This window comes from Erythrolamprus reginae, chromosome 7, assembly GCF_031021105.1.
Source record: "Erythrolamprus reginae isolate rEryReg1 chromosome 7, rEryReg1.hap1, whole genome shotgun sequence".
Taxonomy (NCBI): domain Eukaryota; kingdom Metazoa; phylum Chordata; class Lepidosauria; order Squamata; family Dipsadidae; genus Erythrolamprus; species Erythrolamprus reginae.
The window spans coordinates 55802308-55938935 of NC_091956.1; the positions used below are offsets into that span (position 1 = coordinate 55802308).

General features: G+C 39.3%; 3 protein-coding genes across 24 annotated transcripts in view; 2 read left to right on the forward strand and 1 right to left on the reverse strand.

Moving 5' to 3' along the window:
• The first annotated feature begins 4085 nt into the window (after positions 1–4085).
• On the forward strand, positions 4086–35004 carry ASAH1 (N-acylsphingosine amidohydrolase 1). Its single transcript, XM_070757592.1, has 14 exons — positions 4086–4274; positions 11229–11275; positions 12498–12588; positions 14359–14445; positions 17246–17324; positions 18014–18088; positions 18547–18592; positions 20868–21012; positions 22617–22671; positions 22874–22955; positions 29463–29594; positions 30229–30352; positions 31223–31279; positions 33812–35004. The coding sequence occupies exons 1-14, from the start codon at positions 4209–4211 to the stop codon at positions 33899–33901; spliced, it is 1176 nt and encodes a 391-aa protein (XP_070613693.1). The 5' UTR covers positions 4086–4208; the 3' UTR covers positions 33902–35004.
• A 10513-nt stretch (positions 35005–45517) lies between these two features.
• On the reverse strand, positions 45518–115151 carry PCM1 (pericentriolar material 1). Of its 20 annotated transcripts, none has more exons than XM_070757604.1 (42): positions 114917–115151; positions 114253–114383; positions 110204–110333; positions 109720–109965; positions 108459–108731; positions 106748–106918; positions 106496–106609; positions 105023–105211; positions 103318–103495; positions 102688–102797; positions 101075–101294; positions 100239–100437; positions 98914–99090; positions 96220–96374; positions 94995–95218; positions 90672–90820; positions 90100–90229; positions 89618–89731; positions 88860–89050; positions 87459–87653; positions 85243–85465; positions 84513–84658; positions 81508–81698; positions 80233–80401; positions 77721–78079; positions 76221–76388; positions 73074–73130; positions 68019–68191; positions 67809–67934; positions 66876–66996; positions 66210–66350; positions 62514–62647; positions 60937–61071; positions 59877–60074; positions 52526–52585; positions 51853–51982; positions 50803–50960; positions 50306–50381; positions 49115–49371; positions 47969–48061; positions 47730–47853; positions 45518–46584 (listed from the first exon to the last, which is right to left on the reverse strand). In XM_070757604.1, the coding sequence occupies exons 3-42, from the start codon at positions 110297–110299 to the stop codon at positions 46559–46561; spliced, it is 6396 nt and encodes a 2131-aa protein (XP_070613705.1). In that variant the 5' UTR covers positions 110300–110333; positions 114253–114383; positions 114917–115151; the 3' UTR covers positions 45518–46558. The 20 variants fall into 20 exon arrangements, with proteins under 20 accessions (XP_070613705.1, XP_070613699.1, XP_070613704.1 ...); XM_070757598.1 differs by having other exon boundaries at positions 87459–87680; XM_070757603.1 differs by lacking the exon at positions 114253–114383 and having other exon boundaries at positions 87459–87680; positions 110204–110314.
• A 12246-nt stretch (positions 115152–127397) lies between these two features.
• FGL1 (fibrinogen like 1) overlaps positions 127398–136628 on the forward strand; it is a 52049-nt gene continuing 42818 nt past the window's right edge. Inside the window, exons 1-2 of one of the 3 annotated variants that reach the window (XM_070757596.1) lie at positions 127398–127473; positions 134076–134151. In XM_070757596.1, coding sequence (XP_070613697.1) covers positions 134086–134151 — 66 coding nt within the window. In that variant the 5' untranslated portion in view covers positions 127398–127473; positions 134076–134085. Of the gene's footprint in view, positions 127553–134075; positions 134152–136628 lie in introns of all 3 variants that reach the window. The other 2 variants (XM_070757594.1, XM_070757593.1) reach the window with 2 other exon arrangements.

Genomic DNA, 136628 nt, shown 5'->3' on the forward strand with positions numbered 1-136628 from the left:
TGAAACAACATTAGCTTTAGCAATTTAAGTGATCATTCTAGTTGGTTTACCAATTGCAAGTGTTTTGATCACTACAAACAAAAAAAATCTAGAGATTTGGGCAGGAAACACAATTGTGCTACAGTACATTGGGGGGGGGGAGATCAGTTAGACAGTCTAGTCATATACAGATCAAATGAAGTGTGTAGTACAGAGGATGACCTTGTTTAGTTATTCTATTAAATTCCCACTTCCATCTCATAATGTGTTGTAAACTGCCCTGAGTCTCAGGAGAAGAGCGGCCTAGAAATCGAACAAATAAATAAATAAATAATATTCTGTAAAGCACTGCATTAAAACTGATTTTAGCAATATAACACGCACATAATCATAATTGTAGCTTCTTAATGACCATACTTTTCTTCCATTATTCATTTCTTTACTGTGCAAAAGATACTAACATAATTTACATAGCCCCAATGTGGTGTCTGGACCATTAGTGCTATTTTATAGATTTATGTGGGGCAGTTTCAGGGCAATGATCAGTGTATTTCTTTATCCTCCCACTCAATATCACTATTAAAGTGTGTATGATGGGTAGGGGAATGGAATTCAGACCACAGGCACTTCTGGTTGCTCCAGGATTCAGTCTGCCCTTTCCTGTTCAACATCTACCTGCATCTTCTGGAGGAGGTCATCTGCCAGTAGAGGATGAAGGGTGATCAATATGCCAGTGATACATCTCCTTGGCTCCTTGGAAGACATGCTGGAAATCATAACTGGTACCGGGTATAGGGTTTGCATGGGGGGAGGGGAGGCCCAGTCAAATAAAATGGAATAACTAAATTCAGAGGTTCACTGATTTCAAAACTGCACTAACAACAACAACAACAACAGAGCTGGAACGAACCTTGGAGGTCTTCTAGTCCAACCCCCTGCTTAGGCAGGAAACCCTTCAGACAGAGCAGTCTGCTCCGTTAATCCTTCACGATGAATGTTCCTCCTCATGGATTAAGGCCATTGAGTTCAATCTTCAAATTAGGCTTCTCTCCAGCTTTAATACTCGAGATGAACTATGATCTAGCAGGACAGACCTTGTGACAAAGGGTGGAGGACATCGAGAGGCAGGAGGACTTGGGTAGACCTCTGCTATTTCTGGCCCCAGATGCCACTAGATATGTTGTGGCTCCTGCAAGATTCCATGGGACAGCTAGAGTCAGCAAGCCATCGAAAGGCATTTGCTCTTGTATGGTGCCGTGCGCTTCCATCCACCATTTTGTACGGCAAGTACAAGGGAACTCCAGCCACTGAAAGATTTTGCCCTTGTGGCTCAGGAGAGGTGGAGACTGAGGGACACATGCTCCTGAGATGCTCCTTTTACACTGACATTAGGAGAAAGCATATTCTACCACTTATTGAGGGATATCCGGGGCGCTCGGACGTTGCCTATCTCCGATGGTTGCTTGGGGATGAGCAGGCCAGGATTACGGCACAGGTGGCCAGATTCTGCGCAGCAGCAGCGGGGATTCGTCGCAAATGTGTGCCTTCATAGAGAGATATGTACATCTCTTGTATAGTTACAATGGGTCAATCTTGGTTGCTCAGTCAAAAGTCCTGTTTCCTGTTCTTTTCCCTTTTAATTATTATTAATATTATATTGATGGTCTTTGACTGTAAATAAAATATTATTATTATTGTTGTTGTTATTATTATTATTATTATGTATGGTATGCTTGTGTTGTATGTTTTTTAAAATAATGGGGTTTTAGATATTTTTTAAATATTAGATTAAAAAACCCTTCAGACAGATGGTTATCCAACATCTGATTAAAACCTTCCTATGTTGGGGCATTCACAGTTTCTGGAGGCAAGCTGTTCCAATGCTTAATTGTTCTAACTATTAGGAAATTTCTCTTTAGTTCTAAGTTACTTCTCTCCTTGTTTAGTTTCTACCCGTTGCTTCTTGTTCTATCCTCAGGTGCTTTGGAGAATAGGTTGACTCCTTCTTCTTTGTGGTAACCCCTGAGATATTGGAACACTGCTGTCATGTCCCCCCTGGTCCTTCTTTTCATTAAACTAGCCATGCCCAGTTCCTGCAACCGTTCTCCATATGTTTTAGCCTCCAGTCCCCTAATCATATTTGTCGCTCTTCTCTGCACTTTTTCTGGAGTCTCAATATCCTTTTTGCATCATGACAACCAAAACTGAATGCAGTATTCCAAGTGTGGCCTTACCAAGGCCTTATAAAGTGGTATTAAAATGGTATGTTTCTTGATGAGATTGGGCTCCTTGGAAACAATAGCACGGAGGTTGATCCCTCGTGAATTGTCATCTTTTGATTAAATTACTGCAATTTGTTTTATATGAGCTACCCTTGAAGATCACCTAGAGTAATTAGTTGATTGAGAATACAGTGACGTGCATACTTAGTGGTGTAGGGAGCCCACCCATTTTCCAAAAGGAAAATCAGCTGGGGAGCAGTCTCCCCAAAATAGAAGATGGCTTTTGTATACTTTTGTATCCATTCACAAAGGCAGAGTGTTCCTTGTGAATTGACAATCAGTATCCAGACAACTCCATTCGTAAGCAAAGTGCTACTGCCTGCTACTTTCATAAGTGGCCGAAACAGAGCAGGTTAAGGATACAAAAACAATCGCATTTAAGTTTACACCCAACCTCAAGGTCAGGGCATGACGTGTCAGCCATGGGAGTCAGCCAGGCAAGAATAATTAGAATACTAAAAGGGCACCTTCAAGCACAGACTAAAGTGCATTTTATAACAAAGCTTGGCATATAAATCACAAAGCCGTAGAACCACATAAAAGTCCATCCACTCACCAGACTGTTTTCTCAGCTGTTCCAGAAGCAATAGCTGAAGTCTCTTCTGATCACCAATAAAAAGAACTTCCTTTTCAAGCAGCTGGCTTCTCTCTTAATTCAGCAGTACTAATTCATTTCTCCCAGATGTGGACTCGAGCCAATTCTTCTTACAGTGGTTACCCGTAGAATTGCCATTTTACTATGCAAGCTGAATATCTTAGTTGGTTTATTCAATGTGGTGGTCATTCCTATAAAGGTCTATATGGTTTTGAATCTGGATACTTATATGGCCCAAACATTTTGACTGCGTGAGTCAAAAAAGAGGGTGGTGAAAATATTTAGTGACCTCTCACATACTGGACATAAATTGTTTCAATTCCTACCCTCAAAACAATGCTATAAAGCACTGCATACCATGACAACTAGACACCAGAACAGTTTTTTTTCCTGAATGCCATCACTCTGCTAAACAATTCCATCACCACTGTCAAACTATCACTAAGGCTGCATTATTATTACTATGTCTTCTCATCATTCCTATCACCCATCATCTCCCACTTGACTGTATGACTGTAACTTGTTGCTTGTATCCTTATGATTTATATTAATATATTAATATATTAATCAGTTTCCTGATTGCTTATTTGTACCCTATGACTATCATTGTGTTGTATCTTATGATTTTTGATTAATGTATCTTGTCTTTTTATGTTTTCTGAGAGCATATGCACCAAAGAAAAATTTGTTGTTTGTCCAATCACACTTGGCCAATAAAGAATTATATTCTATTCTATTATATTCTATTTTTAAGCAATCCATGCACTCTCCTCTAGAATATTAAGAAAGTTATTTTTTGAACATAATTTCTAAGAAATTTCTATATAATATCTTTTGGGCATAGGATAACTTGTTTGTATCCTTACGATTTATATCAATATTGATTGTTTCCTGATTGCTTATTTGTACCCTGTGACAATCATTAAGTGTTGTACCACATGATTCTTGACAAATGTATATTTTATTTTATGTACGTTGAGAGCATATGCACCAAGACAAATTCCTTGTGTGTCCAATCACACTTGGCCAATAAAGAATTCTATTCTATAAAGAATTCTATTCTATTCTATTCTATTCTAGAATACACATAATATAGAGCCGGGAATCCTCACACGAATACCACTTTTTGCACCAAATCACCCTAGCAGGGAGCAACTCCATCCCCACTTCTCGGCTGAATGGTACGTTCCGAGTCAAAGTCGCTTCCCTCTCGACCTGTTTGGTAAATTCCGAGCAGCGAGTCACATGAAAGAGCGGCTGCCCCCGAGTGGAAGTCACGTGCCGGAGCAGCCTGTTTTTAACCTCCTGAGCAGCGGCAGGAGCAATTGGATTTGATCAGCTGGAAGGACGAGATGCGTGCTTGGGTGTCCGTAGCGGTTCTGGCCGCGGCTTTGTTGGCCGTACGAGCCTCGGATCCGGTGAGTCCCGAGGAGAGCCGCCCCTTTTCCCCTCTCTCTGCTTCTCAAGCCCTGGACGGCTCTTCCTATATAGCGAGAAGGGAGCTTAGTCCTGTTGCGGTGCTGGAGAGGGAAGCGGAGGGCAAGGGGGAAACTCTGGAAAGCGTTGCCGGGTGGATTAGGGCAGTGTTTCCCAACCTTGGCAACTTGAAGATATCTGGACTTCAACTCCCAGAATTCCCCAGCCAGCGAATGCTGGCTGGGGAATTCTGGGAGTTGAAGTCCAGATATGTCCCGGCTCCGGGATTGAAAGTAGGCGAAAGTTTCTACGTTGTAAGAACTAGAATTGTTCTAAGAATGAAAATACCAATACATTTTTAAAAAGAAGAAGTCCAGAGATGCTAGATTTGTTCCAGATTTATTCAGACTTAAGAAAGACCCAGTGAAATCGGGAAGTTGCAGTCATTACTTTCAGGGGGCCTGCTCTGACATAGCCAACTTGCAAAAGCCAACTTTGGCCTGATTGAACAAAAAGTATTTTTGGTGAGCTCATTAACGCCACCAGGAGATCCCAAGGCTTGGAGGGGGAAGGGAGGGGTTTTGTGGTGGGGGGAGGACATTGTTATTCAGTTATGCATAACAAGATAATTAGTTATTGTAATAATCAGTTTAACAGATATGTAAGATAAAATTAAGATGTGTAGTCAATGAGCAATGATTAGGATATAGGTTAATGTAATGTTTTAATACTGGATGGAGAAGAGGTATAAGAATATATACTGCTCAAAAAAAATAAAGGGAACACTGAAATAACACATCCTAGATATGAATGAAGGAAATATTCTCATTGAATACTTTGCTCTGTGCAAAGTTGAATGTGCACAACAGCATGTGAAATTGATTGTCTATCAGTGTTGCTTCCTAAGTGGACAGTTTGATTTCACAGAAGTTTGATTTACTTGGAATTGTATTGTTTAAGTGTTCTCTTTATTATTTTGAGCAGTGTATAAGATATTATAAGTTTGTAGAATCCTTTAGAGGAAGAAAGAGTCACAAGAGCCTCCACTGAATAACTACAAGAAAGTTAAAAAAAAAGAAAAAGAAAAAAACCCTAAATGTTTGATAACAATCATTGGTGTAGTGTTTGAAATATATGTTTTTATTCTATGTTGGAGAAAAATTATATATATGTCAGACCAACTTTGGCCTCATTTTTTAAAAAAAAGTATTTATGGTGAGTTCATTAAAACCAGGAGATCCCAAGGCTTTGTATTAGATTCAAAAGTTGGAGGGGAAAGGGAGTTTTGAAACGAGAAAAAAAAACCATTGGGAAATTATTGCAATGTTTTGACCAGGAAAATAACACTGACCTTCCCTAGTCATAAATTGTGAGGAACTGAAAGCTCAAGCGATGCTTTTTCTAGATAGGAAAGCAGGTTATAGTTCATCCAGTAATGGCTTAATTCATGTGGAAAAAATAAGATCCCATTTTATAAGAGAGTTGGAGAAAACAAACTTATGCCATACATTTAAGACAAACAAGAGCAGCTTGATGATCCTTAAATAGGGTGTGGAAAACATTTGCCTCCAGTAAACCTGGTCATTTCTTGTTTTTCCTGGTGAAGGAGTTGTAAGTCAACAAATCTGAAGAATGTCAGAGATGTTAGGAAAGGCTGTAGTAAGAAGTCTTTAAAGTTTTATTCAAAGGTGGACCTTGTTAGTCAGATTGACTTTTCCTAACTTTCAATTGACTGGCAAAAAAGGATTGGGCTGAAGTTTATAGTAATCACAAGGTTAGGTAGACAGTTTGCAGGTTGCTTGTCAGCCTTCAGAAATATTGAAATGTGAATTTATATAAATGCAAAACACCCTAGTGCAAAATAGTCTTCTTAAACACCAAATTAAACACATTTAGTAGTAAAGTTCTACTCATCAACCTGAACAATTTGCCCATTTATTTCAGTGACTATCCTCATATTCTAACAGTCGATTTCACTTTAAACTTCCCATTTTACTCAGTATAGAAGAGAAATTGAAATACTGTATTACTTCTCTGCTTCATTGCCTGATTACAAGAGAGACTTCCCTTTGCATGTATCTTGTTCATAAATACAGTATTTACTGGGATTATATGCCATCAACCAAATTGGAAGAGATTAGCTCTCATATCTTTTAAAAATGTTTATGGCCTTTTCCAATCCATGCTGGCAAAATTCAGTTGGGATTTTCATCATCTTTTAACTTTTTTCCTCTGACTTTGCTATTGCATCTTAAATTTTTCAGATGATTTAGTGCTTGTTCAGATTCTTAGTTGGATTTAAGCATTTATTTTTAGCCTAATTTGGTTTCTAAAGTTCTCATGGACTATTTTACTTGTAGCCCATAGAAAAACAAAAGTATTTTATTTTTTACATGCATACAAATTATTTCTAATTATGTGAAACTTCTAACATGTTGAGAGAGAACAATTATTAAACTTGCAGCTGTTTTATGATTCATAAAATTTCTGTTTCTTTTATCTTTTTGGTAATATTGCCAGAATGGTTTTGATAGTAACATTTTCGGTTGAAATGCCAACATATTAATGGCCCATCTGGGGATATATAATGATACTCCGTGTGCCCATTTTCAGGGATATGCAACTGCAATTTTTCTTATTTTATTTCCTGTCATCTATCCACAGATCAGGTGAATTGGGACAGTAGTGTAGTGAAGTATTAATAAAGATTAGTTTAATGAAGAGTTTTGTGGTTTGTTTGTACTTAAGAACAGAAGAGAAAAGGATCATATCTCAGTTCAGGAAGCAAACATACAGTAGTACAATACAGCATATACCAGATATTTAATATTTCACAAAATCCAGAGTATATAATTGGAAACAGGGAGTATCTGAGTAACTTCAAATTTAATGAGATTGTACTTTTCTGGATGCATCTTTGATGTTGCTGTATTTCTCACTGTATATTTTAGAAATATGAAATTACCTTGATTAATAATTTATTTCCTTGCATGTTATTATTTGAGATGTCTTTCTCTCATTTTGGCAACAAATACTGTACCTTCCAACATACTTAGAATATTACTTTATCTGCCTATTTCTTGCTTACCTGGCCTTTCTTTATGTTTTATATTCATTAATACTTAATTTCTTGAATAATACTAATAATATAATGCAGAGTTTTGCTTACCTGTAAGGAATAATATATAAAAGATACACGAGCCATATATAAAATGATATACAATTAGAGATGTCACTGCTACAAATGGCTTGTCTTCTAGAAAATAGGCGCCAAACTCCATGCCATAGATATAATCTAATTTCTGGCAGCACATTCAAGGGTGAAATGTTCCCACTTCGCTCCTGCCTGTTGGTCATTGGACAGCCAGTTGCAAAGGACGCCGCCATTTGGGTTCTTTTACCCTCTGCGCATGCACAGCACGCTTTGTGCATGGGCAGGGTAAAAGAACCCACATGTCAGTGTCTTGGTGGGTGGGCAGAACCTCGTGCTTCCTTTGTTACCAGCTCTCTGACTACCAACAGGCACAAGCGAACCGGGAGCATTTCATTCCTAAGCCCATTGTAGTTCGGAAACTTCAGCTCATCCAAAATGCAGCCGTGCGATCAGTCTTGAGCCTTCCAAGAAATGCCCACATCTCACCATCACTCCGCGGACTGCATTGGCTACCAATTTGTTTCTGGTCACAATTCAAAGTGGTGGTTATGACCTATAAAGCCCTACATGGAATAGGACAAGACTATCTCTGAGACCGCCTTCTGCCGCACAAATCCTAGCGACCAGTGAGGTCCCACAGAGTTGGTCTCCTTAGGATCCCATTGACCAAACAATGTCGGCTGGCAGGACCTAGGGGAAGAGCCTTCTCTGGAATCAGCTCCCCCCCGGAGATTCGTACTGCCCCTATCCTAATCGTCTTCCAAAAAAAGTTTAAAAATTTATCTTTGCCGCCCGGCCTGGGATTCTTTAGATCTTCCCCCTTGACCAATGAATGCTTTAGTTTGACTGTTGAATGAATGATATGTATAGCTTTTTAATTAGAATTTTAAGATTGTTTTTTAAGGTATAAATTGGATTGTTATTATTGTTTCCTGTTTTTCTGTACATGCTGTGAGCCGCCTCGAGTCCTCAGAGAGGGGCGGCATACAAATCCAATTAAATCTAAATCTAAATCTAGTCTCAAGTAAAGTACCTCGCCTTTCTGTCCAAGGCCCCTTCTCTTTCCTATTATTTGCTGCAAAACCATGTTTGCAAATGTTAAAGCTGGTATGCCTGCAAACATAGCTCTATCTTGGCCAACATCATGTTCCCTGATAGTGGAAGACATATGGTCCCATCAAATGAGAAGAACCGACTGAATCCCTTGTAAGCTATACCTGCTGGAAATGGCAGGGGAGGAAATCACTGGGACATTTCTTGACTCAAAATAAATGCTACTTTACCATAGATGCACAATGGTTTAAGGAAGAATTTACTTTACCACTATCTCCACTTCTGTTTTTTACACCACCACCACCCTTTTATGTTGTTATTCCTGTAATTTTGAAGCAACACCTGCTTTGTACTCGCTTTAATAAATATGCATGTTACCCTTGCCATATGAGATGCCCTGTTCATACAGAGTTTCTCAACATTATAAGATTCCCATCCTAATATATTCTTGGGTGCAGCACCGGAAACTAAATTTTTGCATGTCTGCTAATGAATATCATTGAAGTGTGTTATGGATGGGAAGATTACTACACTACTATTTAACATTGAGTTGCATAGAAAGTTGTACTTCACTGCTTTTTCAGGTTTATTTAGCCTACAGAGACAAGATGCTCAGGGCTGATTTTCTTTTCCCACAGAAGTTAAAAGAATATTATTTCATGAGTATTTCATTTGATTTTTAAATGTTTACTGGGCTGCCTGAAAAAAATCCAAGCCTGAACTGTTGTCATCATTATGTCTATTTTAACTGTATAATATAGTTGAGTGATACCTCTCAAGCCTATGATTTTGGCTTCTCCATAGATTTAGAGGTGCACATGTTATCAGCAACATAATATTTTTGTGAATATGATCTACATTATGTTGTATTTTTTTTAAAAAACTCTTTTATACTAGTTCATTCTAATTTCCACTCTACATTTCTCAATTTTTGTTAATGAAGTTAATGAATACATTTCTTCAATGAATACATTTAAATGTACATTTGAGGAGGACAAATATTTGGACTAAATGCAGTCAAATAGGGATTTATTTAATAGGTGTCTTTGCACAGCTTCCTTCATGGAATGTTATCATCTTGTCCTGCCATGTCATGTGACATCAAGTTGTACTAACACTTGGCAAGCCAAGAAAAAAATTCTAGAAGCTACTGGTAGGAAAGAAATTAGAATCCCAGACTAAAAGGATAAATATATGCACGCCGGGATTATGTTGCAGAATCCAATCTGAATCTCTCACTGGGACCAAAAAATTATTCTTCCAAGCTTTTGTGCTGTACTGAATGTCCTCAAAGTAGAACCTGTTTCTGTTTAATTGGCAAAAATTTAGATACCTTGCCAAATGATGCATAAATTAACCTTATTCTGTTTAACATAACATCCTAATTAACATGATGCCTTAAATACCTTATTGCTAGAGATTTTATATCATGGAAATGAAAGAAATCCTTTATAAAATGAAGCCTGGAAAGGACTAGATTACTGGATAATCTAGATATCTAGACTAGATATGTTTATAGATATTTCTAAATAATTACAAGATCTGATTATCTTTTTGAATAATTGAAATCCACTCAAAAAAAATCCGCTATGATATTAAGGTGAACTCATTTTCTCACCTATAAACTGAACTTGTATTCTCAAGTCAACTCTTGTTAGGTAAGTCTGCTTCTTAATAAATGGAAAGATTAAAGGCAAATTTTATTTATACTTCATATTTTTTTAACTATGCATCTTCCTCAGAGAGGAACTTTTGGCAATTACTCTGACAAATCTGATACTCTCACTTCTTATTGAGGTTGGGTCATAGAAATTCCAGATTTCACATTATTGACAATTCCATGAATTTATATTTTTAACACAAATATTCAAAAACATAAACACTGATGCACCACTGGATGCAAGCTAATTTATAAGGGTAATCTTTAAAGTGAGTAGCACTGCAGCAATAATTATTCTAAAAAATCATAATATTGACATGAAATAATTCTTAAACATTCCAAGTCATCTGTTGATTTTATATTTTGTAACTTATATTAATTTTAGTTATGCCTAATGTTAGGGAACTCTAATTAATTTTTCAATGAATTCTAGGACATTAATGGTCCTAGTTTTAGAAAAGAACACCAAAACTTATTGTTTTACTGGCTCCAGAAGATTTGTCCTTCTATATTTATTTTTCTAGCTAGCAAATGATTGTGGTAGTTATATTGCATAATGTTTGGATAGCTATAATTGTTTATCCCTGTTTAAACCAATTATTAGTCTCCAAACCAGATAAACTGAGAGTTCTTCTTAATTTATAACCAAAATGGTTTGTTTCTAATCCTTTCTTCAATTACTAAAGGTCAGAAAGGAAAATTTTCAGAACTTCAGATGTCTCCAGCGTCTACATTAAGAGCTGTTACAATGGTGTGTCTGAATTGTCCATCATATCATACAGTAAAAACCTCTGAATTGTCTGAATTGTCCATCATATCATACAGTAAAAACCTCCCAACTTTAAAACTTCCAATACAGTATGCATTGCTTGTATTTAAAGGCTTATGCACCAACTGGAGCAGTTTTGCAAATATGCTGATGCCTACATGACTTCACCGTGACATGACATTCTTGCACTGTGCGTAGGATTGAACCTTCACTTCCTTTTTTCCTATTACAACAGGAGAAAGTGCAAGGACTCTGCAAATGTTTTGTATTTCATTTATATAAAAAAGCAGCTTCTTAAAAAGGCTTTTTTTTTTTTCCAGTTTGCTGAAGATTGCAGAATACATGAATATCCTCCAGAGGGACCAACGTATGTAACTTACTAAAATCTCTTCTGCAGAGTTTGCAGATGTAAAGAGAACCTGGTTTAATTAGATAGGAATTTTGAATTGTTTGTACTGTATCAGAGTTATGACCTATAAAGCCCTTCATGGCATCGGACCAGAATATCTCTGGGACCGCCTTCTGCTGCACGAATCCCAGCGACCGATTAGGTCCCACAGAGTTGGCCTTTTCCGGGTCCCGTCGACTAAACAATGTGGTCTGGCGGGTCCCAGGGGAAGAGCCTTCTCTGTGGCGGGCCCGACTCTCTGGAACCAGCTCCCCCCGGAGATTAGAACTGCCCCCACCCTCCTTGCCTTCCATAAACTCCTTAAAACTCACCTCTGCCGTCAGGCATGGGGGAATTGAGGCATTCCCCCCCCCGGGCCGATACAATTTATGTATGGCATGTTTGTGTGTATGTCTGCTTTAATAATGGGTTTTTTTAATGTTTTTTAAATTTATTAGATTTGTTATGAATTGTTTTATTGTATGCTGTGAGCCGCCCCGAGTCTACGGAGAGGGGCGGCATACAAATCTAATAAAATAAATAAATAAATACTACAAAGAAAATATACATTACACTACAAAGAAAATTAGGAACATTTTGCATTGCATAATAAACATACCTGATAAAAGTAATCTTTGATTTATGACCAACAGCCTCTCGCCCCCAGATCATGTGGTCATGTTTTGGATTCTTGGGAATCGGCACATGTTTGTGGCTGCAGAGTCCTATGATAATGTGTCCACAACTTACAATGTTTTTGGCCAGAAACTGATGTTTATTTTCGGGTTCTGGAAAAAAAAAATGTCCATTGTACACAATGGAATCATTTAATGACTGTGGTGATTCTAAAAGATGTTCTAAAAAAGGATGAAAAATCAGACATGGTCACATGGTGACCCACTTAGCAGCATGATTTACAACTGTATATCTGGAAAACATGGTAGGGTTATAGAATAGTTCTTGTTAATTTTCTTTAGAAATATTACAAAGTTTCTCAAGTAAGACAGAAAACAATATTTGCCTGTTTCAATCAATATTAGGGAAATAACTCCAAGTTTCATATGAGATACACCTGTCTTAAATATAAAACCAGATAGCTAAAATAATTAGGACAATAGTGTAAGAAATAATAGATTGTAAATTAGCAGTTTATATGTAATAGTTTCATTCAAAGATTTATGGAAATTCACTGTTTTTTCAGGTTTAAAGGAACAATTCCTGAATATGTCATAAATCTTGACCTACCACCAAGTGAGAGATGGGCCCAGGTGGTACGTGACAAAAAAAATGAAGTAAGGAACGTAGCAGAAATAATTAAGTATCTTTGTCTTCTCTCAGAGAGTTATGATTTAATTAATTTGAATTACCATTGCTAATATCCCTAATGTTAAAAATGCCCCCCAAAATTAGGAGAAAAGCTGTAAAATATTTTTGCACATTGAAGTCAAGCCATTTAATAAATTGGCAATTAGGATCAATCATCTACAATATCCTTCTCCGTTTGGTCCAGTCAAGAACCTATAAGCTATGGTATGATTCTGGGTATTCACTATATCTGCAGGTCATCCAGTGGGAACAATTATAAGGAAGTCTGTCTTCCTCAGTTATCAGTTATATTAAAGCCCTAAATGGCATCGGACCAGGATATCTACGAGACCGCCTTCTGCCACATGAATCCCAGCGACCGGTTAGGTCCCACAGAGTTGGCCTTCTCCGGGTCCCGTCGACTAAACAATGTCGTCTGGCGGGACCCAGGGGAAGAGCCTTCTCTGTGGTGGCTCCAACCCTCTGAAACCAGCTCCCCCCAGAGATTAGGATTGGACCCACCCTCCTTGCCTTTCGTAAACTCCTTAAAACCGTCAAGCATGGGGGAATTGAAACATCTCTCCCTTGCCCATGTAGTTTTTGTGTATCAAAAACTTGTTTTTTATATATTGGGGTTTCTTTTTTTTTGGATTTTTTAACCTAAAACTGTCATTTAGATTGCTAAATATTAGATTTGTTACTATGTACTGTTTTTTACCATTATTGTGAGCCGCCCTGAGTCTGTGGAGAGGGGCGGCATATAAATCTAATCTAATCTAATCTATCCAGAGTCTTTGGAGAGGAGTGGTATACAAATCTAATAAATTATTATTATTATTATTATTATTATTATTATTATTATTATTATTATTATTATACAGTAGAACCTCTGGTCATGAACGCTTCTGACCATGACCAAATCGGGTTCTGACCGGGGGGGGGGGGGGGATTGTTAAACATTTTTTTCCACAGCCCATTTCTTCTTCCACACCATCTTTTTTGTAAGCGCCAAATTTCCAAAATTAGGTTCAGGTCACAAACAAATTGGGTTGCAACCAAAGTTATGGAATGAATTACTGCGTGTAATTCAAATCCAAATGAATTTCCTGAGTAGTTGGTTTTGCAGAATGAGAATCTGCAAGTGGGAATAGGTTTCTAAAATTGGCCTCATCAAGATATGGCAAAAGAGGTATTATGAGTAAGAATGACCAGATAGCAGCAATATGGGGCCTTCCTATATCAGCCTTGCACCCTCACTGTCACTTTCTTGGTTGAAATGAGGCAGAGGAGTGAATAGATTCGCACTTCAAAGCTTTTTAACTTACACAAAATGGGTTTCAAAGTGCCTATACAGTAGTACCTCTAGATACGAGCTGCTCCACATGCGAGTATTTCAAGATACGAGCCATGAGGGGAGAGAAATTTCTGTTCCAGACCCGAGCTCAAATTCGGGATACGAGCCGAGCGTCCACTAGGTGGCGCAAGAATCCTTGCTTTTGGTTATCTCGAAGGGGAAAAACAAAGTCTAAAGCCATTTGTTCCAGATACGAGTTGCTCGACATACAAGCTCCCTTCTGGAACGAATTATGCTCGTATCTAGGGGTACTACTGTATAAGAATAGATCATGAGTTTTGTAAATTGTTATATTGTTATTCCACTTATTTATAAAGTTTCATAAATATTTCCATTTAATTGGATCTTGCATTCCTTTCCACTAACATAGGTTAATCTCTTGTCTTTTCTTACATTCTTGTAGTTAAAGGTTGTAATGAAGATTATTAAAGATATTGCATTGACATTCATCCATAGTGAAAAATTTATAGCATCTATGGAGTCAAAAATAGTGAGTATATTTCCTGTGTTCAATCTGGGAAAGAAATTAAACCAAGTTTAACATTCCAGCTAATATATGAATGAAAGACAGTACCAGTATATGGAGACTTATTAATAATTATATATGTGACCTATTGTTTAAGAATATAGTCTCAACCAGTAAGTATAGTGCCTCTCCCTCCCAAAATAAGACTATTTTTCCAAGTAATGTAATGATTTTTCATTAGCACATTAGATTTTCCATGTTGTATCAGAATACAAGTCTCATTAGCACCCCAGATTTTCTAGCTCTTGCTTGGAACATAAAGGAATAATTCAGTCTGATTATCTATTGAAGCATTAGACCAACTAACAATAGTGGTACCAAGTTTCATTGGCCCAAACCTAGAGTAGTCAGACAGAGTAATCTGGGCATGTTCTATGCAACAAAGTGGATCTTTTTCTAACTGAAGCACAAACTGAAACTTACTTATGGACAATTCCATTGAGAACTGTACATTATGATGCACTCCAAAAAAGAGGGGGTTTTGCCGAGGGAACAGAAAGATAAATGTAGGGAAAAAAACTGAAAATATTTTTTTTTCATATTCCATAAACATATACCTGACAATGTTAATGTCATTCAGTGTTCCACTATTTTAATATGGGTTCTCTTATTGGATTCTCCTGCTTCTATTAGTTTCAGTGCAACTTACTCTGGAATTAGAAGGAATTTCTAATTGTTTCATTTTAAACATGAGATTTATTTGATGATCTCATGCATTATCACTACTATATTCCCAGCATGTGCAGTGTTATGGGAGTTAACATAATAACAGGGGTGATTAAAATAATAATAGCACTTAGATTTATATACTACTTCACAGTGCTTTACGGCACTCTCTTAAGTGGTTTACAGAAAATGAGCATATGGCCCCCAACCATATAGGCAGTGATGGGCTCCTACGGGAATGGTCAGGAACACAGTTCCGGTAGCAAAATTTGGAGCTCCACCCCAGAGCACCCAGTTTGCACTGAAAGATGTTGAAACAAAATGCATAAGAGTTGGCCTTCTCCGGGTCCCGTCGACTAAACAATGTTGTTTGGCGGGACCCAGGGGAAGAGCCTTCTCTGTGGTGGCCCCGACCCTCTGGAACCAACTCCCCCTAGAGATCAGAGTTGCCCCCACCCTCCTCACCTTTCGTAAGCTCCTTAAAACCCACCTCTGTCATTAGGCATGGGGGAATTGAGATATTCCCTTCCCCCTAGGCCTATAAAATTTATGCATGGTATGTCTGTGTGTATGTTTGTTTTCTTAAATAAGGGTCTTTTAAATTAATTTAAATATTAGATTTGTTACATATTGTTTCATTATTGTTGTTAGCCGCCCCGAGTCTACGGAGAGGGGCGGCAAACAAATCTAATAAATAAATAAATAAATAAGCCACGGCCAGAGTGTGGTAGTAAAAATTTTGATAGCCCATCACTGCATATAGGTCCTCATTTTACCAATCTTGGAAGGATGGAAGGCTGAGTCAACCTTGAGCCCATCAAGTTTGAAGGAATCGAAACCCTGGTAATGTGAGTAGTTAGCCTGCAATATTGCATTCTAACCACTGCCACGATAATGAAGGAGAACAGAAAAGGGAAACATAAACTTGACGAGCCCAGTATGAATTTTAAACTGCATGCTTGAAGCCATCATAAATCATTCCCTTCTATTTTCCTCCTGTGACAGAAGTGAAGGCTCTTACTAAAGCAGCGCAACATGTTACTTTATAAAACAGTATTTTAAAGCAATACTTTATTGTTGGTTTGAGATGGCCTTCAACTGAATTGCTGGATTCAAAGAAAAAGACAGAACTATGTAGAATTTAGAACTTTCAGCAGTTTGGGGTTTCCTTCTCATATTTCTTTGGTTGACTTGTCTTTGAAAGTCCATAGCCAAATGACTGTCTTCATTGTCTTTGATAGGAGTTTTATTTTTCCTATTCTTGATCATTCTTATGTGAACATTTTTTCAGAGTTTCAGAGATTACAGAAAGTGAAATACAATAAAAGAAGAATTTGTATTGGAGGTTTTTTTTAATTTTTCAGCAATTTCAGCTATTCTGAAATACTGTACAACGTTGATCTAAACTAGATCTAAACTAGAATTAGTTTTCCTTTCTGTATTAAGCAGACTTCTATACTGAGCTGAGCAATTGTAGCTCCTTTTTGTGTTAAATGTTGTATGTCTTGTCTTATATTTTAAAAATGAATAAAAAATATTTATTAAAAAAATGAAATACAACAGTGTTAGTCTTTTTCTTCCATAGAAGAAAGAGAAAAACAGAGAGAAGGGGAGGGAGGGAGAGAATGAATAATTGCAGTACTTCAACCCAATGAATGAAATTAAATTATATGATGGGTTCCTCAGACTTTCTTATACAGTATTGGAATAGGTTATCTTTCCATGAGTAGCAATTGTGCTTAACTTTCAAAATGATCCAAGGGCTGCAGTAGGCAGGCAGAAGTACATTAGATTGGAGAAGATTACAGATATGGCAAGGGATAGTATTTTTCGTAATGTTTTGTGAGTGGATTGAGAAGGAAATCATTGGTTTCTGTTCAAAGCAATGATTAGAGTACAATGTTTATATTTCTTGCCTGACATGTAATTTTACCAGTAGAATAGCAGCTGCAAAAAAAGATGTTTGGGAGCCCTATAATGTCTCCTGCATGTTACCCTGAGTGAAATAATCAGTGCTTACAAAATAAAGTTTAATTTTTTTTTGCACATGTTGTTATAACTTGCCAAATCTAATGATCTAATTCATGGTTTCCTTTAGGGTTGGCTATGCTCTACCCTTCCCTATCCTTTCAATGAAGAAATAAAAGGCATTGCTACTGCTATTGATGCTCCTTTAGGTAATTTCCATATTCCTGTAATATTTGACTTTCAAATATATAGGTTCCTTTGTTGCCTTATTTTAGCTACTGCAATCTGCATGTACTAGAAAATAGGCATAAAACCAGATAATTAATTGAAATTAAGAAATGCTAAATCCGTTAATTACTTCCATTAAATATCAGACAACATTATATATTATATATTCTCTAAATTTTATGCAAGAAGCATAATGTTTAAAGCAAGATTTTACTTCATGTATTGGTATATCTGATTTCCTTTGCTCTATAAGCTTTTTCCTTGCATTTCAGAAATTGCAAAATTGAGTACTATATAATTCAGAAAGGCATGCTAGCTCTAGAAAGGCATGCTAGACAATTTATGAACAAATAGAAATTAGACTTAACATCAGATACGAAAGCTTATTTTTATAGGCAGCTAAATACAGTGTGAGATAGCACACTTATGTGCTATGATTATGTAGCTTCTCATAATTCTCAAAATAAGAAAAAAGAGTAATACTGTACAGATTTCTCATATGCCTTTTCAACATTTTTGATAGTATATGTTATTTTTTGTTATTATTTTGCTACCTGAGTCACCTGGGATTAGTGTTGCCAGATTATATTTTTTGCTTTGGTTTGTATACATTGTCTATATATTTTATTGACAATTCAATAATCTCTTCTTCTGCTCTCTCACTATATAGGTGATGTTGTTATGTTCAACATCTTCTACGAGATCTTCACAGTATGCACATCCATAATAGCTGAAGACAAAACAGGTAGGCAATGCATAGTTATTGTGATTTATTTGAGAATGCAATCCCAAAACATATGGAGAACCACTTGAAACACCATCAGCATTGACAAAATCACAGCCAATCATGGACCAGTCACTTTTTTTAATGCCATTGTAACTTCAAACATTTACGAAATGGATAGTTGTAATTTGAGGATTACCTGTACTAAATATCAGTACTGAGACTGTGCCCGGGCCTAGGGTGTGAAGGGTCTCACCTACTGGTTGTGTTAACAGACATCAATAGTGGTATCTCCTTCAGCATCTATTTTAATTTTTGTATTCCTGAGGAGAATTTGTTTTTAACTTATTTTATAATATTGATTGCTGCCCCCAGAATTATTTGTTAAAATTGTTGGCCATCAAAACTGAATTAAATAAATAATGATTAAAAATATTTTCTCTTCAAATTTGTTTTGCTTTGTTTTCCTTTTCAATCAGGAAAGCTATACCATGCTAGAAATCTTGATTTTGGACTGTTTCTTGGGTATGTAATAGCTGCAAGTTTATTATACTTCTTTCTGAATGTTAGTATTATTTGTGTCTTCAGCATAGCGATGTTTTCCATTTTTCTTTAAGGCCATGTCTTATTGAAATGACTTGACAATGCTTGTTGAATCTTCCATTTACATATGAAATGAAATTGAGGGTTAGTTTATATTTTAGGCCCTACGTATCACCTAGAAATTGATATATAATATCAAAAATATCAGTGCAAATATTTACAATTTGAAGAGTATAGAAAAGGAAGTGTAATCAATCTATACTGCTACCTAATGCTAGGTCTAAAATTGGAAATCCACCAGTTTTTACAGTATTTCCTGCCCACATATGTACACTTTATTTTTTAATCTGTAATACATTTTTATCCTGTTTTGTTTTGATCTTAATGCAGTGGTACCTTTACTAAAGACCTTAATTCGTTCCATGACCAGGTTCTTAAGTAGAAAAGTTTGTAAGTAGAAGCAATTTTTCCCATAGGAATCTATGTAAAAGCAAATAATGTGTGCAAACCCCTTAGGAAAGAAATAAAAGCTTGGAATTTGGGGGAGGAAGAAGAGAAGGACAGTCGCTCCCAGAGCGAAGGGAGCGTTTCTTTTCTCTGGGTGCTGGCAGAGGTTTATTCCCTCTCCAAGCACCCAGAAAAAGGAAAATGCTTCATTCGCTCTGGACTGCCAAAGCCTCCTTAGGCGCCACCAAAAGGCTCCTCTGGCAGCCCAAAAAAGCCCAAGATGTCCGGGATTAAAGGGGGAATGGCAGAAAACTGGCCGGGCCTTCGTGCCGCTTTCAAATTTCCTGGGAAATTTTTCCGGGCTCGGGTTCTTAAGTAGAAAATGGTTCTTAAGAAGAGACAAAAAATCTTGAACATCTGGTTCTTATCTAGAAAAGTTCTTAAGTAGAGGCGTTCTTAAGTAGAGATACCACTGCAATTGACAAGGTACTAGGGCAGTGATGGTGGACCTATGGCACGGGTGCCACAGGTGGCACGCGGAGCCATATCTGCTGACACGCGAGCCATTGCCCTAGCTCAGCTCCAACATGCATGTAAGTGCTAACCAGCTGATTTTCGGCTCACACAGAGGCTCTGGGAGGGCATTTTTGGCTTCCAGAGAGCCTCCAGGAGGATGGAGGAGGGCATTTTTACCTTCCCTCCGCTCCAGGGAAGCCTTTGGAGCCTGGGGAGGGAGAAACAAGAGCCTACTGGACCCACCAGAAATTAGGAAACAGGCTGCTTCCAGCCTCCAAAAGACCTACGGGGGTGGGGGAACTGTTTTTGCCCTTCCCAGGCATTGAATTATGAGTGTGGGCACTTGCACGTGCATGATAGTGCATACACACACTCTTTTGGCACCCGAGGAAAAAAAGGTTCACCATCACTGTACTAGGGAGTCCTGATGCTAACTCTGTTAATAGTACAGAAAGGTCATAACTCTGTTAAGAGTTAGCCAAAGGTTTATGTTCTACACAGCATAGAGTTTTAAGATTTATTGCTTGGAGTAAAATTCAGTGGGTGTTAATGAGAAATAACACTGAATGAGATGAGGAAGCTGACAATATATGCAAACTTTTCCATTATCTATTAAGACAGATGTTACACCTGACTAGTGGAGAAAAGAAAGTGACACACACGCTGTTCTATATAGTGATTTTTTGACAAACTGGACAAGTTGCTGAATATATTATATTGATATAAACCCATTCAAAATATGCTGGGTTAGATGGTTAGGTCAAAGTTGATGCTTAGAGTGACATATTAAGACTAAGGAGATGTAGGTTCAAATCCTAATTCTGGCATTAAGATAATTGATTATGTAGACCAAACACAATCTCCCAATTAAACTTTGGATAGGAGAAAAATGTAGAGACCTTTGATCTTGTACCAGTAAATGAATCAAGGAACTTTAGAAGAAAGATTATTCTCTGATATTTCCAAATTAAGCTGTATAGATCAGCTTGTTGTGAAGATTCCCAAGGGTTGATATTATATCCCTGGTTCTTATAAAGAAACACAGAGTAAAGCCAGCGAATATTGACTGGTCTATATCTTAAGATTTAGCCTTTGACCAGAGAGAAGAATACTCCAATTTTTATAGCTTTCATCAAAAAGTGAAACTCAAATGTTCTATAGTTCTTTTTAAGTGAATAACACATTGATTACTAAATAATTAGATTTTTCTGTTGAATGAAACTACCATAAAGGACTCCATTTACTTTTGAATATATATTTATTTCTTATATTTAATTTTCTTTCTCCCATGTAGGTGGGATGTACAAAATAGTTCTTGGTATACAACGCAGAAGCTGAAGCCATTAATGGTATCATTGGATTTTCAGAAAAACAATAAAACAGTATTTAAATCTGCAAATTTTGCTGGCTATGTGGGAATGGTATCTGGAGTTAAACAAGTAAGTGCCCATTTATCGATCTATCGATCTATATAGCATAAATGGCATTCTGATCTTAATAGTACAGAAATGTCATAATTTATTTCTCACAACCTGAACATATTTAAACTCGAGTGGGCAGTTGTCCAGTTTTTTTGTGACTAACCGCCAAATCCTGCCATAGAACGTGCAGAACATAATCTGAAAAAAGGGTCTGCTCTTATTTTGCCCATTTAATCATTTTACTTTTCTGAAAATATAACAGAGCAAATCAGACCAAATATTACATGACTGGAGAGATAAGGAGATTAATTTTGGACTAAAACTTTCTTGGGTTGCCTTTTTTGTTACACTCACAAAGTGTTTTTATTTGACAGCTAGATAGACTAGGAAATGAAATTTGTATCCTGCAAGTTTCTACAATCCTGGCTGCACTGGAAATGCTTCGTGCACAAGTCTGAGGAGAAAACAAAATACTTAACGTAATGTTCTACAAATATGTTTGTTTAGGCTTGATGTTCTACAGTTTGGGCAGTGAGATGGAAAAATGGTTCAATTGTTGAATACTCTTTGAAGGCTTCCTTCAAATGCATTTTTATTATTGAATCAGAAACACCCTTCCCTGTTCTGAGGGATTATCTACATGAGTAATTTTGAAAGAAGCATGAAAATTTCAATTTATCTCTTTGCTCTGTTAATCTTTACTTGTTCGGATGGTGAAACAAAACTCAGGATAGTTGACAGTGAGTTAATGGCCCAATCATTTTGCAACCCCTTTCCAGGAACTATGAGGCTCAGGCACATGACTGTCCTCAGTCATGAAAATTTCTAACTGGGTCCAAACAGTTTTTTGCTTCAAGTTTATTTATGGTTTGGGATTGGCACATTCTTTGAACTGTGAACTTGTAAACAATGGCTTTGGGTTTTGTGCAGATGAGCCAGTTTTAGCTTACTGATGATCCAACATTAAACAAGACATGATTGAATTAACACATGTTAATCATGTAAATCCAGTGACGCTCTTGCATACAAACATATAATAAATATATTTAGGCATCATTATATTATTTAAGCATCCCTCATTGGTGAGTTCATGCAGCTGCTATACTAGTTTACATTTCACGAAGGCGGGTATCATTATAAACAAGCATCTACAGTATGATTTAATCCATTGTGAGAAAAGCTATGTAGACAAGAATGGGTAACTGTGATTTGTTTAATTGTGCCTTATTGCATAATTTATAATTGGCTGGGTTTGCATATCATTGCAAGTCAGAACTCTTTTGCTTATGATGGATTCAATGTTTTATACCATATCAAAGAATCACACAATCATTTAAAGCCCAGTCTTGGTAATTTTAAGATTTGTGGACTTTAATTCCTAGAATTGGCTGGCTGGGGAATTCTGGGAGGTGAAGTCCTCAAGTCTTAAAGTTATTGAAGTTGGACATCCCCAATTTAAAGTGATTTATTAAAGGAATCATAGTGAAGCCCAAAGCTCTGTAATGGGAAGTCTGATAGTCATATTGGACTCCTTTATGGGAGAATCTTCATTAGATATGATCATATTAGAAATGCATTTACTTTATTCAAATAACAGTTGCATTAATTGGCTTTTGTTTTAGGGGATCATTACATTAACCATGAATGAGAGATTCAGTCTTGATGGAGGTTACATTGGTGAGTATCCCTAATAAACTAAAGAGATACAAAAAAAATTCTTGTCTAAAGAGAAATATCAAGAGAGAATAGTTTTATTAAGCTAAATCCTAAATCGCTCAGATTATCAATTATATCTGATGTCAGGATTGAAGAGAAATAGTGTTAAGATTCAGAAGATGAGGTGCAATTGAAGAGAATTAACTCTCTGAATCTTTTACAGGAGTTTTTGAGTGGCTTATTGGCAAGAGGGATGGTTGGTGGATGAGTTTTCTCACCAGAGCTGTGTTGGAAAACAGCACAAGGTAACATGTCAGATGCTTAAATAGTTAAAGATAATTAATTGTTTTGTAACTTATGTAAAATAGACAGAAAATGTTGCTTTTCCTGCCTGCACTCTTTCCCACTTCTTTTATCTTTTTAACTTTCATTCTGTATAATTTCATGATTATTTTTTATTTATGAAAAAATCTTGCATAAAAATTATTCAAAAAGCTGCTTAAGCAGTTAAGCAGCAGATGTGACTATACATTAGTGTTGCAACATACTTTTTTTTACATTTCTGTAAGTTCTTGTTAATCATGCGGGTTTTTACAATCAACTTTTATCGAAAAATTAGGACACAAGAGAAGTTGTGAATCATTTCACTTATGTAGATAATGATTATTAACAATTTTTTGTCAACTCCCAGCAACCATATAAATAGATTTTCTATCCCTAATTTAATCTTTCAGGTTGCATTCATCAGCACAGTAATGAAATCCATTAAGCTTGCTGCTAATGTTCCTAGAATTCTCTTTCTTCCCATCTTTTCAAAAACTAGCATTGTCTCCAAAGAGCTGAGCCTTTGCATAATGTGTTGAAAGTAGGATAATTTGAGTCACTTTGATAACTTTATTCTAAGACTGGTTAGTCTTATTCTATTCTAAGAACTGCTCTTTTTCTATGAAGGACTATAATTGGATGACCCTAAGTATTATTTTGTTCGCATGTGAATGTAGCTATCTTATGCATTGATTTATTTTTAGGACAATAGCGAATACAGCAGACACATCATGGTGGGTTTGAGTCATATTTTCTGACATACACAATCACATGTTGATCCTGTAATCAAACGCTGCTTCTCTTTTATTCTGACTGATCTTCATTGCTGCCTCTGAATAGCAATATAATTGTTTATCACAGAGGAAGGGAAGAATAGGAGAAATCATCTTTCCCATTATTTAATTGGCAGCCCAATGAACCACATTAGGGGCACATGAGGTCATAGGAGCTCTAGTAGTAGATGGACTAGAGCAGTGCTGGCGAACCTATGGCACGGGTGCCACAGGTGGCACATGGAACCATATCTGTTGGCACGTAAGCTGTTGCCCTAGCTCAGCTCCAACATGCATGTGTGTGCTGGCCAGCTGATTTTTGGCTCACATGGAGGCTCTGGAAGGGGGTTTTTGCTTCCAGAGACCTCTAGAGCAGTGTTTCCCAACCTTGGCAACTTGAAGGTATTTGGACTTCAACTCCCAGAATTCCCCAGCCAGCAAATGCTGGCTGGGGAATTCTGGGAGTTGAAGTCCAGATACCTTCAAGTTGCCAAGGTTGGGAAACCCTGTTCTAGAGGGATGGGGGAGAGGGCATTTTTACCCTCTCCTGGCTCCAAGGGAGCCTGGGGAGGGAGAAATACAAGCCTACTGGGCCCATCAAAAAACAGGAAAACAGGCCATTTCCAACCTCCAGAGGGCCTCCAGCTAGTGAGAGAAGCTATTTTCTCCCTCCCCAGGCACTGAATTATGGGTACCCAGAGGAAAAAAAGATTCGCCATCAATGGACTAGAGCCATGTTGGTGAACCTATGGCATGCATGCCACAGGTGGCATGCGGAGCCATATCAGAGGGCACGCAAGGCATTGCCTTACGTCAGCTGCAGCGCATGCTGACAAGCTAATTTTTGGCCTTTTTGGCCGCTTTTGTGGTTCCCAGGCATCAGGGAAGCTTCCTTCTGGTTTGCCCATTTGACTTTTTTTTACCATCCCCATGCTTCAGCAGTCTATTATGAGGCCTGTGCACATGCATGGGGGGCAGCGGGAGGAATGCACATGTGCGTTGGCAGTGTGGGGGTTGTGTGCATGCGCAAGGGATGATATGTACCTCATCACCTCGAGGTTCGACTACTGTAACGCTCTCTACATGGGGCTACCTTTGAAGCGTGTTTGGAAACTTCAGATCGTGCAGAATGCAGCTGCGAGAGCAATCATGGGCTTCCCTAGGTATGCCCATGTTACACCAACACTCTGCAGTCTGCATTGGTTGCCAATCAGTTTCCGGTCACAATTCAAAGTATTGGTTATGACCTATAAAGCCCTTCATGGCATCGGACCAGAATATCTCCGGGACCGCCTTCTGCCGCACGAATCCCAGCGATCGGTTAGGTCCCGCAGAGTTGGCCTTCTCCGGGTCCCGTCGACTAAACAATGTCGTCTGGCGGGACCCAGGTGAAGAGCCTTCTCTGTGGTGGCCCCGACCCTCTGGAACCAGCTCCCTCCGGAGATTAGGATTGCTCCCACCCTCCTTGCCTTTCATAAACGTCTTAAAACTCACCTCTGCCGTCAGGCATGGGGGGAACTGAGATATCTTCCCCAGGCCTATATAGTTTATGTATGGTATGTTGTGTGTATGTTTTTTAAATTATGGGTTTTTAGTTTTTTAAATATTAGATTTAATAGAAACATTGTTTTTTATTACTGCTGTGAGCCGCCATGAGTCTACGGAGAGGGGCGGCATACAAATTTAATTAATAATGATGATAATGATGATGATGATGATGATGATGTTGTTGTAGGCAAGCACATGTACACACACCCTTTTGGCACACGAGCCAAAAAGGGTTCGCCATCACTGGACTAGAGGAAGCATTACAAAGAGAATCTACTATTTTTATCCCCTGTGGCTTTCCTAACATCAATTGCCCTGGTTCTTATCCTTCTTAAATTAACCATGCTGTAACTCAGTGTTTCCCAACCTTTTCAACTTGAAGATATTTGGACTTCAATTCCCAGAATTCCCCAGCCAGCATTCGCTGGCTGGGGAATTCTGGGAGTTGAAGTCCAAATATCTTCAAGTTGCCAAGGTTGGGAAACACTGCTGTAACTGTATCCTCCAGATTCATAAAACAAGGGGTGGGCTGCTGCCCGGATGGGGGGAACGCAGTGGGGGTAGCGAAAATGGACTTCTACCCCAGAGTACCCAATTTGCACTGAAAGTTGAAAGAAAATGCAGAGCATCCTGCATAAGACACACCCACAGTGTGATAGTAGCCCCTCACTGCATAAAGCTGCCGTTTTTACAACTGACACTGAGAATGGCTAATATTTCTGGGAAATACCAAGTTTAATAAAGCTATTTGAAAAAAAATTCAGTATCTCTTTGCTTCTTGCCTGTTTACTTAGGAATAATAAAATGCAACTTGTCTTTCCCAGATCTTTGTCTTTTGCAGTAGGACAATATCTCTCCATCCGTTCATTTATTTATTCTTATATACTACTCTGTATGGTACAATCCCTAACTCAGGGGTCCCCAAACTTTTTATACAGGGGGCCAGTTCACTGTCCCTCGGACTGTTGGAAGGCCGGACTATAAAAAAAAACTATGAACAAATCCCTATGCACACTGCACATACCTTGTTTTAACGTAAAAAACAAAATGGGAATGTACTATTTAGAGGGGGGGAAGAAGTCTGAAATTTATATATGTTTATGCTTTGTTTTTAATTTTCTTTTGTTAACATCTGATTGGCTATACAAGGTTCTCTTGGTTTATAGAAAAATGTATAAAAAGGTTTATAGAAAAATATATAAAAAAAGAAGGAAGCACTTTGGCATAATGGTTAATAAGTTAGAAATATAATTGGTGTTGTACTTTTTGAATGTATGTTGAGAGAAAAATTTTAAACCCCCCCCCCCAAAAAAAGTCCTTCCTTCCTCCGCCCCTCCATTAATTTCATTCTTCCTTCCTTCCTTGTTCCCTCCACTTCTTCTTCTTCCTTCCTTCTTCCTTTCCTTCCTTTTTCCTCAATTTTTCCTTCTTTCCCTCCCTCCCTCCTTTCCACTTCTCTCTTCCCTCTCCCTTTTTTGCTTCTTTCTCATTTGTTTTGTTTCCCTCTCCCTCGTTCTTTCCCTCCATCATTTTCTCATTTTTCTCTTTTTCTCTCTCACATTCCCTCCCCCTCTCACTTCTGTTTTCTCTCCCTCTCTCTCTTGCTTTCTCTCTCTCTCCTTTTCTTCTCTCTTCTTTCCTCTCTTCTTTTCTTTCTGCCCTGCAACACGCAGCGGGGCAGTCGGCTGCAAGCAAGAGGTCCAAGATGGTGGCACCGACATCGGGTCGCAGTACATTGCTGGCACTGTGCTGGGCATGGGGCTGGCACTGGCCCACTGGCTGGGCCGGGACGGAGGTGCCAGCCCCATGCCCAGCGCATGTCCTGCAACACAGCCAGCCGCCGCCGCCGGTGCCTTGCAGCCAACCGCCCCACTGCCTCCCCACGGCTACTGCTCAGAGCCGACCCACGTTTGGCTGCGCCACCTTCGCGGCTTGCCCTTGCTGCCCCGCGCCCGCCAGAGCTGCCCGGTGCGGCTGAAGCGCGGGGCGGAGTAGGCGGCGGCTGCTTCAGGCCCGCCCCCGAGCTGAGCTTTCTTTGGCTTCCTTTGAGGCAAAACTGCAAAGCTCACCTGCCGCCTTGAAGGAAGCCAAAGGAAGCTCAGCTCAACGGGAACCGGTTGTTGGTCCCTTGAAGCTGCCGCTGCCCACTGCAGAGATCCCTTCGCCAGAACGGAGGCGGCAGCGGCGGGTTCAAGGGACCAACAGCCGGTCCTTTTCGGGGCTGCGTTGCTGCATCGTCCTAGGGCAACAGCGAAGGGATCTCTGCAGTGGGCAGCGGCAGCTTCAAGGGACCAACAGCCGGTCCTCGTTGATCTGAGCCTCCTTTGGATTCCTTCGAGGCGGCAGGTGAGCTTTGCAGTTTTGCCTCAAAGGAAGCCAAAGAAAGCTCAGCTCGGGGGCGGGGCTGAAGCCGCCGCCACCGCCGCCTACTCTGCCTCACGCTTTGGCCGCGCCGGAGCCAAGTAAGCTGAGGCTAGGCCCGTCGCCCCGGCTCCAAGCGCGGGGCCTGGGCGGCAGGCAAGCATTGGGAGGGCCTCGCCGTCGCCTGGCTAGAGAAGAGCTCCCCTCCCCGCGATCCGGGACGGCATGGCCGTCATCAAGTTAGTGCACGGGGAGGGGGCTTGCCTATGGCCCCCTCCAGCCGCTTTTGCAGGGCTTGCCTATGGCCCCCTCCAGCCGCTTTTGCAGGGCTTCCAGGCTCCCAGCGGGGCGGCGAAGAAGCAAAAAAGCGGCACTGGAGGGACCAAGACGGTCTGCAGCTGAGCGTCTGGAGGAGGAGGAGGAGGAAAGCCAGGGGGCGGGGAGGAAAGCGGGCCTGCAATTGGCCAATTTCTTTCTCGCCTTCAGGGAGAGGAACTGTTGCTGCTCTGCCATAGGGTGCTTTCCTCCCTGCCCCCTGGCTTTCTTCCTCTTCCTTGCCGCCGCCAGATGCTCAGCAGCAGAGTGGAGGGGAGTATCGGAGCTTATGGTAAAATCTCGTACGCTACCGCGGGCCGGGTAAATGGCCTCAGCGGGCCGCATCCGGCCCGCGGGCCATAGTTTGGGGACTGCTGCCCTAACTGGTCAGAGGTTATTAGATCCTTGGGTACAGGCATCTCTTTTCTCTCTACCGCCCCAAATCATACCACTGAAACTTACAAATACTAATGACTTGATAATCACTGTGATAACTTCTTCACGTTAATTTTTGCTGAGAAAACCAAGAGACAGCCCATTAAATACCCCCATTCACAGTCTTCTGATTGCTGAAAATAATAGGGTGGTAGGATGAGTAGCACACAGAGCCTCCACAAACATATTTAATAATAATAATAATAATAATAATAATAATAATAATAATAATAATTTATTAGATTTGTATGCCGCCCCTCTCCAAAGATTCGGGGTGGCTCACAACAATAATAAAAACAATATTATAGTAGAACAAATCTAATATTAAAAACATATAAAACCCTATCATTATTTAAAAAACCAAACAACACATTCATACCAAACATAAAACAAAATATAAAAGAGCCTGGGGAAAAGGTGTCTCAACTCCTCCATGCCTGGCGGTATAAGTGAGTCTTGAGTAGTTTACAAAAGACAGGGAGGGTGGGGGCAGTTCTAATCTCTGGGGGGAGTTGATTCCAGAGGGCCAGGGCCGCCACAGAGAAGGCTCTTCCCCTGGAGCCCGCCAAACGACATTGTTTAGTCGACGGGACCCGGAGAAGGCCAACTCTGTGGGACCTTATCGGTCGCTGGGATTCGTGCGGTAGCAGGCGGTTCCGGAGGTACTCTGGTCCAATGCCATGTAGGGCTTTAAAGGTCATAACCAACACTTTGAATTATGACCGGAAACTGATCGGAGTGTTGTAGAAGCAAGCCACGAAGTGTTGTAGAAATGTGGGCAAATCTTGGAAGCCCCACGATGGCTCTCGCAGCTGCGTTCTGCACGAGCTGAAGTTTCCCCATGTAGAGAGCGTTGCAGTAATCGAACCTCGAGGTGATGAGGGCATGAGCAACTGTGAGCAATGACTCCCTGTCCAAATAGGGCCGCACCTGGTGCACCAGGTGAATATTTCCTATTGTTGTGTACAAAGCATTTCGAAAGGCCACTTTTTGTTTATAATGTGCATGTCATGCCTGCTCCCTACAATCGTTGCATTTTTTTCTTGTTGCATATAGTTATGAAGATGCAAAGGATAAATTGTCCAATACAAGGCTGCTGGCTCCAGCTTACTTCATACTAGGAGGAAGCAAATCGGATGAGGGTTGCATTATTACACGTTCTCGAACTGCTCTGTTAAACATTAAGAAGTAAGTATGGTCTCTAAGGAAAATATCACTGTTGCCTATAATAGCATGTGTGAAAACGGCCATGTTGATACTTACAATGCAATACAGATGGCTTTGGCCAGTTTTTGCATTTGTTTTCAATGCTGTGCTTTAATAGTTTCAAGTTTTCTTTAAAAAAAAACATTTCTAATTTTATGAGAGATCTGTTTGGGATGCACTTTTAAGAAATAGTTTGAATTTAGCTGCTAATGTTTTAGAAATATTGGGCCATAATTTTGGTATAAAATGGTAATATTTATCTTTTATTTCAAAATAGGGACATAGATATCTAGTGAAATATTTAAAATTTCCAAGTAACTCTTATTGCTGAAAAGGACCATTAGAAATGACAAAACTATATGAAATGAGAAAAGTAAATCACTGTCTAATTAATTCTATATTTCTAACTGGTCAGAAGTAAGCAACTATCCTAACAATGGTATTATGAACAGTATGAATGTCAATTTTATCCCTGATACCCCCAAACCTGTTCACCTCACTTCATTCATGGTTGGGATGCACTTTTAAGAAATAGCTTGAATTTAGTTGCTAATGTTTTAGAAATCCTGGGCCATAATTTTGGTATAAAATGGTCATATTTCTCTTTTATTTCAAGTTTGGATACAAAGAAAGGTGACTGGTTTGTTGTAGAAACCAATTATGACCCCTGGAAGCCTCCACTTATTATAGATGACCGGAGACACCCTGCAATGAATTGCTTGAATAAAACGGGTCAAGAGGTAATGCCATGTAATATGAAAGATAACTCTGCAGAGAACCAAAGCCATTAATTTTATTCTATATGTAAGCGGTGTAAAGATGAAACTTAGAAGTACCATTAAAAGAACAGTTGAAATTTGTAATAGTTATTTCATATAGTCAACAAATGGAGCCTTATATAACCATGATTGAGATTTCATATTTGTACTAAATGAAAATATGGCTTTTATTTTACTTCTAGATCATAGTTTATAGTCCACAGATCAACCCCAAGATACAGATATTTTCTTTTAGTTTGTTTTAAGGAAGTAAACTAGTTTTAAATTATAGTTTGTTATCTTATTGACTAGAATTATAATTAAATGGCAAGGCATGATTTATGAGTTTCTGACATGTTCTTGTGGAATGATTGAACTTCTGAAATACGCAAGGGACAAAAGGATGGGTGTTAGAAAGGAAAGGAAGTTTTAATAAATCAAAAATTTAACTAGCCATGTCTATTGCAAGACTGAATCCTGTGCTAGGCATGGCTAGTTCCTGTTATTTGTTTAATAAATAATTAGCCGCCTCTATGAATGGAAACAATATGGTTAATGGAAATAATTTTCATTCTAAAATTCAGCTAAAATGCATTGAGTTTCACTGACACAATAAACTAAAATAGTCACAAGGCCAGAGCTATTTGTTTATTTTACAGCTGGCAGGGTAGCAACATCTCAGAGCAAATTCTTGACTCTGCCTATGATGCAAGTCGTTTCGGATGGGACACGTTGCTGAGATCAGAGATTGGTTAATGGCATTCTGTACTACAGCTGGTCTAAAAATTAAAGCAAAAATGAAAATTAAAAAAACTTTTTTTGTTTCAATCTTTACTTTCTCTTCCCTACCAGAATGTCGCATTGTCAGGTTTATACAATGTACTCTCCACAAAGCCTATCCTCAACAAGGTAACTTTTGTTTATTTAACTTTTATTAATACTTCACCTTTATTTTTTTATAAACAAATCCAGGTGAGCAACATATCTAATAGTCATCATTTTCACATTTCCCCCACAACAACAACTCTATGAGGTAGGTTGGCCTGAGGGAGAGTGATTGGCCCAAAGTGACCCATACCCTGGCTAATGGCTAAGGGGGGACTAGAACTCACAGTCTCCCAGGTGCTAGCCTGGTGCCTTAACAAAACGGGCTCTCTAAATTTACAACACCTTGTTTGATGCATCCTAAAATAATTCCATTCATTCTTGTCCATCTGCCTTTGAATTGTTCCATTTGCTTTTAAACTAAATATTGTTTGACCATTTTGGTTCTGCTTAACCTATTATGTAGTGGTAGAATGAGAGACAGCAGAGCTTGTCTTTTACACTGGGACAATAAATTGTTTGCAACTGGAGACACTTTTTTTCCCCATTTTCTTGTTGTTGTCGTTTGGTAATCAACAGAGTTCAGGGATTTGCTATTGGATAGGTAGTTTCGTGCACTTCTTTTGCTCACTTCTTGAGAGAGACAGAAAAAGAGAGTGAAGAATCACATTGATTTAGGTCAGTGATTGTCACTGAATGTCACAAGGATAAGTCAGTAAAAGGGACCTGTAATTTTTAAAACTTTCTCCAGCTGCAGCCTATATGTTCTCTACCTTGACAGCTGTGAAACTCATGTTCACGCATGCTTGCAGCAAAGATCACTATATGCCACTATTTTCTTGTTGTACTTTTTTTCTTGGGATGCACTGAAAAAGCCCCCTGTGAACAGCTTTCCTTCTTCAGGAGGAAAAACCAGGCCTCAGAAGTCGTCTTTGGATGACTTAGTTCCTCAACCAGCAAAGCTGGGAGTTGAAGTCCACAAGTTTTAATGTTGCCAGGGTTGGAGACTCCTGACTTAGATGACATTTATTCTGAATCCTGCTCAATCTATAGACAATCTCTTTGAAATGATGCAAGATCACATAGTTTTTTCACCATTGCAATAAATTCTACTTTTTGCAAAGATGCAATGCCTAGTTGGGTCTATTGGGTCTATTGTTGGGTCTAGTTGGGTCTATTGTTTAGTTGATTTAAACAATCTAGTTGGGTCTATTGTTTAGTTGATTTAATTGATTTTGATTTTTTTTTTTAGTGGCATAATGGATGTTATTTGCTTAGAATGATCCATCTAACACAGGGGTGTCGAAACTCATGTCATCACGTGATATATTGTAGCTTTTCCCTCCTTCGCTAAAATGGGTGTGGGCATGGCCAGCGTATGATGCAAATTTGATACCCTTGGTCTAGCACATTACATGTTTTTGAATTTGCATAAGCTTATGTAACGGCAAGAAAATCTTCATAGTTTTTTGAAGATTTTAACTCGAAATGGTTCTAGACTAGGAATATAATTTTTTTTATATAAAGTAAAAACTAGACAATAAACTTGACTGTGAACTGTAAACAACTGTCGCATGAAACCATAGTTAAATCAGGGTTTTGTTGTATTGTGACAAATTAGGTATACAGTGAACCCTCGAGTTTCGCGTCCTCAAGGATCGCGAAAGGGCTATTTCGCTAGTTTTCAACCCGGAAGTAAACTCCACCATCTGCGCATGCGTGCCTTTCCACGCATGCGTAGATGGTGGAGTTTCCCCGCCGGGCAGAGGCTTCCCTGGGTCTTTCCCCTCTTGCCCCGGTAAGACCCCAGCGGCGGTGGGCTGGAGCGCGAGCTTGGGGCAGCCTAGCTCCGCTTCCCAGCTGGGAAGCGGAGCCGGCAACAGCGTGGGCGGGCGGGCGGCGCGCGCAAGCTTGGGGCAGCCTAGCTCCGCTTCCCAGCTGGGAAGCGGAGCCGGCAACAGCGTGGGCGGGCGGGCGGCGCGCGCGAGCTTGGGGCAGCCTAGCTCCGCTTCCCAGCTGGGAAGCGGAGCCGGCAACAGCGTGGGCGGGCGGGCGGCGCGCGCGAGCTTGGGGCAGCCTAGCTCCGCTTCCCAGCTGGGAAGCGGAGCCGGCAACAGCGTGGGCAGGCGGGCGGCGCGCGCGAGCTTGGGGCAGCCTAGCTCCGCTTCCCAGCTGGGAAGCGGAGCCGGCAACAGCGTGGGCGGGCGGGTGGCGCGCGCGAGCTTGGGGCAGCCTAGCTCCGCTTCCCAGCTGGGAAGCGGAGCTAGGGTTTCCCCAAGCGCGCGCGCACCCCAGGCGTGAGCAACGGGGTGGGCGGGCGAAGGGCGGGCGGCAGTGGAAGTAAAAACACCATCTGCGCACGCGCAGATGGTGTTTTTACTTCCGCACCGCTACTTCGCGAAAAATCGATCATCGCTTGGGGTCCTGGAACGGAACCCTCGCGATGATCGAGGGTTCACTGTATATCCATTTAATGTTTTGCTTATCTTACTAACAGATATATGATAAAGCACAACAGCTGTAATGTAGTCAAAGCATTGAAAGGAAAGAGTTATTATTTTGTTTTTATCATATTGGCAAACAAAATTTTCATATGAAACTTTTCCCCTTATTTAGTTGACAGTCTCAACCACACTGCTAGAAGTTTCTGAAGGCCAAATAGAGACTTATCTGAGGGATTGTCCAGACCCCTGCAGTCCCTGGTGAGGGCCACGCAGCCTGCGGAATACAACTCATGGAAGAGAATCCCTTGCTGGGTGAACAACAGCTGACGTTTTTCATTGCCAAGAACCTCTTCGTCTTCACTGTGTCTCCAGAGAAACCTGGATTTATGTGCTTGCAATTCAACCAGCAAAATTAACTCAAGTCTGCTTTCCAAATATATACTTTTCATTGTATGAACTTTAAACGGGGTTTGGGGCTTCTGCTTTTTCCTCCTTAACATCAGTTGATCCTTGATTACGCACAGTGTTATTAGAGAATTTCTTAAGGCAAGTATCTTATTGCAGTTTGTCCTATGTATCTTCATTCAGGAGTAAGTCCCATTGTATTGCAAGGTGTGTTTTAGGCAGGTGTGCGTGGGATAGAGTTTTAGGAAATGATGACAGTTTGAATTGGTATTGTCCATTCCTTTGAAAGAACGCAGTTTGCCTACTTTGGCTGCCACCTACTTTGGTACATCAATGTGTATTCCCAGTGTGAAATAATGTTCCGGAGTTCTTACCTCCTTGTGCACCTGCAGACTTCCACCTACTTCCAGGAGAGAGCCATGAGAAAACCCAGCCCTGTATCAGAGGATCAGCTGACTCCTCTGCAGTTAGCAAACATGCCTGGAGCTTTCCAAGGTGTTGCCTCTGAAATTCTTCAGAGGTTCCCAGTTAGTCCTGCACTTAAGAGTTTTTTTATCTTCAGCCACAAGTTTTAAACTAGATGCATATCTTTAAGTAGTAATTATCAGTGAAGCCATGTTGCTGTTTTGTATAAAATGTAACTGGCTAAGATAGCAGATGAATAGGAGTTTTTGGGCAATCTGGTGAAGACAACCATGCCCTCTGCTCGCTCTTACTGCAATGTGACCTCCAGTTGGATAAATAGAGTAGAAAGAGTGTCATATTGAGGTACATCAGTAAGTACAGTGTGGTGGAATCCAGTGCTCTGTCTCAGACTTGGTATATTTTTAATGGTACTACTTCCTAAAATACAGAGTCACTATCACAGGATTGCAACAAACTGAATGTTTCAGTTCTGTTCATTGGAATTAAAAAAGTAACTATGTACTTGATAATTTTGCAATTAAAAAGTAAATTACATTGTGTTGTCTCTTGTCTTACTAAAAGGAAGTGATATTTCAATGATAAAACTTGTGCTGCTGCAACTTCTAAATAACTTTTCTTTCAGTGTTAACTTGTGTTTACATTTCTCATAAATTAAGCTTAGGATCCAGCTAATACATGAATCAGTTTTATTACTTGACTGCTTAATAAATCAGATTTGATATCTTTTGATAATTTAAAAGTGGCCTTTTTAAAGCCACCCATACCCATATTTCATTCATTTGTTTGGTATTAGCAAATAATTATATTATACTTTGTTTGAAGTTGAAGGGATGGGTACAGCAGAGTAGCCTTCAAGGCATCTGTAAGTGTTGAAAGTTTGGAGACTACTTATTCTCCTGAAATTTTTTCTTATGTATTTGATACATAGGTGCTTTACTCCCAGGCATGGGAGATTACCTGAGGTAAGTAAATGTTGGTACAAAAGAGAGCTTAATGTTTGAGGACTTAATGCCACAAAATTCAGATGATATGAACTAACCTGATGATATCTCACTTGCAATTTTTATTTTACTGCCTTAATGAGTACAAATTTGCTTTTGCCAAGAAAGCTTCCCTAAAGGTGTGAAATGTATATCAAAAGCATGTTTTAACTTGCTCCACTTGTTAGGTTAAAACATCCCACTCTTGCATTTTATATCCTACACATACCATGAGTGTAGGATTAAAATGAATACTTGATCTTTTTAAAGATTGTTAAAACTCATTCAAGTTGTTAGATCAAGTCTTTCCAGTTGTAGTAAATTGTTATCTATTAATCAGGTAAATCTTTTTAAACCTTATTTTATCAGGCAAATAATGTTGCATTCCTAGCTGAGTAAGATATTCCACTTGTTGTAGCTGGCTCTGGCCCAGCTCCTGCCTCAAGGAATGTGGAGGTGGAGGTGGGGGAAACATCCACATGCCACAGGCCTGTTTTGCTCCCGATAGAATCTCCCAACAGAGTCTCCTCTGACGAAGGAAGCTTGAGTGGCAGGGAAAAGGGGAGTTTGGCAGACAGCCCAGGAGGAGATCAATCATCCTTATCATCCCTGGATTCTGAACAAGAACTTATGACAGACCCACGGTAGCGGAACAAGTCATCAGCGACGGTCCATGGAGAATCAGGTTATAGGTCTTGCTTTCTTTGGTTGACAAAGGAGTCCTGGCGTTGCGCTTTCCGAATTCGTTCTCGAAGATCTACCACATCGCGGGCGGCTGTGATCGATGTGAGAGATAGAATGGTATGAAGTGGCGCAGGTTCTTGTGTTTGGGTGTATTCAGGTTTGCGAGACAATGCATCGGCTTTGTTGTCCCACTTGGAAATGTATGTAATGCGGAAGTCGAATCTGGTGAAAAAATAGAACCATCGGATTTGTCTCTGGTTCAACCTCCTGGCAGTTTGGAAAAATGCCAAGTTTTTGTGGTCAATTCTGACCTGTACTTGGTGACAGGCTGTCGCCAGGTCTCAAAAGCAGTCTTGATGGCTAAAAGTTCTTTTTCCCAAATGGTATAGTAGTTACGTTCAGCAGGTTTTAATTTCCTAGAATAATAAGCACAGAGAAATAAAGGTCGGCCGTCCTGAGGTTGTTGTTGAAGTACAGCCCCCCACTCCAATGTCGGAGGCATCAGCTTCTACGATAAACAGACGAGTGGGATCAGGGTATTGGAGAATAGGTTCTTGCATGAAAGATTTTTTGAGGTTGAGAAAAGCTTGTTGCTCTGTGGTGCCCCATTGAAATGGAACTCCTTTCTGGAGAAGGTGGGTGAGGGGCGCTGTCAAGGTGGCGAAGTTGGGAATGAAGGTTCGGTAGTAGTTGACAAATCCCAAAAATCGTTGGACACCTTTGGCTCGAGCTGGAGGTTGCCAAGTTTGCAACACATCGAGTTTTCCAGTGTCCATGGCGATGCCTTGAGAGAAAGTGACATGTCCTAAGAAGTCAATGGAAGTTTGGAAAAATTGGCATTTTTCTAACTTGGCGTAAAGGTGATGTTGTCGGAGGCCCTGGAGTACTTGTCGTAAGTGGTGTAAAAATCTTTAAAACATTCCACAAGTCATTGTAAGATTTATGGCTAGTCAGAGTTAGCCCAGAGTCATAAAAACTGCAGTTAAAAGCACACAAGGCATAGTTTGCATTCGAAGCTGCTTGAAAAAACCTCCTTATTAATTTGTCACTAATTCATAACCATTTTCTGAATCAGAATCTGAAAAATCCCCAAACTGAACAGGAGTATACACAACACCATCTAGTCTGCCCTTATACTATTTCCTGTATTTTATCATAGGACGGAAATAGTATAAGGACAGACTAGATGGACCATGAGGTCTTTTTCTTCTGTCAGTCTTCTATGTTTCTATGTTCCCCACATGAGTTGGAACCATGAAGATAATCTTGAAAAAACTATCCAGAAGATGTTAAGACAACAACAGGTATAGAAGCAAGTGTTAAGCTCCGAACACCCACCGCCTGAAACACGATTGTCTTTTTTTGCCTCCTCAAGCCATTTTTGGAATGCAGAGAAAAGTGTTTTGGGCTGCAGCATCAGCCAGAGCCACCCACTGCCCACCCTTCCCCATTCCAAAAATGGGGCATGAGGAGGCAAGAAAAGAGCATTGCCTTTCAGGCGGTGGGTGATTTTGGTCAGCGCTGCAGCCCAATAACACTTTCCTCCCCGATACCAAAAACGGGGCATGCAGCCGGCGCTGCATACCACCTGAAACGCAGTGCTCTTTAAAAAAAAAATCTCTGCACGCTTCACTTTTAGAATAGGGAGGAAAATGTTTTCAGTGCCATGATCCCCTCCCCAATTCCAAAAATGGAATGGGCAAAGACCAAAACAGCATTGCATTTTGGACGACAGGTAGCTCTGGTTGCATGCCCCATTTTAGGAATCGAGTAGTAGTTCTTGGGCAGCAGCGAGTCAACTTGCCTTATGCGTCCTGCACAGCACCCCCTTCACCAATTGAGTCCCTATCTTCCCGTGGCCGTGAGTGGAAGTGATCCCTGCTGCCTGGAACTACCCAAAAACGTGATGTGCGGAGGTCTAAAACCTCTGAAGGGTCAGGGCTGGTGCATGGGTGAGGCTACATTCATAATATAAGACGCACCCAATTTTTGACCTCCTTTTTGGGAGTAAAAAGGTGTGGTTTGTACTCCAAAAAGTACAACTTTACTTGCCTAATTATTATTACACAATGCATAATTATTATTAGCTTATCCATAATTTGCTGTCTTGGCTTGCACATTCCACTATCCATAATCCATTGTTTATAATTAAGCATGGTTCCAAACACCCACTCCTTTGTGGCTTAATGTGATCAGTGATCTACACTTTCCTTCTGTCTAGGGCCCATATGCCTAGATCAGGGGTCTGCAATCCATGGTTCTGGAGCCGCATGTGGCTCTTTCTTCCCTCTGCTGCTGCACCGTCGTTCAAAACATGCATCACAACCGCCAATGTGCAACACCTGCTAGTACGCGATTGAGCATTTCGACCTTTTTTTCTGAGTTCAAAACGTTTTTGTTGCATGCAGAATTTTTGTTTTAATTCTACATAGCAGTTCATTGATTATGTAAATGCAACATACCAGTTTTTTATACATAGCATAAAGATTAAAAAATGATTTATGCAGTGTTTTAGATATCAAAAGTTTTTTGTGACCTCCGGTGTTTTCTGTGGGAAACAGGTCCAAATGGCTCTTTTGAGTGTTTAGGTTTGCCAGCTACTGGCCCAGATAATTTACTTCGAAGGATATTGTTACAACATGGCAGGAGAACTTATATACTGGTTGGCCTATTTCTTGCCTCTCTATCCAGGTTCTGCTCTATTTTAAAGAATGGAAATCAGAACTATTCCACAAAATTAAAGGCTAACTGTTCTAGGTTAGATGCACAAGTGAAAATTACCTTATTAATGGGCAGATGCCATTAGAAGGTAGAAAGATATCATCCCCACCAGCACTCTTTATCTTCCACACTAGCTGTAGCTAAATCAGTTTTCCACTTGACTGCAGAAAACAATGATGTGACCCTTTCCAAATAATGGTCTGCTTAATAGATTAGTGTTGGTCTTTCAAGTACACAAGCTATAGCCTATTTGGCGGAAGATGGCTAGTGCAGTTCCAGGCTCTAGGAAGCATTCATTGCTAATGAAGCACCACAGCAGAGTATTTATTTATTTATTTATTTATTTATTAGTTGGACTTGTATGCCGCCCCTCTCCGAAGACTCGGGGCGGCTCACAACAAGTATAGGTCAGTGATGGCGAACCTTTTTTTCCTCCGGTGCCAAAAGAACATGTGTGTGTGCTATCGCACACGCACGAGTGCCCACACCCATAATTTAATGCCTGGGGAGTGCAAAAACAGCTTCCTCCAGTCCCCAGAGGCCCTCTGGAAGCTAGAAACAGTCGGTTTCCCAACTTCTGGTGGGCCCAGTAGGCTCGTGTTTTGCCCTCACCAGGCTCCAAAGGCTTCCCTGGAGCCGGAGGAGGGTAAAAACCTCCTCCATCCCCCTGGAGGCTCTCTGGAAGTCAAAAATGGCCTGCCAGAGCCTCAGCTGGCCAGCACACACATTCACCTTGGAGCTGAGCTAGGGCAAAAGCTCACATGCCAGCAGATATGGCTCCATGTGCCACCTGCACCATAAGTTCACCAACATTGGTATAGGTCAACCATAAACTTTGGCCCTCAAGTTACACACTGAAAAGGATCTCCAGTTACACAAAGCATTAGTCTGAAATAGTGAAGAAAGTAGCCAGTCAATTTTTAGGTACAACCATACTGAAACATGGGTGCTTCATCATATCGTAGTACTGTATATTAAGAAGCCAAAATTGCAAATATCACTGGCTATAGTTAACAAAAGATGATTCCTGGGATAACGCAGGAGGCTTAATTTATCAGCAGACATTTATGGCTTTAGAAGTACTGTGATGCTATGGAAGAATTAAAAAACAGTAAACAGAAAAAAATGTATGTTGAAAAGCTAGGAAAAAGAAATGTATTCCATATTGTCATGTCAGGGCCCTTTTGCATTTTGTAGGTAAATAGGTACAGTACTATATAAATACACTTTCAATGTGGTAATGAGGGATCGTGCTTCAAATGTAGGGATTTTTTCTGCTAGAGCACGTGTGTCAAACTCAGTCGCATCATGTGACACATTGTGACGTATCACGCTTGCCTTTGCGGAGCCGAGATAAGCATGACATGCATATGATGCAGCTGTCTCACGGGCCACCAGTTTGATAGGTTTGTGCTAGAGTGCCTATTTTTTCTGAAGTGAGGGGAATCCATTAAGTAGCAACGCCCACTTCTTGTCTCCTAAGCATTAAAAAAAGAGGAAATATAAAGAGCCTTTCTGACCCACAAGCCCAAGGAATGAGAAAGGATGGAAATCTCATTATTGAGCTCTCTTGAGGAAGTACAGTGGTACCTCTATCTACAAACGCCTCTGCTTTTCTAGATAAGAACTGGGTGTTCGATTTTTTTGCCTCTTCTCAAGAACCATTTCCCACTTACAAACCTGAGCCTCTGAAACTGTAACCAGAAAAGGCAGGGAAAAGCCTCCGTGGGGCCTCTCTAGGAATCACCTGGGAGGAAATAGGGCCGGAAAGGTGGGGAGAAGCCTCTGTGGGGTCTAAGAATCTTCTGGGAAGAAACAGGGCCTCCACCCTCCCAATCGCACACGTTATTTGCTTTTACATTGATTCCTATGGGAAAAATTGCTTCTTCTTACACACTTTTATACTTAAGAACCAGGTCACAGAAGTAGAGGTACCACTGTAGTCATTACAATATTGATCAAAGACACCTGAGCAATTCAAGCTCAAGGAAGTAACCTCCAGCAATACTTATTTAAATTTGAGACTGAATTGAGCATTTATTTTCTACTGAAGGTGGTTTTCAAAGTTTAATCACTTCTGCTGAATGTTCCCTTGAGTCTTTCCAAATGGGGTATGCTAAGGTGAGTGTGTGTGGATGTGCTCATGCACATATACTCCTGCTTGCTATATGTTCACAATACTGCAGACCATAAATTCTTAAGAGCTCTTTTAGGAGTAGCCACATATCTGTCTGTCTGTCTGTCTGTCTATCTATCTATCTATCTATCTATCTATCTATCTATCTATCTATCTATCTATCTATCTATCTTTATTTATTTATTTATTTATTTATTTGTATGCCTTTATATCTTCTGAGCAGACACTGACATTCAACCTATTAAGTCAAGCATTATAATTAGACCCTTTAAGAACTTGAACAAGGTAAAATTCCTTTAAGATTAGTCATTTAAACTTTTACCCATTACAGCAGATTCCCAACCTGGAACCCACCAAATGTTTATTGCTACCATACTACTTTTCCTATTGAAACAAAGTTCATATTGGTAAGTTAGTGCACTGCAGTGTAAGGAATGTGTCTGTTAATTTGTAGCAAAATGATAGGAGGTACTCCGCTGAGGAATGCTGACCTAGTGGCTAGCCATGCATTTATGTTAAGCTGTAAAAAGGATCAAAGCAGCTTTTCAAGAAAATATGTGTTGATACTGTTTCTGTCTCTACTGAATGCAATGCTAATGGCTGGATCTCATTGTTAATTCCCTGGGAATTCCTCACACATTTTCCTTTCTTTTTCCTTGATATGTCATAATATACCCCCTCAAATATTTAAGTATATACACTTCTCAAAAAAATAATAAAGGGAACACTTAACACAATATAACTGCAAGTAATTAAACTTCTGTGAAATCAAACTATCCACTTAGGAAGTAACACTGATTAATAATCAATTTCACATGCTGTTGTGCACATTCAACTTTGTACAGAACAAAGTATTGAATGAAAATATTTCATTCATTCAGATCTAGGATGTGTTATTTGAGTGTTCCCCTTTATTTTTTTGAGCAATATATTTTCATGTGACAACACTGAAAAGATGATACTTGGCCACAATGTAAAGTAGTGAGTAGATAGAGTGTAGAACAGTGTAAACATGCTGTCCCCTCAAAGTAACGCAACACACAGCAATTAATGTCTAAACTCCTGGCAACAAAAGTGAGTATACACCCAAGTGTATAGGTCAGCATTCCTCAGCAGAGTACCTCCTATCATTTTGCTACAAATTAACATGACACATTCCTTACACTGCAGTGCACTAACTTACCAGTATGAACTTTGTTGCAATAGGAAAAGTAGTATGGTAGTAATAAACATTTGGTGGGTTCCTGGCTGGGAATCTGCTGTAATGGGTAAAAGTTTAAATGACTAATCTTAAAGGAATTTTACCTTGTTCAAGTTCTTAAAGGATCTAATTATAATGCTTGACTTAATAGGTTGAATGCCAGTGTCTGCTCAGAAGATATGTGGCTACTCCTAAGAGAGGTCTTAAGAATTTATAGCCTTCAATATTGTGAATGTATAGCAAGCAGGAGTATATGTGCATGAGCACATCCATACACACTCACCTTAGTATACCCCATTTGGAAAGACTCAAGAGAACATTCAGCAGAAGTGATTAAACTTTGAAAACCACCTTCAGTAGAAAATAAATGCTCAATTCAGTCTCCAATTTAAATAAGTATTGCTGGAGGTTGCTTCCTTGAGCTTGAATTGCTCAGGTGTCTTTGATCAATACTGTAATGACTACAGTGGTACCTCTACTTCCATGACCAGGTTCTTAAGTAGAAAAGTGTGTAAGAAGAAGCAATTTTTCCCATAGGAATCAATGTAAAAGCAAATAACGTGTTAAATTTGATGTTATTGCTTGCTCTCTCTCATACTGCTCACTGGAGGTTCAACATGGCATATCATGGCAATGAATTGAGGATCTGAAAAAATGAATTGTTGCTCTACATAAAAACGGCCTAGGATATAAGAAAATTGCCAAGACCCTGAAACTGAGTTTGTAACGTGGTGGCCAAGACCATACAGCAACAGGACAGATTACACTCAGAACAGGCCTCACCATGGTCAAAGAAGTTGTCCAACTAGAGTCTGAAAGGAGTTGAACAGCTTATAAATATAATAAATTGAAGTTGAGTGCCCATGCTCAGCGTCACACCAAGGTTGGTTTTGGAAAATAGATGGGTTGAATTGGGGGGTGGGGAATTTCAGCCTGTCAGCGCTCAAACCATACACCGCACACTGTATCAAATTGGTCTGCATGGCTGTCGTCCCAGAAGGGAATCTCTTCTAAAGATGATGCACAAGAAAGTCTGCAAATGGTTTGCTGCAGACAGGCAGACTAGGGACATGGATTTCTGGAACCAAGCCCTGTGGTCCAATGAGACCAATATACACTTATCTGGTTCAGATGGTGTCCAGCGCGTGTGGTGACATCCAGGTGAGGAGTACAAAGACAAGTGTCTTACCTACAGTGAAAGGAATGGTGATAGGAATGGCATGGTCTGGAGTTGTATGAATGCTGTCAGCACTGGGGAGCTGGTTCTTTGAGGGAACCATGAATGTTAACATGTACTGTGTACTGTTAACATGTACTGTGACATACTACAGAACGTAATTCCTTCCCTTCGGAGATTGGGCCACAAGGCAGTATTCCAACATAACAACCCCAAACCCACGTCCAAAACCACCATAGTCTTGGCTAAAGAAGCTGAGGGTAAAGGAGGAGTGGCCAAGCATGTCTCAGACTAATTTCTATTCAGCATGTGTGGAGCATCCTGACACAGAAGGGGGAGGTGTGCAAGATCTCTATCACACCAGCTCTGGGACATCATCATGGAAGAGAACTCTAGTGGCAATCTGTCCTGGTGAACTCTATGCCCAAGAGGGTTAAGGCAGTGCTGGAAAATAATGGTGGCCACACAAAATAGTGAAACTTTGGGCCCAATTTGGCCAATATTTCTTAGGGTTATACTTTTATTACTAGCTTAGACATTAATGGCTGTGTGTTGTTATTGAGGGGACAGCATATTTACTGCTTTACAAGCTGTATTCTGACTACTTTACATTGTAGCCAAGTGTCATTTCTTCAGTGTTGTCACATGAAGATATACTTAAATATTTATAAAATGAGATGGGGTGTACTCGCTTCTGGGTCATACTGTATTAATTTCTTAAGTGAGACTTCACAATGTAAGTATTCATTTCTTAGGGAAACCTCTAGATGACTGCATTTTGCAAGGTTCTGCATCTTTGGTTCTGCGTTTATTTTCCAACAATTCATATAAAGCCTGTAGGTATTTGTTGTGGTTGGCTCTGGCCCAGCTCCTGCCCCAAGGAATGTGAAGGTGGATGTGGGGGAAACATCCACATGCCACAGGCCTGTTTTTCTCCCCATAGAATCTCCCGACGAAGTCTCCTCTGACAAAGGAAGCGTGAGTGGCAGGGAAGAGGGGAATTTGGCAGGCAGCCCAGGAGATCAATCATCCTTATCATCCCTGGATTCTGAACAAGAACTTATGACAGACCCACGCATGCGTAGAGTGATGCATAGGAGAGAACAACTGAAGGATTATTACAGGAGACAAGTGAGGCCACCTGTGGTTGGGTGGGGCTGCTGTACAGCGTGCTACAGATAAAAAGTGCAACGTGCTGGTTTAGCCTTGTGGAAGCTTATCTGATTCATAGTTTAGTCAAGATCATGGTTTTGCTGTTTCCCTGTTCAAGACTGTGTGTGGACTTTCTGGACTTTGGAATTGGACTCAATTTACCAGTTACTGGGTGAGAAATTGGATTGCATTTAACCTGTGCCTTGTGTGTACCAGAAAATCCCTTTGACATTTAAAAAGGGAGTTTTTTCTGCTTTTCTGTTGATAAAGACTTTTAGTTTTCCTTCTATCGTGTGGTGGGTGTCTTTTTGGACTAATTACCCTGTAATTACGAGTGGTTGGGACACGCCGGCAGAACAGGTATTAATGGAAGACCATGGCATTTTTAACAAGTACCTGATTTTGGTTTCTATTAAGTGGGATGTTCTTGTTGTTACTCAGGTTTAAGCATAAACAAATATACATAGTCTTCTCAAAGCAGAAGAATTTGTACAGTTGCACTTGTGAGATGAGATAATACTAAACAAAGTATAACTAAATACCGGTACTTAATATGTTAATCTTTAAAAATATTCTCTTCCCAACCCATGTTTGTAGGCACTGCCTCTTTGACTTACAATACTTTGATCCACTCTGTGCATCATTCATTTGAATAGCAATAGACTTTTAAGTTAACATCTGATTTTACAGAGTGGGATCAAACTGTAGCCGCCCCGAGTTTTCGGAGAGGGGCGGCATACAAATCCAAATAATAAATAAATAAAATAAAATAAATAAGGAGAAATTTACTTATGAGACACATCAAAAGGAATACATTATTTCAAATACATTTTATCCAGGTTGGGAAGGCATTGCTGGTATTTCATAGAACAGAATTAGGCATTAGTGCTGTCCTGCACATTCATGGCCAAAAGAAATTTCATACTGTTGCAAAAAAATAACAACAACATTCTCATCATTCCAATTTTGGAAACAGAGCACTCTGGATTTAGATGTGTTTTTACACAATATTTTATCACAAGATGAACAATTGTATCGAGAAGAAACAGTTTCTAAAGGGTACAATAAACAATCAGTGAAGTGACTGAAATAACAATATATTTAATATATTTAACTTTCCACATTTTCTGGGCTAGTCCATTTAACCAAAAAGAAAAAGGTACTGTATATACAACTGTTTGGTGGAGATGGTGTCGGGGAGTAACTAAGTTGGCCAGTTCTTACACATAAATACAAAGCTGATTGGTTTGGGATACTGCACCAAAACTACCTTCACAGCCATGTAGCCACTTTTGAGCTAAAGATTTATGATGACCAATGAAATGGTTGAGACAGCAGTCATTAGAGAGCTAACATTATCAGTGGTAAATACAAAGCTTTATTGTTGTATTATATGTGCTAAGATATTATTATTATGACTATTTAGAAAATAATTTTCATTTCAATCTGATCTTTTTACTATAGGTTTTATTATTCCCCACTCTCTCTTTGCCCTGTAAATCTCTTTCTGATAAAATAATTATAGCTCAGGAAAGCTTACACTGTAGTAAATTTGTCAGTTTTTAAGGTACCCCCCCAATATGCTGCTGGTATTGCAAGAAAAGTAAAACACTGAAGAGCACCTTTGGATCAAGCCTATTATTGTATGATGAGAACTCAGTTACACTTTTATAAAGTTAGCAATAAACTTTTAAAAAACCAACACTTTTCCCTTGACTCTTATTATTCTCCATGGCTCATCTTAGCTTCATATAGCATTGTTCAAAACACACCTACATACAAGTCAAACTTTATTTAAAACTACATGGTAAAATTGCTAAAGTCACAATAATAAAAACATAAGTAAGAACTGCAGCCAGGTTGAAAGTTTAGCTGTTTCAACTTTTATGAGAAAAAATTAGCAAGCCTATTCTAAAAGGCAGTGTGTGAAAAACTACTTTACATTTTATACAGATTAGAACACATGAAACGTAGTAGTGATTTTCTATTTGCATTTATCAATGAATTAGGCCACAGAAACGTTCCAGAAGTCATTTTCATGCACTTTGAGCTCCAACAATCTCTGAAAAAATAAAATAAAGAAGCAATTATTCATCAACAATACAAATACACTTTTGTACTGAAACCACCTTTAACAAAGGTATTTTGTAAACTACAGTCAACAAATATATGAGTTTGTTATTCTCATGGTGAAGAAGTTTATTGTTCCTACAATTAATACGTATCAAAGTGCATTTCCATCAATGTAAATAGGTAATAATTTTGATTGCATCAGAAACAGTTTAATAATTCAATAATAGTAGAAAACCAAATAGATTACAACTGCAAAATTTGCCTATCTAGAATAGAATCTTCTGGAAATTCTGGAAAATTCCGGTCTCCCTTGAACATCCCTAACCTTCCTCCTAAGCAGGTTTTTTAGGGATAGTTTAAAATTTTCCAGAAGTAACTTCTTTAAACAGATAGCATTTTGCAGTTTTTAATTGTTTCTAGTTTGGAAATTATTAAATATCTCTGGGAATAGTTTTAGTGATTAAGATACCAATCTAGAAAGCAGGAGATCATGAGTTCTATTCCCACGTTAGCCATAAAAGCCAGCTCTCTCAACCTAGCTCACCTCACAAAGTTGCTGTTATGGGGAAAATAGGAGGAAGAAGGTGCATTGAATATGTTCATCACTTTGAACGCAGGATACAAATAATTTTAAAAAGCAGAAAAATATGAAGGCCCAGAATGGAAATGGAACATTCCAGAGTTCTTTAGGCCAGTGAATTTTGTACATTTCTAAGAAAGGATAGAACTTGTTCAACTAAATTTCACTTTGTTAACTGGTTCACAAGAAGCAAGAAAAATTATAAAATGTAAGTGTTCTCTGACTTGAGCTTGATTCCTGGTCAATTCACTATATAGTTCTGTTGTGCAATGATTCAGGAATGGTTTTTTATTAACTTATTCTGGGAAGTTTCTTTCACTTCCCAGTCTTGCCTTCAGCTCTGTGGTTTCTTGATGATTTGCCGCTCAAGTATAACAATCCCCTCTTACTTTTTTAGAATAGTCCCCAAACTATTATCGAGATATGTATATTATTTCAGTTAATAAGCAAAAATGCTTAAATGTTTATCCAATTTTTCCTAGTTCTGCATTAAGTAAACTAATGGTATTAGCAGCAGTACGATAAGCATAACTACAGTAATCAAAGATTCTCACCAGGTTCCTTCAACATTTGAGGATCTCCTATTAATTCCTCACCCTGCCTTTCTGCTTCAGCTAGAATTTCTTCAGTGATACTATTTGTCTGAGACTCTGCCATCATTTTTTTCATTAGTTCTTCCTGAAAATGGATCAAAAGAGTAATTCTCATAATTTACTAGTCTTGTCCACTTGTTCTACACCATACTCTTAAAAATAACCTTTTTACTTTGTACATTTCTTAGCATAACATTTACCTCTGAGTAGACTGCAAGTTTAAGTGGTATGTCTTCAAGTTTTACAAAGTCATCTTCATCAGATTTCTGACTCACATTTCCAGAACCAGTTTCCTATAGAGAGAATATTTTAATTTAATTATTCATCTGTAAAATGACTTTCTTCCAAGAGCTCAAGGAGGTCGCCCAAACATTCTTCAGTTTTATAATTATTTGATTAACATAATTACTTATTGATCACTTCTTGTTATCAACAGATATAATCTTTCAGTAGAACGAATGTAACTGAACTAAACTAAAGCTAAACAATAAAACCGAAGTCCAAAACTAGAATTCTAAATAGACAATTCTCCAACCATACATTCTTGAGGCTCATATTATATACAGTAATACTTCGTGATACGAATCCCTTGTCTTACGAACTTTCCGAGATACGAACCCGGAGTTTGGGATTTTGGTGCTTCTTGTTACAAACTTTTCTCGCCTTACAAACCCGCCACTCCAAACACCGAACCCGGAGGTTCGGCAAAAGTTCAGGTTCGGGAGGCTGCTGAGAAGCGCCGATGCCCGGCTGTCACCTTTTGAAACAGCCGGGGGCTTCTCGGGGGCCTCCCAAACACCAAACCCGAACTTTTGCCGAACTTCCAGGTTCAGCGTTCGGGGGAACACCGAGAAGCCCCCTGGCTGTTTCAAAAGGTGACAGCCGGCTGGCAGCGCTCCTCGGAGGCCTCCCGAACCCGAACGCTGAACCCGAACTTTGGCCGGCCAGGAAGGACATCTCTGTGATGCCAAAGCTCCGCCCATGGAATTCCCTATTGGGATTCCCCACCTCTGTTTGAGCCTCCTGACTGGCCGACAGCTCCGCGGCTCTTCTGTAAAGATGAACCCGAACGCCGAACCCGAACTTTTGCTGAACCACCGGGTTCGGCGTTCAGGGGAACAGCGAGAAGTGCCCGGCTGTTTCAAAAGGTGACAGCCGGGCAGCGGCCCCCAGCGGAGCACCATTTTTGCGATTTTTTTCTTTGCTTGCACGCATTAATCACTTTTACATTGTTTTCTATGAGAAACATTGTTTCGTCTTATGAACTTTTTACCTCCTTCCGGAAGTTCGTAAGATGAGGTATCACTGTATTTATATTATATCTAAAAGACAAAAACACTACATACATATTCATTAACCAATACAGGAGATTCTGTATCAGGACTGCCAACTACAGAGCTTTCAGGTGTTCCCAATGATGATTTTGAGTCTCCACATACTGCGTCTACAGCTTGGTTTTCATTTTCTGCTAATGGAGAGTTTGCTTTTTCTGTAGCTAATATAATGCTGGCATTACAATCTTCAGCAACTCTAACAACTAAGGACTGCTTTTCTTCTGTCAGATTAAGATATTGAGGTACAAGAGCAGTTATATTTTGATCATCTGAAAAACAAACAATATTTGATTATGTTGCTTGCAAGGACTAGGATTTTATAATAGTTTACACAAAAAACAATTTGTAAATATGGAAAACATTTCAAAAGGTTCCATTAAAAGATACGTATATTTTATAGAAACAATCATGCTGAATAAATTAAAATGGTTTCCTATAAGTAACTCAAAACTTCAATATGCTGATTTCACTTAGACATATTAATTGTTAAGACAGTCCAAGATTGCAGTCTTAGAGACTGAAAGAATAACATATTGTGTCATTTTGTCAGTTAGTTTATACTGTGAATCCAGACTGGACCAAGAGGTCACACAACAAATGTATAATAGACTTTGAATAATAAGCAAAAAATAATTTTTGAAAAAATTACATAGAAACAGTAGATATCTACTTGGAGCCCAGAAATTGTTAATATGAAGTGCTTTAAGCAAAAACACAATATCAAATCAACTTGTTTTGTCCATCTTTCTCTTGTTCTCTTTCCGCTATTTATTTTATTTTATCTATTTTACTAGTTTTAATAAAGCCAAAATAAATGTAGATTTTGTTAATCTTACTTATATTTTCAAGTCTAAAAGCATGAAATCTTAAAACTCTAAAAAAGCAGGAAAAACTTAATAAGAGCTCTGCCATGCCATAGAATCCTTTGTTTGATAAATGTAAAGTATTTATAAAATAAACGGTGATGAGCAATACCTAGCTTTTATTTAATTTCTGTATAATTAACCTTTAAAAGCAATTATTTTTATAAGTGCATTTCTGTATTTCAATAAAATATATATTTCTAATCATCAAAACACTGTTGAATTAATTCTATCCCAGCCCAAACCAAGCATCACCCAATTGCACAAAAGTTTCAGACGTTTTCTCTTTTTTCTCCCAAGAACAAAAAATGCCTTGTAAGTTTTTCTATATTCATTTTACCTTTATTATTTACAGTCTCTTGTTCGGAAGATAAAGTTTGATGCACATTTGGATTTTCTGCTACGGACTGTGAAATCTGTGACAAAATAAATTTATTTACTATTTTGACTCATGTAAACATTAATTACTTAGTATTAATTAAAGCGCCAGTGTTATCATGAAACATAGAATCTTAAATTCAGTGTTATTTCATTTACTTATTTACTCATTCATTCAATTTCTATGCCACTCTTCCCAAGACACAGGGCAGCTTACAACATGTTAGAAATCTAAATAAAATTACATTCTTAAAAACCCATAGTTAAAAATTAGACAAACAAGTTCATACTTGATACATCCTAAATTCATTCATTGGACTGGGCAAGATATCAAAGTATTTAAATTTTACAGCTTTACCACCAGTGCATAGTACTAGATTTTCTAAATAATTATGTTAATACATCTTTCAAAAGAATAAAAACCTGTCTAGCATCAACACACACTCATTCGCTCAATACCTGTTCTTCTTCATTTTCAGCTGCAGTTTCATTATTTGCCTGGAGGGAGGTTTGAACATCTACAGGTCCTTCTTCAAATTCATCTATTTCTTCATCTTCATTTTCATCTTCTCCACTTCCATAATTAGTGAGAGCCTGAGTTTCTGCTTTAGATAAGCCTAGAATGTGTGAAATATACTCCAAACATAAAACAGGCTACAATGGCTAAATACATACAGAGAAACACAAATGTTGGGTTTTTCTTTACCCTAGTATGAGTTTAGCATAAAGCATGGGTGTCAAACTCTCTGTGTCACATTGTCATGTGATGTTTTGCATTGTTTTCCCTATTTGTTTCAAAATAAACTATCAAGCCATTAAACAGTGGAGAAGGGAATTACTTGGGCTCAGGAAATACAAATCAAGACTACTTTGAAGCATACAACTAGCTACTTGAGTCTAGCCTTGATTCTACAAATGTAATTATGCAAAATATTTTACACACTGAATAGTGATTAAGGCTAAAGCTATGCATCAGAGATAAATATCTAACAGCATAATTTATGTTTATTTTAATTATCCAGCATGTACAATCTGGCATACTCCCAAGTAAGTACAGACTGGATGGAAGTCTAGAAGCTACAAATGTTCAGCAATAGTGTCATGTGCTTTATAATATTAAAGAATGAATATATTTCATTTCCTACTGGAGACAGGAGTGAAAGAATGCTGTGGGGACAGTTCTTTTCATGCACGTAATCCATTTTAAAATGTAATTGTAACTCTGTTACACCAGGCTCAAGGATCAATGATTTTAGTTTAGAGTAGCATCTATTGCATTTCATCTTAAACATAATTTAGGCTCAATATGTATGATAATCTACCTGATACATTTAACAACTGGGTTAACAAACATGTGAATACATTTATCTATATTTATTTATTTATTTAACATTCAGCAATTTATCTATAATAAGCTAGTAACAGAAGACAGAATTAGTGATATTTCATTCCATTAATGTAGATGCTTGATTACATGAAATTATAATCAAAGTCATTAAAATTGCTTACTTATGGAGACTGGACAATTTTCACTCTCTTCTTCCTGATCAGAAGGATCTGATCTTGTACTAATTGGAATTTCTCTGCTAAATATTGCAGGTTCATGAACTTGCTTAATAGTTTCAGTTTCATCTTTATCCTAGAAATAAACAAAATTATTATTATACAGAATAAAAGAGTTTTAACTAAAGATGTATTTTTAGTGAAAAAAAATATATAAAGATGAATCATATTTTTTTTTACAATTCTGCTTAAAATTTTATCTTGTCTTCAGATACTACTTAAAAACAGTTCCAGGGGTGTGTGCGCATATGGAGAATCTTGGAATAAGGAATATATTCATTTGAATTTCCAAGAAATATCTAGTTAGACTGCTGTTCAAGAAGAATTTAGTTTCATTTTGCTGGCCCCTCTCACTATTAAAAGTTAATCAATAAAAGCCCCAGCATCACCCCAAGTTAGAATAACATCCTAAGCATATTTCTACATGAGTATATGAGTAATGGTGTTTGTGTATGTAGGATTAATAACTTCTCTGATCACTTAAGATAAATATTAAACAGATAATTTATATTTAAAAATTAATATAGTATTCATCAGAAATGATAAAACACCTCCATTTACAAAATCTGCAAAAATAAAGGAACAGAAGACATATTTCACATTGCCTAAAAATCCTTACTTTGTCTTCATCAATATCTTCAGTAGAAGAACAAACTCCTTCTTCAAGTGATTTTTTTACCTAGTAAAGAGAAATTTGAAAGAATATTGGCTTCTGTTCAAAGTAAATATTAAAAACCAGATAATATGGAAATATATAAATGAATTGTGAGCCATATATTCATTTTGCTGCGATTTTCTTTTCAGTTGGTAACAAATAAATTGTTACAATACTGTTTAACTAGGTATTTTAGTTTTTTTGCAGCTTGCCTTATTAGAACTGGATATTGGCTGAACACTCTGAAGATTCTGTAATGGTATGACAGAGATATAGTTGAGTAGTTAAGTTTCCTTAAAACTTAAAAATATAAATGTCAGATAATTATATATCCTATTGTATTTTCAAACTCCTTATCTTATTTTTTCTTATGTCCAAAACAAAGACAGAGTAAAACTTTAATTAACCATAATTTAAAAACTAAGGAATAAAGACTAAAGAACATAAAGAACGCAAAGTACAAAAACTCAGTAAATAGGCGTTGATTGCTTACCTGAACGCCTCTTCTCGTACGGTGAGTGGGTACAGCAGTCACGTGGGTTGCTCCTGTCCAATCCGATGGGACTGAGCCTAGTACAGTGGAACCTCGACATACGAGCAGCTCTACTTACAAGCTACTCGAGATAAGAGCTGGGAGGGGAGCGACATTTTTGTTCGCCTCCCGAGCTCACATTCGGGATACGAGCGCCAAGGAGCTGTCTCCTGAAGCCGAACACTAACTTCCGCTTTCGGCTTCAGGAGACAGCTCCTTGGCGCTCGTATCCCGCGTGTTTTAAAAGGTTGCAGCCGGCCTGGGGGGCTCGGGGGGGTGCTGGCAAGCCCCCCAGGCCGGCTGCCACGTTTTAAAACATGCGCGCTGCTTCGCAGCTGTCTGCTGAATCCGAATGCGGAAGTTAGCGTTCCGGATTCAGCAGAGAGCTGCGAAGCGGCGCGCGTGTTTTAAAACGTTGCAGCCGGCCTGGGGGGCTTCCCCCCGAGCCCCCCAGGCCGGCTGCCACGTTTTAAAACACGCGCGCTGCTTCGCAGCTGTCTGCTGAATCCGAACGCGGAAGTTAGCGTTCCGGATTCAGCAGACAGCTGCGAAGCGGCGCGGGTGTTTTAAAACGTGGCGTTCCGACTTACGAGCCTCCTTCCGGAACCAATTAGTCTCGTAAGTCGGGGTTCTACTGTATTAAAAAAGCCTGCTGGATCCGCCCCTTCCCCAGAATTCGCGAATCCGTAGACTAGGCTCAGATGTGAAGGCTCAATAATGTTCAACTCTCATGTGTTAGAAGAAAGGTAGGAATAGAAGACATAGAAGACCACATAAAAGGGAGGGAAGTGACTGCTGTACCCACTCACCGTACGAGAAGAGGCGTTCAGGTAAGCAATCAACGCCTATTCTCCGTACTGAAGGAGTGGGTCCAGCAGTCACGTGGGACATACCCAACAGATAGGTCCCTAGGGTGGGATTAGATTGCTATCGTGAGAGATAATGGATTGGAGTACCCTTCTGCCGAAGGCAGCGTCTGCTGAGGCGTAAGAATCGATTTTGTAGTGCCTTATGAAGGAATTTGGCGAGGCCCAAGTGGCTGCTTTGCAGACTTCTTCCAACGGGGCTTGAGTCGCCCAAGCGGCAGATGTGGCAGCACTTCTGGTGGAGTGTGCTGTAATATTCTTTGGAATGGAGAGGGAGGCTGTCTCATAGGCCTTAGAGATGGTCCCTCTGATCCAACGGCCTATTACTGATGAGGACACTTTGGATCCCATGGATCTGGGATGATAGGCCACGAAGAGTGCCTCAGACCTCCGAATGGGTCCTGTGCGTTGAATATAAATTTTTAGCGCTCTAGTGAGATCCAGAGTGTGCCATCTAATTGCCAGGGGATGCTCCCGCTGGAGACAGAAGGAAGGTAAGACAATATCCTGGGATCTGTGGAACATGGAACTGACCTTGGGTAGAAAGGTGGGGTCCAGTCGCAGAACCACCTTGTCCTGATGGAACTGACAGAGGTCCTGTCTGATAGAGAGAGCTGCCAACTCAGATATGCGTCGGGCGGATGTAATCGCCACCAGGAATGCTACCTTAAAGGATAGGTACCTGAGGGACGCAGATTTCAGGGGTTCATAGGGTGCCTGAGTAAGGGAATGGAGAACCCGTGGCAAGTCCCAGGAAGGATATCTGTGGACCTTAGAAGGCCTGAGGTTGGCCACTCCTCTGAGAAATTCTTGGATTTCCGGAAGGGAGCGGAGAGGCTGCCTGCGAGGCCCCGCCAAGACAGAAGAGATAGCTGCCAGGTGGCAACGGATGGTGCTGGTAGAGAGGCCTTGGTGGAAACCTTTCATGAGGAAGGAGATTATCCTGTGAATGGGAAGACACAGGGGAGATAAGCCCTCCTGCGAGCACCACTGATGGAATTTGGACCAGGTATGGTCGTATATCCGGTTGGTAGACCCTCTTCTAGACTTCAGGATGATTTCCACTGTGTCCGGGTCGTACCCTCGCAGGTCTAGGTCTCTCCGGATAATAGCCAGGCGGTGAGGTGGAACCACTCCAGGTCTGGATGAAAGGAGGCCCCCTGCCGCAACATATCCTCCGAAACGGGGAGTCGCCAGGGGTCCTGGACGGACAGCTGTTGGAGGTCCGCGAACCAGGGCCGGCGAGGCCAGTGGGGGTCGATCAGGGAGGGGATTGGAGGGAAGGCATACAGAAGACCTGGAGGCCAAGGGATCCTGAGAGCATTGATTGCCTCTGCTCCCGGGGATGGAAACCTGGAGATGAAGCGAGGGAGCTGGGCATTGGCTTCGGTCGCAAACAGATCCAGCACTGGATGGCCGAACCTGAGGCAGATCTGGTGGAACAGTGCCTGATGGAGATTCCACTCTCCTGGATCTATGGTTGCTTGCGAGAGCCAGTCCGCTTGGACGTTGAGGCTCCCCGAGATGTGATCGGCTAGAAGCGACTGGAGATGTTTCTCCGCCCAAAGGCCTAACTTTAGGGCCTCCCTCATGAGGGCCTTGAATCTTGTGCCTCCCTGTCTGCAAATGTGGCTTTTTGTGGCTATGTTGTCGGTAAGAAACAGAACATGCTGATTGGAGATGTGAGGTTTGAACTGTTTTAGAGCTAGGGACACAGCTCTTAATTCTAGCCAATTGATGGGCCTGGAGGCTTCCTCCGGTGACCACGTGCCCTGGGCTATTAGACCCTGGGCATGGGCTCCCCAGCCCGATAGGCTGGCATCTGTGGTGACAACAAACTGGTCTGGGCACCTGAAGGGAGATCCCTTGTCTAGGGCTGGAGAAGTCCACCACTTGAGGGATCTGCGAACTGCCGGTGGAATGGCGATGCGACGAGTCGAGTTGCTGTGCCCCGATCTCTGGAATGGTAACAGAAGCCACTGTAGTTCCCTGGCGTGAAGACGAGCCCAGGGACAATGCCAATACACGACACCATCTTTCCCAGTAGGGAAGATAGGGTGACAATGGAGGCAGATTGTTGGGATAGAATACGAGAAATAAGATCCAACATGCTGTGTTTTCTCTCAGAAGAGAGGAAAACCTGGGATATCTCAGAATTAATGATAGTTCCCAGATGTAGAATGGAAGTAGATGGCTTAAGGTGGCTCTTTTTGAAATTTATGGAGAAACCATGGTTCTGTAGGACCGACATGGTGGAAGAGAGATCTGCAGCCACTCCATTTTTAGAATTTCCATGAATTAAAATGTCATCTAAATAACATAAAATATGAATGGGCGTGGCCCGGATATGTGCCGCCAGGGATCCCAAGAGCTTGGTAAAGACTCTGGGAGCCGAGGAGAGCCCAAATGGCATAGCCCTATACTGAAAATGCCTGCCCTGGAAGGCAAAACATAGAAATTTTCTATGGCCTTTGGCAATGGGGATATGGAGGTAAGCTTCCGTAAGGTCCAGGGAGACCATAAAATCCCCAGGATGCAGGACGGCTAAGATGGAAGATAAGGAATGCATTTTAAATTTCCTATATTTAATGAATTGGTTCAAATTCTTTAGGTCTAAGATGGCTCTCCAGCCTCCAGAGGTCTTAGGGACCATGAAGAGGATGGAGTAGAAGCCCAAGCCTCTCTGGAGAGAGGGGACCGGTTGGATAGCTTTAATAGCCAACAAGTGGGAAATAGCTTCCTCCATTCGGATACGAGATGGAGAGGAGCTGAGAGAGGGACAAGAAATAAAACGCTTAGGGGGAGGAGAAATAAACTCTAAACGGAGACCCTTTTCCACAGTATCAATGACCCAGGGGTCCTTACAAGAACGGTGCCAGGAGGTGGAAAACCAGGCCAGGCGACCGCCTATGGGAAAAGAGGAAGACTCACCATCTGGGTTTTTTGGAAGCCCTGGTAGCGGGAACCTCTGCCCCTGGTGTTTCTAGATTGGGATCGAAACCGAGGGGAATACTTACCTGGATTCCTTTGAAAGGCGAAACCCTGATCCTGTTGATGACCTGTGCGCCGAAAGGACTGCGGTTTAGGGGCCTTCTTGGTGGTAGGTCCTAAGACCTTTTTCTTGTCCGTGGTCTCTGTGAGGAGAGGGTCCAGAAGGTCTCCGAAGAGGAGATTGCGTTTCAGAGGACCCATGGCTAACTGCCACTTCTGCCTTACTCCCGCCTGCCAAGGGCGGAGCCATAGAAGTCTTCTGGCCATTGTGGAGGCCGCTACTGACCTGGCTGCAAATCTGGAAGATTGGAGAGTAGCATCCGCTACGTATTGGGCAGCTGCGAAGATTTTGTTGAAATCTTGTTGTTGGCCTCGTAGATCATCTGGAGGTAGATGTTGTTGGAGCTGACGAAGCCACAAGAGCATAGCTCTGGAGAAGAAAGATGCTGCTGCAGCACTTTTAATGGCCCATGAGTCTGCGAAGAAACCTCTCTTGAGCATTTGCTCAAGACGCTTGTCTTCTGGACGGAGGACCTCCTCTGCTTCGCCAGGCATGGCAGCAGCCAAGTGGAGAGTCTTCACCGGTTCATCTGGCCTGGGACAGGCTAGGAGCTCCTCATAAGAGGGAGAGAGCTTGTAGAGCTTCCTGTCCTTGGAAGTGGGAGTCAAGCCAGAGGTTGGATGGTCCCACTGTTTGAGCAAGGCTTCCTTAAACAATTTGGGCATAGGAATTACCTCATTGTCTTCCTGTTCTCCCATGAAATAAGGAAGATTTTCCTCCGGAGGATCTGTGGAAGGAGTAGCCTGCTTTTCTTGCCCGGCTAGCCCCGTGGATACTCTTGCTTTGAGAAGGAGAGATTTGAAGAGTTGAGATGGAAAGATGGCAGCTGGGGCTGGAATATTAATTTGAGATTCCTCATCTTCCGACAGACGCTGAAAGGGGTCATCCTCCTCCTCTGCTTCCACATCCTCATTCTCTTCCTGAGAAGAATCTGAGTCCTCCATGACTGGGGCTCTGTAGGAAGGAGAAGAACTCACGGGACGGGAGGAGCGTGGAGGGGGATGAGACAGAGAAGGAACATTGATGGCCGAGAGTTTAGCATCAATGGTTTTAGTCAAAACAGACAAGATAGACTGAAACTCCGGAGGCAAGGAAGAAATATCAGCCGGAAAGTTAGAAGGATCCCTGAAGGCCTGAGAAGGTTCTGGCTGGGAGGAATCTTCAGTAATATCTGGCTCCTCTGGACCTAAGCCCCATAGATTAGGTTGGGGTGGATTTAGGTTTGGCTCATCCAGGGATAGCACAGGAACCCCAGAGAGAGGCAGGTTAGAGGCCTCCGGGGGGGTTGGATTCATATGCACTTGGGCCTGCACCTTTAAACGTTTGGCTGATTTATCATGTATTTTTTGCAGGGCTAGGTCCCTTCTCTTCTCAGCCCTGGTGGACTTGGCCAAGGAATGGGCTCCTGAAGAAGAGGAGGAAGAGGCCTGGGGGATATTAGTAGATTCATCACCAGTAGGCCTAACCTCTCTGGGACCTTTGGTAGTGCCTCTCTTGGGAAAAGAAGCCATAGTCTGAACAAATTACAGAAGACAAGGCTTGAGCCAAAGAAAATAGGGGGGAGAAGAATTTAATAGCTTTCCCAAGAGGAGAGGTGACCCTGCTCCTAGGCCCAGGAGCGGCTGCGACTTAGGGGCAATCCGGACGGAACCAAGAGTTCGTGTCCCTAAATGCAGCGTGGCAGGCCTCACTAAACTTAACTTAATTAAACCAAGGCACACTGGTTGGAGGCCACTTCCGTGGAGAATGGACCTGAGGAAACTCACAGCTACTCCAGGGTCAAGCGTCGGACTGGAAGCACTGATGGATGACTAAGCAGGGCAAACCGAAAGTGCGAAGTTACTGGGCGCGAGGGCCTTCGCGCCAAAAAAACCGCTCCGGGTTGGGTTTTTTTGCAATCGGAGGGAACTAAGTCCGGGAGACAAACGAGTCCCACACCGCAGGAGGTAAATAGCCCTTTAATCCTTATATAAACAATGGCTTGCCCGGCAGGACCTCCAGGCCGAGAGGAATAAGATAAAATTCCAGGCCGGCCGCAGCGACAGCACGGAGGGGAAAAAAGCCGCGAATGGCTGCGCCGCCCACTTCTCCCCCAAACTCGAAGCCCGATACGACTGAGTAGATTTCACTGCCGGCAAGCTTTAGTAATAAAATAATCTTACTGTTTTAGATGAGAAAGGATCGAAGGGAAGGTGTTTTGAGAGGAACGAGCGTTCACGCGACCCGCTGGATGCGGGGACTGAGCGAATTCTGGGGAAGGGGCGGATCCAGCAGGCTTTTTTATACTAGGCTCAGTCCCATCGGATTGGACAGGAGCAACCCACGTGACTGCTGGACCCACTCCTTCAGTACGGAGAATAACAGGATGTGATCGTATTATAGCAAGCTAAGGTAAACCTTCATGGTAAGACTCTGATGCTTTGTTTGATATTAGAACAGAAAAATTTCTGCATCCTTTGACATCTGCGGTCTTACCAGTGACAAAATAAAGCAAAATATACAACCTAAATAAAGAATGAAAAAATATACAACCTAGATAAAGAATTTAAAAATGTCAAGAAGAATGTAAAACAGGGTTTAATTTTGAAACTGCTTTACTTTCTAAGCTGAACAGAAATTCTCAATAGAGGCCCTTAATAAATTCTTATTTATTATCAGATCCGCCCCCCTCAGCCCTAGTCACTATGTCTAGTGTTTGCAAACAATGGGAGCTACAAATGAAAATATCCGAGACCAACAATTGGGGAAAATTGAATCGTTCACAACTGAATATCATCAGGAAGAATATTGACAGTAAGAGAATGCATAGTAAAATATCAACATTGAATTTGAAATACATTACATGAAACAAAATTTTATATTGACCTCTTTAATACAAGATGGTGTCATTCCTTCTACTTCTATTTTTGGTTTACATTTTTGCTTTGCTGTCAGACTGTTATTATCCAAGTCTTGCATGAGTTTAAAAAAGGCTAATTCATTGAATAAGACTTCAGAAATCTCCACAAGAAGGTCCTCCCCACAATCCTTTAACTTTTTACCAGCAAATTTTGCCAGTGAATCCTGTGCAAAAAGTAAAAAGAAAAGAAAAAAAAGGTTTAATATATCTATTATGTTTAACTTACATTCTTTCCCAACTCCTGATTGTATTCAAGGTGGCTGACACACCATTATTCAACTTTACCTATATATTAACATATTAGCTCGAAGGCTTAGCTTTCATTGAATGAGTTTATGAGTAAGCAAGATTCTAAGGAATACAGCATTTTGTTCTAAAGCAAAACAGACAAGAATTTGGATTAAGTTCTCCCCATGTTTCTACTGTGAGAGATACTTTTCCCAGATATTTCCTGATTGTATATTCTTTGATTAATTAATTAATCAATGCACCAATTTCTAAAGCAAAAATAGAAGGTATGAATTACAACTGTTCCAAAGATGCTGTCAAAAGAAATGAGTCATGTCACAATCCTTCTCACAGACATTCCTCCTTAAGCTAACATAAAAAATATAAAAAGGACTTTGTTCATTCTAATTTTTAACCACTGAAGTAACATTTCAAATGATTTATTGAAAGTTTCATTAAAATATTCATTTTCTCATGCTGTAAAAATGAGTAGATTTTAAGTGTCAGCATTTACAAATCAGACAAATGCTATGGATTGCACTTTCCACACTTATACTTGAATTGCCATATTATTTAAGATCTCTTTCATATTAATTTTTCAGGAAATTATAAAGTGCTTAGCTTTGATTCAGTATCTTAGATGCTATATAAACAGATTTATTGAAATGGTAAAAACAACTGCCATCATTGGCAGAAACATTCACTTCAGAATCAAGGTAAAAAAATATTTCCAAAGCTTTGCCAGCACCAGAGTCATTCTGAAAATAATTTTTCACAGCTCATAAATGGTATACTTGCCTGCAAAATGCTACCAAGTTGCTTATGAAATATCTTGACAAATTCTTTGCTTTCATCATTTTGTTGAGTAAGGGTTAAGACCATACGTTTTACAGCAGTCAAAAGCTGGGAAGAACATATTTCATCCATGTGTTCCTAGAAAGAGTTGAGATTAATTTTTTTTAAATTAACAAACATAGCACATAGGACATGACAAAACACTAAATGAGCATTTTCAAAGTGTGAACTGTGGGTAGTACACATCACAAAGGTAAAAACTTAATGCTGTGATTATAAAAAGTGGTTTTCATGAATATATCAAGTTAGTATATTGTAATTTATCACTAAATAGGGATAACATATATAAGTTAAGATTAACACAATTTACATTTTCATTCTTAATTTGCTTATATTTGAAACTTATATAGTCAAATTTAAACTCCATAGAATTGTAATGATACCATCCGAAGATCTTTACTATTGATTTGTCAACTATATTGTTGACCGCTAAATTGTGACTTTAAACATTTAGTTCAGATTATTTCTAGCTGTTGTAGTTTATAAAGTTCCTAATGGTTTTTGGCTAGCCATCTATCGATAGTTTCTCTTGTATATAATATTTCAGATTTGTCTCTTTTGGAATATTTCTAAGAAAGGTGAAAGAGCTTTTCAGTTTTAATTAATTTTGAAGTATTTGTAACGGTTCAACCAATTATACCAACGATCCCAGGCTGGGTAGAAGTCTGATGTGTCTCTGTCTTGCAGTTCATAGGTCATTTTAGTTAGTTCTGCACATTCATGTATTTTATTTATGAGGCGTAAGGTAGATGGGGTATTATTTTCCTTCCAGTATTGGGCGTATAGTATTCTGGCTGCAGTCAGAATATGCCAAATTAAGTATCTGTCTTTGTTTTTGTTTACATATTCCTAGTAGGAACATTTCAGGTTTTAAGTGGATGGTTTGTTTTGTGATTTGTTCTAAATATAGTTTAATTTTCCTCCAGTATTTTTTTGCTCTTGGACATATCCACCAGCAATGATAGTACAGTCCATTTGTTTTTTTAATTTCCAACAAAGAGGTGAGGCACTGGGAAACATCTTTGCTCTACGTGCTGGGGGAAGGTGCCAACGGTAAACCATCTTATAAAGATTTTCTTTGTACGGAGTTGCCAATGTAAGTTTATAGTTTAAGTTCCAGAGTTTTTCCCATTCGTTTAAGTATATGGGGTAACCAAAATTTTGGGCCCATGCTATCATTGATGGTTTGAGATTAAATTTTATTTAAACTAAGGATGTATGTATGAAAAAAGTCATTTAGTTTACATAACTTGATTATAATTTGCATATAAACAGAGATAAGCAAAAGATCAGAGCTTAGTCAATCAGGTGCTTCTTTAGAAAACACAGAATAGGAGAAAATATCCTAATTTTGGTGAGAAACCAAAATTTTATCCTGTTTTACTTTGAATATGGGAAAAGTGAAGCACCACCTTCTCTACAGAGGAAATCAACTGCTTAAGAAAAATATAGCTACAAGTTTCGGTAAGACCAAATTCTTATTTTCTAACTGGTGTTTACTGAAATCAACAATATAATACCTTCAAAAAGGGGATAACTTCTTTCATAATTGCTTTAATTTGTCGATCCAGCTGCTGAGTATCTATTCGGGGGCAAGGAATAGAAGATACTTCAGCAGTCTGCGCTGTGGAATGGCTTTCAACTGCATCTGAACCTTTTAAAAAAGTATGTTAATATTAATCTTTTTTTCTTTTACAAAAAATAATTTCAGTATAAATATAATTTTCTGGATCTTTGATTACATTAATTATTAGTAAGCATATTGAAAATAAAAAGTTCTATATGACAAATGTAAAGTCATTGCCTTTTTTACACAATTATGTACAGTAAATACCAAAACATTTACATTCAAAAATCAATGCCAATATAGCAAACAATTATTATTACTATTACTATTATTATTAATTAGATTTGTATGCCGACCCTCTCCGAGGACTCGGAGCGGCTCACAACAAGCAAAACAGTACAAATCCAATGATTAAAACAATTTAAAACCCTTAACATAAAAACAATCATACATCTCATACAGACCATACATAAAGTGGAAACGGCCCAGGGGAATCAATTTCCCCATGCCTGATAGCAGAGGTGTGTTTTGAGGAGTTTGCGAAAGGCAAGGAGGGTGGGGGCAGTCCTAATCTCCGGGGGGAGTTGATTCCAGAGGATCGGGGCTGCCACAGAGAAGGCTCTTCCCCTGGGTCCCACCAGACGACATTGTTTCGTCGACAGGACCCGGAGAAGGCCAACTTTGTGGGACCTAACCAGTCGCTGGGATTCCTGCGGCAGAAGGCGGTCCTGGAGATATTCTAGTCCGATGCCATGAAGGGCTTTATAGGTCATAACCAACACTTTGAATTGTGACCAGAAACTGATCGGCAACCATTGCAGACTGCGGAGTGTTGGTGTAACATGGGCATATCTACGGAAGCCCATGATTGCTCTCGCAGCTGCATTCTGCACTTTCTGAAGTTTCTGAACACTCTTCAGAGGTAGCCCCATATAGAGAGCATTACAGTAGTTGAACCTCAAGGTGATGAGGGCATGAGTGACTGTGAGCAGTGACTCCCGGTCCAGATAGGGCCGCAACTGGTGCACCAGGCGAACCTGGGCAAACGCCCCCCTCGCCACAGCTGAAAGATGGTTCTCTAATGTAAGCTGTGGATCGAGGAGGATGCCCACGTTGCGGACCCTTTCTGAGGGGGGTCAATAATTCCCCCCCCCAGGGTAATGGACAGACAGATGGAATTGTCCTTGGGAGGCAAAACCAACAGCCACTCCACCTTATCAGGGTTGAATTTGAGTCTGTTGACACCCATCCAGACCCTAACAGCCTCCAGGCACTGGCACATCACTTCCACTGCTTCGTTGACTGGACATGGGGTGGACATGTACAGCTGGGTATCATCAGCATACTGATGATACCTCACCCCATGCCCCTGGATGATCTCATCCAGCAGTTTCATGTAGATATTAAATAGCAGAGGGGAGAGGACTGACCCCTGAGGCACCTCACAAGGGAGAAACCTAGAGGTCGACCTCTGACCCCCCACTAACGCCAACTGCGACCAACCGGAGAGGTAGGGGAGAACCACTGAAGGACAGTGCCTCCCACTCCCAACCCCTCCAGCCGGCGCAGAAGGATACCATGGTCGATGGTATCGAAAGCCGCTGAGAGATCAAAAAGCACCAGGACAAAGGATAAACCCCTGTCCCAGGCCCACCAGAGATCATCCATCAACGCGACCAAAGCAGTTTCGGTGCTGTAGCCAGGCCTGAAACCCGACTATTGAGCGTCTAGATAATCGGCTTCTTCCAAGGACCGCTAGAGCTGGAGCACCACCACCTTCTCAACAATCTTCCCCATAAAGGGAAGGTTGGAGACTGGACGATAGTTGTTAAGAATGGCTGGGTCCAGGGAAGGCTTCTTGAGGAGGGAGCGCACAAGTGCCTCCTTGTAGGGAGCCGGGAAGGACCCCTTCCCCAAAGAAGCGTTGACAATCTCCTCGGCCAGGAGGGACATGGATCCAGTAAACAAGTAGCGGAACTCACAGCTCCAATGGCCTTGTCCACTTTATCAGCGAAAAATGTGTTAAAATCCTCGGCACTGCTCTGTAAGGGCTCCCCAACTCCCCCCTGGTTAAGAAGGAAGAGGGTCACCCTAAACAGAGCGGCCAGGCAAGATTCCGCTGATGAAATCAAGGCGGCATGATTCGCGCATCTTGCCGCCTTGAGCGCTACTTTGCAAGTCTTAATATGAGCTCTTACAAGTGTTCAACCGGATTCGGACTTACTCTTCCTCCATCGCATCTCTAGACATGTCTTCTGGCGTTTCAACTCCCAGAGCTCCTCAGTAAACCAAGGAGCTCTCCAGAGTCTAGTGCCACAGAGAGATCGCAACGGCACAATCCGGTCAAGAGCCTCCGTTGCAGCCTTATTCCAGGCTACAGCAAGAGACTCTGCCGAACTGTGGACGACTGCATCTGGAATAACCCCAAGCGCCCTTTGAAAGCCCTCTGGGTCCATCAGGCATCTGGGGCAGAACCACCTAGTCGGTTCCGTCTCCCTGCGGGGAAGGATTGGAGCCAGGAAGTCAAGCCGCAGTAAAAATGGTCTGATCATGACAAAGGCAATGCTTCTAAGCCCCTTAGTCTCAGACCATTACTCAATTGCTCAGAGAGGAATACCATGTCGGGTGCGTGCCCCCCTCGTGAGTCGGACCCTGTACTACTTGAGTCACGTCCATGGCTGTCATGGTGGCCATGAACTCCTGCGTTTGCCCAGAGATTTAACCGAGTGACGGTAGGTTAAAGTCCTCCCAAGACAATAAGTCTGGAGAACCCTACCGCCAGCCCGGCTACCTCCTCGAGCAGCACAGGCAGGGCTGTTGACACGCAGCTGGGGGGCAGGTACGTGAGCAACAAGCCCAACTGAACCCCTAAGTCCAACTTCACCAGGAGGGACTCACAACCGGCAAAGGCTCTCCCTGGCTATAGTAGCCACTCCTCCCCCCCTTCCCTGGGGTCGAGGCTGATGCCATACCTGAAATCTAGCTGGGCAGATTTCAGAGAGGAACTCCTCCCTCCGGGCCCAGCCAGGTTTCAGTCACACATGCCAGGTCGGCCTCCTCCTCCAGGATCAAATCCCGGATGAGGTGAGCTTTATTTACCACTGACCTGGCATTGAATAGCAGCAGCCTGAGCCCAGACCCATGATTATACTCGTCACCAGTATCCTGGGTTGAGTTCACGGAGCCGGAACATGGGATCGCTATTAAGCAGCGATCCCCCCTTCCCCTGGAATGGCTAGCTCCATGGCTTCCGCCGTATCTGCCTCTCCCCAGGACCACCGGGATATTCTGACATCTGCCACCCCAGAGAGAGGTGCCCCCTCCCCTCCTGCCTCTCCAACGTCAGGTGGGCCAAATATGTCATTCATACCATTCCCATTCACCTCATCCATATCATAATCCCACTCACCCCACCCATCCCAATCATTCATTCCAAACATATTACTACACCCGCCCCAATTATCCATCAATTAAAAAAACACAATAATTTAATTAAAATATAGGTAAAGTTAATAATAATTAACACACTAATAAAAAAAGTAAAATATATATAAATATAAAACTAAATACTATAAAAACTATATTAATTATTATGAATAGAGGGAATAATCAATAATTCAATACCCTAAAATATGCAACAAATTAATACCTTCCAATTTAGAAGAAGGAGCAGTCTGGATATTACTACAGCAACCATCCTCAGATCCAAGGTTACCTTCTACAGCTATTTTCATCCGTTCATATTCTCTCATTCTAGCCAACGCTTGGTCTAAATGAATCACAGTGTTGCCTATATGTTGGCAAGAAAATCATGTAAATCAAATGTTTTAGCACTGAAAATCAAATATGTTGATCGTTCTGGTCATGAAACTAACAAGAACAGGTAGTCCTCCTTTAACAGCCACTTATTCTGCAGTTGTTCAAACTTACAACATCACTCAAGTTCTGACTGGTTCTGTGCTCTTGTGGTCAAGTGATCACAATGGGGTACTTAACAACTGGCCCAGTTTTCCAATTATTGCAGCATTATACTGCCACATCAGCACAATTTGTGACTTTCCCTGCCAGCTTCCTAAAAGTAAAGTCAATGGAAAAATGGCAGGAAGTCCAAAGTGGAAATCACGGCTTAATGATCTGCAGAGTCCTTACCCATCAACATTACCAACAACAGAAATTGCTGAAACCGCCATCTTGTGACATTGCACTTTATGCCACATCACCTAGAGATAGAAATTCTGATCCCAATTACAATTAATTGAGATCTGTACTCCAATGTCAATGAATTGTCAATTGCAATTCTCAGGTTGGTGCTTACCAAGATCATCGGTAGCAAATGGTTCAAAATTTGAAGATGTAGATCTAGTACTGCCATTTTCTCTATCATGTTGTTCAGATTCTCTGTAAGCACCTTGGTCAAAGTTCTTTGCAAATGTCTCCTTAAAAAAGACACAATACAAAAATTTAGCAATGTTTTCCCATAATCAATCATCTTTTTGCAATTGTATACATATCATTCCAGAATTTTAAGTAATATTATTTTAAAACCGACTACTCAAATTTTGATTCCTTGCAGGTATACTGACTTGTTAGATACTATGTTTTCCCCCAAATAAGACCCTGTGTTATATTTTTGTACCCTGAAATAACCTATATTTTGTATGTATCACATGTTTTTCATCCTATTCCTAAGATACCTGAGAAACATCTTGCTATTTCTGTAGTAAACATAATTTTCTTTATATGAAGTAACAATTCTCACTTTAAAAAGAATTGGTAAGTATTGGTAAGTAAATTGAAGTAAGAAAGAATGTCAAAGCAAAATAATAAATTCATTTAGAAAGCTATCAGTATGTAATAAGAAGCAAGCTATGGCAGTCTACATCATCTTGCAATTTTTTAAAAGACAGATGTCTTAGAAGAATGAAGATCAAATGTTACAGTAGGGACAAAAGATGTTATGAGAGTTAAGGAAACATTAGATGGCATAGCAATTCAAGCTTAACATAGTCATTCAAGCTGGTCTTCACAGAATTTTCAAGTTTTACGGGGAAATGTACCTATATTTTACACAAAAATTTAAAAGCATAGCTCACCCTTTGCACTTCTACAATATGTAACTCAGTAAAGTGGACAATCTAAATGTAATTGTTCAGTGAGTTTTATGTTACAAACCAAAACAAAATATACACCTTTAGTAAGTAAAAGATCAAACTTGATTTTAAAATATCCCAAGATTTAGATAACTTACATCATCGGTGGTTGCAAGGCTTTCACTGGGAGTAAGCTCTGAATTTGATCCTATCCAGGCATTTGAGTTCAGTTGCTTTGGACATTCTCTCATATTATCTTCAGATGCATGTCTGGTCACTATATCCTGTATAAAGCAATAGTTTTTGGTATAAATTTATTTTTCAAAAATTAAAAAAAAGGCAACATCAAATCATAATTTTCCAAGTACCTGTAAAGCATACAGTGCTCTTTGCCTCAAATAATCTGTATTTAGCATCTGGAGTTCATGGAAAAGTTCAATTAGAAAATGAGGGCGAGATTCATTTTGAGATATCAAAGTAGCTACTTCAGAATAAATGGTGTCTCGTAAAGCTTCAAACATAGAAAGATCACTGCCTGTTTCTGCAGAAAGATAAAGATATAAATACCCTCATTAAGTTATCTTAATATTATTTTTTTATTAGAACAAAAGTTTTGAAGAGAATACATAGCACTGTTGTGGTATGGTCACACTTTCTAAGAAGAAGGCAAATTCTTCAGCTCATGTTTGAAAAGAAATGAGACATTACTGGTCAGTATTAATTCTCTGCAGGATACTACCCTGAAGTTCCCTGATCTTGGTGAGGCAGTTGCTGCAAATTTGAAAGGTCCTTTAGTGTTAATATAGAGTATGCCAAATATAATCCGTTATTTAGTACTTAATTTATATTTCTAAAACAAATAAATTTCCTCACATTTCTCTTTGCAGAATTAAAATTTCCAGAAAAGTCACACCAAACCCATAGAGTACTAATTAACCACAATTAACCACAATACATTCTCCCATTCACTGGGATTTCAGTATTAAATTGGGGAAATATTATTGAACTTAATTCTGTGTTTAAAATAAGATGCACATCTTATTTTAAACACAGAATTAAGTTCAATAAGATTTTTGCCAATTTAATACTGAAATCCCAACTTCATGCAAATATTTAGGTTTAACGTACCATATTATCAGAATGGATTTGTGATAAGGAATGATATTCGAATTCAGGGTCAGTGTTCTGAACTCCAAATATTAAAACTTTAAATTTACTTCCAAATGTCTCAAACATTTTCCCCCATATCCTTTATCAAGTCACTTTTATTATGTATAAATGTGTGAATTTCTAAAATGATAGCATAGCCAAAAATTATAATATACCTCACCTATCACCTGTAAACTACATCAGAGAGCCTAATCACTCCTGAAATTTATGGACCTATTGCATTTTTCTGAGTATAAGATATTTTAGTTTTGGGGGAGGAAAACAAAGAAAAAAGGGCTAAGTTACAGCTGCCGGCCATGGGCGAGCGGCGGGGAGTCGCCCATGGCCGGCAGAAGATCGCTCTTGCCCGGCTTCACCGCGAGGCATCAGGTCAGCAAGAGCGATCTTCTGCCGGCCATGGGCGACTCCCCGCTGCTCGCCCATGGCCGGCAGAAGATCGCTCTTGCCCGGCTTCCCCGCGAGGCTTCCCCCCCCACCGCCGCCGCCCGCTGGCTGCGAGCGCTCTGCCAGGCGGCCAAGAAGCATTCAGGGCGAAGTGACGTGGAGGAATGGGGAGCTGAAACCGGGCGGTTTCAGCTTTCCATCCCTTCACGTCACTTCGCCGCTAAATCGTGTGGCAGCAAACATGCTTTGGGGTTTTGGCTGGGGGGGGAGGGAGTTAGGAAGGTCCTACTTCTCCCCCTAGCCAAAACCCCAAAGCCTGTTTACTGCCACACGATTTAGCCAGGACAGGAGCGAAGTTTGGGTTTGGCGTTTGGCTTCGGGAGATGGCTGGGAAGACACGCGGCTCTTTTAAAAGATCACAGCTGGGCTGGGGGGCTTCCCAGCAACCCCCCCAGCCCGGCTGTGACCTTTTAAAATGGCCGCGCGGCTTCCCAGCCATCTCCCGAAGCCAAACGCCAAACCCAAACTTCCGCGTTTGGCGGCTGCTGGAAACCCCCCCAGCTCGGCTGTCACCTTTTAAAACAGCCGCGCGGCTTTCCAGCAGCCTTCAAACGCATTGTTCTCCGTACCCCGCCCGCTCAGCCCGGCTGCTGGATTCAAAGTGCTGGGGTGAGGGGGCTGTCGGGACAAGGAGCGAGGGGGCTGCGAAGGGGCGCGCGCGCGGCAGAGCTCCGGCGGAGGAGCCGCGCACAAAGGCCGAGGCGAGGCTGAGCAGGAGGCGAAGCCAACCAGCGAGGCGGTGGGCTGGGAGCCACAGGCGAAAGGAGCTCGGGCATTGTTCTCCGGACCCCGCACGCAGCCTGGAGAGGGAAAGGGCCGCCGCGGGGCTGAGCGGGCGGGGTCCGGAGAACAATTCCTGGCGCCGCGCTCCGATGCCTGAGCTCCTTTCACCTGCGGCTCCCAGCCCACCGCCTCGCTGGTTGGCTTCTCCTCCTGCTCAGCCTCGCCTCGGCCTTTGTGCGCGGCTTGTCCCAACAGCCCCCCCACCCTAGCACTTTGAATCCAGCAACTTCTGCTGGATACGGGCGGTGGATGGGACGAGCGGCGCGGAAGCCAGGGGCTTGGCAGCTCGCCCCGCCCATCGCCCGTATCCAGCAGAAGCGGCGGGATTCAAAGTGCTGGGGTGGGGGGTGTCCCGACAGCCCCCCCACCCCAGCACTTTGAATCCAGCAGCTTCTGCTGGATATGGGCGGTGGGTGGGACGAGCGGCGCGGAAGCCAGGGGCTTGGCAGCTCGCCCCGCCCACCGCCCGTATCCAGCAGAAGCGGCGGGATTCAAAGTGCTGGGGTGGGGGGTGTCCCAGACCTGCTGCCTTTTCCCGCGCCTGCCGCCAGCCCGATCCTGCGCCTCCTGCTTCCCCCCCCCAGCCAAAAATATAAAGGGGTCTCCGGCGGCAGACCGTCTTTGTGTTTTTCACTGGGAGGGGGGAGCAGGAGGACCTTCCTGACTCCCTCCCCCAGCGCCGGACCTCCTGCCCTCCCTCCCAGCCAAAAACCCAAAGCGGCCTCCCGAACGTTTTCCATCTTACGAAGAACCTGCCGCCGCCGCCGAGAAGCCCCGCCGCCCGGCTGTCACCTTTAAAACAGCCGGGGGGCTTCCCAGCAGCTTCCCGAAGCCGAACGCCAAACCCGAACTTCCGGCTTCGGCTTCCGGGAAGCCCCCCGGCTGTTTTAAAAGGTGACAGCTGGGCTGCGGGGCTTCCCAGCAGCCTCCCGAACGCCGAACCCGGAAGTTCGGGTTTGGCGTTCGTAAGACGAAAAAAGTTCGTAACAAGAGGCAAAAATTTTCTGAACCCCGGGTTCGTATCTCGGGTTGTTCGTAAGACGAGGGGTTCGTATCTTGAGGTACCACTGTATTGACTTACCTCCTTGCAACAAAATCAAACAGGCAGTTTCAGCACAGTCTGATCCCTCCAGCAATTTGCCTCTGTACATCTTTTTCACTTTCATTTTAGCACAAATCAATCAGCCGAGTGTTGGGAGACAGATAATCAATGGCTTGTGCTAAGAAGGCTCTGCTGCTGTTTGCTACAAGGAGGAAAATTGCTAGCAGGCAGAGACCAAAGGGTGGGGGTGGGGCTACATTTGGTTTATAAGACACACCCAGGTTTTTACCCTCTTTTGGGGAGGGGAAGGTGCGTCTTATATTCCAAAAATATGGCAATCAGTTTCTTTGCTTCATGTCTGTGTCATGACTCTGAAGAAGCAGGCAGCTATCTATATTTTATGCTATAATTTTTTTATCTCAAATTGTCATGATCTTAAATTGTTGTTTTTATCTGCCCTTGAATGCTGATAAATTCAATTTTACAGACATCCAGTAATGAATTTTGGCAACTACATTTTTAAAAAATATTAGTTAATTCAGGTCCTTCATTTTTTAAATGATAAGCCTTTACTATAGTGGTACCTCTATCTAAAAACGCCTCTAGTTACAAACTTTTCTAGATAAGAACCAGGTGTTCAAGATTTTTTTACCTCTTCTCAAGAACCATTTTCTACTTACAAACCCGAGCCTCCAAAACTATAACCGGAAAAGGCGGGGAGAAGCCTCTGTGGGGCCTCTCTAGGAATCTCCTGGGAGGAAACAGGGCCTCCACCCTCCCTGTGGTTTCCTCAATTGCACGCATTATTTGCTTTTACATTGATTCCTATGGGAAAAATTGCTTCTTCTTACAAACTTTTCTACTTAAGAACCTGGTCACGGAACATTCGTAAGTAGAGGTACCAAGTTCGTAAGTAGAGGTACCACTGTACTTGACACACAAGCAGTATTTTTTTTCAGCCAAGACTTACCATGTTTTCCTGAAAATAAGACCCAGACTTATTTTCAGAGAGGTTGTATTTTTTTGATGAGGCTGCAAGCATGTGGGCCAAGTGGGAGGACAGCTACCCCTGGCCCTGCCCTCTGTGTCCCACTGTTTGCTTCCCAGCAGCTAAGCTTTCAGCATGCCCCAGTCTCCACCCATCCTGCCTGCTGGTGGAAGGCAAGACAGCTGCAGAGTTATTGCAGTTGACCAGGGGCAGCCATATGCCTAGCTCGCACAGCAGGCACTAGAGCTGCAGCGCCCACCAGGGCCAGGGCACAGCATCTGCAGCATCAAGTAAGAGTACAGCCTGGCACTCAGCAGCCCAAACACTTAACACTACAGGCCGGTGTCTATGGAGTACCCAAATACTTTTCACCCAAAAGGAGATGAAGCTCTGAGCGAAAAGTACATAGAAGAGCCAGGTGGAGGCAGAGGCGATGCCAATGTGCCACTTATCTTCCAGATTACTAGTAGAAACAACACACAGCCTCTCCCAGTAAAGAGAATTGCAGGCATTTGCGAGCAGTCACATCCTTGAAACAACATATTAAGTTCTATAGCTATGTGGCATAATGTTTGGATTTTTAAAAGATCACATAATTACATGGTATTAAGGTAAGGATAAAGTATAATAAACTATCATTATTTATTATAGCTTATATTTTTGAGAAAGTTAATAGGTACTCATGGTTGATTATTCAATCACAATTCAAGAAAAATACTGGCTATCTCAAGAAAAAGCTACACATGCCAGATTGACTGATATTTTTAATATAAATGATACTACTCCCATAAAAACCTTTCATATCTGCATTATCTGCCTCATGATCTTTTACTAATAATATCTATTCAAGTGAGTAAGTAGATAAAAACTTCCAGTGGTATGTAGAAGCCATCTGAAATAATGAAAGGCATATTTAACTGTTAAGTAAGCAAATAAAAAGTAGAAAAGTTTTAAAAATGAAGGCAAGTAAGTTTAGAAGCTAAGCTGGTGCATTACCTGGTGCTTGTATGCATGCATTTCTGTTAGACTGCTGCAGTATTCTCCTAGCATGTGCTGCAGGAAAGGTGCGGGTGGGAAGGACAGACAGTGATAAACACAAAATGTGTATCAGAAATAAAGGCAAGGATTAGTGAAATAATGGGAGAATGTCTACTTAGTAATAAAAATGATTTTTTAAAAACTTCCCTTGGTAACTTTTTCATTCCAGGAAAGGGAAAAAAATATTAAAACGCGTTTTTAAAAAAAAAAAAAAATTACATGACTTTGCAATGGTGCCCAAACCAATTAGTTGAAACCAATTTGTTGTCAAATAAAGTAAAAATAAATACATAATTATCTCCCATAATTTCAAAGAGCCCAAAAGAAGAAAGAGATAAACATTTCTTCCTTATTGGTAAAAAGAAAAACTGGTCCTAAACCACAGTTTGTATTATTGGTATGAGCCAGTCTCTAGCCTCCTGGGTCACACATTTGTTTTCTCTTCCATGGTAGCTATAAAATTACATATAGTTGCTTTTGCTTTGGATTTACAAGTTTTTAATGAACTATGCACGCTATAAACTACAGTACAGATAAAAATAATTGGTGGGGGGGAGAGCCTTCATAAATGACACTTTACTGTCACTAGAATTAAGGTTTGTCTGTTTCAGACAAATCCTGAATAACATAAAAAATTAATCTAATCTAAATATGTGGCGGAATAAAAAAGAAAGCATTTGATTAAACAACCAACTATAAAGCTACAAAATGATCCAAGGGTTTCCAGAACTGCAAAATATTCTACGGTTTCTATTATTTCATAGATTAGGTGAGAAAAGGCAATAAGGAAAGCAGTAGTCTAGTGACTAGTCTACTTTGCAATTCATGGGAAAATACATTCAAAAACTTATACAGTGGTATCCTGCTTCTCAACTACTTTGAATTTGGTATTCAATACATTTTGACACTCATTGTTTGTTTGGGATTCAACACACAAGCCAGAACTTATTGGTGCTGACTGCCTGTGACTCACTATATTATTCCTTATGGGAAAATTTTTGGTACTCATCGCACCTCTTGGAACCAATTAACAATGAGTACTTGGGTATCATTCCATTGCTTGAAGAAGACAACTGATAGCCACTTAAAGAGCTGTCTCAGGAAAGATGATACAGCAAGGTAAGATAAGAACAAACAGGTGAAAACTTTATAAAGAAAACATCCAAGCTTAAAGTAAAGAATAATTTCCTGATGGTGGGAATGGCGGGCAGTGGAACACTGCCCTCTGGAGTTCTGAGTGTGTTTCACTGGTGTTTCCAAGCAAATGTTATAGATCAGGGATTGTGAATTATTTTTTGGTTTGTGTGCCAAAAGCGTTTGTGGGGGTGAGTGCTAGTATATGTGCATGTGCCCATACCCCTTCCCTCCCCCCCCCAAGCCTGTTAGGCAGTGGTGGGTTCCTACTGGTAGGAACCATTGATGCAATTTTCAGCTATTTTTTTCCAGCATCTCCATGTCGGAAGAAGCCTTCTGGCCCACCCGAGTCTTAATGTCTTTGTCCGAAGTACAACTGAGAAGCTCCTTCTCAGGAGACGCTGCAAAAAAAAAATAGCTGCAAAAAATTGCATCAATGGGGTTCCTACAGGTGTGGCACTCCAGACCACACTGGTATGAACCCATCACTGCTGGTGTGTGAAACTTTTTCCAAACTTCTGGTTTGTCTGTTGGACAATTTTTTTGCTTCCATCCGGAGGCAAGGCTGAAAATCAGCTGTCCAGCGTGCACACACGTGCTGGAACTGAAACATGGAAAAGTCTTGTGTGCCCTCCCACATGGCTCCACCCCTGGCACACATGCCATAGGTTCACCATCACGGTTATAGACAACCATTTTTCAAGGTAGGTTTGAGTTATTTTATTTGGAACTGAGAAAGAGATAATGCAGTGGAAATCTTGATTCTATCATAATTCTGTAATGTATCTGTAAATTTCATTCCATTCTATTACAGATTTCAGAATGTTTTTCCCTAACTGAAGAATACATTTTCCTAAAGCATCAAATGAAGCATTAAGCCAATTTCTGTGACCTGTTCAAGTTCCAAGGCAAAATCATTGTTAAGTCTGAATATATCCCTTCATATATTATGCATGTATACTAAATATCTTTAGAATTACAACTAAGAAATGGGAGTTTTATTCTTCAAAATGAAGCTATAGAGAGAGAAAACGTGGCCTTTTATTGGGTCTGAGTCCCAGTTAAGAACAAAACACTAAAGAACCTTATGTGCCCATCTAATCCTTAAAAATACTTCATAAGGGATTAGAAGATGCTGCAAAATGTTCACTGAGAGGAGTGAACGCTGCAAAATGAGCAAAAGCATTATCCAAGTCCTACTGTCTGATTTTGAGATACCACCTTCAGGACAGGCTAGTCTATTCATCAAAATCCCTCAACTCTTAGTGAAGAATTTTTATAAGAAATTAGGTCTGTCAGTCCCATTACACATTCTTAACTGCAGATGTAACACAGAAACACGCACACACACGCATGCATATTGCACAATGCACTTTTTCAAATATGTGTCTGTCTATTTACATGCATACATATTTGAACAGTGCACTTTTTCACTGTGTGGGGTTTTTTTGTGTGTGTATATATGTGTGTATGTGCATATACACACACATATAGAATGAAAAAGTGCACTGTGGTACTATTATTAATCAGAAACAATTTAATTTTGGAAACTTGTTGCTAATCATTTACTTGTTTTAAACATTTATTAAAACAAATTGGTAAATATAGCAATTAAACATAATTGTTAACATAATAACAATACTGTATAACCCATTTGCAAATTATTTAAGCTGAAAGTTTTAATTTTAAATATGCTTACTTGAATACATTTGTTATTATATTTAAAGGGATCTTCAGTGGAATGGAAATGAATTTAGGACTGAAATAAAGATTTCCATTCATATTTTCATAACAACACTTTTTATCTTGTATATATGGTACCCTGTACTATGTTCTGTGAATATTCTGCTAACATAACATTTGTGTTACGTAACAAAACGTTTAAAAACCAATTTCTTTTATGCAGGCATGAATAACATATGGATCTATTTATTTCAGAAATATATCATTTAAATATTTTGAAATAGGTACCTGAAGACATTTCTGATGACCTACTATATTTAATTATTTTCTCCAATTGTTCCCGATTCTTTTTACTGAACACTTTTGCTTGAACAAGTTCTTCTTTCCGAGTTGAAGGTCGACCACTGTTGCTCTTGTAAGGCTCACATGTACTAGAAACACTGGCACTTTCAAAACCTTTAAAGAAATAGTTTTAGAACTTATTCTAATTCTCCAAAGCTGTAACATTTTAAAATATCAATTACTATTGCAATCTATTAAGCAATCTTTTAAGCAATCGAACAATCTGTTAAGCAATCTATTAATAGAGTCTACTACATAAATTGAATCAACCAATTTTTTTAAAGAATGGTTTGGTTTGGTTTAAATTAATAAATGTTGATTTGAGGCAAATACCAGAAACCATATAAAATAACTAAATCAATATGTTACAAGACAATATTATTTCTAAAAGTTAGGCACTAAAAAGAAATCTATAAGGATTAGCTACACTTTTTTTACAATGGAAATGTACCGTGGGTGAGAAAGCATTCATTCATAAGGGCTTGTCCCATAATCTTCATACTATGTTTTAATGTCACTAAGCATATTAATAAATATCATTTTATATGAATATTATTTTGAATAATATAGCAAAAATATTATTTATTAGCATTAGGCAGAAAAAAGAGATTAGTCTTCAATGTTGAAAAGTATAATCTTAGTTTTTATCATCATAGACCACTCTGGATTTAACTGTTCACTAATTCCATAAATCCCATGAACCTTTGGCAGTCACGCCTCAAAATAGCTGGCCATAAAAATCTCAATATTATTGTAGGAAAATGATGTTAAACTATTGGCCTAATAGTAGTTCTTTGTGATTACTTCCAATAACAATCAATATCTACCTCTTAAACTAGAACAATGTCATAAAGCAAAAAGTAATAACTTATGGGTATTCACCAAAATCTCTATAAACCTTTTATGAAAAATTAAAATTACAAAATCTCTATAAACCTTGGGGAATGACCATGTGAAACATACGGTATTTAAACTTAATGACATCAAGTTTCACAAAGAAGCAAATACCTTGTCACAGAGATATAGTTTTGGCAAATAGCCAATTATCTCTCTTCGCTTACATTTCCAAAACAAAAGAAAACTTTATTTTGGGCAAGCATAATATTTTGCAAATGGATGTAATATATAAATATATATTATATTATTTAATACAGTTAAGATGGCAAGGCAATTTGCTCCATGTGCCATTGGGGCAAGCAAATGAGATTACAAGAAGAGCTCCAATCTAAGAATAATATGAAAGTACTGGTTCAGTTACACTGGGAATTGCCACATTGCCTGCATACAGGGGAAATAATTAATAAGTTTTATACTGAGGCAGCCTATTTTAATAGTTTTGTGGAGTCAATTTTTTTGAGGTTTTCCCATCTCAAGGAAAATAAATGCAAATATAGAGAGCAAGCCAAGCACAAAACAAGCCCAAGTTTATATATACAGTTGTCATACCGTTAGCTCTAGGTCGTTTTTTAAACTGGGAACTACTCCTCCTCTTATTCTTGGACTTTGGTGTTTTGTCTTTTGAAGCCAGACTGGCCTGTGCAGATGCTTTCCTAGGTTTAAATGTTTTTGTCACAGTAGTTGGATCCACCGGATCAGGCATGCTACTAAAGCTTTCCAGAGATTCTTCATCAAATTCCCTTCGTCTGCTCATGTCAGGTTGATTTTTGTGATTGCTACATGCTGCATTTTGCACTGGGACTGCAAATCCAGTCCTGAGAAATGGCTGTTTCTCTTTTCCTGCTTCCTGATACTCATTTAACCAAGATGATCTATTTTCCATCTCTTCTTCAGGCTGTCTCTGACTTCTTAACAAAGACAAACATTCAGAATATATTTCAGTCACAGTAGTAGAGCCAAACATTTTGCAAGAAAAATTAATAGAAAAGCAAAAATATAATTTAGCACAGCTCCATTGCTACTTTGCACAAATTTCTAGCACATCAGTTTAGCAGCCTTCTTTACAATGGTTCATATTCAATATAATCTGTATTAAAAGCCTTCAGCATATACAAATACAGTGGTACCTCTACTTAAGAACGCCTCTACTTAAGAACTTTTCTAGATAAGAACTGAGTGTTCAAGATTTTTTTGCCTCTACTTAGGAACCATTTTCTACTTAAGAATCCAAGCCGGGAAAAATTCCCCAGGAAATTTGAGAGTGGCACAAAAGCCCGGCCAGTTTCCTGCCATTCTCCTTTTAATCCCAGCCATCTTGGGCTGCCAGAGGAGCCTTTTGGTGGCGCTTAAGGAGGCTTTGGAAGCCCAGAGCAAACAGAGTGTTTTCCTTTCTCTGGGCGCCGCTTCAGTGTCCCTCTTTAAAAAAAAAAAATCTTAAAGTTTTGGATTTTTTTGATTCCCCTCCCTTCACCTTCAGCAGCGACTATCCTTCTCCTCCTCTTCTTCCTCCTCCCATCCAAATTCCAAGCTTTTATTTCTTTCCTAATGGGTTTGCACGCATTATTTGCTTTTACATTGATTCCTATGGGAAAAATTGCTTCTACTTAACAACTTTTCTACTTAAGAACCTGGTCACAGAACGAATTAAGTTTTTAAGTAGAGGTGCCACTGTACTAGGTTCCAAGAAAGACATTGAACGTGTCTTCAAATAATGCTAAAGTATGGTAAAAGATTACAGGTTCCTGCCCCCCACATCGTTCTATTTGAATCACTGATGTTTTCAAAAAGTTCTGACAATTAAATTGATATTTAGAGTAATATGGTACTTCTAGCAAGAGAAACCAAAACTAAAATTATTCTATAATTTATCTTTTCAAAAAGAGTTTTAATTCCAACAATGCTCTAACTTTTGTCTTTATGCATTAACAAGCTGGGTGGCTTTCAGCCACAGTAACTCTCTCTCAGCACAACTTACCTCACAGGGCTTTTGTTTTGGGGAAAATTGGAGGAAGGGGTGTTGGATATGTTCAACCCCTTAAGTTGTTTGTAAAAGTAATAAAAGTGGGTAAAAAATAATAATTCCAACTTTATTATCAACTTCTATCATAATGGAAACTAAGCTATTCAATGCTCAGTACTTTTTATCAAGGATGTTTTTTTGGATACGGAGCATTATTCTGTCCTTCCTTCTTTTTTAAAAAACATATATGGTTCATCCTATTAGTAGATCAACTGATGCTGAACCCAAATGGAGTCAGACAGATACTCAGTACCTTTGAGTAAAGGAAATTCCTCATTTCAATCTATACTGCAACTTAAATGTATCATTTATAAGTACAGTGATCCCCCGGGTATTGCGATCCCGATCATTGCGAAACGGCTATATGGCGATTTTTCAACCCAGAAGTAAAAACACCATCTGCGCATGCGCGCCCTTTTTTCTATGGGCACGCATGCGTAGATGGCGCCGGGCAGATCAGCTGCTGGGCGGCTTCCTTGGGTCTTCCCCCTCTTGCTGGCGGGAGGGCGAGCGGCGGGCATCAGAAAGGAGTTTCCCCACCGCCCACGCAAACTCCTCGCTGCCGCTCGCCCGCCCTTCGCCCGCCCACGCCGTTCATTCTCGCCGCTTCCCAGCTGAGTCCTGAAGCGAATTGGCTTCAGAACTCAGCTGGGAAGTGGCGCGAGCGAGCGGCGTGGGCGGGCGAGCAGCAGCGAGGAGTTTGCGTGGGCGGTGGGGAAACCCCAGCGCCGCTTCCCAGCTGAGTCCCCTTCCCAGGAACCCCAATCTTCAGCTCCTCGCTACGCATGCGCAGATGGTGTTTTTACTTCCGCAGCGCTACTTCGCGAAAAACCGATCATTGCGGGGGGTCCTGGAACGGAACCCTCGCAATGATCGGGGGATCACTGTACCTCTTTCATTATGAATCTTACTGTGTTTAAGAGAAAAGAATACCAAAATACAAACAAAACTTTCTTTTCATGAGCAGAATATCAAGTCTGAATAATGCAATGCCACTCGCCAAGCACTAGAAGCAGATACCTCATATTACGTTTCAGATACCTTTGGTTCTCTGCTGCAGAGGTAGAATTACTTTCAAATGGCTTTGGAAATGCCATATAGTCAGCTTTTCCAGTACTGTTATGGTTTAAGGTTGGCTGATATTCACTGTTTTGAGCATGACAATTATGTGAAAAGTCCCCAGGTGGGAACATCTGGCCAAGATTGAAGCCTATAAAAATAAATGAGATCAGAAATAGATTATATATATAATTTTATCACCAGAATACAAGAAAAATAAATAAATGCTAACATATTTATTGTGTTTTCAAATTATATTACTATTTTTCTTCAGGATACTCAAAATATACTGCTCAAAAAAATAAAGGGAACACTCAAATAACACATCCTAGATCTGAATGAATGAAATATTCTCATTGAATACTTTGTTCTGTACAAAGTTGAATGTGCACAACAGCATGTGAAATTTATTGTCAATCAGTGTTGCTTCCTAAGTGGACAGTTTGATTTCACAGAAGTATGATTTACTTGGAGTTTATATTGTGTTGTTTAAGTGTTCCCTTTATTATTATTTTTTGAGCAGTGTAGTTCAGATGAAATTATTCCATTTATAACCAAGCTATGTCAATCTCCTGATTTGAATCCCAGTATACGAGATTTGTACTATAATTTATATATTTACAAGGAAAAAAATAAACTTGAAATAAATTGAGAATAAATATACTGACAGGCAAGCAGCCCAAATTCAAAACCCAGAAGGGTATGGCTAGCTGATGACAGCTAAATAGGTTGAAATAGATTTTATAGCAAAAGCAATCTGCACATTCACTGCTATTTCTTGTGGCTGTAAATAAGCTTCATGCTCAATTGAGGATGTCCTCTTACAGCTTCAATTTTGTTTAGAAAATTAAATGGTTCAAATAAACATTATAAAACAAATGTCATTTAAATTCCTTTAAGTTTTTAACGATTTTTCTTCATTCTCGATTACTGTAAGGCATGCAAACATGTACCAGTACTCTCTTGTTCTTAATCTTTGTAAATATAAATGCTTTTGAATAACAGTACATTATTTTTTAATCTTAATAGTATTGAAGGAAAATATTTAGATGGAAGCAATAAATTAAAATCACAATGTCATATTCAAGCATGTTCTACATAACATTAACACATTTAACTAGTTAGAAGATACTTAAGAAAACATGAACAATCTGCTTTGAAGAACGACCAATATGATACTAGGCAGTGCTTTCTGGCAGATGGTTTGCAACAAGAAAATCAGTATCATTGCTTCTCCTAAATTCTGAAAATGCCTACCTGGTGGGAAAGAAGAGAAATTTGCGAATCCAGGCATATTGAATAAGTTCATTGCTTGGGAAGGGAAACTAAAGGGACAGAACATAGTTGGTGATGGATATGGTGGTGCCCTGTTGTCTTTCTCCTCTTTAGGTGTTCTGGCCTGTTGCTTCTCTTGCTGACGCATGAGATTGTTTAACATTTGCTTCAACCTGTAATTAATTATAAGTAATTATTTATGAACAGAGAGTAATATAAGGTTAGAGCAAAATATTAGTTTTAAGGGAAGTAATTAAATTACATTTAATAATTGAACACTAACTGAATACCTGTGCTCTGCTACAAAACTATGTGATCAGGCTTGATAAATCAACACAGCTTGAAAATTAATGAGTAGTTGCGATCGGCCTTTCCTCTCCTCAGCCTTGCCTCACACAAGTCTCTCCTCTCCTCTCTCCCTCAGGCTTGTCCCACAGAAGCCTCTACTCTCCTATCCCTCTTCCCTCCCAGAGGCTGGCCTCATTGTTCCTCTCCTATTCCCCTCTCCTATCTTATCTCCTTCTTTCCCTCAGGCTCCTCTCCAAACTCCCAGCCAACAGACTGAATAAGCCATGCACTACCATGCCCAAATGGCAGTTGGAACAGTTATTTGCAGATTGGCTGGGAGAGTAGAATATCTAGCATCAGGGCATGTTAATAATAATGTAAGAAATACTAATGATCTGATGGCCATTTCGAAAAATCCTTTCTTAGCGAGCACCTACATGTCAAGAGGACCATATGTGCCAAATTTCAAGGCTTTATGGTTCTGCAGATTTTGTGATTCTGCATAAGTGCTTTTCGCTTTTTTATATATATACATGGCCAGAATTGTGCATATCTGCTGGCAAAGACTAATATGCAAAAGAAAAACATGTAACAAATACCAATTTGCCATAAACAGCTATAAGAAAGAATAAAACCAAGATGTTCTACATATTTAACATGTGATTTAACCTCTATATGTGTATCTTTTAAAAATTAAATAAGGGTATTTTAATTACTTCATTTTTGCTATAGACCCAGAAATGCTTAATCTTTTAGAATGTACTTCAGTACTGTAATAGTAGTTTATTGATCACCACCTTATCAACCTTATCAAAAATCAAAAACAAGATCTAATTGTAGATAAAAAATTCAGTAATAAAATGCATATGTAGTAAATATAAGAAATCAGCATTTAGATAAATATATCTTCTTTACAGGATACCCCATCTGTTTAATATAAAGGCTTCTTATCTCAACCTCCTTAACTATAAGCCTAACAGTTCTGATAATATATACATTAAAGCTCAAAAGGAAATAAGACAATTACAACTCAGATTCCATAGGCTGTCTTTCAAGTAGGAATGTTAAATATCTAAGCCTACATTGTTGACTTCTTCAAGTGAGGTAGCTTTTGTAAGGTATCACATTCAGGATACTGTTTGCCCTGAATACGGATCAACCTACCAGGGCAATTAGAATTATAATTAAATCATTTATAATCTTTTCATACCCTTACCAAGCTCCTTTTTAAATGATTTACCCAGAAACCTATGATAGCTATTACCTATTTACTATTCCCAAACAGTAAAATTTCACTTGTTCACAAGCATCTCCATTTATTTGCCAGTTGTATTGTATTTCACATTTTTTGTTAAGTTCCATTACAGTGGTACCTTTACTTAAGAACTTAATTCATTCCACGACCAGGTTCTTAACTAGAAACGTTCTTAAGTAGAAACAATTTTTCCCATAGGAATCAATGTAAAAGCAAATAATGCGTGCAAACCCATTAGGGAAGAAATAACAGCTCTGAATTTGGGTGGGAGGAGGAAAAGGAAGAAGAGGAGGAAGACAGTCGCTGCTGAAGGAAGGTGGGCACTCTGATCTGAATCCAGCTTGTTCCTCCATTAAGAAATATATTTCCATTACCCAATCTTCCATTTTGCTCAAAAGATATTTTGCATGCATTTTAGCCACAATTTCAATAAGGCTTATCAGTCTATAATTTTGGGGTCACATTTGTGTCTCTTTTTATATATGGGAATGGAACTATAATTCCCACTGACCAGGATAACTTTATATGGAAGAACAGCCCTTCTAAAAACGGGCCCACCAATTAATATGTGTCTTGAAGATTTCTGGAATAGAAAATCTTCTCCAGGTACCTTATTAGTTTTCAGAGATTGAATAATGAATTTGATTTCTGATACGGACACTGGAAGTCAGCGAGGAAGGTTATAGTACAGTAATTTGCTTAGCTGGAAGGCCCTGGTTAGAATTAGTAAACATAAAATCTCTCCTAAACGGAAGGTGTAACAGGAAGATAGAATTGAACTTTACAGTCCCTCAATAAACTGATACAATATTCCAGAAGAAAACTGAATTTCTCCCTTTTGCTAAAAACTCCAGATCTGACTATATTTTAGTAGTTCAAGAAACTTTTTTAGAGATTATCAGTCTTTTTTAATCATACATAATTTTAAACATTTTAACATGGTCTTTTATGGCAGGGCATCCCTACGTCTGGTGTTTTGTTGTCTTCAGTAACTTACTGGTAACATAAATAGAATCAAACCAATTTGAATTTATTTCCTTTTAGTTTCTAGTAGGAACTTAACCTGTTAAAAATTTCCAAGATACAGATTGGCATATTGGATCTGGACATTTATCTGGACCTTGGATACAGGAAGAAACTGAGTTTCTCAAAATCTAGGTTGTTCTGAATTCAGAAAGGTGGATACTTCCTAAGTATCCAACTTGGCCCAATTGAGTTTTCTATTCTAACACATTTCAAAATGTTATTACTATTGCTAGAATGCACCTCAGTAAAGTATATTTTTGCACTATTCCCAAAATAGTGTACTTTCTTTTTCTGTAGCTTTCACATACAGAAATTTAATATGACAACAATTCTCTTAGGTTCCTCCAAAATAATTAAATGCACATAATTGTTGTGCTACCTGCTATTTATGAAAAGGGTGTAAAGTTAAAATGGATACCTTTGAACATTATTTTGTTGCCAAGTCAGCTGTGCATAGCACTGATTTAACTGATGCATTATAAGGTGTACTTGTGGCGAAGCAACATTACCAGGCATCACACTATATGGGCCAGTAAGCAAGGTCTGCAGTAAGCAAGACAGCATCTGCAAAGAAAAATAATATTAAGAATTTTTAAAGACTTAAAAAGAATGCAGTAGGTCAGATATGTATAGGCCACTATCATAATTATTTTTCCAGGACCAGCATTTTAATCCAAAAGTTCTCCAAGACTACATGAAATCTGACAGAAAATCCCTCAGCTTATCCTACTGCTTGAAGCTTCCCAATGTTTGAATTTATTTTCAGTTTATTAAATCTTAATCGATTCTAGTTCCTGGTTAAAACTGACTTTAAAAAATCCAAACAGTTCATAAAATATTGAAATCTTAACCATCCCCAAAATCTTTTCAGAAGGGTTTTTAAATAGATAAAATACCACATTACAGCTCTCCAAAGGGAGATAAGTGCTATTTGCTACAATACTCATTTACATATTTCTAGTTTAAGATCTTGTGGAGGAAAGCAAGAAGAAATACAACTGGATTAAAAAAAACTCCATATAGATTAGCAGGAATAGATTAGATCTGCACTGAAACGTTTTCGGATTCTCAACCAAAATAGGCAAATTCACAATCTGAAAAAAATTCACCCATACTGAAGCTCTTTTAAAAGTATTTTTACAATGTACCTGTTGGTCCTGCATTAAAGTCTGACAAACACTGACACTGAATTCAAGATGCTTCTTCAATTGGTTAATTTGGTCTTGCCATTGTTCTTTCTCCTCCACATAAGAAAGTTCAGACATCCAGCGGTGATTTTCTTGCCGTCGCATGCTAATGTTCTGTTGCTGCCTTGCTTTATCTAGGGGACGGTAGTTTCCATCTGCTGAAAGAGGACGAGGATTCTTCCAGCTAAGAGTAATGTTATAAAAAGGCATTATTATTCTAGAAAATCATATCCTAGTACAATCACTTCATCAAATATAAATGCAAGTGATTTAAAAATCCATTTGGAGAAAAACCTATTTCCTCTTTCATACTATTTTACAAATATGGTATCTTTACCACACGTGTATAACCAGTCCTCCCTTTCTTTCTTAGGGAAAAAATTGCTTATATCTGGATATATTTTGGTAAATATCTTGTTTTTCATGCAAACTGAACTGAAATATCCCAAACTACATTTAATTTATTCTTAGAAGTTACTGAGTTTTAGTAGCTCAAAAACTGAATAGCTGAATGATAAATTGATAAAGGAAATACTGAGAGCTCCTTGATGCGCTTAGTTGTTTTCCTGCAGATGTTTCATTGCCAAATTAGGTGACCACCAGTGCTAGTAGGATTTGCTTTCAGTTTATATTCTAGTACAGGGGTGTCAAACTTGGTTTCATTGAGGGCCGCATCATGGTTGTGTTTGACCTCAGGAGACTGGGGTGTGTTGCCAGAGTGCTCTGCCAGGGAAAATGGGCTCCCGAGCTCCATTTTTAGCTGAGATGGCTTCCTGCAACCCTCTGCCAATGAAAACAGAGCTCAGGAGGGCTTCCCATGGCTCTCACAAGCTCTGTTTTCTCTGGCAGAGGCACCATGGGCCAGTGCTTCGGTGCTTTCAGGGAAGACCCACAGGCCAGATCTATGCACCCTACTGACTGCATCTGGCTTCCGGGCTTTGAGTTTGAAACACCTGTTCTGGTAACTTGTCCTATCAATGTTCATGGGAGTGACTTTGGTGAGTCTTTAGTTGGACTATTTACTGTTAACTTATTTGGTAGTTCCTTGATGGGATATTGTTTGCTTCTTGATTATTGGTCTAATGTTAATCTTGGTGGTAATCTTTGGTCATCTAGATGTTGATTGCTTCTTTCTCAGAGATTGCCTATTTCATTGTGAATTCTGTTGATTCTACTGAAATTGGAGATGCTATTGATAGTGTGCAATTCAATCTTCATATCTGCTGATCTTCTTGGATATGTATTATTTGCTGTTTGATTTTTTCTAATGGTTCTCTGATCTCTCGTGTCTAGAAATATTTATTGAGCAGGTATTATTATGTCTTCTAATTCTTCTGCTTTTCTTTGAACTACTCTGACTTGATTGCTTCTAACCACAGAATGCTAATCTTATTTCTCAACCTGATCTTTCATTTTGATGAACTGAGGTTTTTTTCTTGGTTCTGTTAATTATACATGCAAAATCTTTGTTACCATTATATTTTACTCTACTCTAAACTGTATGCTACACACTGTATAATACATTACATTATTCCTTATGTTCAATCACATTCCTATTCCAGAACATTCCTATTACATTACATTAATCTGGTATAGGTTTCTCTAAATTATCTGTAACTATTTTATTGGAAGAACACTCTTCATTTGGCTCCTTTAATGAGACCTATTAAGTATGGTTGAACTCTGGCATAGCTCTCATCTTGAATAATACATGCAAGTTCCATAACCACATCAAGGTAGTGTCTCACTTACTACTACTTATTATTACTACATCCTACCCTTTAATTTTAGTCAGTTCCAGGCAGCCGAATTGGGACAACTTGCTGCAGCCAACCTGCCATGGCCAATTTGCTACAGGACAACTCACCATGGCCAACTTACCATGGGAGAACTCACTGTAGAACAATTCAATTATTTAAAGTAAGTTTTAAAATATTTTGATTTTTTTTCATTTACATTTCATTTTGTCCCTCCATTGGCATCCTTTCTTTAATGATTGTATCCTATTACTTCTTCAATATAGTGTAAATCTTGTAATGCAGTGAGTTGACCCACAGCAAATTGGCCATGGCAAGTTGTCCAAGACCCCCAGGCAGCATACATACTTAATGCTCATGCCTTTTTTGGCATAACTACCTGTGAAGTGGATTGGGCTGAAGAACAAATATTCAACTGACCTCTCTTTATCTTCTTTTGCACAATACGAGATCTGATCTACATTATTGGGACACATGTGCATTTCATTGGAACTACATTCTTGTTCTTCCTCTTCCTCTTCTGCTTGAGCCAATCCATCAGAAAGGTATACTTCTTCATCACCTTCATCTTCATCAAGTGCACACTGTGTTGATCCTCCCCATGTTGCCATTGTCCTAGTATTAGCAATTTTAAAAGTTATGCTAAAGTATAATAAAAGTAAAAGTAAGTCATACAGAGCTGAAACATGACATCATATCAAAATCAATATAAAACATTTACCAAATGAACATCATATTCAGGGCATACACTGTTTTAACTTCATTTTTTATTTTTTAAGCATTCTGTGAATCCCAAATGATATCTAAAGTATAAATATGCATTTTATTAATATAATCCCTTTTGGTGGCTTAATTTTGTTAGTACAAAGAACTACAAAATTGATTTTGGAAAAATTGTGCATCAGCATTTAGAAAAGCATGATCTAAATCTATGACAGGAGAATCCCATTAGAAATAAACTCAATTAAGCTCTGCCTTAACTGAGCTGAGTATGAAAGGAGGGAAAATGTATTGTTGTGGAATGTATTTCATGACCTAGCTTACTTTAAAGCAGGGGTAGGGAACGTTGGCTCTTCTATGACTTGTGGACTTCAACTCCCAGAATTCCTGAGCCAATCATGCTAGCTCAGGAATTCTGGGAGTTGAAGTCCACAAATCACAGAAGAGCCAACGTTCCCTACCCCTGCTTTAAAGGCTAATAGTATCTATAAAAGAATAAGTTATTTTTAAAAAAAGTGAATTATAACATAATAGTTACTGCTCATGTTTATACTGAGCTATAAACCTGACTACCTGACCAGCATTCTGGCCAATCATAATAACAATTAAAACATGATTGAGAGAATGGGGACATTTGAGTTCTAGAAACTTTCATGAAAAGAAAAAGATACAATTGTCTTATAGGGAATATGGGCAGCATAAAAATGTAATAATTAAATATAAATAAACATTTTTATATAACTGCTATTGTAGCTACCTACTTGGTAAACATTTTAACTACAGAAGTCATGAAACAAAGCACAAAGAGGAAGCAACAATATCTTGTCAATGTTTAGGATAAATTGCAGAGAAAAGGATCCCCTTCTCATGCTCTAACTATAGCTACTCTGTTTCCCCCAAAATAAGACATCCTAATAATTAGACAAATTGGTCTTTTGAGTGCAGGGCAATATGGCCAAGCACTAATTTCAGGGTTCAAAAAATATAAGACAGGGTCTTATTTTGGGAGAAACATGGTATTTAAATGGATCATAACCCTTTTGGGTAAAAATACTCTTAACAGCAGTTTTTTCACACTAGATGAGTAGAATTTAATCTCACTTTTCTGTTCTGCTTTGCTGAGGAGTACACTGAGTCTCTGATCCATTACTTTTAACAGATCCAGGCGCAGCAGGTGAAACATCTGCTAAATTTTGTCTTCTCTGATGCTCAGCCATTAAGGCTTCTAGTTGTTTTCTTCTTTGCCGCAATTCTTCTCTTAAAATCTCATGTTTACGCACTTGAGACCAGGTCTGTTTAAAAATTAATATTTATAGAACACTCATCAAGTTTAAGTCAAATAAGTTAATACAAAAATATATACAAGGATTTTTTTTGTTAGATACACTAAACTCATATGTGTTTTGGAATGCTTTTGGTTAAAGTATTATAGAGAATGGTTCTATATCAGACAACTAAAACAATAATGACATTAAGGAAGAAATAGAACACAAGAGCGAAAAAGAAATCATTTTTCAATCAATTGAAAAAGAACACAAGAACGAAACATTGTTTTTTCCAAGCCATAATGTAAGCTTGCATTGATAAAAAGATGGAGTAAATATTCAGTCAATCAATGATGTGATCAAAGAGGAAACAAGTTAAAAAAAATATTTGTCATTTCTCCTTTAGTTACTTACAGCTTTCATGTTTATTATCAAATATTATCAGAGTCTTTAAGACAGTTTGTATATTCCATTTTGCAGTTTTGTTTTTTAAAAGTCCTCTAAGAGGGGGAAACAAGTTCCCTTTTCAGTTACAAAGCTGCTATATTAGTTTATACAAGAGAAAAATATACTAGCATTATTAAACACAATTACCTCACTATCTACCACCAATTCTTCTGGTTGAACCGGAGACTTGCTCATTCTGCTGCTTTCATTAGCAGCTGTGGTGGAAGTATTCCCTGCACAATTATCCAAGCTAGATGTCAACTAAAAAGAAATAAATATTAAAATTGCAATCTAAATACACTAAAAAACTTAAAACCAAAAGAATGATATACTGTATTTTTTTAATTTATCTTTTTATTAGCTAGATTCCAGTGAAGAGTACTTGATTACTGTCTGGATATTACACCTAACTCTTTAAGGATATTTCTTTTAAGCATCTAATATATTTTATTTCAATTTATTCAAAGCTGTATGTCTAAACAGTTTTTTGCAATCAGGATCAAAATACCTTCCTCCCCTTTTAAAAAAATACCCAAATTAATTTTCTTGCTAGCTATTCACAAATAATATTGCCTAAGAGATTCTGTTCTTCCCTTCTTTATGTTAGAATCTAGAGGAATTGTACATACTTGAAGATCTGGGCAAGCCTTCTGCAGGACCTGAATTTTTTCTTGAATATTTATAAGTTTCTTTCTTTCTTCTTGAAGATGTTTAAGTTCTCTCTTTTGTTGTTGAAGTTTAGCTTCATAAAATTTCTCTCTAAAAATAACAAATTTTGTATTATTATTTTCTGGGTGAAAAAATTACAAAAACATATAATAAACTAGTAGCTTTCTAACTTAAAACCATTTCTAGCCTTTCTCTTATTTCAAATTAATTCATAGGAACAGATCTATATAGTTGGATGTCCAATGTGAAAGCCTAATATATTCATTTTAACATTGAGAATTGGTGAACCTCTAAGTTGGATTGCACCTTCCTAGAAGACCATGAAGAGATTGGCCAAGTCCTCCTAAACCTTGTACACTTTCCAATATGAAATTAAAGATGAAGATTTTTATACTTTTCCGAATGAAGATCAAAGACTCATACTTTTCCAGTATTAGTCTTTGATCTTTATGTGAATTTCAATACTAGTCCTTCAAATGTATATTGCACTGCAACTTAATTTTATAACATTCCTTAATAAAAAAGACCATACCTTGCTTTTTCATTCAGTCCAACACTTTTCTGTGATTTGTTTGCACTGTTTTGAATGTTATTTGGTTGTTGCTGTCCTTTATCTTCCTCAGCCAGAAAAAAATGTTCCACATTACTCTGTCCTGCTGCCTCTGGCTCCATCTCATCATCCTAAAAGCAATAGCAATATCTTCAGCAATCTTAAAGTTCCACCTGTTCCTGTTCCAAAGTTCCTGTTTTCAACATTTCATGCCATTTGAATTAGTTCTCAGTTTTCAACAATATCTGAATTCAAAGTGTATGTCTTGTCTCTTCCTTTGTTTACTAGTGTACAATGCACTAACGTAGAAAGGACATGTAAGAAATATTTAGGGGAGAAACTCTAATTATTTAATGAAAACCATGAATTTCAATTACTTAGGTTCCATAGAAAATGATGAATTCCAACCTCTAATGTAATTTAGCACTAATTTTAATTGCAACTATTGCTATTCTCCAGAAATGCATATACAGTGGTACCTCAAGATACGAACTTAATTGGTGCCGGGGGGAGGTTCGTAAGATGAAAGGTTCGTAAGACGAAACATTGTTTCCCATAGGAAACAATGTAAAGTCAATTAATCCGTGCAACAACAAAAAAAACCCCGCAAAAAAACCGCTGCCGCCCGGCTGTCACCTTTTAAAACAGCCGGGGGGGGGGGGGGGGGCTTCCCAGCAGCCTCCCAACCCGGAAGTTTGGCAAAATTTTGGGGTTCGGGAGGCTGCTGGGAAGCCCCGCAGCCCGGCTGTCACCTTTTAAAACAGCCGGGCATGGCGGTGACGGCGGCGGTGCTGCTGCTCTGGTCGCCCGATTGTCTCCTGCCTCCCACGCCCTTCGCTTTGGAAATGGACCCCAGCGGGACTCGGGAGGAAAAGTGGGAAGGGGCGCCAGGGAGGAGACCCTTCTCCGTGGGGATGCTGGTCCAGTCATCCCCCCCGCCCACGAGAAGCGGGTTGCGGTTTTCCCCACACACCGATGAAGGTTGGGGAGAGCGGGAACCCCGGATCCGCCCCCTCCCCAAGTCCAGGGGGCAAGGAGCGAGGGGGCTGCGAAGGGGCGCGCGCGGCAGAGCTCCGGCGGAGGAGCCGCGCACAAAGGCCGAGGCAAGGCTGATAAGGAGGAGAAGCCAACCAGCGAGGCGGTGGGCTGGGAGCCGCAGGCGAAAGGAGCTCGGGCATCGGAGCGCGGTGCTAGGCATTGTTCTCCGGACCCCGCCCGCTCAGCCCCGCGGCGGCCCTTTCCCTCTCCAGGCTGCGGGCGAAGAAGAAGGGGAACCCCGGATCCGCCCCCTCCCCAACCCATTTCACTTTTTAAACAATGCCAGGGAAGGTTTCAGGTTTGCCTGAAAAGAAAACTGAAACAGTTGCCAGTCCGGGATACGTAACGAAAATTGGGGGGGGGGAACGGGACTTTCACTTAGGCAGCTTCGTCTATCATTGCATTGGAGAGGCAAAGATCAAGCTGTTTCTATTCCGTTCTAAGGCAAGCCTCTGTATCAATGAGGCTTCCTCCCATATGTGCCTCACGCAGCTTCGCAGCCTCGTGTTTCCCCGGGTGGGGGTTTCCTTTTTTTCTTTCTTTCTTTCTTTCTTTCTTTCTTTCTTTTTCTTTCTTTCTTTCTTTCTCTCTCTCTCTCTCTATCTATCTATCCATCCATTATCTCTCTATCTCTCTCTCAGTCTCTCAATCTCTCTATCTATCCATCCATCTATCCACGATCTCTCTATCTCTCTATCTCTCTATCTCCCTATCTATCCATCCATCCATCCATCAACCCCCCCACCCACCCATTCATTTATCCATCCATTTATCCATCCAGCCAGGTTTGCGTGAAAAGAAAACTGAAAGTTGCCAGTCCGGGATACGTAACGAAAATTGGGGGGGGAGGAACGGGACTTTCACTTAGGCAGCTTCGTCTATCATTGCATTGGAGAGCAAAGATCAAGCTGTTTCTATTCCGTTCTAAGGCAAGCCTCTGTATCAATGAGGCTTCCTCCCATATGTGCCTCACGCAGCTTCGCAGCCTCGTGTTTCCCCGGGTGGGGGTTTCCTTTTTTTCTTTCTTTCTTTCTTTCTCTCTCTCTCTCTCTCTCTATCTATCCATCCATTATCTCTCTATCTCTCTCTGTCTCTCAATCTCTCTATCTATCAATCCATCTATCCACGATCTCTCTATCTCTCTATCTCTCTATCTCTCTATCTCCCTATCTATCCATCCATCCATCCATCAACCCCCCCACCCACCCATTCATTTATCCATCCATTTATCCATCCAGCCAGGTTTGCCTGAAAAGAAAACTGAAAGTTGCCAGTCCGGGATACGTAACGAAAATTGGGGGGGGGGGGGGAGGAACGGGACTTTCACTTAGGCAGCTTCGTCTATCATTGCATTGGAGAGGCAAAGATCAAGCTGTTTCTATTCCGTTCTAAGGCAAGCCTCTGTATCAATGAGGCTTCCTCCCATATGTGCCTCACGCAGCTTCGCAGCCTCGTGTTTCCCCGGGTGGGGGCTTTCTTTCTTTCTTTCTTTCTTTCTTTCTTTCTTTCTCTCTCTCTCTCTATCTATCTATCCATCCATTATCTCTCTATCTCTCTCTCAGTCTCTCAATCTCTCTATCTATCCATCCATCTACCCATCCATCTATCCACGATCTCTCTATCTCTCTATCTCTCTATCTCCCTATCTATCCATCCATCCATCCATCAACCCCCCCACCCACCCATTCATTTATCCATCCATTTATCCATCCAGCCAGGTTTGCCTGAAAAGAAAACTGAAAGTTGCCAGTCCGGGATACGTAACGAAAATTGGGGGGGGAGGAACGGGACTTTCACTTAGGCAGCTTCGTCTATCATTGCATTGGAGAGGCAAAGATCAAGCTGTTTCTATTCCGTTCTAAGGCAAGCCTCTGTATCAATGAGGCTTCCTCCCATATGTGCCTCACGCAGCTTCGCAGCCTCGTGTTTCCCCGGGTGGGGGTTTCCTTTCTTTCTTTCTTTCTTTCTTTCTTTCTTTCTCTCTCTCTCTCTATCTATCTATCTATCCATCCATTATCTCTCTATCTCTCTCTCAGTCTCTCAATCTCTCAATCTATCCATCTACCCATCCATCTATCCACGATCTCTCTATCTCTCTATCTCTCTATCTATCCATCCATCCATTCATCAACCCACCCACCCACCCATCCATTTATCCATCCATTTATCCATCCAGCCAGGTTTGCCTGAGAAGAAAACTGAAACAGTTGCCAGTCCGGGATACGTAACGAAAATTGGGGGGGGGACGGACGGGACTTTCACTTAGGCAGCTTCGTCTATCATTGCAAACGAGAGGCAGCCCGGCTGCCAAAGACAAAGCTGTTTCTATTCCGTTCTAAGGCAAGCCTCTGGATCAATGAATGGATGGGTGGGTGGGTGAATAGATACGGCCAGCTTGCCTCTCCAGCGCTAAAAAGAAAAGTTGCCAGCCAGCGCTGCGAACGACCGAGTCCTGAGCCTCCCGTTCTCTCCTGTTCTCTCCCCCACTGCCCCTTCGCCATCCCTGTGTTCCTAGGAGAAGCTCTGGGGATTGAGACAAGTCAGCCCTTCTGCTCCTCCCCAGCGCTTCTCCCGGAACCGCTGGGAAGCCTCCCGGCTGTTTTAAAAGGTGACAGCCGGGCTGGGGGGCTTCCCAGCAACCTCCTGAACCCTGAACTTTTGCCGAACTTCCGGGTTCGGGGTTGGGGGGGTGCTGGGAAGCCCCCCAGCCCGGCTGTCACCTTTAAAAACAGCCGGGCGGCTTCCCAGGAGCCTCCGAATGCCGAACCCGGAAGTTCGGGTTTGGCGTTCGTAACATGAAAAAAGTTCGTAAGAAGATGCAATTTTTTTCTCAACCCCGGGTTCGTATCACGAGTTGTTCGTAAGACGAGGGGTTCGTATCTTGAGGTACCACTGTACTCAATAATACATTTGGATATTGAGTTGTCAATTTAAATGCCAGTAGACCCAATGACCATACAACAAATACAAACAAATTGAATTCAATTTAGTAGATCAATTAATGTCATGTTATTTCTGTCACTAATGAATTAATATATTACATTAGAATGCTATATGATAGTGAAAATGTAACAACAATTTAATTTTTAACAGGCTTTCAACATAAAGATCCCTTTTCAGTATTTCACCATTTAAACAATTCTAAAACTGAAGGCATTACTGAACAAACCAGACCACATAACACTTAAAAAATATGCGATTACTACTGGCATGAAAAAAATATTAAAAACAACAACAACAACAACAACAAGAAGAAGGAAAATGTACCTGGACCATAGCCACAAGATTTTGAAGTTGTTTCAGTTTTTGCTTTGCTGCTATAAGTCTGTTAATCTTTTGCTCAAACTCAGCATCTATGGCACCATCATCAACTATACTACTTCGTCGACTAGATAATGAAGTTTTGCTGATTCTATCGGCTTCAGCATCAATATCTTCATCATCATCTTGTGGGACAATCACACCATCTTCTTTCCTATTATAGTGACAATCTGAAAGGGACAATAAACTAAATAAAGGAATGAAGACTTAAGACTAGTAAATATGCTATTTAAAATTAAACATTTATTTAAAATCCAACATTAGGGCATTCTTAAAATTCCATTTATAATACAAACATTTACAAAATGACAGCCATCTTAGAGTAGGCATATACTCATAGAAAGCTGTTTAGGCCCTTGGTCATCTTAGAGCCTGTCCTCTGAAATTTCCCTAGCTTTGTGGTAACTTCTGCAAGGTGCAGTAACCAGAACTATGCACAATATTCCCGGTATGTTCCAACCATTGATTATCCCCAATATGCAATTGGCCTTTAAAGAAGATGTATACTTAATTAACACCTGCATTGAGCTGCCCACCTTTACTCCAAGATTATTCACTGCTAGCACTGATCTCATTTGTTTCAACAAGTAGTTACAAGATTTAATGCATCATCTTACCATTCAACACTTGAATGACTGCTAAAAATGAGTAAAATGTTACTGGTTAATTAATGTTGAAGAGTTTGTGCCAATATATTACCAAATATATTGGAATATATTACAGAATATACTGGAATAAGTTCCCACAGAGTTGGCCTTCTCCAGGGCCCGTCAACTAAACAATGTCGTCTGGCGGACCCCAGGGGAAGAGCTTTCTCTGTGGCGGCCCCGGCCCTCTGGAACCAACTCCCCCCAGAGATCAGAACTGCCCCTACCCTCGCCTTTCGTAAATTGCTCAAGACCCACCTATATTGCCAGGCATGGGGGAATTGAGACATCTCCCCCGGGCTTATATAGTTTATGTATGGTGTGCTTGTGTTGTATGATTTTTAAATGATGGGTTTTAGATAATTTTTAATATTAGATTTGTTGCATTGTATACTGTTATTATTGTTGTTGTGAGCCTCCCCGAGGTCTTCGGAGAGAGGCGGCATACAAATCTGATATATTATTATTATTATTATTTATTATTATTACTATTACTATCTATACAATAAGATATTGAAACATACCTAAAGTAGAAGGCATATTTGGCATCCTTACATTAGCAGATTGATTATTTATTTCACAGGATGTATTAAGATGTCTTCCATTTTGATTATTAGTTCCACACTGCAAATTGCTATTATAGTTAATTTCACCCCAGTTACTGATTCCTTGGGGATTCCTGTTTTGAAAACAATTAAGTAATCTGTATATTTAATTTTTCACAAGTTATACACCACCACAAAATAATAATTTCATATAAATATATACTAAAATATTTACTTACTCAAAAAAAAACCCCTTTTCTATTTCAAACTACCCCAATGGACCTTATCATAACAACAGCCAATCTTACACAAAGCATTCTATGCGGTGTGTCAATATCAAGTTAAAGAATACTTATTTTCATATTGAAAATAAGTTAGTTTATTGAAAGTTAGTTTATACAAACTAACTTTTAAATTTTCATGTTTGTTTCATGTTTTTAACTTAAGTAAGGAAAAGTCTTGAAATGCAATAATACATCCCTTAGGAGACATTAGGTTGAATTCAGACAGAGATGACCTTAGGTAGTAATTCAAATCAAAAGATTTAAAATGTAATAAATAATTTAAATAGGAATTAACTTCATCACCTTTAAGTATACCTAAATCTGAAGAGCTAGCCTCAATGATTAAACCAGAAAATGCAAGAAACAGAAATATTTCCTCAAATAACTAAACCCAAGCCCAGTTTTGTCTTGTTTCTTTGCTGCTCACATGAACAGTACAGATTTCCCTTTAGTGAGAAATTCACATAAATCCTTGAAGGAAATCTTTATTATAACATCAAATAATAATACAAGAGATACAATTATAAAAAGGAACAGAGGCATCTTGATTCATAAAATTCATAACACCCCCCCATACTTTCCGGGGAAAGGGGGGGGAATGCCAGGAGCCACTCTTTCTGCGGCGGGCACTTTTTTGGCACAGAGAGGGGGGGGGTACACGCACACCCCACAGAATTGGTTCGGCTCCTCTGAGCATTGCCTATGGCAATTTCAAATGTGCTGCTGCCTGAGAGGAGGCGTGAGACAGAGATCAAGTCTTGCCTTCTCTATCTCGAAGGCAGGAGTGCATTTCCTGAGACCAGTCAGGTACAGCGAGCCCACAAGCACAGGGTTGAGCAAAAATGGGCCTGTCGCTGTGCATGCAGCATCCAAGGCTTTCCAGGCACCTGCTGCAGTGAGCCGGGGGAGCCGTGTACTGGCCTAGAGTGCTGCCGCTGTTTCTCACAGCGAAGGTGCTAGTGCACTGCAACTCTCGGGCATTTGCTGCTTGTGCCTCTGCAGCTACTGATGTTGCAGAGCCCGGCAGTCAGCTAGAGATTGCCAGGCCGCAGGTTGGCCTTGCCGCCCCTTCGGTTCTGCCTCCTGCACCCGCCTCTCTCCCTCACTCACCGGCTTGGGCTGCTCATCCTCCATCTGCCCTTCCCACATTCTTCAGATAGGGGATGCAGGCGAGGGCAGTGCGTGGGAATCCCCTGGAGAAACAGCCACCGGTTCCTCGGTGTTATGTCCACTGATCCTCCCCCGTCTCTAGCTCTCGAGTGAAGCGAGGGAGAAGAAACTCTCACAGGCTGCCTGAGGCAAAGAACCTGCCTTTCCTCCTTCCTTCCCGTCCACTCTCTCTCTCAGGAGGAATCTTTTGCCTGCATGCTGCATGCAAGAAATCTTTCTCTCTTCCAAGCTGTGCCAGAAATGCATCTTCGTAAGACTCATCACACCTGCGCAACCTCTTGGAGCAATAAGGGAGAAAGATTTGTGTGCCGCCAAAAGGGTCCTTGTCCTGGTGCTATGACTTATGTGCACTCTTTACCACCACTACCACCACCTCAAGAGACAAGGGCGCATCTGGAAGAGACAAGAAGCGTGTGCCCAACTGCTTCTGCTGCTGAGCCCAGCTAGAGGTTTGGCTATTAGCTCGGCTTCCTCAGGCAGCCTGCAAGAGTTTCTTTCCCCTCCCGCTTTGCTTGAGAGCAGGAGGTGGGGGAGAGTGAGTGGACCCAACACCGAGGAATGTGATGGAAGTCCCATGTAGGACATGCATCTTGCAGCCCACCCTGCCATTCCCAAATTGAACCCCACCGCGAAACACACTTTCCACCTGAAATTATAACTCTGTCATGTTCCTTGGTGTTGTTTCCAGAGAAGCCCATAAAAGAAAACTTCTGCAAGTTCGAGAAGTTTGATTGAACTCACGAGAAGTTTTCTTTTACAATGGACTTCTCTGGACACAATGCCGAGAAACATGACAAGAGCTGCAAGTGTCAGGTAGGACGCACCCAACATGTCCAACCTGCCAGAAATGGGTCTCTCTGTGAGACGTGTCACACCGCCACCACTGCCTCGTGGAGCAGGACTCTGTAAGGCTTGTGCCTTTGCATGCACAAATGGCAGCAGGACACAGCTGTGCTGTATAATGAAGCTCGTGGCAGTCCTGCAGCTCCTGTATGCAACAGCACAGAGCCTCTTCGTCAGCACCAAGAACGGTGGCAGTGGGGCGGTGGCGATGGAACATCCAGTCCCATGCTCACTGACTACTTCATCCCCGAAATAACACCCCCCCCCCCCCCGCCCAATAAGGCCAACGCCATATTTCGGAGTTCAAAAATATATAAGGCCCTATCTTATTGTCGGGGAAACAGAGAATTTATTAACTTATGTCCTGGTTACCAACCTAATATTTGTAACAGGTTGTGGATTTTCATGTTCAGATTCACAGTCTGACACTCCAGTTTCTTCTTCTTCCTTAGTATTTTCATTTACAGCATCTGTCATCATATCAGAAGTTTGCTCATAATAGTGGACCAGTTCACGCAATTCATTCAATCTCTTGCGAACTTCATTCAGCTTCCTAGAATTTAAAAAAAAAATCAAATTTACTTGTAGATATGAAATGGTGGGCGCAAGCTCTTTAATAACTTTGATGGCTTTCTTTATATAAATGATTTTTAGCTAATGTACGCACTATTATCAGGTGAATAATTTTGTAAATTATCTTAGAAAGCAGATTATTAGACAAAGACCAGAACATCTTGATACCTTGTTCTATGTTAGTCCATTTTATGATAGAAAAGCTTTTGTGCCAAACATTTGTGTAATTTTTTGAATTCTTTTAATACTTAAGATTCAATTACTATTCAATTTATTTCATGCTGAATTGTGAAATAACAGAAAAGGTAAGTTAATTCTATAGTCACAATGATATTAGGTCATGTTATCCAACAGATTCCTTTATTTCTATTTTTTGTGTGCCCTGTAAATGCAGTCAGACTGGGTCCATGTCCCTCAATTAAATGCTGCCATATCATGCAACTCAGAAAGTTTGCTTTCTGTTGCAATTCACAGCTTCTGGAACATCATCCCCTTCAGACAGTGTCCATTCTCCTGATGTTCCAGAAAGCCTTTAGAACCCGAGTATGAGATTAATGCAGTTGTTCTGTATTGATGCAGTCCTCAATGAAATACAGTTTGACTCCCCTGATCTATAAAGATTGTCTTGGAACTAAGAACTAATGGTCATAACTCAATGCTTTTAATCCTAATACCTGTAACAACATTTTTATAACTTTGCGTTCTATTAATTTTATTGATTTCACTAATAGTCCAAATCATGATAGAATTAAGATTCTGAAATGGGTATAATATTGCACTACTAGATAACATCATGAATTTTATTTATGTATGCTATTAATTACTTCCAGTAAAAATATATAAAAATATAAGTACTGTATATACCTATTTCAAAAATCCAAACCAAGTTATATGCATATTTAATGTTCATAATTAAGATATATGTTAATATTAAGCATGAAAATCTACTCTTTGCCCACAATCACTGTTTATATACTGTAAACTGAAATTCCTTGTAGCATGGTATTATTACAACCACAAAAAATAGCTGTGACTGAGATTTATGACGCAAGCCTGCTTTTTCAAACTGCTTTTTCAAAAAACCAATAAACTACAGTGCCTAATAACCCAACATAATGTAATAATTACTGAAGCTTTTCTGTTGGATTTAAGTTGTCTTCTTCACTGTCATTCTGTGAGGTCACAGAATCCGGATGATATGCAGCTGAGGATGCTAAGCTGTTTGGTTCTTCATTGACAGCTATTGTAGGCCTTGCAGGTGCAGAAGCAATTGAAGCGGTGCTCCTTTGATCAATACTCCTTTGAGGAGATCCTGCAGCTGGCAGAACTGCAAAGTTAAAGACAATTCTGTTTAATCCTGTTTTACGTAAAAAAAAAAGATACATCTGTTGAATACCTGAAGCAATGAATTCCTTATCAAAGATTAAGGCATATGCTAAAGATAATTTAACAAAGGTGTTTTAAATCCTGTTACAGTCTTTCTAAAACCATAACCTGCAATCATTGATTGAAAGCACTCCCTCCCGAGAATCTGGACTATGTTGCATCACAAATCACTTATCTTAAAATCAGCAGTTACTTATCCCTTTCTCACAAATAAACTCACAGCCATCTTTAAAGAGTCATTCTCTTTACTGTGGAGAGGCTGGAACTTGGAAGTATGAAAAATAAATAAGCCTATATACTTATTTTCATAAGGCTTGAGCATAGGAATCTTATCCAACGTTTATATTGTAATTTATCCCTTCACTATTTGCTTATGATATGAGAGGAAAAATAACTAAGAATTTCTGAGAGAGCTGTATTTAGACATTGGTATCTAAACTTAAAAGCTAAATATTAGCAATTGTATCTCAAAGTGCAACAGAATTAACATGGTTCTCATTTTCAATAATTTAGTCATGATATTGCAAAAAGCTAATCTCTAAAATGCTAATTTACACTTCAGGGTGCCATCTACTTACATGATGATGAGTTGTTAAGATGCTGGTCATGAAGTGTATGTAGTGCTCCTAGCAGTTTATCCATCTTTTGCTTTTTATCCTGTAATGCTACCATCTTACTAAATAGTTGTGCTTTTTTATCAGAAAGTTGTTCAGTCATAGAAGAATTTCTGCTCTGGGAAACTTCTCTGGCAAGAGAGAGACTCTTTGCTTGCCTTCTGTTATCCGGCACAGGTTGAATCTAAAATCAAGCACATATACTTTAGATACTGGAATGTTTAATAGTACAGTGGTACCTTTACTTGAGAACTTAATTCATTCTGTGACCAGGTTCTTAAGTAGAAACGTTTGTAAGTAGAAGCAATTTTTCCCATAGGAATCAATGTAAAAGCAAATAATGCGTGCAAACCCATTAGGAAAGAAATAAAACTTGGAATTTGGGTGGGAGGAGGTGGAGGAAGAAGAAGAGGACAGTCGCTGCGGAAGGAAGAAGGTGAGGTGAGGGAAATCAAAATAATCCAAAACTTTAAGGCTTTAAAAAAAAAGGATTCTGAGGTGGTGAGGAGAAGCATGCACTTCCCATACACCCAGCACAAGGCTGCTTCCCATACACTGTGCCAGAGAGAAACCCAGGCGGGCGAGAGGGGGAACCTCCCACTCCTTTGACCGAAATGTGGCTGCTGCTGCTACCTGCTTCCTCATCCTTCCCATGCTGAAGGGCTCCCCTCTTGCTCGCTCACTTTGTAGCCAGTGCCTTTCCTTCACTGTGGTGACTCCTCGGTTTGGCTGAAGCCGAGTTGATCCGGCCGGGTGTATGAGAGGCAGCGCAAGTGGTTTATTCCCTCTCCAAGACCCCAGAGAAAAGAAAACGCTCCGTTCGCTCTGGGCTGCCAAATCCTCCTTAAGCGCCACCAAAAGGCTCCTCTGGCAGCCCAGAAAAGCCTGAGATGGCCAGGATTAAAGGAGGAATGGCAGGAAACTGGGCGGGCCTTTGTGCCCCTCTCAAATACCCTAGGAAATTTTTCCAGGCTCATGTTCTTAAGTAGAAAATGGTTAAGAAGAGGCAAAAAAATATTGAACATCCAGTTCTTATCTAGAAATGTTCTTAAGTAGAGGCGTTCTTATGTAGAGGTACCACTGTACTTCCGAGAATAAGCCTGTTTGATCTAATTTACTTTTGAACAAATATATACAAGATTGTATAGCAATATCTTAGTATTTTCAAAAACTGTTCACATTAATTCTCTTTAAGTGTGGAACTGTCAGAAATTCCAAAAAACCTGAAATACTGACAAATCATTTTTATATCACAGAAGCAAAAGGCTGGGTATTATTTTTTCCCATCACAATTGCGATTATTTCCTTCTCATTGCAAATACTTATTTAAAATCAATTGCAGTCAGCTGGATTTTTAAAATCCCGCTAAAATTAGGCAAAAATCTCCTGTGTTGGGGTACAGTTAGGGAAAATATAACAATGAAACCAGATCATTATCAATGGACACAGAATGCTGACTGAATGAGGGAGGAAAGCTGAAAACGTGAAACCTTTAACAAATTTCCCCAATACATTTTATTGTGATGCTAAACATGTCAAGCTATATACTGCTGATTTACATTTACTCAAAAGCTTACCTGAGAATCATGAAGCTGGTTATGAAACCGCTGAATTAAATCATTTAATTCTTCATTCAGCTCAGATGTTAGACTCACTCCAGAAACGCTACCTGTTGTTTCTGTTACAACTAAAAGGAGGAAAAAGAACAGTCATAGTCAGATAGTACAAAATACAGTAGATAGTACAAAAGTACAATCTAAATAAAATTTATAAATAGAAATTCAATCACATCAAGAATATTTATAAATATTATTGATTGGAAATATAAAAAACATTGAGCTGCTAATTACATACATATTTATGGTATTAATAGCTGAATTTATAATACATAACGTAGTTTAATATATTCATTATCTTTTATTTTTTAAATACTTCTTGCTTTTCATCTAATGCATACTTAACTGGACATTTGTTTTTTTAATACACATATACTTCCTGCAATGAACTGAAAGCCAAGCTGAACGTAGGATCAGTGTCTTTCATCTTTTTAAAAAGTTTGAGATATATTTCTCATCAATGCAGCTAAAAATTCATCTAAATTCTAATTTAAATTCTCAACAAACATATTTTTCAAGTAACTAAGTAAAGTGGCCCATAAAAGTTTTGTCTGTTTAGGGTTTTAAAAAATATAATAAAGTTCAACATACCAGAATCATCCATGACAGCAATAGCTTGTTCTGCTGTATGATGAAGAGCAAGCAAGGCAGCTTGCCTCCCCTTCAGAGCCTTTAATTGTTCCTGCTGTTGTAGCATCCTTTTGAGTAAGTCATGTTGCTTCTTTAAGTTTGCAAGTTCTTCTGTAGCTTCTTGCTGAGGATCTCTAGCCTAGAAAAATAATCATCTTTTATATTGGACCAGAAATAATTTCATTATTTTTTGCAATTACAATTTGCAAAATATTTCTGCGAGAAAGGAAGTAAATCTTAACCTAAAAAATAGATTAAGCAGAATATTGTACTAAAAAATGAATCAATTTTTTAAATAAGAATGAAAAATGTTAGCACTGTCTGCTATTTCAAGTTAATAGCAAAAATTTATACTTAACAAAGTAAACTCTCCCCAAACGTGTATAGCTATCATACTGATCTTTTTTTCCTAAAGGTTTGGATTCAGAATGAGTTGAGAATAATTTAAGGGACAATGTTTAAGAGTCAGTCAATAACGGAGGGGAAATCAATAGAACATGTGAAACCTTATTATTTCAATGGAAGGGTAAAAGCTAGGGAGGGGGAGAAACCCCTAACAGAAGTAAAAAACAAAACACAGTTTCTATTCAATTCAAATACCTTATTGGAAATTATCAAATCTAGCAAAGTACAGCTCTTTATTTTTAGTATATAATGTCTAATTTAAAGTTTGAGGGGAGTTTTTAAGAGGAAAGAGGGAAAAGATAATAATTTTTGTTTTTTTAAAAAAAGTATAGGATTAATCTGACCAAAATAGAAGCTGTACTTAATAGCTGTACAGGTAGTTCTCAATTTATGACAGTTCATTTAGAAATCATTAGAAATTATGACCGTTTTTCACACTTATGACATTAATAGTATCGCCATGATCATCTGATCAAAATTCAGATACTTAGCAATTGATACATGTTTATAACTGTTGCAGTGACCTGAGGTCATCTAATCATCTTTTGTGATGTTTTGACAAGCGAAGTCAACCAGGGAGCCAGTCATTTAGTGACCATGTTACTAACATTTAACAGTGTTCTTTCTGGGACAAGAAAGATTGCAAAACAGGGCAAAATTCACTTAACAACTGTCTTACTTAGGAACAGGTTTTGCGCTGAATTGTTATCGTAAATCGAGGACTAACTGTACAGACATATAAAAGACACCCTACTGATAAAAGCAGTGCCATTTCTACTTACAGAAGTACTCAATTCACAAAGTGGGAATTTCTGCTAGAGTTTATTCATATTTGAAAAAGCTGGTTAGAATCTAAATCCAAATCCAATTAAAAAATTTCATTTTAGGAAACAATAGATAACTTTTAAAGTAATTAACTGATAAATAAGAAATGTCCAAGAGATACTGTAATCAATTATGCCAATGCAAATAAGTGAACTTGAAGATTAGCTGCATCATAGAAAAGATTCCATATGGAAGCTCTCAACCTTTTTGACTTTTAACAATAGTTAAAACAGTCAAAACAGTATTTTCCTGTAATAAATAATTAGGAACCAATATAAAATGTATTAATTCAAATATTAATTCTAACAGACATTACCAAAAAGAATTAAGAAATCATTGAAACAAAATAAATATGATTGGATTTTCAAGAAAAGGGGAAGGATTAAAAGATTAAGACCTTTTACTAAAAGATTCCCAAGGCAATATTTAGTAGTACCTTTGAGAGCAATCCAGGTTCTTGGCTATTTATCCTACTAGACCAGATTTCCCTGCCATTCAGGGCAGTTGTGTCTCTTTTCCCTTTTGGAGCTGCTGTAACATCCATGTCTGAAACCTGTCCTTGAGTAGCTGAATTCCCTAGTTTGTCCTCAATGCAGGGCCGAGTTTTCAGACTAAAAGATAGCTCCTTTATCAAATAATTTAGTAAGTCAGACTGTGAGCATATATTTTGGTGAAGCATAATTTTTCAAGTTATGGCCTATTGATTTGTCAATACAACATGTTTGTATTTAATTCATTGCAATTTTATTTGTCTCAACATATCAATCATTATGATCCAGAGGATATACAGGAATTTCACTCTCTTTTAGGTAGGTTTTTTTCCATTAAATATTTCAATTACCCTTTAAATTTCAAAAGGTAACAAAGAAAACAGTTATGGAGGCAATTATTCTAATCAGGAAAACACTGTTGCCTCATGGATTGCATACACATTTCTATGGATTATGGCTAGTATAAATTCAGTAATTATTTCAATAGGATATAGGTCAAGCCTTGAAATCCACAATGTAATATTAAGCCTACAACATATATTATTAATGGTCAAAGGTTCTCAAATTCGGAATTCAATTTGAGACGACCCATATCAAGCACACAACAGATATTATGCATTATAAGGTATCGCTCCAAATTTATCAGGCATGGCTTAATATTACCAAGTGTTTTTTGAGGTTGAAAATACTTCAAACATTTTGGTAAGTTCAGAATGGCCCTAAAATATTTCCAGTGAGGCTTTGTTTTGCTTTGAGCGTGAAATGTGTTACACAGCACTATAATCTCACATGCATAAATAAAATTCTCATATGTGCTGCAGAGGATTATCCTTCATGGAAGAGAATGATAGATTACTGTTCTGTTAAATTCATTAAGCTCAAGAGTCTACATTTAAAAAAAAAAACATTAATACTGGTCCCTTTTTAAACTTTCAAGAATATTACATACTTAGTTTTGTTTTTATAGTACTAAACTCATTTTTTTTTTAAATGAAATCTTTTGATAAGTTTTTCAAAAGAATGTGCTAACGTGAGCCAGTTATCATTCTCATCATTTATAAGAACTGTTGCTTCTGAGCAAAGGCAAACTTCTTAATTCATTCATGTCCTAAATGAAAATTTTGGTTAGCCCAGCTCAACTCAGAATTTTTCTGAGAGGGCTGGCTGCAATCAACTGTCAAATACGAAATAATTTATCAGGATCTCACAAAATCAATTATAAACCTATAGCATATTAAAAGTGGGGTAATTGCTTCTAAAGTAATAAAATTCAGCAATGTTTTATTATAGGTTTATTATAGATTTTAAATTCTTAGCATTGTACATAATGAATAGGTGTTTTAAATAAATTCTGAAGTTAAATTATCTCAAAAATTGTCTTCACTTGTAGCACCTTTAATTACTAAAAAGTAGCTTACCGTTGTATCTGAAACTTCAGACTGCACATCTAAGTTTAGTGATGTGCTCTCAGCTACAGAACCAGATCCCACAGCTGAATCTATAGTCCGACCATCCTCCTCATTTTCTCTAGCCTGAAATATTTTTGTGGTATAAATAAAAAACTAATAAATAAAATAATAAAATGAATGTTATGGAGATAGTGCTATATAACAAACGCATTCCCCATTTGATTTTATGAAATTTCTGTGAAAATTGTCTTTCAAACTTACTAGCATTTTCTGCAAAAATTTCAGGTAAGATTTCTCTTGTTCTTTCAGATGATCTATGAGATGCGATAAGCGTTCAACATTAGCAGATCTCTCATTTTTCTCAACAAGGTCTTCTCTCATGGAACTAGCTTTTGCAATGTAGTCGCGAATTTGAACTAATCTGCTCACAATCTGAAAAATTCACAAAAGTAATAATCATTTGGGTTGATCTGATATACTGGATCTAAAGCACTATGATAAAACAAATACATTTCAAGACCTGTTGCCAAATATTATGGGACAAACTATCATAATATACAAAGCTAATTAACAAGGCAGTGGATCCATTGGATAGATTTATGATTACTTATACATTACACATATGGATTGCACATAAGTAATTTTTTACAGAAGTTCTTAAACAGGAGGTTAGAACCTTCAAAGGAATTATGAACCACTTACAAGATCTCATTTTAAAATGTTCTGCAGGAATGGTTGTTCAGATTATATTTTTAACCAATACTATTTACCAACCGATTCTATACCCCTTTTCTATGTCTTTTCTATGTTCTTATAAAATATTTTGAATTTAAAGTTTTTCTTCATGCATCTAGTTTTACAAAATCTGAAATATTTTAAAATTAATCAATTGAACAAAAGTGTCTGTAAAGTTTTCTTATTTGCTTTAAAATGTAAGCTATTTCATGCACTGGGGTTTTAGGCATAGTAGTGGGCAAGTTTCATTTCTGGAATATCTGCTAAAGTTATTACATTGCTGAAACTCAGAATTTTTGTTAGTTTAAATCTCTGAGCATTCAAAATTGGAAAGATTTTATCTAAGAAAAAGTCTACGAATTTGCAAATACTAGAAATTATTATTTTTTTAATATATATATATTAATGGGCTTTTAATTATTTCTAACATCAGACTACTATTGTACACTGCTTTATTGTTGCTGTTAGGCGCCACGAGTCTCCGGAGAGGGGCGGCATACAAATCCAATAAATAAATAAATAAATAAATAACAATAAAACTAAGGCTAAATTATGAAAGTGCAATAAAATATAAAAATGTTTTCATTTCACAAGTTTTGCTATTTCAATAATACAGTATTGATATGTAATCTGTGCAAAACTACTATCCATTGAAAGCATGTCAAAAAAACTAAAATGATACCTAGAAACAAATCATGTCAAAAGTTCGTTTTGATACAAAAATTAACATTCGTGCCCAGCCCTCCTTTTATAGGGCAGTGATAAATTTTAAGAATTCCAGGAATAATGAATTAACTACCCATCAGGACATTTTACAAAATGAGATTATATAAGGTTTTAATGCATTTTTAAAGCACTGTTAGAAAATCACACCTAGTAGTGCATAACAAAAATATATTTTAGCTCTTAGTATTACTTTAAAGTGGAATCATTTTCAAAATTCAAATTTGTAGAAAACGTCAGCAAAAAATCTCTTTAAGATGAAGCCCCAGGTGGGGAGGACAGTTGTCACAATGGCTAGAATGTAATATTACAGGCTAACTCTGCCTACAGCCTGGAATTCTATCCTGAGAGGATCAAAATTGACTCAGCCTTCCATTCTTCTGAGGTAGGTAAATTGAGGACCCAGATTGTTGGAGGCAATGTGCAGATATTGCAAACCACCCAGAGTGCACTATAAAGGACAATGGGATAGTATATAAGTCTAAGTGTTATTGCTATGGAGTACAAACAGCACCTGGCTACTGTCCACCGCAGGTTCACCTCTACCATCTTCTTCAATTGAGACTGGACAATTCTGCAACAAATCTTTATTCAAAGCAGCAGCAAATAAGTCTTTATATTTTGAAGATGCACCAGTTTCTTGTATTTGAGAACTCATTGCAACATCTTTGCCCTTGTTGGTATTAATCTGTAGTGATAGGTAGTTGAATGGTTTTCTGTTTTCATTAAGCTGGCGTTTGTTGTTAGCAGCTGTTGCTCTGCCCTGAGAATCACTTCCAATGCTTCTCTATGTAAGAATGAAACATCAACAAATTATTCATGTTTCCAATAATCATGTACTACTTATTAGTAATCTTATGGGGTATTATCCATGCTCTGAATAAGAAAGTATTATTTTCTATATCATGTGTTTGGAATCAATACTATACAATACTGATACTATATAATACAGTAATTCAGTTTAAACTGTAGCATGCATCCATCCACCCTTTTTTCCCACTATCTCTTTGTTTCTATAACCACTTTAATTTTTATTTCTCTCCCATTAACTTAACTATCAAAAGAAAGGGCGAGAGAAGGGAAACTGAGAGGCTCATTAACTGTTGGTTTTGTAGTGGAGCACTGTAGAAACAAAACTCCTAGCAAGAATTTAGTCTGTGAAGGAATACAAAACAAGTCAGTTTAGAATACATACTGGTATTACTCAGCACTTGAATAGTTAAGTACCAAACGGAAACACCAACAGGGATTTTTTTATTTGTAAAAGTAAAAAAAATAGTATTATATAATAGTATTGTCCTATAGTGACAATAACTTTAATCTGAAAAATGTATATTACTGTTGCTCAGAGCTACCAAAACTAGGTAACCGATTTTTAACTATTCTTCCCCCAAAAAATGCATAGCAAATATCGCTAACATTCTCAAATGGAAACAAAGCACCAAAAAGCAAAGCACATTCTCTTACATTTCCACACTGAAATAATGTCACAGAGAAATCCAGCCAATTTGTCCTTTCTTACAAATAGCACAATCAATATAACTTGCAATGTAAAAGTAGGTGGCATACACATGTCTTGAAGTGAATCATCTCATGGGTATTGCTTGGGTATACTATACTTTCCTCAGTACAGAATTGTTCACAACTTTCCTCAATTTACCTCAACATTAAACTATACTGTATGTGCAATGAATAAGATTATTTAACTCCATTTTTTTTCTTAAATATTCAACATACATACATATAGCTTTATTTAGTAAATATACAACACAAACCTGGTCTAAATCACTGAAATTTATTCTCTGTTTAAGCTTTTCCAGTTCTGTCTGTTCTGGGACAGACATTTGGGTTATATATCTAGTACGAGGGAAAGTATGCGGAGTCTTTGACTTCCTTCGTCCAACTTCTGGGGTAGATTCTGGAGAAATATCATTGGTAAATCTTGTTTCGCTTTCAGCAGAAACTTTTTTTTGGTTTTTTTCTGAAGATCTATTTGGCCTCTTTGGCTGACTTCCCCAACTCTAAAATAAAATATACACAGCACAAATTCACATGGGAAAGGTTTAAAATTAAAGATACTGATGTTTAAAACGGCAAAAAGAAAAAAATTCTACCAGAAGCATTTTAACTAAAATTTACTTCCTGTTGAAGGTAATATTTTACAATCTATGTTTTCTCAATTCCGTAAAATTGATTTCAAGAAGTTTATGAGAACCTTAATGCATAACCCCTATATACATAAGAAACTGTAGCCAATACCGTATTGTTCAATCGATCATCAAGGCTTTCATGGCTCCAGCTGGGCAAGTCATGATCATCTATTCCTTCTTCAAAAGGACTTCCTCCTGTAGCCATTATGATGATGATCAACTATTGAAAAAATAAATAGCTGCAAGATAAAAATATATTTTAGCATGCTATCTTTTAATTTACACATTTAGATATTGCACCAATTCAAATGTAATAAAAATATACTGAACAAGATCAGTCACAATTATAATGGGAAATATAATATTGGAATTGGTCACTTCTTATAACATTGAAGATCTAACCACTAGTGCATCAATTAATGAATCTATTTAACAATGGTATATTTAAAAGTCCTTTATAGTTTTGTTTTATTTTTAAAGCCTATATTGTTTCTAAATCAAATCTTTGATAGAATTTTTCTATACCAATTTAACTCAAAGGAATTTCTAGAACTAAGCTCAATTTGCTGTACTGTATTTACAAAAATGCTGTAATACAGTGGAGATTATACAATAAAATAAACCTATACAGCACTACCCTATTTTTGTATTCCAATATTTGTTAAATTTTATTCAAAGATAAACACGTTTAAGATGAAGCTTACGGTAATCGTTTAAGAGATGTCTACAGCAGTAAGTCCTATAAATGCAGTAAAGGCTACTGAGTTAAATAAATTTATTCTAGGTAAATGTATATGTTGTAAGCCGCCCCAAGTCCTTGGAGAGGGGTGGCATATAAGTCCAATAAATAAATAAATAAATGAATGAATGAATAATGTAGGAATGCAATCTATACAGATTAATACTAAAATGGTTTATTCAGAAACAACGCAAACATTCCTTGTACCAATGATACTGTAAAAATATATACAGTAGTCCCTCGCTATACCGCGCTTCACCTACTGCGGCTTCACTTCATCGCGGGTTTCTGAGGAAGTCAATCTGCAGATTTAAACAGTCCGCCGAACTCGATCGGCAGGTTTTTTAAATAAATAAATAAATCTAAAATTGTAAATACTGTATTTAAATACTGTATCTAAAATAAATACTGTGTGGGAAGGGTTTATAAACACTTAAAACAATGAAAACTTACCAAACAATTACAATATAAATACTTAAATAAGTACTATCAGTCGATAAATTCCCCATCGCGGATTTCACCTATCGCGGCCAGGTCTGGAACGTAACACCAGCGATAGGTGAGGGACTACTGTACAACCAATTTTACTAAATGTTGCTGTATACATTCTATGAGTTGTTAACAACATTCCATGTGTTCATTTATTCACTTGAGCTTTATTTACTTTTAGAGCTAATCCCTTTTTACCCATTTTCCTAGCAATAATTTTCCAAAAACTTGTCATGAAATATTTGCTTCTTTTCAATACTACTATCATGACTAGTAAAAAGCTAGAACAAATTTAATACAGTAGTCCTGAACTTACTATCACAATTGAGATTTAAGTAAATTTTGCCCCATTTTATAACATTTCTTGCAACAGTTAAGGAGAATCACTGCAGCTGATAAGTTAGTAACTCAGTTGTTAAGTGAATCTGACTTCCCCATAGCTTTCACTTGTCAAAAGCTTGCAAAAAGTGATCACAATTACCTTGAGGCACAGCAATGGTCATAAATATGAGGCAGTTGCCAAGCATCTAAATTTTGATCACATGATCATAGGGATGTTACAAAGGTCATAAATGTCAATAATTGCCATGTCACTTTTCTCAGTGCCATTGTAACTTTGAATGATCACTAAATAAATTGTTGTAAGTCAAGGACTACATCTACAAATGTGTGCAGAGACCCATCATTTTTATTAAACAGAATAAGAAATCTCCTGTTCCCAATGGAAATGAATAGAGAATACTCAACTGTTACAAATTTAAAGACAATACAACAAATATCTTCCCAATTTCTGTTTGTTTCTTTGCTACATGACAGTGCCATAACTTTAAAGCAATATGTACAGTACAATGCAATCTATTCATACGTGTAGCAATCCAATTTACAGTTCTTGCCCCTAAAAGAAGAGCCTTTTTTTTTTTTACATTTTATGGTTTTTTATTTATTGTTAAATCAGAACACCTTAGTTTTCATTAACCTTCTTTTGTAACGTATTTACAGTGTTGCTGTAGATCCAAGCAACAAGATCAACATGGAGTTACTAACACAAAGAGCTGCCAAATGTATACTGAAAATAGTTCAGTACAAAAGACAACAGCAAATATAAAGAGCTTCAGATTTGACTTAGAAGCACTTGGCCTGTGCTTCTGATTAAAAATACATAAAACTCCTGCACACACAAGATACTGTTCCATGATTCCTTTTCTTATTTTTAGGAATCAAATAGTCACAATAATTGGGAATTTCTGAGATTGAACTACCAGTTTCTGGTAACTAGAGCCACTGTATTAGCTTTCTGTTAGAATTTAAAAAAAGAAATACCTCATGTATACAATATCTTATGGCACAGAACATTTTTAGGCTGAATTTTGCAAAATATATCAAGGCACAAAATAGGTAACCATAATTTCTATAAATCCCTGAAATGTGTTTAGTTCATGGTTCACTGTTTTCTGCATACACGGAAAATTGAGTTAATTCAGGGAATCATGGTTCAATTACCAGGGACTAGGAAACTATGTAAACTTAAAATGTAAAAGATAACTCTGCCTTTTTATATATGAGTGACAACAAAAATTTGATGGATAAGAAGTCAGCTGGCCCTGAAAACTCAAATGAATTCACTTGAATTTATAGTTTCAGTGGATAATGAAAATGCCCATTGAAACTAACAAAAAGTTATAAAGCAATAAATTTCAGACACTAAACATCCAAGAGACACCATTGTTTTCCAAAAATAAGATCCTGTCTTATTTTTTTGAGCCCTGAAATAAGCGCTTGGCTTTATTGCCATGCACTCAAAAGCCCAATTGGACCAATTATTATTAAGGGATGTCTTATTTGGGGGAAACAGGGTAGAAACTAAGATCTTATATTGTTTTTGTAGGAATTATAAAAAAAAATAGGCCTTCACAATGGCCCAGTTTAATACCTGTCAAACAAACTATCTCCCTCCCACAAAATTGGGTTTGTGATCAAGTTGAAGTTGGCTTTGCCTATATGCCCTTCTATTAGTCTTCTGTATCTTAATTACTTACATTATAAGAGTGCAATCCAGTAGAGGGAGACTGAATTATCATGAACTATCTTTCAACAGCCTTCCAGTCTTTGCTGATACTCATCTCCTGTTAGGACTTTAACCATTCTAAGTATCTTTTGAGCAACTGCCTTGTCCTATGAAACATTTCATATATATTTTTGTGTGTGTGTATGTATGTATATATATGTATAAATATGTATACATACATACTTTTGTATAAGACATCTGTAAGGGGCATGCATAAGTCCTATTGTCCTTTTTTATCATTACTTTTTACTTAGGTTATGTTTATACATACTATCCTATATATGTTTAACAAATGAATAAATAAAAATAAATATGTATATGTTTACACACACACACACACATATATATTTATTATTTATATATATGTGTCAATAACAGTATACAACTTATCGCAATCGACTTGAAGGGAGGAGCAGGTAACCATGACAAATTTAGCAATAGCATTAGGACTTAAGATTTATATACAGCTTTACAATGCTTTACAACCCTCTCTAAGCGGTTTTACAGAATCAGCGTATTGCCCCCAACAATCTGGGTCCTCATTTTACCCACCTTGGAAGGATGGAAGGCTGAGTCAACCTTGAACCTGGTGAGATTCGATCTACCAAACTGCTGGCAGACAGTGATCAAGAAGAAGTTTTACTGATTGTATGGTGCCCAGAGAAGATGGGCAGCTCCCAAATCTAATAAATTATTGCAGATTATTGCAGAAATTTATTACGGAAAAATCAGAAAATCAAACTTTCCAGGTTCGTTACAAATATAAAATAGTAATGAATCCTCCAGGGTTTAACACATCCTATACCACTATCCACACAAACGATTCTCGAGGCGGGGTGGTGGAGGGCAGGTAATCTAAGCCTACCTATTTGGGACGAAGCTGTCCCGATCCTGGAGACCCAGACGTACCCGAAGCGCTTCAACGGTACCGTTTTATAAGTTCCCCAGCCGCAGTTTCCTCTTTCCTGGCAGCCGAGGTTGCTACGCTACTCCCGGCTGAAGGGGACGAAGAGGAGCAGAAGGCAAAAAGACGGTTACGGGGCGGAGTCCCAGGGCCCGCTTTTTTCTCTCAAATAGGCGGCAATTGTCGAAGTCACGAGGGAAAGGGAGAGGGAGTGAGGCAGATGGCTCGGCGCCAGATGGCTGACTAGGGGGAAGCCAGCGCGCCGTCGCCCTGGCAACAAGGAACCACTACCTTTCTTCCACCCACTCAAGGTAGAGGGGAGGAGCCTGATTAGAGCGCGCGCCGCAAAGGAGGAGGCGGAGGGAAGGGCACGCCCCCTCCCCGTTCTCCCACGGAAGAAGTCGAGGGGCGCAAGTACTCCAGGCCCGCAGACTTATCCATACACACACACACGCAACTACTTCCCACTCCGAGGTTCACCTACGCCGGAATTCTTGGGACTATAACACATATACATACACACACACATATGTTTCTTGGGAGATATAGCGCGTGCCCCCCTTTTGCCCCGCCCACTCATTGTATCCAAATAAGTGAGCTCGCGCTTCTTCATACCGCGACCTACCGAAAAGAACCCGCTTGAGGAATCCTCTCATACACCAGCTCCAACGGCTGCCCCGGACGCCATCTTGGTCTTTTTTAGAGACAAGAAAGTCGGCGGACGGATACACACCGTTACTTAGTAACGTCTTCCCGGGAAACGATGATGCTCTTCCGCGCCGCGCGTCCCACTTTCTCCGCTTCAGCTCGCTGGATCCTGCGTCACGTGACCAGAGCGCCAATGTCCCCCCCCTCCCACTTCCGAGCTACAAGTATTCCGTTCCTGGTTGGCCCAGAGGCTTCGAATGAACTCGCGCGGGACTTGCCGTAATAAGCGGACCGAAAACTATGTTTCCCAGAATGCAGGCAGAGCACTTTCCCCATAAATGAATGGGATTCATTTTTTAAAAAATTTATTTATTTATTTATTTATTTATTTTGTCCAATACACAATGGGGGTTTTAGTGGGTATATATCTATATACACATAGTAAAATACATGATGAAGGTTATAGAGGAGATACTCATAGTAAAATATATCTAAGAAATAATAGAAAAGAAGATACATAGTAATAGAACATATCAATGAAAGATATCATTTAAAGGATTCTGGGAGTTGTAGTTTAATCCCTCCCGTTCTTACTATTCTTAGGTAAGGTTTTTCTTGGGAAGGGATTGTTTAGACCAGTGTTTCCCAACCTTGGCAACTTGAAGATATCTGGACTTCAACTCCCAGAATTCCCCAGCCAGCATTCATTTTCATCATTGTGACCGGTAACACCTAGCAGTGGTCCATGGAAAGCAGTAGAATTAAAATGGAGCAAACACAATGATACTCCCAGTCACCCAAGTAAAAAAAACTGCAAGAAATTAAAGCTGCATGAAACACTATGTTGACAGAGGCAATAGAAAACCTATAATATACTATTTCCCAACCTTGGCAACTTGAAAATATTTGGACTTCAACTTCCAGAATTCTGGGAGTTGAAGTCCATATGTCTTCAAGTTGCCAAGGTTGGGAAACACTGCTATAATAGAGCCAAGGGTGATAGAACCAGCAACATAAAACTTGCATAACCTGACTCTTTTCATTTTAAACTGATTTCTACAGGACTTGGGCTATCTTCTCTCAATCTCAATCTCAATTATCAATATGATAATTATCCAGATTTATGCCCCCAACTAGTAATGTAAAAGAACAAAAGATTGATGCATTTTATTTCATGTCCAATCGATGTATGATCTTGAGCATACACCCACATTTTCAAGAGAATATAAGGAATTGCCTTGAATTTCATTGATTTAAAAAATAGGGAAATGGAATCCAGTAAATTCTTAAGATGAATGTAAAAATAGATTGATAAACACTGAGAAATAGAAAACAAACTTTCCTGCCTAAGACCAACCCTCACAAATACATACAAGAGGTAGTTGGGCATGTTAATGTTGGTACAGTACAGTATTGTTAAACAAGTTCCCAAGTAGTAAGGAGGGCTTTTTTGGGGGGGGGGGGAATGAAAGGATGTGCCAGTGACATCACTGTTGCCAGGGAATGCCCAGTTGGGGGCTCCTTTGATGTCCCTGTGATGTCCCTGTGAAGTTGCCCATCAAAGTGGTTTGTTCCAAATGCACCAGAGTTGTATTGAGGGCTCTTGACTCTTCCACTTAAATAGCTTTGCCTTATTTCTGGAGTGGCCTGGCCTGATTCTATTCAGGTGGCTCTATATTTTTCAGTGAAACTGCATTCCTGGAAAACGTTTTGTTGGATCTATTATGTTCTGAAGAAGCTGGGAAGTTTTCACTCCAGTCCGACAAGGAAGGAAGGTAGGAAAATTCTGATTGGTTCCCTGCTGGATTGTCTCCCTATTTAAACCCCCTGCCTTTTGTATACTGCTGCTGGAAGTTACTCTCTGTAATGTAATAAAGAGCTGAAGTCACTCCATCATTCTCCTGTCTCTTCAGTATTGAAACTCAACAGTTGGTGGTTTTGGTTGTGGTTAATAAAGGTCACCCATCTTAATCACCATTCTTCATGTTGATAGTAAAACTGTGATATGTTATTCCAAATTAGTTTCCTAGATTTAAGCCTACTGATAGGTAGAGTCTAATATTTTATGCATTGGAAGATCTATAGGAGTCAATGGCATGTTTATATTATTCCACTCTAAAACTATTTCTTGTTATCTCCCGAGATCAGGAGGGATAATGTTAGAAAGAACATGGAGCCCTGAGTCCTATATCAGTTGAACAGTTCCAGACAGGTGGGGGTTGCACTTACCAGCCACTACCAGTGCGCTCTCCGTGACCATCGCAAGCATGCGCACCTCTGTCAGGCGCACACACATGCACATTGGTGCGAGATTTGGCTTCTGTGCTTCCGCAGCAAGCAAAATCTCATGTGAGGATGCTCACACCGGTGAGATTTTACTGATTTTCAATTATTTATTTGCTCCCGCGCATGTGCAGAAGCAAAAAAATGCCAAAAATTGGCGAAATCTCACATGCAAGAGCATCCTCGTGTGAGATTTCCTTTGCTGCGCATGTGCACAAGTGATCCCACACCTGCACACATCAGCACAGAGATCCATGTGCATCTCAATTTCCGCTATAGGAATCCAATCCCAGCCATACCAGGTGCAACCTGCAACTGATTTCAGATAATCAGAACTGTAGAAAAAAATAATTACTGCCAACCTGCCTCCCACTGAGGATCTGTGCACTGCACAATTCAAAAAGAGGGTTGTGAAAATATTTATATTGACCTCTTGCATCCTGGACATAAATTGTTTCAACCCCTACCCTCAAAACACTGCACACCAAGACAACTAGACGTAAGAAAAGGTTTTCCAGAATGCCACCACTCTACTAAACAAATAATCCCCTCAACACCATCAGACTATTTACCAAGGCTGAGTTACTATTACTATTAGTCTTCTCATCATTCCTATCAATCATCTCCTCTCACTTATAACTGCAGGACTATAACCTGTTGCTTGTATCCTTACAATTTATATTAATATTGTTTCCTGGTTGCTTATTTGTACCCCATGACAATCATTACCGTAAGTGTTGTAACTTACCATTCTTGACAAATGTGTCTTGTCTTTTTATGTACACTCAGAGCATATGCACCAAGACAAATTCCTTGTATGTCCAATCACACTTGGCCAATAAAATTCTATTCTATTCCATTCCATTCCATTCCATTCCATTCCATTCTATTCATGTCATTAAGTTGAATATCAATATTTTTGTTATGACAACTTCTTCCCTGTGCAATATTCAGTGACAGAGTATAACAGGGAGGATATGACAATAATGCACACACAAATAGGAAACAAGTCCCTACATCTAGCAAGCATGCCTAACTAGACTTCCAAATCTAAAGCAACTAGTGCAAGAGTAGTCTGGAAAAGAAGTTTCACCAGCTAATCTTGGGGTCAAAACTAAAGTCATGGGCTTTGAAGTCAATATTCAAAACACACAGAATCAGAGTTTGCAAATGGTCATTACAAACCAAGATACTTGTAGTACAGTGATCCCCCAGTTATTGCGTCCCCAACCATTGCGAACAGGGTAATTTGCAATTTTTGAACCCGGAAGTCAAAACACCATCTACGCATGCGTGCCCTTTTTCTATGGGCACGCATGCGTAGATGGGGCCCGGCAGATCAGCTGCTGGGCAGCTTCCCTGGGTCTTCCCCCTCTTGCTGGCGGGAGGGCGAGCAGCGGGCATCAGCAAGGAGTTTCCCCACCGCCCACGCAAACTCCTCGCTGCCGCCCGCCCTTCGCCCGCCCACGCCGTTCATTCTCGCCGCTTTCGAGCTGAGTCCTGAAGCGAATTCGCTCCAGGACTCAGCTCGAAAGCGCCGAGAGCCAGCGTGGACAAGCCGTTCGCTGGCGCTGGCTATCGGCGCTTTTGAGCTGAGTCCGGAAGCGAATTCGCTCCCGGACTCAGCTCGAAAGCGCCGAGAGCCAGCGTGGACAAGCCGTTCGCTGGCGCTGGCTATCGGCGCTTTTGAGCTGAGTCCGGAAGCGAATTCGCTCCCGGACTCAGCTCGAAAGCGCCGAGAGCCAGCGTGGACAAGCCGTTCGCTGGCGCTGGCTATCGGCGCTTTTGAGCTGAGTCCGGAAGCGAATTCGCTCCCGGACTCAGCTCGAAAGCGCCGAGAGCCAGCGTGGACAAGCCGTTCGCTGGCGCTGGCTATCGGCGCTTTTGAGCTGAGTCCGGAAGCGAATTCGCTCCCGGACTCAGCTCGAAAGCGCCGAGAGCCAGCGTGGACAAGCCGTTCGCTGGCGCTGGCTATCGGCGCTTTTGAGCTGAGTCCGGAAGCGAATTCGCTCCCGGACTCAGCTCGAAAGCGCCGAGAGCCAGCGTGGACAAGCCGTTCGCTGGCGCTGGCTATCGGCGCTTTTGAGCTGAGTCCGGAAGCGAATTCGCTCCCGGACTCAGCTCGAAAGCGCCGAGAGCCAGCGTGGACAAGCCGTTCGCTGGCGCTGGCTATCGGCGCTTTTGAGCTGAGTCCGGAAGCGAATTCGCTCCCGGACTCAGCTCGAAAGCGCCGAGAGCCAGCGCCCCCCGGACCTCCAACCCGGGTTTGGGGGGCTGCTAGGAAGCCCCCCATGCCGGCGGCAAACAGCCACGCCGCCCCCAATCTTCGGCTCCTCGCTAGCGCTGTGGGAGTAAAAACACCATCTGCACATGCGCAGATGGTGTTTTTACTTCCGCAGCACTACTTCGCGAAAACCCGCTCGTTGCGGGGGGTCCTGGAACGGAACCCTCGCAACGAGCGGGGGATCACTGTATTATAAAGTAATGACCTGTCTTTTCAATCAATTTAAACCAGTTTGTAAAATTGATCTGTCCAGCAGATGGCAGACATATTTCAGATTGTATAGTGTTTTGTACAAGTACCAAATTTTACTGAAATTTACTATTTACTAAAAGCTGGAAAGGTTTGATGATGCAGTAAAATACATTGCAAGTGGACTTAGAAATTATACTTCTCTAAAGTTACTAATGAGCTTAATTTGGGCTAGATGTGTATAATTACATACACATATACAGTATAATATGTGATGTAGCTGTTATTATCATTATGAAAAGAAAAGAGATTATCCAATTCATATCAGAAGAAAGGTTCAATAAGGGGCTTTCAACTTTTACAGCCAATGAGTTCATACTGAGTTTTAAGATTATGGAAGTGTTACAACTGCTTCTGCAGGATGAATGGGAATGAGCTTGTCTAAAATAATTTCTCACTGGGGAAACCAATGAGAGAGTTCTCCATTATCAACATTAGCATCCCAAGATGTTTAATAGCTTGTAGGCTTGTTTATCAGAGTAAGTACATACTGGGGTGCAATCCTCTAATTTTTTTTTTTAGAATGCCCCTTGGGTATAGTCAGGAACAGCATCATCACATCATCATCATCATCATCATCATTATTATGTCAATACAACACAGCAAATGAGATCACTATGCTGGATTTTGTATTTCATCACCAGTCGGGCGCCTCCCAAGCACCTAGGACTGCATGACGTAGCGGCGAATTATGTTTGCCGATCCCAGTAAAGCGGCCTTTTGCAATTGAAAGGTGGAGATTTTGTCAATTCCGATGTTTTTCAAATGTCCTCTGAGATCCTTTGGCACTGCACCCAGCGTGCCAAGTACCACTGGGACCACTTTCACTGGCTTATGCCAGAGTCGTTGCAGCTCGATTTTTAGATCTTCGTATTTCACTAATTTCTCTAGCTGCTTCTCCTCAATTCTGCTATCCCCTGGGATTGCGATGTCGATGATCCATACTTTCTTTTTCTCCACAATCAGGAGGTCTGGTGTGTTATGCTTCAGAATTCGTTAAGTCTGAAGTTGGAAGTCCCACAGTAGTTTTGCTTGCTCATTTTCAACCACTTTTTCGGGCTTATGATCCCACCAGTTCTTTGCCACTGGTAAATGGTAGTTCCAGCACAAGTTACAGTGGATCATTTGTGCCACAGCATCATGTCTATGCTTGTAGTCAGTCTGTGCGATCTTTTTGCAGCAGCTGAATATGTGATCGATTGTTTCATCTGTTTCTTTACAGAATCTGCACTTTGGATCGTCTGTTGATTTTTCAATTCTGGCTTTGACAGCATTTGTTCTAATGGCCTGTTCTTGTGCCGCTAGTATTAGTCCTTCTGTCTCCGTTTTGAGTGTTCCCCTTATAAGCCATGACCAGGTCTTTTCTTTATCCACTTTGCCTTCAATTTTCTCCAAGAACTGGCAATGCAATGCTTTGTTCCGCCAACTCTTCATATGACATTGTTGTTGTTGTTGTTGTTGTTGTTGTTGTTGTTGTTGTTGTCGTTGTCATTGTCATTGTTTTTATTAATTAGATTTGTATGCTGCCCCTCTTCGGAGACTCGGAGAGGCTTACAACAACAATACATAGTACAAATCTAATGGCTAAAAAGGACAGTTTAAAACCCCATTATAAAAAAACAGTCATGCATCCCAGACAAACCATATATAAAATGAAACGGCCCAGGGGAATCAATTTCCCCATATCTGATGGCAGAGGTGGGTTTTTAGGAGTTTGCGAAAGGCAAGGAGGGTGGGGGCAGTTCTGGTCTCCGGAGGGAGTTGGTTCCAGAGGGTCGGGGCCACCACAGAGAAGGCTCTTCCCCTGGGCCCCGCCAGATGACATTGTTTTGTCGACGGGACCCGGAGAAGGCCAACTCTGTGAGACCTAATCAGTCACTGGGATTCGTGCGGCAGAAGGCGGTCCCGGAGATATTCTAGTCCGATGCCATGAAGAGCTTTATAGGTCATAACCAACACTTTGAATTGTGACCAGAAACTGATCGGCAACCAATGCAGACTGCGGAGTGTTGGTGTGACATGGGCATATCTGTGCACATTATTGAAAATAGTGTTGGGTTCGTATTTTACACACACCTCCCAATTTAATTTTTTTCTTTAAAAATAAAATCTGATGATTTTCAAAGAAATCAGATCACATTGTCTTTAAAGAATAAAAAAATAATAATTGCCTCTTTGCTTTATAGCTAAATGTACAATGCCGTAATGGCCAACCTATGGCATGCATGCTCGAAATGCACACGTAGTCATGTCACCTGGCACACACGGCATCGCCCATTCCTATTCCGGGTTTCTGGCATGCATGCACATGTGATGATCAGCTGGTCTTTGCATGTATGAGAGTGCTGGAAACTTGGAGAGATGGTCTTCTGCTTTCTGCCATGAGCATGCCTGCATGCAAGCAGTATCTGGAAGAATTGTTGGCCAGCGCACACACGCACACCAGAAAGTAGAAGTTCATTTTCCAGCCTGTGCATGCCCCCTGCGCAGTTCCTGTTTCCGATTGTGGCCCAGATGAGCACGCATGTGAGTGCAAAACGCGCCCATGTGAACTGCTCCTTTTTCAGCACTCGGTGCCGAAAAGGTTCGCCATCATTGGTATAAGGCAGTGATGGCGAACCTATGGCACGGGTGCCACAGGTAGCACGCGGAGCCATATCTGCTGGCACCCAAACTGTTGCCCTAGCTCAGCTCCAATGTGCATGTGTGTGCCAGCCAGCTGGTTTTTGGCTCATAAAGGCTCTGGGTGGGCGCTTTTGGCTTCCAGAGAGCCTCCAGGGGGATGGAGGAGAGCCTTTTTTACCCTCTCCCGACTCCAGGGAAGCCTTTGGAGACTGGGGAAAGCAGAAGCCAACTGGGCCCACCAGAAGTTGGGAAGCAGGCCGTTTCTGGCCTCCAAAAGGCTGTTTTCACCTTCCCCAGGCATTAAATTATGGGGGTGGGCACTCGCCCATGCTCTTTTGGCACCCAAGGAAAAAAAGGTTCGCCATCATTGGTATAAGGCATGAATTTATATTAATTTTAAATGAGTGTATGCTAGAAAAGGTTTCCAAAGTTAGCAATTTAACATTGATTGAATAATATATAGGGTTTTTAGCTATAGTTATTTTTAATGTATTAGATTTGTACTGTATGCTGTGTTTTTATATTTACTCTGTGAACCGCCCTGAGTTTTCAGAGAAGGGCGGCATACAAATTTAATAAATAACAACAACAACAACATGTAATATTCTGTGCTATATATTAAATAGTTTATTGGGACCCGTAAACACACCAGGATTACCTTTTTGATTGAGACCACATTTATTTATTTATCTATCTATCTATCTATCTATCTATCTATCATCTATCTATCTATCTATCTATCTATCTATCTATCTAGTCATTTTATACTAGATAGCCATCTCAGCAAATGATTCTGGGTGGTAAAAAATATCTAAAAATTAAATGGAGGCAACAAAAACCATTGCAACCATAACAACCTGTAAAAAGTTAAAATATATAGCAGCAGAGAAAATATATGGCATAAATATATAGCAGCAGAGAAAAAACTAGGAGGTGGGCACAAAACCAGGTCTTTAGGACCTTATGAAAGGCCAGCAGGATCAGATCCAACCTAATCTCTGGATGGAGAATGTTTCATAGGGCAGGTCCTACAGCAAAAAATATTTACTTTCTGAGCCCTGTTATTCAACATTCCTCAGCCAACGAGACACAGACCTTGACTTTCCTGCTGGAGTAGATAGGACAGGTATAACAAGATGAGCCAGTCTCTGAAAGTTAAATTACCGTATGTGAAATCAGACCACAATCAGATAGCTGTTCTGCACAAAGCTTGACTAGAAGCTAATATAGATTAGTTTAATGTAACTATTGTCTGGTGTTAAAACCTGGACTACTGATTATCTTAAGGCGAAGTAGTCCTCCAAAAATGATGCTGTGTATGTGTTACATATTGAGGATGCCTGGTTGCAATCAGGTCCTTCATTTGAGCGAACCGCTGATTGGTCGAGCCATGTGACAGCTCCTTATAAAAGGGCTAGCTGTCAGACTGACTTTTGCTGGAGTCTGTACATAGTGGAATAAAGAGCTTCCAGTCTCTTCAATCACCAAACGTAACAGCATGGGAAGGTTTCTATTGCTATTCTCTTTTCATATCTTACAGGTACATGCAGTGGTGGCCTGCTGCCGGAAGCCTAATTGCACGCAACTCCGCGGCTCTGGAACACGAGTGCCGGATCGGGTGCAATTATGCTTCCTGCATCTGTGCAGGTAGCAAAATCACGCACCGGGATGCGTGTGCATGCACCCAAGCGGAGTCAATATAGCCAAAGTTCCACCACCACAGACCATGGATTGGATTGCTGTCTTTCATGGTCTTCTTGGAATAATTTTAGGCTCTGCTCAGTTTTTTAAAAAAAAAATGCCTTTCACATCCCACAGTTAGGGGCCAGGGGGGAAATGTAAACCAATTAATTTGCAACAGATCATGCAAAAATTGATTTGGACAAGGACTGAGCAACTTTTTGTATAAATGTTGATCTCTGCTTACAACAGTTTCAGATTTTGTAGACCAGGAGAACTAAACCTATGAAAAAAAATGAACAAGTAAAATTTCAAAGTGTTATTTAATATAAGCAAAACAACGTTCTAGTCTGTGGAACTCTGAACAGCAGATATACTGTATAACATTAGCTTGCAAACATTTACCAAATCTTGAAATGCCGCCAAATGCAATACTAAAGCCTGACCAGCGCAGTCTTAAAAACAAATTACGTAAGAAAAAATTCTGCTGAAGAAATTCTTGTACTGGAAATAGCCAAATAAATTAGGGAAGATTTGTTTATCTTTAGTAACTCTTCAATGCAGTATTATGTGCAATAAGAAACATAGACTTTATATGAAGGGAGCAACCACTTTTTATTTCTTTACTGAAAACATTTCTAAAGGATAAATAATACAATTCTGTAAATACATTCTGTTTCAGTCCATAGAGAATGTAGGATGGCACGATGGAATAAGGTGAAAAATTATATCTTAAGTAGAATTTATGACAACAATGTGAAAAATAAATTCCAATCACTTTTTGTATGTAAAGAAATGTAAACCGGAGCTAAGGAAGAAATTGAAACTTATTGCAAATAATTTAACCCCCTAAATGGTGGTGGGGTTTATTGGTGTTGGGCACTTTTTCTTTAAGTATTTTTTTTGTTTGTTGTAATAAAATTTAATAAAAATATGTAATTTAAAAAAAAAGAATGTAGGAAAAAGGTCAGAGGCAGTTTTCCCCCAATGTTGTTGTTGTGAGTTGCGAAGTCGTGTCTGACCCATCATGAACCCATGGACAATGGTCCTCCAGCCCTCCCTGTCCTCTACCATCAAACTCACACCAATTGCTTCAGTGACTCCATCCAGCCACCTCATTGTCTGTCTACTTCTTTTGCTCTCAGTCTTTTCCAGCATTAAGCTTTTCTCCAGTGAGTCCTTCCTTCTCATTAGGTAGCCAAAATATTTGTGTTTCATCTTCAGGATCTGGCCTTCTAAAGAGCAATGATCTCCTCTAGGACTGACAGGTTTGATTGCCTTGCAGTCCAAGGGACTCACACTTATGAATAGATTGTTGCTTTGCATTTTTCATAGGTATATACATTCGATATCATAAATGCACACCTAAAAATTGTCCTATAATTACTTAGCACCAAAGAAAGAAAGTTTACAAGATCTGGTTCACAAATGGAGTATGCCAGGCCCCATTAACAGTAACATATAGAAACTATAATGAACTGGACAGGCTGTTGAAATTTAGGCTACTGATAAGACACGTGTCACAACCATTTTGAGAACAACTGGGGTTCACATCACACACCATACTAGAGTATAACCAACACACATTTTGGTGTAGTTTGCTAGAACAGTCACCATTTATTTTCTGGCTTTATCAAATATTTTTTTCAATGACCAAGAACGAGAGTTTCCCATTCTCCATTTTTCCGAAACAACAGCTTGCAATGAGATTGATACACCTAGTCAAATTCTGTTCAAAATTCTCATATATACATGTATGTATGTATGTGTGTATGTATGTATGTATATATAGAGGATAATTCTCTGCCTTACAAGGCAAAGGTTGCAGGTTCAAGTCCCAGTGGGTATGGCTAGCTGATGAGGCCAAAATAAGGCCGAAATAGATCTATCCTAGTCTCCCTTAATTTTCAAATTCAGCAAGAAAACATGTGATACATACAGATAGAATTGTCGGCTATCAATAAAATTAACTGCCTTGGAAATGGCCCTGGGTTGGGCCGAGAGGCAAATAAGGAGCTGTGATGTTCTTTCAATACACCAGGGTGATTCGACACAAAAATATGTAACCCTTCCCTGGTGCAGAGCTGAAGGGATTGGATACTGTAGCCTAGAGGATAATTCTCTGCCTTACAAGGCAAAGGTTGCAGGTTCAAGTCCCAGTGGGTATGGCTAGCTGATGAGGCCAAAATAAGGCCGAAATAAGGCCGAAATAGATCTATCCTAGTCTCCCTTAATTTTCAAATTCAGCAAAAAAACATGTTATATATATATATATATATATATATATATATATATATATATATATATATGTAGATTGTTCTGAGTTCGGGTTTTGCCCTGTGTAATATTTTGCATGTTTATGCGACGTTTCGGTGAAATCACATCCACCATCATCAGGCTGAAGTTTCCAAGCTTCGTGCTGTTGTAAAATGGAATGTCTGCAACTGTCATTTCTTCCTAGTGTATAGTGTGGGGGTGGAGATTTGGTTTGAATGTAGCAAATAGATTGGGTGATTATGTTTCAGTGATCTGATTGGTTGGTGTAATCATAATTATTAGAAGGATTGACATGGTGATTTTATGAAGTGTTTTTTGTTTAAGGCTGGTTTCCAAATTTCAAAAGTCCAAAATCATAATTATTAGAAGGATTGAATGGTGATTTTTATGAAGTGTTTTTTTTGTTTAAGGCTGGTTTCCAAATTTCTGGTAGGCGGGACGTGTCATCTCTTTTATTCATGCAAAGGGGGCTCCTTTCAATTTCTATGGCTTCTAGGGCAATTCTTTTATATAAATTCTCTGTTTTGTGAAGTAATTTAGTTTTTTCAAAGTCTTAAACCAGCCTTAAACAAAAAAAACACTTCATAAAAATCACCATTCAATCCTTCTAATAATTATGATTACACCAACCAATCAGATCACTGAAACATAATCACCCAATCTATTTGCTACATTCAAACCAAATCTCCACCCCCACACTATACACTAGGAAGAAATGACAGTTGCAGACATTCCATTTTACAACAGCACGAAGCTTGGAAACTTCAGCCTGATGATGGTGGATGTGATTTCACCGAAACGTCGCATAAACATGCAAAATATTACACAGGGCAAAACCCGAACTCAGAACAATCTACATACCTATACCCGTGAAAATTTACGAATATATATATATATATATATATATATATATATATATATATATATAATATATATAAAGGTATACACACACACACACACACACACACTGAAGATGATTCTATTAGCATCGTCTTTATAAATGTCAAGCCCAGCTCCTCCAAACATTCCTCACTCCTGACTCATTATAGTTTGAACAGTGCACAAATAAAGGCAAAAAAAGATTCTGGGGAAAACTTGGATCAGCTCTGAAGATATTATCTTTCCGGTTTTTAGAGGTAAAACAAGCAGTTTTTTCGAGTAGAAGTGATGTATTTTTACTAGCTGGCAAGGAGGAAGATGGGAGAAGGAAAGTAGGTAGGTTGCAATTCTAAAGTACTGTATGTTTCCTATAACTTTTAAACTAACTATGTTCAAAGAAATCGCAAGTAAATTCACGTAAGACTGGATTGATAACACTGCGTCTTGCCATTGAGGCAAGCATTGGAGATTTTCTTGCAAAGAATGTGAATGCATTTCTATATACAACAACAGCAAAACCTTTTTTTTTTTTTTGCTAATCAGTATGTGAGCACTAATCTTTGTTATTCCTTTTAAAGTAATTTAGATTTCTTTATACATATGTTTTGCATTCATAATGTTATACGTCGCCCTGAGTCGCCTCAAGAAGGGCAGCATAGACATCTAATAAATGAATAAATACATCTATTATGTGGCCTTCAAGGCACATAATTTGACTTGAAGGCCATATTATAGAGAAGAAGCAATTCTCTTATTACAAAAAAAAAATACAGTACTCACAATGTTCTTGCCTGTCACTACAGCTGATAGGAAGTTGGATAAGATATGTTTTCATCTATATGTTGGAATTGCCTGGTCTTGGGAATTACCCAATCTTTTTCAATTAGATATTTAACTGTAAATCTATTTGATAGATTTACTGATGCTGTTGATATAATATAAGAATGATCTGTAAAGTGCGCATTGCAATTAAATTGTTCCATCTATATCTATCAGATTAATTATATCTAAAATTAATGGGACAATAAGTTTTTAAAATATTATTTGCATTTTGTTTCAGAATGATAAATATTAAAATTGTATCCATATGTATATACCCTTCCGCATGGGGTGTTATTTTTAGTTTGATGCGGCTATTTTCCATATACAGTATATATATATATATATATATACTCTATGTGGAAAATAGCCGCATCAAACTATATATATATATATATATATATATATATATATATATATACTGTATATGGGAAATAGCCACATCAAACTTAAAAAAAACATACACGATGAAGGTTATAGAGGAGATACTCATAGTAAAATATATCTAAGAAAGAATAGAAGAGAAGTTATAGGAATAGAACATATCAATGAAAGAATAGAAGAAGAGATATAGGAATAGAAGAAAGGTATAGGAGATATAGGAGAGCAATAGGACAGGGGACAGAAGGCACTCTAGTGCACTTGTACTCACCCCTTACTGACCTCTTAGGAATCTGGATAGGTCAACCGTGGATAATCCAAGGGAAATTGTTGGGGGTTTGGGGATGACACTATGGAGTCAGGTAATGAATTCCACGCTTCGACAACTCGGTTACTGAAGTCATATTTTTTACAGTCAAGTTTGGAGCTGTTAATATTAAGTTTAAATCTGTTGTGTGCTCTTGTGTTGTTGTGGTTGAAGTTGAAGGAGTCGCTAACAGATAGGATGTTGCAGCATATGATCTTGTGGGCAATACTTAGATCTTGTTTAAGGCATCTTAGTTCTAGGCTTTCTAGGCCCAGGATTGAAAGTCTAGTTTCGTAGGGTATTCTGTTTCAAGTGGAGGAGTGTAGGGCTCTTCTGGTGAAGTATCTTTGGACATTTTCAAGGGTGTTAATGTCTGAGATGCAATATGGGTTCCAAACGGATGAGCTGTATTCGAGGATGGGTCTGGGGAAAGTTTTGTAAGCTCTGGTAAGTAGTGTGAGTGTCAGGCCAGAGCATAAGCTACATAGGATTAGGTTTACAACTCTTGAAGTCTGCTATGGATTCTCCAACCTGGCTATCCAACAATAACAATCTCAAAATAGGCATTCTCATCATGGGCTCCTCATTTATACAACATCTTCTCTCCAGAAATAAGACTGTCTCCTTTCCCAATGGTATTCCGGAGACTTATTGAACCCTGCTTATTCTGGAAGGCCAGGGAGGAGCACATGATTTAGAGAAAGCAGGGCTATGAGTGAGTGTTAATGAAGGATATTATTGTAATATCTTTACTTTGTACTATTATGTTTGGAATTTATATTGTTGATTTTATTATATATATCATTCTGAACTGTTTAGATATAGATGTTCCTTTAGCCATGCAAAGGCTTCCATTTGTCATAGGTGCCATTGTTTCTTCATCATGAAAAGCAGTGTATGAATCAGTTAATAAAAAGTACCTGGGTAGAGACTTCTATAGATATTTTTATATGATATTTCCAGTTCAGTTTTATGTGGCATTCAATAACTTCAGAAATGGCAATTTGAACACTTCACAACTTTAATACCTGTTTCTGAGTTGCAATCTGATGTAGCATGTATTATGATAGCAGCATTTTAATAGCATAATAGCAGTATAATAAATATGGTTAAAATCAGTTCCAGTGTATCTATATGGGAGAAAATTGTAAGAGCTAGAAAATTAGTATTTGATGTTATAAATACCAATGGTCACCAACTGGTGGTCCATGGGCCCCTGGTAATCCATGAGAAAATTTTAGTGGTCTGCAGAAAAATTATTTGCATTTTTCTACATTGCACTAAATACTATTTAACTTTTTTAAAAATTCATATTAGTGGTCCACAGGATTTAAAATTATGAATTAATGGTCCAAAAGGTTGGTGAAGTCCAAAAGGTTGGTGACCCCTGATATATATTATGTAACAATAGGCTGGCTCTGTCCAAAAGTGCTATTGCTAACATGTTGTAAGCCGCCCTGAGTCTAAGGAGAAGGGCAGCATAAAAATTGAATGAATGAATGAATGAATGAATGAATGAATGAATGAATGAATGAATGAATGAGTCAAACAAACAAACAAACAAACAAACAAACAAACAAGGTCCCACTATATTTTACATTATGTAAGATTATTTAGCTTTCTAGGAACTGATATTTTCTTTTACAAATATCAACGTACATAGAGATGCATAATAATCTTCTCAAGTAGATAAATCATTATCGTATTAACTTTCTAAGATCAATTGATTGGATTATCTGAGGAGCCATCTCTCCCTGATGGGATTAGCCCACCCCACTTGCACCAGCAGAAGAGACATGCTACAAATCCCTTTGGGCAGGTTAAAAAAAAAAGAGCCTTTCCCACTGTGACTACTCTATCACTGAAGGTGAGAACTTCCCCAGCCCTTTTGGAAGGGTACTAAAACTTGGATTTGCCTATTGGTCCTAGGCCCCAAGTGGAGTGATCACTACTGGAGGTGACAGATGGGGTAAGACAATCTCATCTCTGTCCCATCCTTGGTTCTAATTTCATTATAAAGTTAAATTTTTAATCTATGTAGATTTAATGTTTTAATATTTTAATTATTTTTCTATTAGTTTCAGTTGGGGGAAAGATCAAAAGCAACATGAGAAAATATTATTTTACTGAAAGAGTAGTAGATCCTTGGAACAAACTTCCAGCAGACGTGGTTGGTAAATCCACAGTAACTGAATTTAAACATGCCTGGGACAAACATATATCCATCCTAAGATAAAAATACAGGAAATAGTATAAGGGCAGACTAGATGGACCATGAGGTCTTTTTGCCTATTTGCCGATGACTCTAAAGCAGTGTTTTTCAACCAGTGTGCCGTGGCACACTAGTGTGCTGCAAGACATGCTCAGGTGTGCCGCGAAGAAGGAAGCTCAGGTTCTGGTCTCGCAACTTTTTGCTGAGAGAGAGAGTGAGAGAGAGAGAGAGAGAAAGAAAGCAAGAGAGAGAGAAAGAGAGAGAAAAAGAGAGTGAGAGAGAAAGAAAGCAAGAGAGAGAGAAAGAGAAAGAAAGCAAGAGAGAGAGAGAGAGAAAGCAAGAGAGAGAGAGAAAGAAAGCAAGAGAGAGAGAAAGAGAGAGAAAGAAAGCAAGAGAGAGAAAGAAAGCGAGCGAGAGAGAGAGAGAGAAAGAAAGCAAGAGAGAAAGAAAGACAGAGAAAGAAAGCAAGAGAGAGAGAGAGAGAGAAAGAAAGAAAGCAAAAAGAGAGAAAGAAAGAAAGAGAGAGAGAGAAGAAGAGGAAGGGAGAGAGAAAGAGCAATGAGCAAAAAGGGGAGGAAAAAAGAGAAATGAGAAAATGATTGAGAGGAAAGAGAGAGAAACAAAAGAGAGAGAGAAGTGACTCTTGATTTAAAGCATATGATAAAAAGCACCCAAAGAATAAGAGAGAGAAAAAACCCAGCCCTCACCTGTTTTTGGAAATGGTTCAAGGGTGGGGAGGAGACAGGGATGGAAAAAGAGAGGAGAGTGTCTTAGGGTGTCATTTTGTGTCATTTCGGTTGGTGGTGTGCCCCAGGATTTTGTAAATGTAAAAAATGTGCCGCGGCTCAAAAAAGGTTGAAAATCACTGCTCTAAAGTGTGCAATGGGGTTGATATTCCTGGAGGCGTCTGTAATATGGTAAATGATTTAGCTTTACTAGAGCAATGGAAACTGCAGTTTAATGTTTCCAAATGTAAAATAATGCACTTGGGGAAAAGGAATCCTCAATCTGAGTATTGTATTGGCAGTTCTGTGTTAGCAAATACTTCAAAAGAAAAGGATTTAGGGGTAGTGATTTCTGACAGTCTCAAAATGGGTGAACAGTGCAGTCAGGCGGTAGGGAAAGTAAGTAGGATGCTTGGCTGCATAGCTAGAGGTATAACAAGCAGGAAGAGGGAGATTATGATCCCACTATATAGAATGCTGGTGAGACCACATTTGGAATACTGTGTTCAGTTCTGGAGACCTCACCTACAAAAAGATATTGACAAAATTGAACGGGTCCAAAGACGGGCTACAAGAATGGTGGAAGGTCTTAAGCATAAAACGTATCAGGAAAGACTTAATGAACTCAATCTGTATAGCCTGGAGGACAGAAGGAAAAGGGGGGACATGATCGAAACCTTTAAATATATTAAAGGGTTAAATAAGGTCCAGGAGGGAAGTGTTTTTAATAGGAAAGTGAACACAAGAACAAGGGGACACAATCTGAAGTTAGTTGGGGGAAAGATCAAAAGCAACATGAGAAAATATTATTTTACTGAAAGAGTAGTAGATCCTTGGAACAAACTTCCAGCAGACGTGGTAGATAAATCCACAGTAACTGAATTTAAACATGCCTGGAATGAACATATATCCATCCTAAGATAAAATACAGGAAATAGTATAAGGGCAGACTAGATGGACCATGAGGTCTTTTTCTGCCGTCAGTCTTCTATGTTTCTATAATCTGTGAGCCGCCCCAAGTCTTCGGAGAGGGGCGGCATACAAATCTAATAAACTATTATTATTATTATTATTATTATTATTATTATTATTATTATTATTATCATCATCATCATCATCACCTTATAGGGGAGATGGGTGGCCTAAACATTTAATATAAGTGATATAGCAAATGGGTAGCCAGACAAAGATAATGCAATACACAATCTAATCAATTCAAAGAAAAACCAAGAAAAGTGAAATTGAGACCCCTGTAAAAAATTTAATTGCCAACGTTAGCCTCTGGCCAATGAGTATGTGGTATGATTGTTGTCTGAATCTGAATGAAAGATTTTTAATGTTTCAAAGTTTTTAGAATGGTTTTTAGATTATTTATTTATATTAATTGGATTTCAGGTGTTTCATTGTCCAAGTATGTATTTAGTATTCAGATTCTTTTTACCAATGTGTAGGACAGAGCATTTGTTGGATGAGATTTGCAGTTGCCAGTTGTTAGACCATTCAGCTACATGGCCAAGGTCCTTTTGAAGGATAGAAGTATTTTCAGAGGTATTAAATAGCTTAACATCATCAGCAAAGAGAACACAATTGTTTGTAATATTGACACAGAGATCGTTTATGTAGAGTGTAAAGAGAGTAAGTCCTAGGACACTGCCTTGGGGAACACCACTATTAACTGGAGCAGGATTAGATATGGCATTACCTATTTTGACCACCAGTTGTTGGTTTGACAGGACCACTGATATCCAATTGTGCAGTGATCCTGAGATGCCATAAGATTTTAGTTTCATAAGAAGTTTGTTGTGAACTACTGAATCAAAGGCTTTGCAAAAGTCTATGTAGATTGCATCAGTTGATTTACCCTGGTCAATTTGGGTAGCCCATATGTTTTTGCAGTGTAAAAGTTGCAGGTTGCAGGATAATTTTTTTCTGAAACTGAATTGTTTGTTGGAAAGTAGGTTATAGGAGCCCAACCAATTGTGGTTTACTCACCAATGAGTTATTCAAGGCATACAGTTCAAGTATTCAAAGACCAAATTGGTTAAGAAATATATAGTTTAAAATGTAGTTCAGTTGATAAAGAAGTCATAAAATGGTACCTCATCTAGCATAGGACTGTAGCATTAATTTAAAAACATGTAAAGTATAATTTATTTTTCCAGGTGATGTCTAGTTAAGAAATAATTTTAAACCTTAAATTTGTCTTAAGATACACTTTTTTTTCTATCTTGCCTGTAAGTTGGCTAGAACTTTGAACTAATCTGATTTCTATCACTATATATCTCCACCCTACAAAGACAATGAAGAGTCAATGAGAAAACAATGAAGCAGTCCCTAATGGCTCCTACAGGGAGCCAAGTGATGAGAATTTATGCTTGCATTTTAGCTGACAAACAATGGTGTTTTTCTTTTCAGGTTCATCAAAATGGAAAAGTGGAGTTTATTTTACTTACTACTTCTACACATAACAATCATATGCTCCCTCGACTCGGTAAGTTTTATTCTTTGCAAGTAAGCTTCTCTATATATATTTATTTATTTTTATTTTATTTCTTTATTTTGTCCAATACACAATGAGGGTTTTAGTGGGTATACACATAGTAAAATACATGATGAAGGTTATAGAGGAGATACTCATAGTAAAATATATTTAAGAAATAATAGAAAAGAAGATATAGTAATAGAACATATCAATGAAAGAATAGAAGAGGAGATATAGGAATAGAAGAAAGGTATAGGAGATATAGGAGAGCAACAGGACAGGGGACGGAAGGCACTCTAGTGCACTTGTACTCGCCCCTTACTGACCTCTTAGGAATCTGGATAGGTCAACCGTAGATAATCTAAGGGTAAAGTGTTGGGGGTTTGGGGATGACACTATGGAGTCCAGTAATGAGTTCCATGCTTCAACAACTCGGTTACTGAAGTCATACTTTTTACAGACAGGTTTGGAGCGGTTAATATTAAATTTAAATCTGTTGTGTGCTCTTGTGTTGTTGTGGTTGAAGCTGAAGTAGTCACCGACAGGCAGGACATTGCAGCATATGACCTTGTGGGTAATACTTAGATCTTGTTTAAGGCGTCTTATTTCTAAGCTTTCTAGGCCCAGGATTGAAAGTCTAGTCTCGTAGGGTATTCTATTTCGAGTGGAAGAGTGAAGGGCTCTTCTGGTGAAGTATCTTTGGACATTTTCAAGGGTGTTAATGTCTGAGATGCGATATTTTTTAAAAGGGAGGAGCGAAGTGTAAAGGCCACACGTAAGTTGTATTCACAAAGGGGATGTAGTGATCCAGAAAAGAGCTGCATAGAACAGATTCTCCTAAATAATTAGATTTTTATAAGCAACTGGTAAGGAAGGAGACAAAACCTGAATTTGCAGGTTTTATCTGACCATAGCATCCCTTTCAGCCTCAAAGATTGGGCAATTTCAAAACTCGGGCAAAATTTTATCATATTTTTGTAGCTTTGGTGAAATGCTTAGAAGTAAAATGGAATTTTAAGCTTTACCTCTCTAGTCCTCATTAGTTTTTTCACAAATAAGACCTTAACAAACAATGGTGGGATTTAACTTCTTCCTTCATCTTTTGCTCATTTAGTAGTCATGCCAGCAGAGGGCAGATGCTCCCTGCTAGTTCCAAATATTCTTCCTTTCCTTTCTTATTTTGCTTCCTCCTTCCCCCTTTGTTGGGTATTACATGTTTCTCAGCTGGCTCTGCATCCCATCCCAAACTGCCTTCACCCCATTACATCTTCTGGTCCCTACATTGCCTGACTTTTAAATTTAGGGTTAGTTAAATCATAATAACCATCATCAACATAACTCAACAAGATTTTTTCCTATCCCTACCCATAATCTAAAGGCTTACCTATTTCTCAGATTTAAAAAGTCCTGTTCTGCATACTACCATAGCTATTGAGCATTCTCATCCTTCCTTGCAAATCACTAAATTGCATCGATATAAATTAGCTATATAAAGATGTTAGCACAATCTAGTTACAAAAAGGAAGTTCCTAAGAAAATAATTTGTTACATATGGTTTATAATATTTTCATTGGTTTTTTAAGGTTTCTTCTTAATACATCAATAGGTAGAAAAAGTTTAACTTTGGTTGCTAATAATTATTCAGCTGTAAATGTTCTCAGAAGATGCTGATAGTGTGTTCCTTTACTATGTTAGCAAAAGCTGACCTCAAGCAATCCACAGAAGGAACTGCTTTGTCCTTGAATAGTGTAACTATGCACTGATGTGCCTATCGTCCCCTGTCCAATTGTCTTCCCTTACCTTATCTATCTATCTATCTATCTATCTATCTATCTATCTATCTATCTATCTATCTATCTATCTATCTACATATATCTATCTATCTACATATATATACATACATATATCATATATATTCTCTCCTTATTTCTTATATCATATATATCCTCTTTTTCCTTCTATCTTTATATATATTACTTAATGCCTACTCTCTTCCATATGTATTGTATATTGGACAAAGAATAAAATAAAAATAAATAAATAAATAAACTAGATTTCACTGTTATCATCTTGCAGTCAATGAACATAGGGCTAGAACTAAAATGTAAGTGATATGGATATGGTTTAAAACACAAATAAATATCTTTATTGATGTTTATAATTGCTGAATGATGCTGAATCATCATTCCAGATTATCAGCGTTTGTAATTTACCTTAAGGAAAAAACCTTTTTGTAAAATATTGTATCTACAGTACTTGGATATAGTTTTTAGCTTGTAATTGGCCATATAAGTTATAAAAGCATATGTGTGTTTATCAATCATAGCAGCTGGTAGAAACATGCAGTAATATGCCTGGAAACCAAAGAGTTTGACAACAGCTGTTTAATATCTGGCTTTGAATTTAGATATTTTTTAAAAATGTACTCAGTACAGCAGGGTGAGTCAGTTACAATCTGTTTCCAATTAGTGATCTAGCCACAACCT

Coding starts and splice junctions, on each gene's coding strand:
- PCM1 (XM_070757603.1), bottom strand. CDS start 110,299: ATGGCTACAGGAGGAAGTCCTTTTGAAGAAGGAATAGATGATCATGAC. Junction 66,351..66,875: donor ATTTGCTACCGATGATCTTG/GTAAGCACCAAC, acceptor GCCAACATATAG/GCAACACTGTGATTCATTTA. Junction 47,854..47,968: donor AACTTGCAGTCTACTCAGAG/GTAAATGTTATG, acceptor ATCCATTTTCAG/GAAGAACTAATGAAAAAAAT.
- ASAH1 (XM_070757592.1), top strand. CDS start 4,209: ATGCGTGCTTGGGTGTCCGTAGCGGTTCTGGCCGCGGCTTTGTTGGCC. Junction 17,325..18,013: donor TGCTATTGATGCTCCTTTAG/GTAATTTCCATA, acceptor CTCACTATATAG/GTGATGTTGTTATGTTCAAC. Junction 30,353..31,222: donor TGAATAAAACGGGTCAAGAG/GTAATGCCATGT, acceptor CTTCCCTACCAG/AATGTCGCATTGTCAGGTTT.